Consider the following 144,179-nt stretch of genomic DNA (forward strand, 5'->3'; position numbering starts at 1 on the left):
AGGTTGCCTCTTCTTGAGTGAATCTAATTTGTATAAAATTGACAAAAACCACCCAATATAATATTCTTGGTACCAGGTTGAACGATTAATTCACTGTAGTTAAGTGTGGGTTTATTTGGGGGCTTATGAATTCTGTTTCATTATCTTACAGAGCTGCATAAATACCGGAATCTTACTGTTGTGATTACTGTAGCTTTGTAATATGTTTTATGTGAAAAAGAATGACGCCTTCAACTTTATTCTTTCTCATGACTGTTCCATACAAATTCTAAAAGGTTTTTTTTTTTCCAGTGAAAAATGGCATTGAAATTTTGGTTGGGATTGTATTGAATCTGCAGAAGGCTTTGCATCATATGGTCATTGTAACAGCATGACTTCTAAATATTAATGGGATGTCTTCCTATTTATTGCTTTTTACAATTTCTTTCACCAGTGATATAGGTTTTAAATTTTTCATTTTAAATTATGTATATGTGTGTCTGGATGTGAATCTGTGCATGTGAATGCAACAATAACAGGGCCAGATGAGGATGACAAATATCCTGAAGCTGGAGTTACAGGTGATTTTGAGCTGGCCAATGTTGATGCTGGGAACCAAACTCAGGTCCTATAAAGGAGAATTAAGTGCTGTTGAAAGATCCTGGCAGAATGTAAAAGGACACAGAAGCCCTGAAATTGGCAAGATAGATGTCAGTGTTAGCAGAACTAGCTTCACTGATTTAGAAAAATAGAGGTGCACAATGCTCTGGCCACTCCTTGAACCTGTGTGTCTGCCAATGTTCTGACCCGGTGTGTGCCCATTGCTGCACCTTCATTAGACTCTTTCCTTGTACCCCACCCATACCCATTTCTTGAGAATAGACATTGTTTAGATCTGGAAATCCCCTAATCTCCCCCTTCTCCTTTCCCCACTGACGGCCTATAAAAACTGGGAACTCTTTCCCCTTGAGGTTGACTCCTCTACCCCTGCGTGGGATATGAGTCATCCTCAGAGCTCTGGCTTTCCCCGAATAAAGCCTCATGTGGTTTGCAACAAGCACGGTCTGTCATGAGTTCTTGGTTGTCCGCTATTGTCCTGAGGCCTGAGCGAGGGGCTCCTCTCGGAGTCTTTCACTGTTAATTACTGGGTCATCTCTCAATTCTCCAGTCTCATAATTTTAATTGTAAAGGCTTTTTATCTCCAATTTATTTTTAAGCTCATTATTCCTGATGCTGTTATAAATGTGACCATTGCCTCTCAATATGAAATCTTTCCCAGAGCTCAGTGGGTTCCACACTTGCTTTACAGCTGGAGGAATCGGTTTGAAAAGTCATAAAACTCATAGAGGTTGAGGAGAGCTGATGGGAACAGGTCACTGGAAGCGTGCCAAATAGTCCCTGGCCCTTCTAGTTTCTCTCAGTACTTCTTTTCTGCCATGATACTAGAGTGTTCTGCTCAAGTGCATGTGGCCAAAGATGGAAAGACCTCTGTGACACTCTCACCCCACATGAATTTCCTCACATCATAATGTTTATGTCTGTAGTTTTGACTACAACAAGAAAAATACCAATTCAGAAAATGTCTTCTTAATATATAGAAATGCTACTGACTTTTATATATTGATTTGTTACTATAACTTTTCTGAATTTATTCACTACTTCTAAACGTGTTTTGGAGGAGCCTTTTGAGTTTTCTAGCTATTCCATCACCATCTGCAAATAGAGACAGTGTAATTTCTTTCTTTCTTTTTTTTTTCTTTCCATTATTAGGTATTTAGCTCATTTACATTTCCAATGCTATACCAAAAGTCCCCCATACCCACCCACCCCCACTCCCCTACCCGCCCACTCCCCCTTTTTGGCCCTGGCGTTCCCCTGTTCTGGGGCATATAAAGTTTGTGTGTCCAATGGGCCTCTCTTTCCAGTGATGGCCGACTAGGCCATCTTTTGATACATATGCAGCTAGAGTCAAGAGCTCCGGGGTACTGGTTAGTTCATAATGTTGATCCACCTATAGGGTTGCAGATCCCTTTAGCTCCTTGGGTACTTTCTCTAGCTCCTCCATTGGGAGCCCTGTGATCCATCCAATAGCTGACTGTGAGCATCCACTTCTGTGTTTGCTAGGCCCCGGCATAGTCTCACAAGAGACAGCTACATCTGGGTCCTTTCGATAAAATCTTGCTAGTGTATGCAATGGTGTCAGCGTTTGGATGCTGATTATGGGGTGGATCCCTGGATAAGGCAGACTCTACATGGTCCATCCTTTCATCTCAGCTCCAAACTTTGTCTCTGTAACTCCTTCCAAGGGTGTTTTGTTCCCACTTCTAAGGAGGGGCATAGTGTCCACACTTCAGTCTTCATTTTTCTTGAGTTTCATGTGTTTAGGAAATTGTATCTTATATCTTGGGTATCCTAGGTTTTGGGCTAATATCCACTTATCAGTGAGTACATATTGTGTGAGTTCCTTTGTGAATGTGTTACCTCACTCAGGATGATGCCCTCCAGGTCAATCCATTTGGCTAGGAATTTCATAAATTCATTCTTTTTAATAGCTGAGTAGTACTCCATTGTGTAGATGTACCACATTTTCTGTATCCATTCCTCTGTTGAGGGGCATCTGGGTTCTTTCCAGCTTCTGGCTATTATAAATAAGGCTGCTATGAACATAGTGGAGCATGTGTCCTTCTTACCAGTTGGGGCATCTTCTGGATATATGCCCAGGAGAGGTATTGCTGGATCCTCCGGTAGTACTATGTCCAATTTTCTGAGGAACCGCCAGACGGATTTCCAGAGTGGTTGTACAAGCCTGCAATCCCACCAACAATGGAGGAGTGTTCCTCTTTCTCCACATCCTCGCCAGCATCTGCTGTCACCTGAATTTTTGATCTTAGACATTCTGACTGGTGTGAGGTGGAATCTCAGGGTTGTTTTGATTTGCATTTCCCTGATGATTAAGGATGTTGAACATTTTTTCAGGTGCTTCTCTGCCATTCGGTATTCCTCAGGTGAAAATTCTTTGTTCAGTTCTGAGCCCCATTTTTTAATGGGGTTGTTTGATTTTCTGAAGTCCACCTTCTTGAGTTCTTTATATATGTTGGATATTAGTCCCCTATCTGATTTAGGATAGGTAAAGATCCTTTCCCAATCTGTTGGTGGTCTCTTTGTCTTATTGACGGTGTCTTTTGCCTTGCAGAAACTTTGGAGTTTCATTAGGTCCCATTTGTCAATTCTCGATCTTACAGCACAAGCCATTGCTGTTCTGTTCAGGAATTGTTCCCCTGTGCCCATATCTTCAAGGCTTTTCCCCACTTTCTCTTCTATAAGTTTCAGTGTCTCTGGTTTTATGTGAAGTTCTTTGATCCATTTAGATTTGACCTTAGTACAAGGAGATAAGTATGGATCGATTCGCATTCTTCTACATGATAACAACCAGTTGTGCCAGCACCATTTGTTGAAAATGCTGTCTTTCTTCCACTGGATGGTTTTAGCTCCCTTGTCGAAGATCAAGTGACCATAGGTGTGTGGGTTCATTTCTGGGTCTTCAATTCTATTCCATTGGTTTACTTGTCTGTCTCTATACCAGTACCATGCAGTTTTTACCACAATTGCTCTGTAGTAAAGCTTTAGGTCAGGCATGGTGATTCCACCAGAGGTTCTTTTATCCTTGAGAAGAGTTTTTGCTATCCGAGGTTTTTTGTTATTCCAGATGAATTTGCAAATTGCTCCTTCTAATTCGTTGAAGAATTGAGTTGGAATTTTGATGGGGATTGCATTGAATCTGTAGATTGATTTTGGCAAGATAGCCATTTTTACAATATTGATCCTGCCAATCCATGAGCATGGGAGATCTTTCCATCTTCTGAGATCTTCTTTAATTTCTTTCTTCAGAGACTTGAAGTTTTTATCATACAGATCTTTCACTTCCTTAGTTAGAGTCACACCGAGATATTTTATATTATTTGTGACTATTGAGAAGGGTGTTGTTTCCCTAATTTCTTTCTCAGCCTGTTTATTCTTTGTGTAGAGAAAGGCCATTGACTTGTTTGAGTTAATTTTATATCCAGCTACTTCACCGAAGCTGTTTATCAGGTTTAGGAGTTCTCTGGTGGAATTTTTAGGGTCACTTATATATACTATCATATCATCTGCAAAAAGTGATATTTTGACTTCCTCCTTTCCAATTTGTATCCCCTTGATCTCCTTTTGTTGTCGAATTGCTCTGGCTAATACTTCAAGTACTATGTTGAAAAGGTAGGGAGAAAGTGGGCAGCCTTGTCTAGTCCCTGATTTTAGTGAGATTGCTTCCAGCTTCTCTCCATTTACTTTGATGTTGGCTACTGGTTTGCTGTAGATTGCTTTTATCATGTTTAGGTATGGGCCTTGAATTCCTGATCTTTCCAGAACTTTTATCATGAATGGGTGTTGGATCTTGTCAAATGCTTTTTCTGCATCCAACGAGATGATCATGTGGTTTTTGTCTTTGAGTTTGTTTATATAGTGGATTACATTGATGGATTTTCGTATATTAAACCATCCCTGCATTCCTGGAATAAAACCTACTTGGTCAGGATGGATGATTGCTTTAATGTGTTCTTGGATTCGGTTAGCGAGAATTTTATTGAGGATTTTTGCATCGATATTCATAAGAGAAATTGGTCTGAAGTTCTCTATCTTTGTTGGATCTTTCTGTGGTTTAGGTATCAGAGTAATAGTGGCTTCATAAAATGAGTTGGGTAGAGTACTTTCTACTTCTATCTTGTGAAAAAGTTTGTGCAGAACTGGAATTAGATCTTCTTTGAAGGTCTGATAGAACTCTGCACTAAACCTGTCTGGTCCTGGGCTTTTTTTGGCTGGGAGAATATTAATAACTGCTTCTATTTCTTTAGGGGATATGGGGCTGTTTAGAAGGTCAACTTGATCCTGATTCAACTTTGGTACCTGGTATCTGTCCAGAAATTTGTCCATTTCGTCCAGGTTTTCCAGTTTTGTTGAGTATAGCCTTTTGTAGAAGGATCTGATGGTGTTTTGGATTTCTTCAGGATCTGTTGTTATGTCTCCCTTTTCATTTCTGATTTTGTTGATTAGGATTTTGTCCCTTTGCCCTTTAGTGAGTCTAGCTAAGGGTTTATCTATCTTGTTGATTTTCTCAAAGAACCAACTCCTCGTTTGGTTAATTCTTTGAATAGTTCTTCTTGTTTCCACTTGGTTGATTTCACCCCTGAGTTTGATTATTTCCTGCCGTCTACTCCTCTTGGGTGAATTTGCTTCCTTTTTTTCTAGAGCTTTTAGATGTGTTGTCAAGCTGCTAGTATGTGCTCTCTCCCGTTTCTTCATGGAGGCACTCAGAGCTATGAGTTTCCCTCTTAGAAATGCTTTCATTGTGTCCCAAAGGTTTGGGTACGTTGTGGCTTCATTTTCATTAAACTCTAAAAAGTCTTTAATTTCTTTCTTTATTCCTTCCTTGACCAAGATATCATTGAGAAGAGTGTTGTTCAGTTTCCATGTGAGTGTTGGCTTTCTGTTATTTTTTTTTGTTATTGAAGATCAGCCTTAGTGCATGGTGATCTGATAGGATACATGGGACAATTTCAATATTTTTGAATCTGTTGAGGCCTGTTTTGTGACCTATTATGTGGTCAATTTTGGAGAAGGTACCATGAGGTGCTGAGAAGAAGGTATATCCTTTTGTTTTAGGATAAAATGTTCTGTAGATATCTGTCAGATCCATTTGTTTCATCACTTCTGTTAGTTTCAGTGTGTCCCTGTTTAGTTTCTGTTTCCATGATCTGTCCATTGGTGAAAGTGGTGTGTTGAAGTCTCCCACTATTATTGTGTGAGGTGCAATGTGTGCTTTGAGCTTTACTAAAGTTTCTTTAATGAATGTGGCTGCCCTTGTATTTGGCGCATAGATATTCAGAATTGAGAGTTCCTCTTGGAGGATTTTACCTTTGATGAGAACAAAGTGCCCCTCCTTGTCTTTTTTGATGACTTTGGGTTGGAAGTCAGTCTTATCAGATATTAGGATGGCTACTCCAGCTTGTTTCTTCATACCATTTGCTTAGAAAATTGTTTTCCAGCCTTTTATTCTGAGGTAGTGTCTATCTTTTTCTCTGAGATGTGTCTCCTGTAAACAGCAAAATGTTGGGTCTTGTTTGTGTAGCCAGTTTGTTAGTCTATGTCTTTTTATTGGGGAGTTGAGACCATTGATGTTAAGAGATATTAAGGAAAAGTAATTGTTGCTTCCTGTTATTTTTGTTGTTAAAGTTGGCATTCTGTTCTTGTGGCTGTCTTCTTTTAGGTTTGTTGAGGGATTACCTTCTTGTTTTTTCTAGGGCATTGTTCCCATTCTTGTATTGGTTTTTTTCTGTTATTAACCTTTGAAGGGCTGGATTCGTGGAGAGATAATGTAAGAATTTGGTTTTGTCGTGGAATACTTTGGTTTCTCCATCTATGGCAATTGAGAGTTTGGCTGGGTATAGTAGCCTGGGCTGGAATTTGTGTTCTCTTAGTGTCTGTATAACATCTGTCCAGGCTCTTCTGGCTTTCATAGTCTCTGGTGAAAAATCTGGTGTAATTCTGATAGGCTTGCCTTTGTATGTTACTTGACCTTTTTCCCTTACCGCTTTTAGTATTCTATCTTTATTTAGTGCATTTGTTGTTCTGATTATTATGTGTCGGGAGGAATTTCTTTTCTGGTCCAGTCTATTTGGAGTTCTGTAGACTTCTTGTATGTTCATAGGTATCTCTTTCTTTATATTTGGGAAGTTTTCTTCAATAATTTTGTTGAAGATGTTTGCTGGTCCTTTGAGTTGAAAATCTTCATTCTCATCCACTCCTATTATCCGTAGGTTTGGTCTTCTCATTGTGTCCTGGATTTCCTGGATATTTTGAGTTAGGATCTTTTTGCATTTTCCATTTTCTTTGATTGTTGTGCCGATGTTCTCTATGGAATCTTCTGCACCTGAGATTTTCTCTTCCATCTCTTGTATTCTGTTGCTGATGCTCAAATCTATGGTTCCAGATTTCTTTCCTAGGGTTTCTATCTCCAGTGTTGCCTCACTTTGAGTTTTCTTTATTGTTTCTACTTCCCTTTTTAGGTCTAGTATGGTTTTGTTCATTTCCATCACCTGTTTGTATGTTTTTTCCTCTTTTTCTGTAAGGACTTCTACCTGTTTGATTGTGTTTTCCTGTTTTTCTTTAAGGACTTGTAACTCTTTAGCAGTGTTCTCCTGTATTTCTTTAAGTGATTTATTAAAGTCCTTCTTGATGTCCTCTACCATCATCATGAGATATGCTTTTAAATCTAGGTCTAGGTTTTCGGGTGTGTTGGGGTGCCCTGGACTGGGCGAAGTGGGAGTGCTTGGTTCTGATGATGGTGAGTGGTCTTGGTTCCTGTTAGTAGGATTCCTACGTTTACCTTTCGCCATCTGGTACTCTCTGGAGTTAGTAGTTATATTTGACTCTGTTTAGAGATTGTTCTTCTGGTGATTCTGTTACCGTCTCTCAGCAGACCTGGGAGACAGATTCTCTCCTCTGAGTTTCAGTGCTCAGAGCACTCTCTGCTGGCAAGCTCTCTTACAGGGAAGGTGCGCAGATATCTTGTTTTTGGACCTCCTCCTGGTCGAAGAAGAAGGCCCAAAACAGGGCCTCTCTCAGAAGCTGTGTTGCTTTGGCAGTTCCCAGAAGCTGTCAGCTTCTGTGGTGCAGACTCTCACCTGTGCAGACTAAAATCCTAAGTTCCAGGGAGTCCTGGAACCAAGATGGTGACCGCTGCTCCTGAGGCTGAGGCCGTCTCCCGAGCCAGGCGGACACCTGTCCTCTGGTCCGGATGGTGGCCGGCTGTCTGCGGCCCGCCAAGAGTGCTGCCTCAGCGGCTCTGTGCTTCTGCCCGTCCCAGAAGCTGTCCGGTTCTCTGGTGCACCCTCTAACCTGTTCAGACTAATTTCCTAAGTTCTGCTGAGTCCCGGAACCAAGATGGCGACCGCTGCTGCTGAGGCTGAGGCCGCCTCCCAAGCCAGGCGGACACCTGTCCTCTGGTCCGGATGGTGGCCGGTTGTCTGCGGCCCGCCCAGGCTGCTGCCTCAGCGGCTCTGTGCTTCTGCCCATCACAGAAGCTGTCCGGTTCTCTGGTGCACCCTCTAACCTGTTCAGACTAATTTCCTAAGTTCTGCTGAGTCCCGGAACCAAGATGGCGACCGTAATTTCTTTCTTTTCAGTTTTGCAGCACTTCATCTTTTTCTCTGGTCTCTTGTCTAACCATTCTAAGAAGGATTTACATTCTCTACTAAATAGAACAGAAATGGTGGGCATCTTAATCCTGCTTCTTGATCTTAAAGGGCATACTTTTATATTTTTATCCTCAGATACAATGCCAGCTGCCTTTGTATAACACATGGCTTTTATTTTTTGGAGGCATACTTATTGTATGCTGAATTTATAAAAGAAAATTTTACAATAAACATTTAGATACTGAATTTTGTCACACCTATTGAAATTATAGCCTGATTTTTAGCCATTAATCTACTGATATGATATATAACAGAACTCAATAGCAAAGCAAACATAAGCAAGAAAATAAGTCTATTTAAAGTAAGTCCCTATTACTAAAAATGCCATGTACCTTAGAATAGGAGTTAGAAGATTTAAGATGGAACTGACTCTAAGTCTCCTCATGAAGCCTAGCTTTTATTATATCAGAAAGTACTATGTAAGCTGAGAATGGAGGAAAGCAAGAAACAGCCTTAGTGATGCCTATCAACCACAACTATGACCATCATGTCAAGATATCCCTAAAGGTGCAATAGTGACACTTATGTCTTGTTGGTAACCAACAGACATCTAATTTATCTCAGGGCTCACTTAACAGGAGAGAAATTATGCCTGGTACTGTGTACCAAGTGAACACTGGGTAGTGAGGTCAAGTATTTTAGAGGAGAACCCACTACCATTACTTTCCTAAACCAGTATAATTTTTAACCACATTTGAAACACATCTTCATACTCATAGATAAATTTAGTTTTTCCCCTTCATCAACTCTGAACCTGAAGGAGACTATTACAGAAAACCATAACTAGGCAAAATACAGAGAACAACTGTCTGGGGGTACACCACCCCAGTTGCTACATCTACAACACAACTACTGCACCCAATGCTGAGGGAACACCATGGAAGAGGGGGTCAAGGTTGTAAGAGCCAGAGAACCAGGAAGTCTTCTGTGAGGTTGTGTTTTCTAGCTATAACTATAATATATCAACCATGTGGCTTCCTAAATGGAACGTGAACAACTCAAATAACAGTTGACATTCCAAGCTATATGGGAAAAATCTCACAGGGACTTACCCTTAGATGGTCAACTGCTGAGAGAGGAGCTCCCAGTTAGTTACTTAAAACCAAGTGATAAGCCCTAGATACATGCAGGCAACATTGAATGGACTCAGTAGATTATAATTTGTTCATTAGTTTATGTGTGTGTGCATGTGTCTGTGTACATGTGTGTATATGTATGTGTGTGTGTGCATGTGTGTGTGTATAAAATAACAATGGTTAAAGAAGGGGAAACTATAAAATTGGAAGGGGTAATGGACTATAACATTGTGAGGGGTAGGAGAAAGGAGATAGAGAAGGGAAGTAATGCGGTTACATTTTTAAAAAGAAAATAATAGTAATGATAAAATAAAAATGTGTGGAGTAAATTTATTTTAAAAATGTACAGAAAACCTGAGCTGACACCCTTCACAGGAATATATACAAATGGACTACAGATAAAAGAAAAAATACTCAATATTATTGGTTATTAGAGCCATGTAATTTGGAACCTCAGTAAGATCTCACTTCCTACCCATTGGAATGGCTACTACTTAGAAAGATAAAGCAGCAAATGGCGAGATTACAGGGAAATTAGAACTCTTGTTTTCTCATGGTCTTGTACATTGATGAAGTCAGTTTGGAAAGATCAGTGAAGTTCCTAAAAAGAATAAAAAGAGAATGCCAATCTGATCTAACAATTCCATTTTGGTGTCTGTATCCAAAGACTATGAAGTTGCTATTTCAAAAATAAATATCTGCACCCTTATATTTGTGGCAGCATAACTTATGATAGCTATCATATACAAATGATCTAAATGTCTGTAGATAGGCAAATATCCTTTATGCATAGAAAGGAAGGAAACAGCCATTTTGAGCAACACTGAAGAATCCAGAGAATCTTATTCTAGGATAGATCAGTCAGACACAGAAAGACATGCACTGTAGGCTCTATATACAGGTATAAGTTAAATCTATTGAATTCATAGGAACAGGGAGTAAAACATTGCCTAGCGGTGGTTGAACATGAGAGAGATGAAGAGATTCTGATCAAACAGTACAAACTTTCAGTCATAAAATGAACACATTTTGGGAACCTAATCTCCTGCATAGCTTATTTATTATGTGTTTATTCAGTTAAAATAAATGTACATTAAAGTGAAATTGTATGATGAAGTAAATAGACACACTTTAATATAAATAACTATTGACAAGCAAACATGACAATACAAAATCTGGAAAATCAAGTTACCAAGAGGATTAAACAAGGTATTGAGTCCTCAGTCCTCCTCTTGCAGAAAAATAAATTCTATGCAGACAAAAATACATTTTATATGCCATGATAAGATAATGAACACTTTAAAATTAATTTTTAAATGAAAAAAATTAGATGGATTAGGATTAAAATCAGGACTCATAATGGGGTATGCACTAGAGTTATGACATTTTACAGAGTAGTAAAAGGATTTTAAGAATTAAATAACCCAACCAAAGTTGATGCAGCAAGAAAACTCAGACCTGGATTTTTTTTTTTTACACCAAGCCCAGGCTCTTAGTACTTTAAAATTTCCCTCTACTATTAAATTAGATAACAGTACTCCAGCAAATTACCTGAATGCACTATAATGTTAGATAATATTGCATCAAAGTCTTCCTCCTACATAATTTTAAGACATTTCTCTCCACCACCATTTCCATTCTGAGGTCCTCTTTCCTCCACTCAAACCTACAAAAGAATCTCTTAGTTATGCTTTCTTTAGAATCGAATGAGCATACATTTTCATAATCAAGGTAGTATTTACGAATTCATGCTAACAAAGCCACAGGGTAACATTCCTCCCAAATATCATGACCAATTTTGATATACTCTTCTCAACACAATAGTAATGTTTATGATGGTACTACATTTTCATGAAGAAATGAAACAAGGCTTACAAGAGATAACTTAAAGCTCATTATACTTTCGGTTTTTAACAATGCTTGGTACAATGAACTGAATCAGCTCCTGAATGACTGAAGATTTCTGAAACTTCCAGTTCTCTCAGACATCTTTTACATACACTCCCAAGAATTTAAAGCAATAATTTACAGGATGGTAGCACTATTAAAACACCATATCTTCCCTGAGAGAATAAAGAGGGGTTAGAAAATGCCAACAAATATTTTTTGGAACATATCCTAATATGCAGAATGTCATTTCTTCATAGAGAAGACATGAAAATACACCAGGAGTGTCTGCTTTGACATATCATGCCTGCCACTTTAGCTGATAGAGAGTACTTCATCAGACAGTCGTAAAATTGAACAGTGTGAACACCCTCTGAGAATGTGCAATTATACGGCAACACATCTATCAATTAATGCACTGATGTGCTGAGTGTGGTAAGAAGATGCTCCACCAGCCATTCTGACAATAGGAATGAGAAGGCTGATGAATTGAGAAGCAGAAAGCTGTGAAGGATAAGGGGGGAACGGTGTGTCATTACCGCATGTTCAGAGTGTGGAATCTGTCTGTTTGGGTAACCCTTACTTCAACAATAGCCAGGAAGCAAAAAAAAAAAAACAAAAAAAAAAACCAAAACCAGAAAAACAAACCCAAAACAATAGCCAGGAAGTACCTCTGTGAACCTGTTTGCTAGCAACATTCTCCACTAAAGCATCACATTTCTTTTCTTTTCCAGCCTCCATCTTCACAGGTTTTCTTTTTTTTTGGGGGGGGGGGGGTGGAGGGCATGTCAGTTTGAGAGGCACTAGTCTGATATAAGAATATTTATAGTTTTTTCATCTAATCATCATTCAGCCACACAAATAGCAAAAACACTGAAGATGCTCCACCCCCAGTCACTGTGTGGGGCCAGAAACAATTTATGAAGCCAAGTGCACCTAACATAGTAAAAGAACTTGGTAAGAACACAGAGATGTGGCCTATAATTGATGACTAACTATTGACAGGTTCGGAGAACCCAGATTTCTGATTGTTTCGCTTTTACATGACAAACGAGCTTCTTCAAATATTCAGATGTAGGTTTTGGGTTGAGCATAAGTTTTCCTTTCTCAAGACAATAATTACAGGGTCACTTGGTAGTTTTGTTTTTCCGAATGTGTTCCTATTTCTTACTCTGGGTGTGGCTGTTGCAGTCTCATCCAGGCTGTCTGAGTCACTGAGTTTCTCCTTACCTCCCCTTAACATCTCCTTTGTTCTTTCTCAGCTATTCCAGCAACTGTGTAGTACTAGCTCGTAGTTTTTATTTGTGTTTAGATTATGGTTGATAGCGGGTTCTGTATCATAAATTCTTTAAATTGCTTTGCAGGGCTGGGGTCAAACCCAGGGCCTTGAACATATTAGACAAGAGACCTGCCACTAAGCACAGTGTTCTGGTTGTTGTGTTGAGTATCTTCTCTTGAGTATATTTGATGTCTGTATTTTCTCCGTGAAATGTCTGTTTATATCTTTTGCTCATTTTAAGTTGTGCCGACTGCTTATTGAGTTTTAAGACTTCATTATATATTTTAGATATTGATTTTGCTAAACACGTAAAGGTTTGGGAATAGTTTCTTTTAATGAAGTCTTTCGATGAGGGCAAGTTTTTCATTTTGATTAAGTCAATTCAAGTATTTTCTTTTTCTTCTAGGGACTAACACTCAGTATGAAACCTGCATGGTCCTCACCAATCCGAGTCTCAAACCACTTTCTTCTGAGTCTTTCTAATAGTTGTATGGTATTCTATATTACATTTAGATTCATGATTCATTTTGAGTCATTTTTTGCCAAAGATATGACCGTTGAAGTTTTCTTTTTCTTTTTATAGCATGTACATGCTTACTTGACACTGTATGATAAAAAAAGATCATTATTGCTGTATTGAAGTACATTCAGACCTTCATAAAATAATCAGTGAGGCCTATACCAGCCTTGGCAAATATGTTACAGGTGCTAGCTTGGTGTTTTTGTGAGACTCCTAATAGTGGAAGTGGATGTATCTCTGACTCAGGACTCTTTTCTTCCTATTGGGTTGTCTTGTCCAGCCTTGTTTGTTTTGCTTTATTTTATCTTACTTGGTTATGTTTGGTTGTCTCTTGGAGGCCTGATGCTTTCTGCAGGGAAAGAGATGGGGAGTGGATCTGGGGAAGATGGGAGATGGGGGGAATCTGGGAGTAGTGGAAGGAGTGGAAACTCTGGTCAGGATGTATTGTATGAGAGAGGAATCTTTTCAATAAAAAAAAAATCAGTGAGCCACATTTTTATGGAACTATTTCTGAGCCTTCTATTACCTGTATACACACACACACACACACACAGAGAGAGAGAGAGAGAGAGAGAGAGAGAGAGAGACATATAGTATGTGTATTACCTTTGTATAATATAGTCTTCTTGATCACTGTACATAGGTAGCTATATACTCCAGAAGTGAATAGACTACTAATTTGTGACACACACAAAAATGTTAATTTAAAGTTTATTTCAACTTTTGTGTAAAAGTTATTATGGAGTCACTATTTCAATATGTACAGTATCTGGAACATAGATTTAGAGCATGTTCCATATACAGTGTAGTAGTACATTATGGCAACAAGTACTTACATGAGTATTTATTATCTCTACTTCCTATATACATTTTCATAAGATATACACAGCATTTTATGAGTTTTGTAAAAAAAAAAAAAGTACTCCTTGTCAGTTGGCTTGTATTTCATAAATTATTTGTTTAATGCTATTGTGTGTGTATGTGTGTTGGGTACACATTTGTGTGTGTCTTAGGGTTTCCATTGCTGTAAAGAGACACCATGACTAAGGCCACTTTTATAAAGGGCAAAATTAAATTGGGGCTAGCTTACAGGTTGAAAAGTTTAGTCCATTATTGTCAATGTGGGAAGCATGACAGTATTTATGCACACATGATGCTGGAGGAGTTGAGAGTTCTAAATCTTGTTTTAAAGGGAGCCAGGAGAAGACTTGCATCCTCAAGCAGATAAGTGGAAGCTATCTTCTGTACTAGGCAGGGCTTCAAAGCCCATTCCACAGTGATATACTTCCTTCACCAAGACCACACCTATTCCAAAAAGGCCACACCTCCTATTGGGAGCACTTCTCATGAGCCAAGGGTTTCCATTACAGTAAACCACCACATTCCATTCCCTGGCCTCCCAAAGCCTTATTCAAACTCATCAATCTATGTGGGCCATACCTAGCCATAGCATAATGAAAAATACATTTAGTCCAATTCCAAAAGGCTCCATAGTCTATAGCAGTCTCAACAATGTTAAAAGTCTAAAGTTCAAAGTTTCTTCTACAGTTCATCCAACCACTTAACTGTAATCCCCTAAAAAATCAAAATCAAAAAGCAGAATACATACCTCCAACATCACAGGATATAAATTATCCTTCCATAACTTCATAGTGAGGAAATACAGGAACAAAGCAAGACCCAAACCCAGCTGGGCAAACTTCAAACTCTGAATCCCCAAGTCTGATGTCTAACTCCTTTCAGCTTTGTTGACTACAACACACTTCTTTATTTTGGCCTGGTTCCAGTTCCTGTTAGCTGCTTTCCTTGGCAGGTATTCTAGGGCTCTGGCATCTCTATCATCTTAGTGTCTCCAAGGCAACTTCAACTTCACAGTTTCTTGTTCCAGTGTCTGGGATCTACATGTGATCGTCTGGGCTCCTCCACAGGGCTGGTGTCACCTTTCCAGCTCTGGCCCCTGTAGTACTCTAGACTCTGGCTGACTCTGTTGTACTGCTGCTGCTGTTCTTGGTGGTCATTCCATCGTACTGGCATCTCCATTACCCCACAGTTTGTTTGCTGCAACTAGGCTTTACCAACAGCCTCTCATAGGCTCTCTTCATGATGCCAAGCTCAACTTCTTTGCTGCACCTTCACCAGTGGCTTCTCACAATGCCAAACCTCAACTATTCTCCATGATCCCTTCATGCCCTAAAATAACAGTATCACCTGGGTAACTCTTACACATTATCAAGACTAGCTGCAGCATGAGGTATAACCTTGGTTATCTCTGGAATACAGCTTTTTTGTGCTCTCAGAAAACACTTCCCAGAAGATTTCATCTCAGTGGTGCTGGTATCTTCTTAATCACTGCTAATTTCTTACTTCCAGCTAACAATTATCAACTCTCTCAGCAAATTCTTCTATTCTTGACTCTAAAACTCGAGCAAAACTAGAGCTAAACATGGCCAAAGTTGCCAAGTTCTGCTGCTTGCTGGGGCTGGAGCATGTCCCCTTGTTCTATTACATTATTACCAGCTTTCTTTTTTCTAACTCCTTCACTACCTAATTTTGGCTGTAGATTAACCTTGAACTCAGAGATATGCATGGCTCTGTTTCTGAATGCTGGGAATAAAGACACGTACCCCCAACCTGGACTTAAGCTGTCACCAAGGGCCATGTTGAGGTTTGTGATGTAGAGATGCTGGTGGGCTACGTTGTTGTCAGAAACCACGTGGAAGCCCACAAACCATGCTGCCTCTGACTGTTACAGGCAAGGAAGCTTCCCAGGTAGTGGCATCCATGACTACCAGCTCACAGTTAAGAATGAGAGACATTGAAGCCTTCTGTGACAACTTCCTCCCCTTAAGGAAAGAAAAGAAACAGTGTAGACCAGAAGCCATTGAAGAGGTCCCTAACAAATTGTGACAGGGATGCTGAATGTAGCTCTTCACAGTTGGCAACTTCTGGCAGAGGGTTAAGTTGGGGAAGGTTAGTGGGGAGGAAGGATTCAGTTTTCTTTAAGAATCTGACCACTGGGAATCTGAGCATGTGCTAGTGAGTTTATGGGCATTACAAATTGGACTTGGCTTATTTTTGTTCCTCCTCCTCCTCCTCCTCTTCTTCTTTCTGCTTCTGCTTCCTCCTCCCCCTCCTTTCTTCCTCCTCCTCTTCCTCTTCCTCCTCCTCCTCCTCCTCCTCCTCCTCTTCTTCCTCTTCTTCTTCTTCTTCTTCTTCTTCTTCTTCTTCTTCTTCTTCTTCTTCTTCTTCTTCTTCTTCTTCTTCTTCTTCTTCTTCTGACAAGAGGACACAGGGCATGCATGTGGAATGAATAGGATGCATGTATGATGGGGTACATTATTTGAAAATCCAAGATAATCAAAAATACTATGTTGAAAAAATGATGCCTTTAACCCACAGTACAAATCATCTAGAATGAACCTTGACATGTAATTCTGCCTATAGTTACAATATAATATACAAATGAGGGTGACCCCCCATAGGCTCATATTTGAATGCTTCATCCACAATTAGTGAAACTGTTTGGGAATGATTTGGTGATGTAACCTTGTTGTAGGAAGTGTGTCACTAGGGTGGGTTTTGAGGTTTCTAAAGCTCATGCCAGGTCAAAAGTCTTTCTTTCTCTTCATGCCAGGTCAAATGTCTTCTTTCTTCTTAATGAGGATGTAACATTCTTGGCTACTGCTCTGGTACAGGCCTGTCTTCTTCCTGAAAGATGAGCCTGGACTAACTCTCTAAAACTAAAAGCAATCCCCCAGTTAAATGCTTTCTTTTGTAAGAGTTGTCTTAGTCATAGTGTCTCTTTGCAGCAATAGAACTATGATTAATACAGTCAAAACTCTGTTGTAAGTATGAAGATGAAACCATGTTCAAACTGAAAGAGGAAGAAAACATCCTTGAGAAACCTAGTTTACCTGAGGTCAGGACTTATAGCTCTCAGTATCCTCTAATGCAGTGCTACGAGAAACAACTCCTTTCCTATCTGAGATCAGGGTGTTACAAGCAACAGAAACAATACCAGCAACAACAGACACAAGTAGGCTTAGAGATGATGTGTGTGGTTATTACCTGGATTATGACGATGGACACACAATTGAATGTGTGTTTCCAAACATACCACATTCTACATATGTGCAGCTTCTTCTGTCCTAAGTGTATTTTAATAAATATGGGCAATTACTAAATAAAATATACAAGCAAATAAATACTAAGTAACTGTGATGAATAATGAATGTTGTTGAGAAAGTGCAAAGAGCATTTCATCCCATAGAAGCATTGTATTTGAAATTCAGAATGTTTGTCTGGTCATTTTATCATTTCACATTTAAGTATTAATAGGTATTTTCTCCTGATTCTTGCTTAGAGGTGTTACACACACCTCAAGCTGAGCAATTTTCTCATTTCCACTCATGATGTAATCCCTTCTATTTTCCATTGCCACAATAAAGGTTCTTCAACAGAGTTTATTCTCTTCTTTAACGACTTACTCAACTATTACAATAAGAGATTTCATAATTACCCCTATTACCTCTGTTTGCCCTAATTCCAAACTTCCTAGAAAAAATAAAAAGGATTGTAATTAAGTTGAACTGTTCTGGGAACTTCTGCATTTGTCAGGTTACAACATTAGGAATACAATTTACTCTTTTACCTGAGACAAACAGGGAGCAAGAAAAAATATATAAAGCAATACTTCCAGAGTTTGAAATCCAGGATATACAGGACAATGACTTTTGACACATAGAAAGAAATGAGTGCTACAATGGCTTTAGATTATTCTACGGAGATGGGTCCTAGGAAGCAGTTCATCCCAGGGAATTCAGGCTAGTCCTGCTGTTTACTGTGGAGATGTGAGCCCAAGGTGATTAAAATTGCAGAGCAGAGAATCATAGAGATCAGAATGCACAGACTCAGACCATTCCATAAAATCTGCCCAACAGTGATCACAGGCAAAACTACCAGAGGAGACAATTCTCAGGTCTCCTGTGGGACTGAATATATTTAGTCAGAGTGGAAAACTTCTCAGCTCCCAGAGCATCAGACACAATATTCAGCTTAATGCTGGTGTGTTGTCGAAGAAGTTGGGTGAATCTATCCATTGTGCTCACTTGTTCTAGGTTGTTCAAGGTTCTAGTTGAAGGAGGAAGGTCACTAGGAGCTGGTCCATGTGGGTATGATGTTTCTAGCTTCTCTCTGTGTGTAAGCTCTCATTGCTCTCTGTTTGGGGTGGTCATGAACTGAGTAGCTTCTTTAACAAATACTCAAATCTTGGACATTCTGTCCAAGCACAGTGAGCCAGGAATCATTCTCTGAATCCTCTGAAACTGTGCCAAATTTTATGGTTAGGGGATCACCACAACGTGAGGAACCGTATTGGAAGGTCACAGCATTAGGAAGGTTGAATACCTTCATAGATAGATAATATAGATATATAAATATATAGATGTCGATGTAGAGGTAGACTCAAAGATATAGCTGATAAATATAGATATGTAGCCTCCCACAGCCTTGAAGCAGGCTGATCCAGACTTTGACCTTGCAGCCGCTAAGAAGGAGATTACCTAGGGTAGAGCCTTCTGACCTTGATGGCTCTATTTGCTCTTCTCCAAGACTCTGCTTCCTGCTGAAAGGTCCTTGAGACAGTCCGGAGACACACTCTGTAGATTGGCTCCAGGCACCAAGAATGGGCTGGCAGGGGATGGGCCTACCCTCTTTATAAGCATGAACTCTCAGTAAACTTCAGAGGCTTTGAACAGAAAGGTTTGTCTTAGCCTTGTTCTTTTCTCGCCATCTGATCGCTTTCAGCACCAGCCTGCCTTTCAGGGGAACCCAGTTCACGTGGCCACAGGTGGCTACATGGATATATAGATATTGATGTAGATATAGATATGAGATTAGAGATAGATGAATGTTCTTCTAACATTTCATTCTTGATACGGCTATTAGAAAAACGTTAGTGGATATTGGGTGTTAAGGTCAGTTTTGTTTGGCTTGAAATCTCTTTTTGTCTCATTCTTGAGACATGTAATTCTTGGTTGATAATTTTTAATTTCAGACCTTCTGTGTGTGTTGCACTCTACCATTGGATTATAGACCCAGCATATCCCTCCTTTTAAACTAGGGTTCACTATACAGCACAAGCTGGCCTTGAACTCCTGATCTTCCTATCTCAGCCTCTCATATGCTAAGATTATAGTCTTGTGCCACTAGGTCTCTGCTCGATTGTATTATCCACTCCAATTCTGATTAAAAGCATGTATCTTTTAAAAATTATTTTAATTTTTACTAACTCCCTATGGTCACTAATCATCTTTGTTTACTTGATAGGATTTAGAATTGTTTTTGGAAATATATCCCTGGGTATGTCTATAAATATTTTGAAAAAGGTTTAACTGAAGAGAGGGGATTCAGTCTGAATAAGATTAGAACTGTCTCATAGACCAGAATCTTAAACTGAATAACAAGGAGAGGGTGAGCTGGGTACCACCATTCATTTCTCCTAGTTTTCTGACTGGGCATGCAAGGTAACCAGCTGTCACATGGTCCAGCTGCCATACCTTCCCTACCAAGATGGACTGCACACCAAGATGGATTGCACCTTCAACCTGAGCAAAAATAAACTTTCCTTAAGTCATTTTTGACATGTTTTTGTCCCAGCCATCAGCCACTAATAAATCTCCCTTTTAGGGTTCCATTTTTTAATCCCTGTGCTATTCATTTCACAGTTTTGGAGCTTGCTTTTTTTTTTTCCAGTTCACACTTCTGGTTTGTAAAATGTGTGACTTAACCTCAAGTTTTTAACGTTGTGATATTTCCTATTTCTAAAATTTCTATTTGATGTATTTTTTTACTGTCTGTCACCATGGTTTACAGTCTCATGCTGCTTATTGTGTTCGTTCTCTCTTGTTACCATAACACATTAATAAGAATGTTTAGTGGCTAAACATAATACCCATCATAACTGGCAGTTCTGTGGATTTGATGACCAAAACAAAATCTTGAGAAGTAAATTCAGAATAGGCTCAGAGCTATATCGGCCACCCTCATAGGTGCTCTGAGGGTCACACCCTCTGACTGTTGGCAGAGTTCAGTTCCACATAGCTGTAGGATGGCAATCTGTATTTCCTAGTTGAGATTTCAGTTGCAGGACAACCTCAGCCTCTCTAAGATGCCTGAACTACTTGACTTGAGATCAGCTTGATGCCCAACAATCAAGCCTGGGTCAAGTTCTTCTCCTTCTTACTTATCACCAACTCTGCCTTCCTCCTCTGCCTTTAAGGTCTGTCTGATGCAATTTCCCTGGACAAACTTAAACAATCTGTCCTAACCTCTCTATTTTAAAATCAGCTGCTCATTTAAGCTCACAATTTAGCAGTATCCATCTTCAATGTTCCTTCACATCAGTTAACTATATTAATGTTTCCTTGAACTTCTAAATACTAAAACTGTAAGAGGATATTGTCAGTATCATGCTTACCATTTTTACACCGTTTTCAGAATTCTCTTCTCTCTTTGCAGATTGTTAGTCCTCATGATTTTATGGTCTGTAGTTAACAATTAGAATACTTGATCTCTTTGTCATTTGGATTCCATTTATCTTGCTAATGTTAGGTCATACACATTGCTTCCATCTTGGTGGAATTCGCCAGCTTTTATTAAGTATCACACAAAAATGGGGCTGGAGAGATGGATTAGCAAGTAAGAGCATTTGTAGAAGCATGAGTTTAAACTCCAAGCACCCATGTGAAAAGTTGGGCATGGTCTTGTGTACCTGTAAGTCTGTGCTGGGATGGCAGAGAGAGAGAGGAGGAGCGTCAGGCTTGTTAGACAACTAAAAGTTGTCATATTTTGAAAGCCCTTTTAATTGTTTCTGTTTGCTGTTTCTAGTGGTAAGTCAGTTAATGCAAGTGGCCTCCATGAAGGTGAGACCATGCTTTTGATATTTGCACTCCCAGAACTTAGCTAAAACCTTTTCGCTGAATTAAAGTGGTTTGTTTGAGTGTTGAGATGACTAGTGCTTCTCTGGAGTAACAGCTTTAACTGTTTTCCTTTTTAGGCTGTGCTCCCCTAGTAAAATTGGCTCATTTCTCTTGGTTCTACTGTTTCACTCCTAGAATCCACCTCCTAAAAAAAAAAAAAAAGTGAAAAAAATACATTTAGGTAAAATCTACATACATAAAAAGTACACATCATAGTCATTCATCTGAGAAACCAATACTCATCATAAAGGCTCTTTTATTGGCATAATATTTTTACTTTAAGAAATTCATATACGATGTCTTTTTGTCATAACCAGCCATTATTCACCTTCCTAAATCCCACTACTCATATTCTGCTTCCAAATCTTGAGTTCTTTCCCTGCTCTGGACTCTTTCCTACCTCTTTACTTCCTCTTCTTCTATTCTCAACTTCCTGCTTCCTCTTCCTCCTCCTATTCTGCCTCCTCTTCCTCCTCTTCCTTCTCTTCTTCCTCTTCCTCTTTCTCCTCTTTCTCTTCATCTCCTTCCCCTGCTTCCCCTGCTTCCCCTCCTCCCCCTCCCCCTCCTCCTCCTCCTCCTCCTCTCCCTTCTCCTCCTTCTTCTCCTCCTCCTCCTTCTCCTCCTTCTTCTCCTCCTCCTCCTCTCCCTTCTCCTCCTCCTCCTCCTCCTCCTCCTCCTCCTTCTCCTCCTCCTCCTTCTTCTCCTTCTCCTTCTTCTCCTTCCCCTCCTCCCCCTCCCCCTCTTCTTCTTCTTCTTCTTCTTCTTCTTCTTCTTCTTCTTCTTCTTCTTCTTCTTCTTCTTCTTCTTCTTCTTCTTCTTCTTCTTCTTCTCCTCAGTAAGTCCAAATTAGTGCTGCTCTATTTGAATGGGTATGGGGTCCTGTAGAGCCTGGGCAATCCAGCACAGATAACACTGCTGAAGAAAACGAACTCTCTCCCTGAGAGGCCATTAATACGTTAATACGTCTTCAGCTAGGGTATACAGTCTACCATAAAGATGTTGAAAAGTTGAATGGCATAATCTAGAAAGCATCAGTCCTCCCCAATCTCTGGTTCTGACACTCTGGCTACCCTCTCTTTAGTGGTGTTTCCTGAGGTTGGGGTAAAGGAGTGTGATTTAATGTCTCATATAGGGCCAAGTTCCTTGACCAGTTATCACAAAGGTTCTTACCAAATGTACAGCTATGGCAGAGATACCGAAATATATGCAACAATATTGTACGTATTGAAAACTTGTCAACACAAACAACATGTCATGATACTGTTGTGTCATCCAGCGGCAATAATGTTAACTAGTAACATTTGTTGGAAGTCAATTTCTCCACTTCTAAGGCTGATAAAACAGCATGGAAACCAAGTAGGGGAAAATACACACATTAGAGAGAAATCTGGATCCTAGAAATACAGCAGAGTACAGTACCAGTTGGGACAAATGAAGGACACACATGTACCCATGGAGTCTTCACAGTGTTTGCCTGAAGAGTGAAAGGGTAGTTAGTGTAACTGCTATTATTATCCAGATGGAATATGATAGTAAGTAACATACTGGAATTTAAAGTGACAACGATTTCTACTTAACCTTTAAGTAATGCTCAAGATAAAAAATGTGGTACATTTACACAATGGAGTACTACTCAGCTATTAAAAAGAATGAATTTATGAAATTCCTAGACAAATGGATGGACCTGGAGGGCATCATCCTGAATGAGGTAACACATTCACAAAGGAACTCACACAATATGTACTCACTGATAAGTGGATATTAGCCCAAAACCTAGGATACCCAGGATATAAGATACAATTTGCTAAACACATGAAACTCAAGAAGAATGAAGACTGAAGTGTGGACACTATGCCCCTCCTTAGAATTGGGAACAAAACACCCATGGAAGGAGTTACAGAGACAAAGTTTGGAGCTGAGACGAAAGGATGGACCATGTAGAGACTGCCATATCCAGGGATCCACCCCATAATCAGCATCCAAACGCTGACACCATTGCATACACTAGCAAGATTTTATCGAAAGGACCCAGATGTAGCTGTCTTTTGTGAGACTATGCCGGGGCCTAGCAAACACAGAAGTGGATGCTCACAGTCAGCTATTGGATGGATCACAGGGCTCCCAATGGAGGAGCTAGAAAAAGTACCCAAGGAGCTAAAGGGATCTGCAACCCTATAGGTGGAACAACATTATGAACTAATCAGTACCCCGGAGCTCTTGACTCTAGCTGCATATGTATCAAAAGATGGCCTAGTCGGCCATCACTGGAAAGAGAGGCCCATTGGACACGCAAACTTTATATGCCCCAGTACAGGGGGACACCAGGGCCAAAACAATGGGAATGGGTGGGTAGGGAAGTGGGGGGGAGGGTATGGGGGACTTTTGGGATAGCATTGGAAATGTAATAGAGGAAAATATGTAATAAAAATATTTTAAAAAGATAATAGCAAAAATACTATCCTCTACAGAGTGGGAGGACAAAGATGTGTTTGATCATGTGTTTACGAGTGTCTTCTAGAAATTTCAAAGACAGCATGAAATCCTCAGACTTAAAAAACTTGAAGACTTTGATATAAAAGGGATTAATTCGAAATGAATCAGTCAGGTCTGATACATCAGCCAAACAAAGATGTGGCAAGGAGAAAGAATAGCTCAATTAAACAATTTCAGGCTAAGTATTACTGTCCTTGCACTCAGATGGCAGCTGCTGGAAGTAATATGCTAAAATCATTCAAGCCAAAGTGCTGATATGTTTTTCAGACCCAAATGTTCATGATAATCTGAAAAGTCACTTTAGGTTTTTCATAATAAAAATGTACATATCATGTAATGTAATTTGGCTGTGATAAACTAGAAGAAAAATGTAATCAGTATGCCAGATCATAAATAAGAATATAACATACAATAGAGAAAAGAATAAAGAAATGAATACTTTAAATTAACATAGATGATATTAAAAAATCAGCAGTATTATATTTTAAGATTTAAAAGAACGAGTTTTTCCTTGAAAAGATGATTAATTTCATTGATTACTAACCACAGGTAATAAAGATAGACAATCCATTGTATATTATTTTAGAAGAAATACCAGACATTGCTTTAATGTACAAGAACACATGACTAGGTTGCCTAGGGACCTTGGATAAAATCCAAATAATACTGTTCTAAAAACAAGAAACAAAATGTAGTGATAAAATGACTCCTAATGACACTCTGCTGGACTCATAGATCAGTGCCTTGCTCAGCCATCACCAGAGAAGCCTCCTCCTGCAGTAGATGGGAAGAAATATACAAACCCACAGGCAGAAAATATGCAGAGAGACCTTGGAACATTCAGCCCTAAGTGGGGTGTCTCTATCAATTCCTTCTCCGCGGAGGTCACGGTACTCCATGAGAGAGGCAACAGAAAGAGTATAATGTACCAGAAGGAACGCAGGACACCAAGAAAACAAGGCCCTCTGAATCAAGATCAAAGCTACATGAAATCATACAGACTGAAGCAGCTGCACATGGCTTGCACAGGTCTGCACCAGGTGCTCTGTATATAAACTGTGTCTTCCAGTTTAGTGTATGTACTGATTCCTGAGGGTACAAAAAAGTGGGTCTTTGATTCTTGTGTCTTTGTTATATTTCAAAAGACACCCAAATGAATGAATGAATGAATGAATGAATGAATGAATGAAAACTTAGCCACTAGGGTTAAGATTAACAACTAAACTGCTCTTTATACCTGCTGGGAGAAAGATAATTTGTTTACTCCAGTGAAGTGACACTGGGTATATCTAGGTATATCAACCACTCCAGGGCAGGCCTCATGTTCAGGAGAGGTTGAGTAACATTATAAACACAACAATTTTTTGTGTGTATTTTGTTTGGATGCAGTTTGGTAGTTTTTGTTTGTTTTTTGTTTTGGTTTTTCTTATGGGGGGTTATTATATTTTCTCTTGTTAGTTTTAGGGGGGCTTTTAATTACACTTTTGTTTATTTCTTGAGAAAACTTAAAGCTGTGTGGGCAGGCAGGAGAGAGGATCTAGAAAGATTTGGGGGAAGAGAAAAACTTGATCAAAATATATTTACATTTAGAAATTGTTTTAAATAATAAAAATATAATCTAAAAGTTAGTAAAACAGATATATCATATTTTTAGAATGTTCTTTATGCTTAATTTCAAGAATAAGTGTATAAATCATATCATTTAGAAAAATTTCCAAACTAAGTCTTTAACATAGAGGAATATGCTTATGAGAATTAAAAAGCAAAGGCATATTTTTGTCTGCCTTATCATTTTAGTGTGAAAGTTTTGGTCTTCTTAAAAAAAAATTGGATATTTACTTTATTTACATTTCAAATGTTTTCCCCTTTCCAGGTCTCCCCTTTGGAAGCCCCTATCCCATTCCCCCTCCCCCTGCCTCTATGAGGGTGCTCCCCACGCACCTACACACCCCTCCTGTCTTCCCACCCTGGCATTCCCTTACACTGAGACATCGAATACATTCAGGCCCAAGGGTCTCTCATCCCACTGATGTCCAACAAGGCCATCCTCTGCCACGTATGTGGCCAGAATCCTGGGTCTCTCCATGAGTATTCTTTGGTTGGTGGCTCAGTCCCAAGGCGCTCCAGAGGCTCGGGCCTGTTGACACTGTTGCTCCTTCCATGGGGCTGCAACCCCCCTCAGCTCCTTTAGTCCCGTCTCCAACTCATCCATTAAGGACCCTGAGGTTCCTCAGAAAATTGGACCTGAGGACCCAGCTATATCACTCCTGGGCATATGCCCAGCAGATCCTCCAAAATGTAATAAGAACACATGCTCTACTATGTTCATAGCAGCCTTATTTATAATAGCCAGAAACTGGAAACAACTCAGATGTCCTTCAACAGAGGAATGGATACAGAAAATGTAGTACATTTACACAATAGAGTGCTAATCAGGTATTTAAAAACAATGAAATTTGCAGGCAAATGGATGGAACTTGAAAATATCATCCTGAATGAGGTGACTCAGTCACAAAAGAACACACATAGTATGCATCACTGATAAGTGAGTATTAGCCCAAAAGTTCGGAATACCCAAGATTCATTTCATAGTCTGAAAGTTTTATGTTCTAACATCTTAGTATTGTTTGTAAGATTATTGGTATTTTGCTAGTTTCGTTTTTTGTTAGTCCAACTTTGGGATACCAAAGATCTTTCTCTTTTTCCTGTATTATTGTCTGTCTGTCTGCCCAAAGATTGCCTTTCTTTTTCCTATGATCATAAATAGTTTTTCTCATTTGTCAAATAAGCTATTGTAATTTTTCATTCTATATTTTTCTTTTATCTCAGTTCAGTATTGATACAATGGAATTCTGTGGTTTTGTGCACAGTGATGTTTTTATAATTATGTCTCATTTTCCTTATATAGGTTTCTAAACAAACACTTTTAAAAATAAAAACAAACATTTAATTAGAAAAAAGGGACAGGAGTGGTTTGAAGAAGAAATTTTAAGTGTTTTAGGATTTTACCCTGCCATGGCCCCTTGCTGGACATCTGCTAACCCAAGTGGAGAGTCAGTGTCTACACCAGAAGTGGTTACAGGTTCCCATTCCCGTGGTTCGTGATAGAAATTAGCTTCTGGATATTATCTTCAAAATTTGTAATCTTTATGTCAACTAAGAGTTAGTAAAACCAGAGAGTTTATTTGTTTTTTCCTATGTTAGACTGAAGGAAAGATTTACTCCCAAAGGACTGTGATTCAAGTCTGACAGATGCAAAAGGTTGTACATTACATCAACGTGTTAATAGCTTTAATGCATAGCTTCTCTAACTGTACTGTAAAACTACCACAAATCATAACTTATTTATTCATTGATATTCAAAATGCATTGCACAGGACTCATAGAAGCATAAATATTAGCCTGTTTATTTGAACAAGTAGAAATTAATCATTATAAATTTTTTTACTATCAAATGGATTCATGAATTTTGGAACTTGTAGCTATTGTAATTTAAACTTGTCCTGTCTGTACCTCAGTAATAATGCAGTTAGACTTTTCAATAAATAAATACACACTTCTTTTTACATTACACAGAATAGCCATAGCTTGAGACTTTAGCAAATTCCCTTGACAAACACTATAGAAAATAACTTATCCAAGTGTCTCATTTACTTTCACACTTTATTTTCTGCTTTTAGTTTCATAAGAAAATATTTTCAAATAATAAGTTGATGTTTGCAATGTTACACTGAACTCCAAGTTTAAGATGCGGTGAATGGCCTAACTTCTTTGAAGGTCCTTAAGCATCATTTTTATGGAGAAAGAGCAAGCACATAGATGGTCTGCCAGTGCAGTCTCCACCTTAGTTTCTGGACGAAGGCGGGTAGATGCTCTTTGATTGGGTTTGAAAAGATACGGACTCTGTATTAAGATGCTGACAAGGGGCATGTGTGAGGCATGTTCTGCGATTGCCGTAGCTGTATCGATGATTTGCATGTGCCAGTCCTATACAGCTACATTGTACAGTCAATTCTTAGCAAGTCCTAAAGTCACCATGAACTGGTAGCTCTTGTGTGTTTGTCATGGCATGGTCTGATTAACAAAGTTAGAAGCCCAGGAGGGATACTCGTGGAGGTTAAACATCGGCTCGATCCAGGTGAACATGCCTAGCATCACCACAGCAACACCCAAAATATTCACTCCAAGTCCAGCTTTAACCTAGAACAGGGGAAGAGCATAAATGTCAGTCTCCCAGGGAGAAATCCTACCAAGGGTTCCGAATAGCATCACACAAAGCACAAACCTGATTCCCACGCACCCTCAATGACCTGCATAGGTTGTGAGTATCAAACTAGGAATATTCTCTAATATCAGTGACTGTACTGTCAAATGAAAATTTGTTTTTAACTATCATTTTGACAACATCAGAGGTATTTCTCTTTGAAATATATGTAAGTCAATCTGCCCTTGTATGCTAAGTAAGAAGTTTGATAATCTTAGTTCTCAAAGGATAGGTTTTAGAATGCTATGTGATAACTGTGTTCTATGGGGTCACTTAGCACTATTGGTTTCCTATGCAAGTACTCTTTAAATGAAAGTGTATATTGTCACTTCTATTCCTTTCTTAGTGATTGTATCCTCAAAACTCTTACATAGTAATTCTAGTGACCACTGAACAATCTCAAAATTGCTTTTTAACATATTAGAAATTGTCAGTTTCTGATCTTAATCTGCTTTTGTTATACCAATTTTTAGACCCAGACTTCAACTTTCTCAGTTTTTATTTTTTATCTTTGGCTAGATTTTTTTTCTTTAATAAAATGGAGGATGAGACAGAGACTATGGCCTGCGAAGCCTAAAATAGTAATTGTCTGCTCTCTCAGAATGTTTGAATACTCCTGAATTCTCTGCATTAAAACACAGCCTTCCAAAGTAAAGGGGATACATTTACCATGAGTACTATGGAGATTCCTTTTTCTGTCCATTTAAGCCACTCATTTGTTCCATAAGTATGTTTGTATTTACACACATACACACACACACACACACACACACACACACAGAGAGAGAGAGAGAGAGAGAGAGAGAGAGATACATATTTGTCATATTTATATTAAATATATTCTATTTTCCAACAAGTTGTTATGTGCCTTTTACAAAGAAATATTTCCAAAAGTTTTATTTTCCTAGGGTGCAGGGATGACAATCTGGGTGGGAGGAAGGACCAAGAACTCTCCTTACAATTTCGTTTATGTAACAAATAAGGACTTGACTTTGGTTATATCCTTCTTTGGGTTGGTTTGGAAATTGGTGATGGAGATTGGATAAAAACTAGAATATCCTTAAATTATTTATCAACTACCACTATTTTTGTATTTAGAAATAAGATGTTTGTTCTATCACATAAATTTGCCTTTATTTTTCACAGACACCCTACAAAAGCAGGTGTTAAAATAAAAAAGGAAGACACTCTTGCCCCAGGCACCGGGGAGTGTGTTAATGTTGCAAATATTTTATAAATACTCGTGATAGAAAACCATAGTGCTGTTTTAATTGTTGGATTCTATCAATTCTGCTTCTTTTACTTGCCTCACTTGACTTATGGTTAAGAAGTTGTGTTAAGAAATTCTGTGCTCTTTTCCTTTCGCAGACCAGTGCGTATGCATTCCGCATCTCTATTTGCGAGTGCTAACGCTAAGGGCATTCCACTTCTGGCATGTCCACTTTTTAAAAAATATTTCTATGGCCAGTCATGCACACACTTTCAGAAATAGGCTTCAAACTCTGCTTTGCTCAATGGTTGGTTAGAGCTCAAGGCTAGCAGGCACTCAGTCCACCAGGTGGAGGGGTATATTGGGTTACAGTGTTCTCTTAGCTGCTGACTTACCATGTCAATGACTTTCAGGTGGCCATAGGAAAAAACAATAGCATTGGGTGGATTTGCAACTGGCAGAAGAAATGCAAATGAGGTACAGAGAGTGGAAGGCAGCAAAATCTGAAGAGGGTTCACTTGAATGGCTTCAGCCTGGCATGGAAGGAAGAAAAAAAGAGAGGCTTGAATTCAAACTCGGAGAGCAGGCACCAAACATAAGAATGAACAAACTTATTGTAACCTTCTTTCTCAGAATCAGGTTGAAACCTAACAGCACAAAATTTTTCATTATTTATGATGCTTCAGAACATTTGAAAGAATATGTCTCCTTATTTATATCGTTATTGTTCCATATTTAAACCTTCATACTGCAATTTATTTAGAAAGTAGAGTGTCACGTACTTTAGAAGCTATCAGTTTATTTATTATGTAACTAGTGTTCTATACACATGATATATTATATAATTCAATATCCTTGATCATACTTAAGCATTTTAGAATACTATAAGAGGGCTTGCATAGCTCAAAATAACAAATAATGTCACTAAGGCCACAGACACTAAAAAAAGTTGTTGGAGACGGCCCAGTGCCTGTGCCCCTAGACACTGTCCATGAACTACGAACTCTATCACTTCTGTGACAAATTTAAAATCTTTAGTGATAATTACTGAATGAGAGAGTTGTTATTATCTGGAACTCATCGCATAATTTTCTAACTGCTTCATTTCATTAAATAAAAATAGCAAGTAGAAAGCTGAGACAACATTTTGCCCTTGATTTCTTGCCAATGAGCAATTGATAAACAATCTGTATTTTATTTTCTAATTTGAAGCAGCAACTCAAGTATCAGAGCAAAATAACTCTGTGGAATGGGTAGAAAGCATTTTCAGAGAGACCATCCTCTCTTTAACACAATTCTTAATTTAGAGTGTTTTCTTTTCACCAGAGTAACCCACCTGAGTCAGAAAAACATTTCACTCAAGGCTAAATCTTGTAATTGCTATGGGACATGAAAGAGGGAGTCTTTTCTCCTCTCTTAGCAAATCTGTCTGACTTATTTCCTGGGCAGCAAAGGACTGTTTAAGATATTTAAGCCTCTAGGTTCAGACTATCGTCTCATCCATTCACACATATCCTATAGGAAGCTCTTCTCAGAAACGTAGGAACATTACTCTGGAAAGAGATATCTCAAAGTGCTAGAAAATATTGCATCATCTTCTAGTGCAATAGATCCAGAATGATTCCATCTATCTTCAAACAAAAACAAAACAAAACCCAGACAGAGAGAAGGTAAATTTTTTACTAAATATGCTACCTAAATGTGAAACGGTTTCCTTGAGTACAGATCACTTTATATGGTCAAAGACCACAGACACAAAAGAAACTCCACAGTACTTGATGAGAACTTGCAGTCAAAATAACAACATCGAAACCTACTCTAGAGGGAAATAATGTAAATCTAATACTCACCAAAGGAGATAATATTGGGAACAGAATGGTAATGGTAGCTGGGTTGCTGGCTACCTCTGTCAAAGATGTGACAATCAAGGAAGATATCAGAATTATTAGCCAAACTGGTAATGAACCTAGAGGAGATAATTTACTCCCTATCCAGTTAGATAGTCCTGATACCTACAAAACAAATATACAGTACTTATTATTCAAATCATTCACTTTAATGGAACATTATTTAAGCATGCACACACACACACACACACACACACACACAGACACACACAAAATGTATTTACTTATTTCTGAAATATGATTTCCCATTTTCTTGTGTTTTGGTAAATATGGATAGTTTTTATAGGGACAAATTTTCAGAATTATTTCAGTGTTAGCATTATGCCTTAAGAAGTTTACATTATTTCCCCATTCTCTCTCGCTCTCTCTCAATCTCTCTCTCTCTCTCTCTCTCTCTCTCTCTCTCTCTCTCTCTCTCTCTCTCTCTCTCTCCAGAGCTGAGGACTGAACCCAGGACCTTGCACTTGATAGGCAAGTGCTCTACCATTAAGCTAAATCCCCAACCCCTTTTCTCAACTATTTTGTAATTTTATGTGATTGGCATATCCAAATGTCTTAAGTCATGATGCACTATAGGGCTTTAAGTAGTGGGAAGTCCCTGGGCTCCATCTATTACTCATAAGCTGTATCCCCTTGAGGCAAGAACTTTCCATTTATTAGTTATGTTATATATAGCTAATGTGTATAATATTAGCATATATATATATTAGCACACATATATATGTGTGTGTGTGCTAATATTAGGTAGTAATATAATGATTGTTCAAAATAATGTTGCAATTATGCTTTTTTTTTAATTTTTCAATTTGAAGCATTATCTATTAGTTTTCAAATATATTACATGAGGATTGTGTTTTCTTACACCATTCAGCATACATATAGTTCCTGCCTCTTAATTCCCCATTACACAGCAACACTTTTGGTTAAATCAATATTGAGCCTTTACTGCTGTAATTATATAAGTATTGTTCACTGCTGAACCACCTAGCCATCTAAGATTGTATTGACGTTCTTTGTTTTCCTAAGAAACCATTATTCTGTTTGCTTAGTTTTGTAAGTGCCCTGCCACTAATTCATCCAGCTCTTCAAAATATCTGGAGACCTAGCCAACAAGCAAACAAACGCCTGAAGTAAGTGGGTTTGTTTTGCTGTTGTTCCCTTAAGATGTCTGTCCTGAAATAGACCGCCCCCCCCCCCACCTCCTGCTTCATCTGAACCAGATTTTCTTTGAGCCTCCTCAACTGTTGTCCTGGTCTCCTTCCTTGCCTCAATCACTCTGCCCTGGGGAAAGCCTTCTTTTCTTCCTTCCATTCACTGGGAGAAACACACCCTTTCATGTGTACTGAGATTGGTGGTACATTTGAGGTAGTCTCTACAGACTGTAAATTCTTTCCTTTCTCTTCACACTATTTTTCTAGTTCTGATGTCTAGAATTCTAGTTTTGAAACCATCGAAACTGTTTATCATTAATCCTGTGTCTTCCAGTGGAGCTCTTTAGATTGATCACATACTGATCTTTAATCTATTACATGTAGTCTAAAAGTTACCTGTACTCTGCTTAATAGTTTTTTATTCTGTTTCATGACTAAATAGAAGGGATACTCCATATTTGGTGAGATAATGTTTATGTTAAACTAGGCTATGCATTGAAAGATCTTTGATTATAAGCAATAAATTCAGTTCCAAAGTGATTATAAACTCCACAGGCATGAGCACTAGATATCAGCTGTATTGTTTATTGTTTTGACTTATAGATACATAAATCATCATTTTATTTATTTGTATTTTAGTATGTGCTTTTGCGTGCTGGTGCATGTTTGATTATATATATATATATATACATATACATATATATATATATATATATATATATATATGTAGGTTTGTGTGTATGTGTGTGTGTGTGGTGTGTTTTAGAAGCCTGAGTTGATGACAAGAGTCTTCCTAGATTGTTCTTCATGATATCTGTTGAGGCAAGTTCTCTCAGTTGAACCCAGAGCTCACTGATATGGCTAATCTAGCTAGTTATCTTGCTCTGGAATTATAGAGCACAGTATGGAATAACCATACCACCCGACATTTACATGGGTCATGGGGCTTTGAACTGTGCTCCTCAATCTTGTAGAGGAAGCATTTTATCCAGTGAGCCACATATGGATATTAGCGTTGTAGATTCATACCCATGGATATGGAAATTGCATATAGCTGTTAAGAGAACAGAAACTAAAGTAAAAAACCAAAACCAAAACAAAAACACAGATTCCTGGAATATGGACAGAACGGGAATTTTTCCTAAGTCTGGTTGAGAAGTGAGAGGAATGCATCATTTGTGATTCCCTTCTGGAGGCCATTGTAATTCTGTCTGCACTTCAAGTTCCTGAGATACACAGTGTAGAATCTTCATGAGTTCCTTCAGTATGAATCTCTTAATAGCTCTCTTAGTTGAAAATCTCACAGGCTTCACTTCTGAGAATGCCTGTGTTATTTTAGAACTATCCTCCCTTTCAGCACGTTTTTCCTTTCCTAAAGAGACTTTTGAGGAATTTTCTAACAAATACTCTAGTTTTCTTATCTTTTATAATTTTACTTTATTCTTATTTAAAATATAATACACTGTTTACCCCTCTGTGCTCTCTTCAGCCCTTTCCATGTTCCTCTATTCCCTCTCAGATTCATGCCCTCCTTGTATTTATTATCATTATGCACACATACAGAGCCTCACATACATGAATGCATAGATAAACGCAGGCTCCCGAAGGAGCTGCTGCTGCTTGTATGTGTGTGTTTTAGAGCTGAGCGCTTGGTACAAGACTACAATTTCTATCTCCTGTTTACTTCCTTTTACCTTTTTGTTGCATTTCTGATACAAGTTTACTTTTCCTTTTAGCGTCGTTGGTGAGTTTTAATTATAAATATAATATCATCATTTTAATTTTTGAGACTTACTTTTTCATACTTTTTTAAATGATATTCTTTGATATTTCTAACACCTCTGAGGCACCAATGATGAGATTTAAGGTGTTCTTTGCTTTATGCATTTCCTTCCATATCGTCCTTGATCCATTTTTTTTTTTGTTTCTATATTTGATTTTTCTGTCTTTGGTTATTGTATCTGAGGTTCCCCCAGTCATCTAGTAACTCTTGACTACATTTTTTTTTTTAATCTAAAAAGACCATGACATGGTGATTTTAAGCTCTGGGTAACATAAAGCTGTCTGAGGAAGGATTTTGTTTTAACTTTGCTACAGAGTAAAGCTTAAGTTTCTAAAGTCTGTGTGGCCATTTCATGAGTGGGGATGGTATTTGAGGAAATCACATAACTTCGCATACTTTTTAAACCATTTTTAATAATCAGTCCCAGCTTCTCCCATGCTTACAAGTTAATCTATTGCTTCCAGTTATTTTGTCTGTGCTATACAATTTTTGTCTTTAAAGACTGATAGGTTTTATCATTATTATTATTATTATTATTATTTATTATTATTATTCTGCTCTTGGGAGAATAGGAATATTTGAAAAATAGTATTTAGTTTTTCAGAGTTATCTTAGAAAATCATTTGAGGAATGTGAAAAATAACAAAAAGAAATTATTCATTGGTAAGGACTGGACAGTGTCTATTACTTTGTGAGACATCAATCATGTTAAATCCTGTGAGGGACATTTAAGAGAGAGGTCGTAGCATGATGTGAATAACACATCATTGTTAACTCATGGTTTTTCCAAGGAGAAGTATTCTGTGGCTTAAGACATTTGACAGACAAATTACAACTTCAAACAAACATTTTTCAAATCGTCTCCTAGGACTTTGTAAAACCAATTTCTAAGGTTGTATTTGTGTACAGGCTCTCTCTTTTTTTTCCCTTTTAATTTTTTTTCTCCAGATAGCTGTAGACTTTAGTTTGGTTACTCAGGAGTGGTTCCTTTCTAGAAATTCTTTCAGAATGCAGAATCCAATGGCTAGCATTTTTATAATTAGTCTTCCCTCATGATTTCTCTAACTCTTCCACTGACAGAGCCATGTGTATCAGACTAAACCACGCCTTTTCATTTCCTCAGATTTTGCTGCTCTGAGGTCGATGGTTTCAAGGCCACTTTGTCTAGAGTCCAGTCTAGACGTACTCTGAGGAGAGACGAGCAAATTCTTAGGAATGCCAGAATTTCTCATTCTGCTATCCTCTCAGTGCAAGTCAGTAGACAAAGAGATGGCAGTTATTTATTCTCAGAGTTCAGACCTCATTACTGCTGAAATAGTAGAAAAGAAAACTGTTATTTCTATCTGGACAGATTATGAGACAGGGCAAACCTAAGCCTAAAACAATTTTGCAAAAGGCTCTCTGAATTGAGCCAATTCCTAAGACTTATAACTATTACTAAATTCTATTGCTAAAAGCTGAGAGTCTGAATACTTTACAGAAGCTGATACTAAAGTTAGAAGCAAATATTATTCTCCCAACAAATTATCAAAAAGAAATAGTATTTTATCTGAATATTGTTAAAAAAATCAATAAGTAAAAATAACTTCGAAGAACCAGGGCACTTCTATTCCCTTCTTGCAATTCTCCTGTTTGTGACCAAGTGTGGAAATGGACGCAAATCACCTCTGAAGATTTAATAAACAGCTATAAAACCCATACGAGAGAATGGTTTTTAGTCAGATAGAAGGAAAAAATATTATTTTCTTTTTACAGATAGAATTTTGAGAGTGTTGTTAATACTATATCCACACCAATCTCAAGCCTCCCTCCCCAAACTTGTCCCATGTCTCCCCTCCTAAATACCCAGTCTCTTCTTTAACATCATATGGTTGTTTATATGTGTTATATTCTATGTATATACACTCAATCTACTGATTCTATTAGATATTGTTTGTATGTACATGTGCCCATGAATTTTTAGAGAAGATAGTTTTCTACTAGGAAACCTACAATGCCCAGGGCAATTAGAAGGGATAGAAGCATGCTTTGCTTCAGCTGGTGGGTAGATCAATGAAAGGGACAACTGTCTAACTCAAGAAGTTTTGTTTCTTCCTGACAGTGGACATAATATATTACAAATAAGGTAATCTTCTTTGCATTATTTCTTTTGACATTCCTGAACACACATCATTACATTTATAGCCTATGAAAGTTCTTGAACTATGAACACACATCATCTGTGTGGAATAATATATGGCTACTGAATTATGCATTATTAAATGAGAGGATAAAGAGGAATATGACCAAAGCTTGGATGTGCCTGTGTTCTTCTTTTCAACAGTCTAGTTCATTGTTAAATATCTTCCACACTGAGCATTACCTGACAGCCATCTGCCAGGGCAAAGCCTCCACCAACAAGAATGGCTATGTCCCAGGGCATGAATGACTGGAATTCTTTCCAAGTAATCAGAGGAGTGTAATCAAAAGCAACTGCAAAATAAAAATCCTACAGTTAAATAGTGTTTAAAATAAGGCAATAGGAAATTTTTTATCAATGTCCTGAATAGTTATTTTACAAGAAGCTTATAATATTCTGATACTGTTTTCAAGGCAGAGATTTGACATGGACTAAGAGTTTCCACTGACCTTAAGCAGAATATTATATTATAATGATTAAAAATAATATGACTTTAGGACTGGAAAGATGGATCAACAGTTAAACACACTGGCTGCTTCTCTAGAGGAACTGGGCTCAATTTTCAGCACTTAGGTGGTGGCTCACAACTGTTATAACTCCAGTTCTAAGAGATCTGATCACCTCTTCTGGTCTCTACAGGCATAAGGGATCCAAATAGTATATATATATAAACACTCATATACATAAAATTAAAACAACACCTATAATAAATATTTTTAAAGTGACATAGACAAATTGTTCAGATAATATTTGAAATATGTTTACATAAGTTGTTATTATATTGTCATTAGTAATGCCATTTATTCCTTGGCTCATCTTTCTACTTGTACTATTGGTCAGTGTACTGGACTCAGTCAATTTGATACAATTTAGAATCACATGAGAAGGGAGACTCAATGATGGGTTTTCTTGATTGGCTTGGCCTTAGGTATGTCTGTGGGGACTGTCTTGACTGTTATTTGATGTGGGAAGACCCAGGAAACTATGGGTCATACCATTTCATGTGATGAGCCCTGGATTTTATAAGAGTAGAGAAAGCTTCAAAATCATGAATACATTTGCTTATTATGGCTCTTAACAATGGATGTGATGTGACTAAAGTTCCGTCCTTGGTATCACCCAATGGTGGACTGTACTCCAGAATTGTAAGCCCAATAGTACTTCCATCCTTTATGGTGTTCTGTTTTCAGGCTATGTATGTCAGCAACCAACATGAAACTAACACATGCACCTTTCTTTCTTATATCAAATGTTGATAATACCCTATTTCCTCAATAGTATCAGTGTGGAATTTTAATCATTCACTAAAGCCGATTTTTTAATCATAAAGAGAATCAAGATTCTGGTTTAAGGATTATTCAAAATTCAAAATCGAATGTTGAAATATCGTTTTCAAGAATGTTCATGCTCATGAAGCAATCAGCATAAAGACTTTTCCTCATATACATCCATCAACTTGATGAATAAGTTAACTTAGGAGCACATTATTTTCTTTAGACATTTGTATGTAATATGTGTTCTCTCTACACAGTGATGTCATAAGAACACTATTAAGCCTCCCTTATGTTTCTCTTTTTACCAGATCTAAAGCAAACTTTTAACTGATGACTGAAAATAGGCTCCCAAGTCTGTTGAGTAGACTAAGATCATGTGTGTTAAGAGGTAAGAACCAAGGAGGCTAAAGCAAACTGCTTCTTCATCAACACTTGCCATCACTGGGCATTAAGTAGAGTGGCTATAGATTCTAGTTCAGTGGTTCTCAACCTTCCTAATACTACAACCCTTTAATACAGTTGCATGTTGTGGTGACATCCAACCATAAAAATATTTTTGTTGCAATTTCATAACTGTAATTCATTTTGCTACTGTTATGGATAGCAATGGACATACTGATATGCAGGATATCTGATATGTGTCTCCTGTGAAAGGGCCACTCAACCCCCAAAGCGGTCACATCCCACAAGTTGAAATCCACTGTTCTAGTGGGCTCAAAGGAACCATTGCTATAGAATTCTATAGCTGCATAATACACATCGATATATTCTAATCTTACGAAGAATGGAACTATTTTATTTCTGCAGTATGCTACTCATTTAAATCAAGTCTGCAAATCTGAAAAATTCATCATTTAAAGATGACTTAAGAGGTACCAACCCAACTACAGAACTCACAGTCTCACTTCAGAAAAAAAAAAAAAAAAGACAAACAAAAAACCCCAATCAACTGTGTTTCCAAACTATTATAACCCATCTGACCTACGTGTGTAATTTAGGAATATAACTACTGAAAATCAAAGTTAATACAAAGCATAGACACGATTGGAGTTCATGTCAGCTTCTGCTGATGTGTGCACTTCTCTGTCCATGGGTTGTAAACAGACTACGTAAGTGCGCCTACTGAATAACTTTTCCAGTTGTGACCACAGGTTAATTCCACATGGGGGTTGTTTTCTTTTCTCCAAGGAGTTCTGTGAAACTGGAAGCAACCTCTCTCATAAAATTCACTCTTTTCTAGATTCTCAGAACTTATGACGGAGGTAGCATCATAAAGAAGTAATTGATAAACTCTTATTTACTTGTTAGTTAATATTCTGATCTTGGGAGGTGGTATTTGTCATAGAAGACCTGGAACCTGGGTATTAAAGGAAATATACTTTTCCTTCAAGTAAACTCTAGTGAGTCTTCCTGTAGGTGGAGGCAAACTCCAGCTGAGTGAGGAACTCGGGTGTAAGTGGGATATGCTATGATAAGGGTTTTGGCCATTTTTAATACTATTTGCCAACTGAAGCTGGTAGAATTTTGATTTCTTAAAGGTCTTCTATAAATTCAGTGTTCAAAATGATACTCAACTAATTTCTCCTGCAGATGTCATTTTTGTCACTTTCTTAGCTGGAATTAGAAAGAAAAGGATTCCTGCTACTAAAGCAACCGTTGAATCTGTAACATAACCCGGGTACCTGAAAAATATAAACAAATGTGTACATTAAAGATGGCACTAAGAACCTATGTGAGCTAAGGTATCAATTAGTTATGTTAATAATAAGTAGAAGTGATAATACAGGTCATTTACTCTGGGCAATCATAAAACATACACCTTTCCAGTAAAGTGAAGTAACTTGCAAAGACCAAGAATGCATTTCAGAATGCATGCTTAACAATTTAATACATTTCTCAGATTATCAGTACCACCTATTTGGAGGCTACTTTATCAGACCAAGAGAGCAATGTTTTTTTCAGGTCGACTTTCAGATTTGTTAACCAATTTCCTCTTTGAGATCTTGCTTTTTATTACAGTGTCAGATACTTGAGCTTGAAACAGTCGCTGGAGTTTGGCAAAGCCCCATGTAATTGATTTATAATGTCCTTCTATTGAATCTAGCGTGACCTGCTGTTGCTAGTGTCCCCTCAAACTCCTCTACAAACTGTGAAAGAAACTTGATCTGGTTTCTAGGATGAAACACCTGCTCCTGTCGAGGGTCCTAGATATACACACAAAGGAAAGCAAGAGCAACACATTGGCTGCTTTTCCCTCTATAAACTTGAGGAGATTAATTATCAGAATGGCTTATGAGATGCTCACAAATGATCTCTGTACAAATTAAGAGTAATTCAGGAACAGATGGGGCTGAGAACCGCTAGACCATTCTAGCAAAAGGACAGGTTCCCGGAAGCCTCAGCAGTTAAGAGGCACCTGGAGATTATACAAATGAAACAGACACAAGTAATTAGAATACAGCTTTAGAAGTCAGCAGTATCAACTACGTGCATCTTTGTAGCCTGAAGAAACACGGACATCATAAGGCTTGTTTTTCTATCATATCTTATTTGCCGCGAAACTACCTATATTCTTATAGTTTATGTGTACAAAATCTAAATAATCAAGGAAGTATATTATGTTTCTCAGTATGATATATGTTTTTTTAAATTTATCTTAAATATGGCTTACTTTCTTGTCTTGATGACTAAAACCCTACAATGGCATAATTATTTCTAAAAAAACCTCACCACTTCCTGTAACTATATTGTTTCGTTATTGTTCTATTTTAGTTACATTTTTTGGCTGAGTTTTTGCCAAGCTGGGCCAGGTGTCATGTAACTGGATTTTGTTTTATATGAAAAGACATATTGAAATCAGTCCAGGTTCAAACAGATGGAATGAAAACATTAGGTGGTAGCAATAAATCTTAATATATCATACCAGCTTTAGAAATTGTAACTGCCTAAAACTTGCACATACTACACACATATTTTACAGGATAGATAAAGGTATAAATGTTAAACAAACATTTTTCATAACACATTTTAAATTATAATTGTCTCACTATTTGGAGATTTGATTCATTATGGATTGGGTTATCTCACCACTATAAATTATCGAGCTTATACAAATTTTATTTGCTTGTGATTGTTTCATTTATATCTTCAAATCTGTCCTCTTTCAAGCTCCTTCCCCTTTCCTACCGCTGTCTCACAAAGCTAGCTGATATTAGAGGCACCTGCTCATAGCAAACCCTGCTTTCTCAATACAAACAAAACATATCCTGGACTATATTATCCTCCACAAGGAAGAAACATTCGATGCTGATGTACTGAAGATCCTATTGGGACTGCCTCCTAATTTTTATCAGCTATTGTCAGATTCCATCCAGTTCTCAACACATTACTACTGGGGGCAGTATTTATAATAGTAGAGGTTAGATTTTAAAGAGAAGCGAAGTTATTTTTTTTTGTTTTGTTTCTATTTTGCTCTAAATCCTATTAGAAAAAAACATAAAGTGCTAACGTTGTTTTAAACAATAGCCTCTTTTACATAAATAGATGGTGCTTTTGTTTTGGAAGCCTCAAAATGAGAACTTCTTTGCCTAACGGAATCCAGAGACTCAAGCTGTCCTTTAAAGCGTCCACCTCATGCGTTGCTTGAGGCAAGGAAGGCATAAGACGTTTGAATTCATCCCTCGAACCTTAGCTATTGGCAAGGCTCTGTGAAAACAGAGTAGTCAGGCTAGGGGAAGGTTTTTGTCTCTCTCTTCCATGAGGCCAGAATACATCTGACTCAAACAGCTTTGATTTTTTTGCTCCCAAACTGTGTGGATTCTTGCTGGGGTAAGACAGTAAGGCCAAGATGAAAATCTTCTGGGTTTTGGGGTTCGGGGGAGGTGATAGGGGATTTTCGGAGGGGAAACTAGGAAAGGGGATAACATTTGAAATGTAAATAAAGAAAATATCTAATAAAAAAAAACAGAGCATATCCATCAAAAATAGACTGAGGACACAAATCTCAAAACTAAATTTTATTAACACACAGGATGTACTACAAATTTCACATGACTCAGTAACGCCTGCTGGAGCCTTACCTCTGCCTTCCAGCCTTCACTTCAAACTCATCTTACCACTTAGTCAGCTCAGCTGTATCTATGAAATGGTGGTAGCGTTAATTCTGTAGGAAACTACTGAAAAATGCATGTGATGGAAAGAAAAAAATAAATAAATAAAACTTGAGCCCAATAAACAATCTTCGGGAGACATAAAAGTGGAAAAAATCACAGAGTGTGAGTCAATATATGTCAGATTAAGAAGACACCGCATACTATATATTTCACACACTAAAGATTTATTTACCACCTTTCCTAGGAAAAAAGACCCAGTATTCTATATTCTAGTGTAATTTCCATCTTCCAGGTAATGGAAGCGAGGCTTGCCCAGAACAAACAGAAGGTTCAGGAACACAGCCTGTGTGACTCTCACACTGTGGTCCTAGCCAGCTTAGTTGGTGCAGCTGAATGTCTAACTTTGTCTGAAGGGAAAAGCCCCCAGGTACAGCGGATCCTGATCTTTATGCAGGGCGTGATGGCTATCCTTTTTGATTCTTAACGTCATCTCCTTAAAAACCTCCGTAAAAATATTTTTTTAAAGAAATGAATCAAGCATCTCGTGCAGTTTCTCAAGGCTGCAGGAAGTATTTAGAGGGACACAAGGTGGAACAGAGAGGGCTCGAAGACCTCCATACGAATACTCACTCTGAAAACAGGACCGACCAACCAGTGACAAAGCCTGGGTCCCGACTGAACCAGAGCAAGGCCATTACAATGAAGATCACCAAGGTCACGATTTCTTGATACCTGTGGAAGAAACCGCTGCTGTCGTTTCTTAGTTTTCAAAATTTTGAGAAAACTGGGCTATTGACAAGCTAGTCTGAACAGTCCGTGGCCCTTGTGGGACCTCAGAGTGCTCTTACAGAGGTCGCTTTCTCCTTCTCAGCGTTTCCACCTAGCACATTTTAGTAGGGCAATGGTGTGTTCTTCAGTATGGTAACAAGTAGTCACTGAGCTGTGTGGGTTTGTGGTCTTAGCAACTTTCTTTGCTGGCAAGCGCTTGATAATTGGCTTTAAAATAACTGGTGTGTGTGTGTGTGTGTGTGTGTGTGTCTGTGTGTGTGTGTGTGTATGTGTGTGTGTGTGTCTGTGCGTGTGTGTCTGTGTGTATGTGTGTGTCTGTGTGTGTGTGTCTGTGTGTCTGTGTATCTATGTGTCTGTGTATCTGTGTGTGTGTCTGTGTGTGTGTGTGATGTGAGTGGTGAGTGTGTGTATGTGTGTCTGTGTGTACTCATGCGTATATTACCTCATTGGCCCAAGTTTTTCATATTCTTGTTTGATCACCTTTGCACAAGCTTTTTCTTTGAGTGTTTTGGTTTTGCCACACTTGAACATCTTAAAGCTGAAAGAGACAATAAGAGTTAAGGAAGCTAGTTTACCACCACCTCCCTCCCTTATAGAAGGTTTGTCTGTGAATGCTTTGTTAAACTTCCCTCTACTGACCCCTGGAATCCATGCCCTGCGCCTGTCTGTGCTTCTTTCTCCTTCGCTGACTCTTCTTTCCTCTCTGGCTTTGTCTGGCTTGCTCCTTTCTAGATGTCCAAGTTTCGCTTTACCATCCATGATGTCTTCTCCTTATCTCTTCCTTTTAAAGATCATTCGCACCCCTCATACATTTCCACCCCCCACTCATCCTGATCACTCTCTATGCAATGGTAACTATAAATATGTAGGAATACTTGATATCTATATTGCCTTAAAAGTATATTTCTTGTTCATCTTGGTCTCTTATTTCTGTGCATAAGGAAGTTTCATCCCATTAGGCAGAAATGGAGGGCAGGGACAGGACAGTAAACAGATAATCTTTTGGGCTCAGTGTCTTAACATAAGCACTATACTCACCCACTCCATAACACCTCTGGCAAATCTGAGACACTTATTTTTGTCAGATCTGTCAACTCTCACAAATATGTTAAAGAGGTGACACCAGGCCATAAAATTATTGAAGTTAGACTCCAAACTAAGCTACTCAAAGGGGAAAAAAAAACTGGAGTCCGTTGTTTTCCTGAGAGATTCACCCGCCCTAAAAGCAGAGTCCTTAGACAAGTCCTGTTTACTCAGTAGTAAATATCACTCCTCTTCTGCCTTTAGCTGCTTGGTTCTACAGCCCCTTTTCACTGTTATTGTTTTATTTTCCTGGTCTAAGGTCTTCCAAATTTTGAAAAATTTTTGTGGGACATTACTGTAGATGCAGATTTTTTTTTAAATCCCTCTGGAGGAAGAATCAAGTGGGAAAATTGATGCTTAAGGTTTGCCTCTTGGAATGATTGTGAGTAGGTTAGCTGGGTCCTCCTGAGTGAGCAGTCATGGTGGGAACAGTCTCCTAGTCTCCTGTAAGCTTATTGTTTTGGAGAGAGAGAGAGAGAGAGAGAGAGAGAGAGAGAGAGAGAGAATGGGAAAAGGAGTTAGCACTAACCAACATAGATAGTTTGTGCTCGGTCATCGTATCTTCATGTAATTTTGCTGCAAAGCATTGTTCCATACTTCCTTTTAAAGGAGCTAAATTTCCTTGATTCTTTTTGTTGTTTGGTTGGTCTGGAACAGGGTCTCTTTATATAGTTGCTATATAGACCAGGCTGACTTCAAACTCACCAAGATCTGCTTGTCTGTGCTTCCCAAGGGCTAAGGGAGTAAGGTATGTGGCACCATGACTAGGTAAACAGAGTTTCTGTAATTCCTAAGCCTTTCATTTTAGACATTCCTGATCATCCTCATGCAAACATGATCACCTCTGTAACTAGTTAGATATTGTTTCCCTTATGACTAGGACTAATTAAATCTTTGTTTTTATTAAGTTTCTGGATATTGGCAATCTCAAATTTTTATCCCTAATCCCAACATAAATACATAATCCAAGAAACAAGTCTGAGGACTACCGTGAGAAAACTATCTGTGAAAAGAGAAAACAATAGACAAAGATAAAAACTTTTCCTTTTCTACCCTCTAAGCAGCTGCAAGTGCGCTTTCTCTCTCTGGCTGCAGACAGTAACCGGATCAAGCTGAATTTGCTTGCCTGCAAATGAAGGATAATCTTCAACAAAGGAACCGATGGAGCATATAAGACTGTGTGTCAACCTCCTTTCCATTGTAATAAACGCAGAGGTCTGATGGATGAGCTCCTGGTATGTTGGGGCTGTTTATAATGAGCGAGTTAGCTGTGCTAACAGCCAGAACACTAATCAGAATGTATGGTAGCCTGCCAGGGGAGTGGCAGCTAATTTCTGTTTGTCAGTCTAAAGCCTTTAGAGGGACACACCTTGGCAAACTGAAAAGAACTCTGAAAAATTGGTTGGAACATGAAACTGCCATGTCTAACCAGGAATGGACAACAAGAGGACTGTTGAAAGACAACACTGACCTTATTGTAATATGCCTGCCCCATATTAAAATAATAGTGGGGGTTGCATATGTATTTGTTTAAAGTCATTAAAAGCATCAACAAAGAACGAAAACAGCAGGGGTTTAGTCACTAGACAGTGTGCCTGTGTCCACTGGTTCAGGATTCTTCTCCTTTGTGCTCCCAGCCTTGCTACCTGTACAACTGAACCAGTCCCGGAAAGGTTGGATTCCCTGGGAGGGGCACTTTGTATGCAGCTGGCCTGTCACACTGAAGGCCACCTGCTGAAGTCAGTGACATTCCACACATTTGCTTCAGCGGGAAGACTGCCACATGCTGCTCCCACAATCTGGATAGAATGTTTTTTAAAACCATCAGTACTATCTTCCAACTACTAGCACAATTGGGCAGTTAGAGAGGAAAAAGATAAGATGAAAAAATAGAGAGGGGGGAAATGTCAGTCATTACCTTGCTAGACCTGGAAACTATGGTCACAGATAAAACACCACCCCCTACTGTACTGTGTCATTTTTTTCAAAAGAAGTCCGAGTAGCTGAGAGTTCACCTTCACTGTCTTAGAGAACAGTGTGCTGCTTGATTCATAGGTTCTTGGAATTATTAAAATTAAACTATAGAAGTGAATTTTAAATATTTTATTAGTCAGAAAATAATTTTCATTTGTGATATATATGTATATATCCTAATTATATGTGATGTAAAATTCCTAATGGAGAATTAAATAAGTTGAAAGTACAGGCTGCATTTTAGATTTTCTTGATTAGCCCTTGGTGGGCTCTATGGTGGCTGTATTCTCAGTTATACAACCACTGAATGCTTATCAAACTACCAGCTTCAATCTTAGAAAAGCAGGGGATTCACTTAGTATACAGAATTTGACATTTTAGTGCCATCAGTGGTTCTTTACTTTCCAGTATATCCTTACTTTGGCTGCTGCAGTTCAGTTTGGACTCTTGGGTGTTGACATCATAATGCTAGAAGTGATCTTACCAAACTGATGAATAAATCCTCTTGTTTACAGTAGAAGATACTAAGACTAATCATGGGCAGGACTTGAAGAGATTACTCATCTGCCCTGGGGTTACTTCTCCTGGTGCTTGAATAATAATGGCTCCCATAGATTTATATCTTTGAATACTTAGTTGCCAGTGAGTGGAACTCTTTGAAAGGATTAGAAGGATTAGTAGTTTAGCCTTTTTAGAGAAAATGTGTCATTAGGGGTGGACTTCAAGATATCAAAAGCCCATGCCAGACCCAATCTCTCTATGTATCTCTGTCTGTCTGTCTCTGTCTGTCTCTGTCTCTCTCTCTCCAGATCAGAATGTACCACTCAGCTACTTCTCCATCACCATGCGTGCTGTCATGCTCTCTACCATGTTGATAAAGGACTAAACTTTGAAACTGTAAGCAAGCCCTCAATTAAATGCTTGTTTCAATAATAGTTGGCCTTGGTCATGCTGTCTCTTCACAGCAATAGAACAACAGTAAAGCCATCTCTCTTCTCCCAATTATTAGTTCAACGTCTTTCAACAGAGAAACTTTTCAGATCTCTATTTTACTTTATAGTTTGAAGATGTTATTAAGTTTGAAGTTCACATGAAACAGGGAAACCCTGCATGTTAACAATTGAAAGTAACTTGATAATCCAAGAACATTCATCCTAAGAGGCACAGCAACATGGATTCTCACAACTCTACCGTGATAGTTGGATTGGGACCATGACATCACCAGTTTCTTATGCCTTTCTGAGCAGTTACTATATCACTGGTTTAAGACTTAAAGGGCATCTATTTAGACCTGTACTTTATAGATTCCACCAATGCCAATGTTATTTACATTATTCCAGTCTATCCTAAAAATGTGTTCAGGCATGCTAATTTTCTGAATGCAAAAAAAAAAATGTGGAAACACAGCGCGTGTAGCATAGAGGAGAATTCAGGTATTCTCTCTATCTAGATATAGAGGTGAAAGCACCGTGCAGATAGATGCCTTGATCACATTAAAATAAAATGTCTACTTACTCGAATCCTAGGTAGAGCCACTGGAGCCAAATCCAAGACAAAAGTAGAAGAATTAGAGCAACCGGGAAGGAAAACAAAAACCAGGAACCAAAGTTGAGGCAGCGACAATCAGGGTAGCGCCTATAGGAAGACAGAAAGCTGTGTTAGGAGGACATGGAGTCTTTGCTGGTGGTCATGAGGCAAAGAGCAGCAGTCCACACTTTCATTGTGGTTTTGTCAGAGATGACTTTCCTGGGGTACAATCACAGTATACATACCAACACACATTCCTTTTGAAGTCTCCCATCCCCGTTCTGTAACCACATAACGACACTATACCCCACAAAAAGAAGAGGGCTGCTTTAACTGTTGTCCCTTTTAAATCAAGCTCTAATGGAATACTTGTGAAAAATGCCTACCACTGTAGCTCATCTTCGTTAAATACAAAATACGTGTACATGAAGATGTGCGTTTTGTTGTTACTGTTCAAATCATCAGACTATGAATGAGCAAAGACCAACTGGCTAGGCTGGGAACAGATGGCACAGGGAAGAACTCACTGTTGGTCACCATTCCTCACTGGTATCTGGCAACCTGATATGTATGAAGAACTTCGACTTGGCTCAGACCTTCTCCTCTGGCTAGTTTTAGGTTTCTTTCACCAAAAGCATTGTACCATTCTGGGTATATCATAGGCCATGGTACCTAACTTAGGACTCAGTCTAATGAAACAACTCTGGACCAGAAGAAATAGTAAAATATTCTGTGTAAGACTTCTGATTTTTTTTATCTCCCAGTTATTTTACTTAAAAATTAACAAAATAACAAAACATCAGCAATTAAATAAGCTCAGATAATGAACATCTTTTTGTGGTGACCTTACACTCATTACTTTAAAATATAGTCTAAATACTAAATAAATTAGCATTTCACAGTAATTTCATAAATACAGAGGAACATCAGGAAATTTGAAAAATAATTGGCTTTGATTATTTCTTGTTGATGTGATAACATAAAAGTTGGAAATCTAAATACACATATAAAATTGACAACCTGTTTTTAGTTCTTTTAAAATGACAAGATAAAGAAAGCCTTGTGAAAATAAAGATTTTCCATTTTTGATATAGCTTGTTGCATAGCAATTTCCTCTAAACTGAAGCATAACATCATTGGGAGAAGAGGGAAGTTCACGAGACTCAGGAAGTAAGCGAATCACACAAGCCCAGGAAACTGAAACTAAATCTCAGCCCTGTCCTCAAGGTTATCTTCAGGAAACAATTTCCAGGAAGAGGCTCTGTCCGCTAGTGAATGAAGAAGGAAATATGCAAATGAAGGTAGATATGCAAATAAAGCAGTATTAAGACACTAAAAGGTAAAACCTTGTCGTTATCCACAAATTTACTTAGATATAAAATATAGAGAACATAGTATAATGAGTGAATATGCTTGCTATGGGAAGACAAACGCTGCATTATCTCACATATGTTTGATAGGTTGATTATAAGTGACAATAATCATTAAAGGAAATGATTTTTAATGTTTCATTACAATGAATGATAAATATTTGAAGTGTTTTCCCTAATTTGAGCTATAAAACTCTGTGTTGAAGCTCCCATAAATACTAAGAATTTTTAACGTGTGAGCTAAAAAATTTAGTAGTTGCTTTATCCATTTATGATTGGTTTTTTTTATCATAAATGAATAAAGGGTACGAGATTAGGATTACTTTTGTTTGTATGAATATCAGCCAGTATTTAGTTTTCCCAGCAGGACTTGTGAAAGGTACTGTCTCATTTGTAGGAATAAGAATTAATATTTAGAATACAGTTAGGAATTATGCTGGCTTAGTAAGGTGGTAACTGTAGGTTCTTCTGCAAGACCCATGAGTTTACTAGCCCTGAGTAGTTGGCTAATTTTCCAATACGAGGCATGACTTCTCTCTTGCGGAGTGGGCCTGAAGTCCAATTAGAGAAATATTGATTACCTCCAAGGTACGTATATCACTAAAAATAGTCTTTCCAAGGGAAGAGCCTCCAATTGTTTACCCAACATTTGGTCAGCTCTTAAATAATGTGCATACAAGAAATATTATAGGGACTGAGCAGGTTGCATTATACATTTAGGAATTGTTTATATATTATAAATTATGAATAGTATATATGTTATTAAAGAAATAGAAGCAAAGAATTTGACGGATACATGTGAAAGTTTGAAGAAAGGAAAAGGAGGAAATGATATAATTATACATTTAATTTCAAAGAACTTTTAAAGGATCTGTATTTTCTCTCATGTATATTTTCGGTGTTTTTGTCAAGAATCAGGCATTTGTGGGTGTGTGGACTTATGTCTGGGTCCTCAGTTTTAACCCATTGAGCAATATCTGTGTCAGAGCCAGGTCTATTATGATTCCATTTGAATCTTAAGACTTTCAAAAAATTCTGTGAATAGTTGTATTACAATTTTTTGTAAGAATTATATCAAATAAAACAGATTGCTTTTGACAGGGTGACCATTTTCTCAATACTGACCATACCAATCCATGAGCATAAGACATCTTTCTATAGATATGGAGAAATATATGTGCCATATACTAAGATCGTGACATCTGAAGGACAGGTTGGCTGAGGAACAGGTCACAAGGGGAGCATATTCAGAATGATTTGTTGTGTCCTTTAGCCCTCCGAGTGATCATATTTGATAGTCCTCTCTATACATGAGTCTAGAACTCAAAGGAAGGGACAGAGACTCGGACATAAAATGGCAAGCCATTAGTGTATAGGTAGGATTCCAAGCCAGGGAGGTATGATCGGTTTAGGATGAAATGGAGATTTAGATGTGAAGCTGAATCACAGGCTTGTCTTATATTAGGAGGCCAGGAAAACGTGGAAGAATGAGCAGGTAGGCCAAGAACTTTCAGTTCTAATGAAATCCCCTGAGCAAGGCATTCTACTTCTATTTCACAGGGGAAGAAGCTAAGTCTTAGGGGCTGCATGCATTATTCAAGGGTCATAGATTATGGAGTCAAGTGGGGTTTTCAACCCAGGGGATGCTTCAATTTAATTTAACAAAACTCCTTTATCACTAAACCACTGTGGGCTCAACGACACGTCCAGCTAAAAGTGGAAACGTATGTGTCTATCACTAAATATCCATAAACTAGAATATAATATTTTTAAAAGGCATTCAAAACAGTTACAACTTTTTCTCATGTAAAACTGAGACATGCTTGGACCTAAAGGATGTTTAAATGTTGATAGTGGAAAAGATACCACTGTTATTGTAGTTCTTATGACCAACGATGAACAAGATGTATTACTTTAATTCAAGTTAAAAAAAAATAATGCACAGAAACTGCCTTAAAAGAAATGATGCAGCTATGGAAATCTACAGCCTTTTCACAGATTTGGATCATTAGCAGTCATAATGACTCGGTGTCCACCCTGATTATAATCCTTTTTTATTATAATGCTTTTGATTAATAACTTCTTCTACTGTGTGAGGCAAAGTCACTTCTCAGCTTTGGATTTGAGGACACTGAGGGATAATTAAAAAAAAAAAAAGGTTTTGAAATGTTGACTGCTTTTTGTTTTCGTTACCGGGCCATGATTTCAAGCAGCAAGAATGAGGTAGAACATATGAACGCACAGCAGCGTGACAGCATGTTCAAGACCTGTACAAGCCCAAACCAGAAGAAATCCCAGCATGAAGAGGCGCGTGGGCACAAATTCTCACTCCTAGCTGGGGAGCGATCAGAAATTGTCAACTGCCGGAAGAGGAAGGTCAGTTTTCTCTGGGAGTGAGTTCTTGATAAGTCTGCCATGCTTTAGGGGAAGGCAGGAGTCCAAGAATCTTTAGGTAGCACAAAGTGGCATTGATAAGAAAAAACCTTAAGGGGTGGGCAAGAAAGTGGCGTATACATATGGGGAGAATATGACCAAAATAAGGTGTGTGAAATTCTCAGAGAACTAATAAAAGCAAGATAGCAGCAAAGCAGAGTTGCTGACAGTGTGGCCATGTCCAGGCTCCACGGAGAGTGCCTCGCCCTCTGTGCCTTCAGTCCTTATGGCAACACATTAGAACAGTTTCCCTATTTAGGTAAAACAAACACGCAAACCAACAAAAATAATCCTGATTTTCAAAGAAGTTATGGTGTATGACACACGATAAATGATGTACTTTGGACCAGATCCAAATTCTGTGATGTGCACATTTCTTAAGTTAAAAAAAAATGGTTTTATTATGTATTTGTATAGAAGGTGTGTGTGTGTGTGTGTGTGTGTGTGTGTGTGTGTGTGTGTGTGTGTGTGTGTAGTATGGCCGTGCCACAGAGCATATATGGAGGTCATAGAACATCCTACAGCAGTTGACTGTCACCTTCTATCCTGTGGGTACCAAGGTTAAAATTCAGTTGCCTGGCTTGGTTGCAAGCACCTTAACCTGCATGGTGCTGGCCCCCCATATTTCTTCTCTGGTTGTTATCAGGGAATTTGTTTCAAAGAGATTTATATGGCTCATTTCCGCAGTGAAAGCCACGGCAGTTATTGAAGGGAATTAGTACTGTATTGAAAGGGATTGGGTTTACTTTCTTCATCTCTGATTAGCAAAGACAATAAGGTACCCAGGTAAGCTTTGAACCCAAGGCAAGTACAAACACATTTCTTTCACTGCCCCACACTCTATGAATCATAGAATAGCAGGCCACTCCACCAGAGTTTTGTTTTCTGCAGAACAGCTGTCAGCAATCAGTTGTGATCTGAATACTCATATTTGTCTTGTTTCTTAAAAGAAAGTAGCTGTGTGTATAACCTTCATTACAGTGTGTTATAGCTCTTCTAGTTTCTGTTTGGTATTGTAAATATCTTACAGTAACTCGTGACTACTTTACAAATTCAGTACTACATGTGTGAAGTGATAAATGCTACCGATGTGGTTGGGTACTTTCTAAAGGTTTATATATTCACTGAGATTTTTGCAGCCTAACCCATATTGATAAGCCGACTGCTGCAACGATTGGATACAGAATTAGAAGGAATGCCTGTGATGACCTTGGTAATAAGCCTTCCTTCCATGCTGTTTTCTATGCCCGTAATTTTACAGCTAAAACTTAAAACCTGAAAAGTATATTTTTATAATCATCAAGCTATGCCATTTTACTTGGAATAACATTCCTTTCTTTAAGTCAGCAACTCCTTCTTGACTGATATCACTCATATTTATTTGATGAAAATAGTGCATCAAAACTTCCCTACTACTACTATGAAAATAGCAATTCTTCTCAATAATACACTTCCCTTCATCGGTTTAACTTGATATGAAGATTACTCCATTGTTAGGATAAGCCCCAAGAACTATCAGTCCTTCACGGACACCGTGTACGGCCAAAGCTTGCCCAGTAGCTCCCTCCTCCTTACCGCTCCCCTCAACGTTCCTTTTCTAAGGATTTCTATTTCTTCCAAGGGTTAAAACCAGACCAACATCTTGCCTTTGTTCTAAAAGAATTTCCCTGATGTTTTGGTCAGGCCACAATTTATTCTTGTTTTTTGTTTGTTTGTTTGTTTGTTTGTTTTTTGGTTTTTTGTTTGTTTTGTTTTGTTTTGTTTTTTAAAATTTGAATAACTTCAACTTTCTGCCTTTCTCTCCCTACTGTGTGCTTACTCCCTCTGCTCAGTTTGGTGTGTGCCCACCATCAGCTGCTACGTTGAATCTAGCCTCTTCTAAAACACCAAGCACAATCATGGGCCTTTCTTGGCCATCTTCTTGCCCCCTCTAACACTTCAGCTTCCCGTGGCCCACTTATTATTCTGAAGATGGACTTCACTTTTTGACTTCTAGAACACCGCATGTTTCTGATTCGCCTCCTACTTTAATTAGCTTTCTTTACCTTCCTTAGTGACAGTATTTCCTGGAAGTATATTCTCATCTAAATTCCTTTAAACATTTAATTTCTTTGTGACTATTTCCATGTTCAAGAATTGAATTTCTGCCCATAAAAAGATGCTCCTTGACATAATTACCTCCGAGCATGCATGCACTTAGGACACCTGCTACCAATCTCCTTGTGGATAGGTTCTCAGTAGGCCATAGAAATCTGACCAGATTAAGTTAATTTCTCCATGGAATATGCTTTTTCTCTTCTAGAAGTTCATAGCACCACTCTCTAGCCAGACGTCGCCGGAGTTGCTTTAAAGCCTCTTTAACTTGAAACTCTCACGACTAATTATAATGACCTTCTGGCTGCATGATGCCTTGGATTTAAACACTGCCATCTCAGGAGTAGCCTTTCATCATTTCTCAGTGCATGAGTAATGCACTTCTAATTGGATTCTTACCCTAGACTCTTAGAATGTCAATCTGTGTGCACACTGCCACTCTAAAATATGCAAAAAAAAAAAATTGAGATGGCCCCAGTTCTTTAAAAGTATGTTGCTGATATTGCTCCATTTGATTTGAGTTATTCGCATTACTTTTATTACTGTACATAGTGTTTACCTCTAAAATCTTTCTGAATAATAACAACTTTTCACTAGCATATCTTCTGTAGCATATGTCAAAAGTCCTGTTTTAGGACACACCTTCAGTTTCTGGGGAGGTCACTTTTCATTAAGACAATTTTTGCAACGTTTTTCATTAATTTATTTATTCATTCACTTTTACATCCTGATTGCAGCTCTCTCCCTCCTCTCCTCCCACTCCCCTTCTCCCTTTTCCCCTCCCCTTCTCCTCAGAGAAGCCCCACCCCTGCTGGGTACCAACCCTCCCTAGCACATCAAGTCTCATCAGGACTAAACTCATACTTCCCCACTATGCCAGACAAAGCAGCCCAGCTAGGGGAAAGGGGTTCAAAAGCAGGCAACAGAGTCCAAGTCAGAGACAGCCCCCACTCCAAGTGTCGGCGGACCCACATGAAGACCAAGCTTTGTTGTACTTCTATTATGATGATTTCTATTATTTTCATCATCTCTCAAGCTACCTACAAAAATGATATATGGACTTACGGGTACATAGATAATAATAAGTAGAAGATAAATAGATAAATCGCTGTAAAGAATTCAAAGTAAGTTATGCAATTTTTTTCTCCCAATACTGCATTTGAAAGATGCCACCTTGCTTTGAATACCAATGGCAGAAGTTACTGATAATCAAGTTTCCTGTAGCCTTTAGCAATGGAAGGCAAAATCATTGAAAGTTTATTATTGCTCAGAACAATGGCAAATGGTATCAAGAAGAAAAGATTGTAGTTATCTTAGTGAGTTCTTAAGTGAAGCAGAGTATCTCTCCAGCTCTAAAGATGAATAAAAAGACTATATATTGTCGAATTTGAAGCTTCTGATATTTTTCCAATGAAATTGGATGAATATTGCCCCAATGTAGTTTTATGATTTTATTGAATTTTGCAAAGATGTATTCATGTAAAAGTTACCTATCTATTTTATTTTATAACAGTATTTTATATCAAATGGTAAATTGGACCTTATTCTAATCATGACTTCCATATATTTATTAGTGTAACTACAGCATTTTGAAGAAAAACACTGAATTTCTAGGTATATTTTAAGTAGTTTATAAATTTAAAGGAAACTTTAGTCAAATTTCATGATTAGAGACATTAAGTTCATGAAAATAATTATTGAAACATTTGTTTAAATTGTTAAAAGTCTCTTGACCTGATATTTAAAATAGAGTAATGCATGCAAAATATCAAGAAAATGATTAAATAATAAAAAATGTTCATACACTACACAGGAAGACAAAGAGCAGGGGCAAACTCAGCATGGACTTAACTATGCAATGAGATTTCATTAGAATTGTTAGATCATTCTCTATATAGCAGCTGTTCTCTGACACTACCTGTGGTAAACCATTTAATTGGGTCTCAACACTAGGAAGAGGAATTTGAAAAGCTGGTTGAGATGCAAAATCTCTTTTCCTGATCTTCGGTGCAAATCTAGCTGCAGAAACGATTCAGGTGTATTTCCAGTTTTTAATTTGGCTATTTGTGGAATATAGCCCCCAAGATTAAATTTTAGAAGTTCTCCATTTATGTATCAAATACCTTTCAAACATTCCTTCCTAAGTAATTGTTCCTAAGACCTATGAAGTATCACTGAAGAGAGATACACACAAACCACTGACCAAAGAGCTATTTGAAACTGATATCTAATGGGAAAAAGAAAATCAGTTTTCTCCAATGAAATGCCATTGGGTGTATTAACTACACTTCAGGGCAGAGAATAAGCCCAGCCACAAAAAAGTTAACCACAAGAAAATGTGCTTTTTAAAAAGTCTCTGTATTTTCTTTTGGTATTTTTTTTTTTGTCTTTCTTTCATTTTTTTTTGTTCTGATTTTCATTTTTGTGGGTTTTGGTGTGTGTGTGTGTGTGTGTGTGTGTGTGAGAGAGAGAGAGAGAGAGAGAGAGAGAGAGAGAGAGAGAGTTGGGAAGGACTTGGGAAGAGTTGAGAACTGGGCAAAAACATGATCAAAATATACTGTTTGAAAAATATAAAAAAACATAAATATATCTTTATACTAAATATATAAATTAAAACAAATGTATGATGGATGTATCATCACAAAAACATTAAACATACACAAAGGTCTTCAATATCGAAACTGAACTTCTACATCCTTGTTCTTAGTACACAAGATGCCACTCTTTGTAGAATGGGGATTGGCATTCTTAGCCTTGCATTTGTTGGAGAAGCAATGTATGCAAAAATTTTACAGACTATTTGAGAAGGTCAAGAGAGCCTAGAGTTCTGTTCTTGGAGTGAAATTCCCTGTTTCTGAACCCTACTGTTTATGAACAAGGCCTGCCTCCTCTTCTTGGGCTTCTTAAAGGCCACTCTTCTTCCTAGCACTCTGACAAATATATAATGTACTCTAGTGCATTAGTACTCTTGAAATAGACCTTGCTTCTGAGCTCTCAAAGAAAAACATGTATTTCTAACTATTTCTTCAATAGTTTTACATAATGCAAAATATTTTAGCATTACTTACATATTTAGCTCTCATAGTACGTTTCCAAAACGTGACTGTTTTACATATGAAAAATTACATCTTGGAGGAATTACTTTTTAGTTAGATTTTATAATTTAACTTAAAAACTTCTAGTATTTAACTCATTTAAATATAACTAGAACACTACCATGGTTGAAACTGGAGATCTCTCAAGGTTTGTAGTGGCCTGGTATCACAACTATAAACTTCCAGTTATTCATTCACATATCAGTAGGATATTCTAATGCTTTTATTCCTGGTAGCTAGTTAATTCTTCAATTTTTTCTTTTTCGGTGTTACCAACCTCAGCCTCTTCCAGTTGATGCCCATGTTCACAGTTCCCCACTTATGTTCAAATGCTCAATATCCAAACTCTGCATAAAGCTGCATAAAGCTGCTGCATTTCATGCAGCAGTGCATGTTCCTATCAACTGATTATCACATTATTGAATAAGCTGTGATGAGAAATTTACTCACTTTCTGGCAAGAGGCTCAGATCGGAGTGCTTCCCCATTCCATCACAGAAGCATGCTGTCTCTGATATTAGCAGAGTAAAGCACTTTTATAAAATCATGATCTTAGCTTAGCTTAGCTTAGCAAGAGAGTAGATCTTCAAATGTTAATTTATCAGCTCCTACATAGTCCTCATCAATCCAAAGGTAGATTTATAAATCTAGAAACATCGTGATAGGAAACGGAGCTAATCCTGCATAGCGACTCAGTCGCTGACTTGGCTGAGTCAGGTAAGAACCTCGTCTAGGGTTTGCTGTCCACTTGTTGAATCATCAATCTGACTTTACTTACGTATTGAAATGCTCAGAGAAGATCAGGTTGGTGGAGGTACCCGTGATTGTTGTCAGCCCACCAATGGTTGAAGAGTAAGCAACAGATAAACACATGAGCTTACACATCATGTGGTCCTTCCTTGACCGATATTTTGCTCCTGTGACTGCATTCTGTTCATTAAAAAAAAAAAAAAGACATTATGAGAACAGTTTGTGGTCAAACAACATTTTTTATGTAATGAATGTGTCCTAGTTCTTCTATTTCATATACATGGTGGTGTTTGAAGACAGAACTTTGGAAGGTAAGTAGAGTTAATGACACAAAGTGAGATCAAAACCCCTTTAAGAGGAGACATTAAGAAGACGTTAAGATTTCTCTTCACCAACTGAAATGCAACAAAGGTGACAATGTGCTTACCCAGGAAGACTCTAGTCCCTGCCAGACCTTGATTCTAGACTTAACTGTGGTAAATGAGATTTTTGTTGGTATTTTGTTATTGTACCTTGGGTTAAATAATAAATAATACATAGGAATAACACATAAGAGTAAGCCACAGAAATGGGACAGTATAATAAACATATAAGTAAAATACTGAAATATTTCAAAACACAATTTCATTCATGCTTTAAAGCTTATTTCCTGTTTCTGATCCAATCCTTCCTTTTCGTAACTTCCAATGCTTTCTATGGCTTTCTGCTATTATTGATGGTACACGGTCAATAAGTTCCTTAACATCTTTGTGGGATTTTTCGCTACCTTGGCCCTTTGATGGTTGATATTCATAAGACATCACTCTAGAAACCAAATGTTTTCATCTTTATGATCCATAGCATTGAGAGATAGACTCAGAAATCTTGTTCCTCGCTCTCTGCTCCAAAATAGCCTGCATGTACATGCACACATGGGTGTGCATACACACACACACACACACACACACACACACACACACACAGAGAGAGAGAGAGAGAGAGAGAGAGAGAGAGAGAGAGAGAGACACTGGATCATGTAAGTTGGGTATTCCTTTTTTCTGTACTTTTGATTGTGATATTCTGAAGTAGGTATTTAGTGCTTTCATTTAATGCTTCTGCGTGGTTTGGTCTCTTTATTATACCCAAAACATATGTCTTGTTTTTGTGAAAAAAATATATTGACAAAAACTACAGAGACAGAGAAAAGGTTTGCTTAGCTGTCAATTCCAGGTTATACTCTATCATGGCAGGAAAGTCACAAGGGCAGGAGATTGAACAACTAGACACATGCAACGTACTTGATTGTTTATACTCAACCCAACTTTTCCATACTTATGCAGTTCAGATTCCCTCAACTACATTTATCCATGTAAATGTTATACCATGGTGAGGAGGGCAGTATTAAGCCTAGATACCAAGATACCAAGGTACAGATGAAGACAGGAGAAGCAGGGAGGTTAAACGAAATATCTAGTGTCAGTGCTTAAGAGTGACAAACATGTATATTTTAATTATTGTCTTGCTTTAAAACTCAGAGTTGCAGCCCTTGCTCTGTATTATTTGTCCTCCCTAAAACATTCTTAAACATTCTCTTCTACACAACTTTGTTGATTTCTTTTTACATAAAGCACTGTGGATGTGTTCAGATTCCTCCATTTGCAGTACCAATTAAACCTAGGAAGTATATTAGTACTTGATATATATATTGAGGTTCTCTGTGTAGCCCTGGCTGTCCTGGAACTCACTCTGTAGACCAGGCTGGCCTCGCACTCAGAATTCCACCTGCCTCTGCCTCCTGAGAGCTGGGATTAAAGACGTGCGCCACCACGCCCGGGGTTATAGTCATATGTACTTTAATACATATGGATAATTTTTAAACTAAGGTGGATGAAACACATTTGAAATAGCCAAGAATTGCTAAAAAAGAAGGTCCACCAGATGTCATGGTAATCAAAACACATTTAAAAATACATTTATCCATGTATATTGACTGTGTGGTAGTGCTACAATGAACTCTGGGAACTAGACATCATCTGCTTGACTGAACTTCTTTTGATACATACCTGTAAGCATTGATGAATCATAGGTTAGTTCTACAGCTCATTTCGTAAAATACCTTCATATTATTTTATATAATGGCTGCGACAACATATACTTCTACTCACAAAGCACACAACACAGGTTGCATTGGTATTCCATACAGAGAAGCTGGCTATCTGTGATATTGGCAGTGTAAGACCTTTTCACAAAATCATAAGGAAAAATGACTACTCTCTAAAAGTCAACATGGATGTGGCAATGGCATTTAGCATGACAGGGTTCAGGGCTATGGACTATAATTTACCTTTTACTTTTTAATTAACGTAAAGGTCAGACCCTATAGGTATCTACTCTTTACCCAACAGAAAAAAATTTATAAAAACTCTATTTGCCTTATATTTCCTACATGATAATGGTTTGTATTTTCCATGTGACATTTTTCCTATTAAAAAGTTACCTTAAAAGATATGTAAAATATGGCAAACTTCATTAAAAATCTTATGTGTGAACCTGAAACTTATGGCCTATGTATTAAATAATTTTTTATCTCAAGAAAGATATCCAATAACCCAAAATTAATGTATAATCTGGGCATTTTAAGGTAATAGTTGTAGATTTTTGAAAATGTAATTTATATATAGTTTCACATTTACATTAAAGCTTACAGATTTAAAAACAAAGAAAAATATAGCTTTTATACAAAAGATGAGCTACAAATATTTACATATATGAACATAATAATTAGAAATTATTGTCAGGTATGTAATAAAATTGAGATGCCAGAGTCTTTTTCTACATCAAGATTGTAAAAGCATCATTAATGCTAGTGTGAACATTATAACATGCGTGTAGATTTTATGAATTTAAGCAGGTGAAAAATTTAGACTCAATTCAAATCCCATAATAAATAGATTTATACACTGAGTGATCGTACAAATCCAAGCTTTAATAGAGTGTTTTTGATGTAGAGTGGAAGACACATATTATTCCTATCCTAGTTTACATGAGCCTCATATCTGAGATTTATCATTATTTTATGATATGGGATGCTGAGGTTAACTAGTTACCCAGGAACAATGAGTAAAGAAATTATGGGGGAAGAAAAGAATTCACAGCAAATTAATCTTTCGTTTCCTGTTAAGACGATGGTTTGTATTTAGAACCAAGTGTTTGACACCACAATAAGAAGAAGCTCGATTCAATCATTGAGAATAGACAGTAAGACGCTGCCTAGGAGAAAACATGTTTGCAAATACAGGATGAAAAATATCATAACCCTATGTCTTCATAGTGGAGAATTTTGGTGAGTGTTGTGTATATGTTTCTAAGAGTCAGAGAGAGAAAGGGGAAGGAGGGAGGGAAGAAGAGAGACAGATACAGAGACAGAGAGAAAATGTGAGGATTACAAAACAAAGAAGGATTTAAAAACAAGTGAAGCATCTAGAAATATTAGATATGATATGCCCAGGAAGACTCTTGTGCCATGGTGCCTGAAAGACATTGTCATGGTTATGTTATGAATGAAAGAGTGCTTATGTCACACAGTAAAGGAGACTTTTGTGAAATTATACAGGCAGGCTTATATGTGCTGTTAAACAGATAAATATGTCCAGATGTACATAGGTGACTTGAAAGATAAGGGGCAGACAAAGTGATGACTCAGAGAAAGATCTGACAGAATGAGTCAGATATAGGATATGCCCAACTTTCAGGAGAAAGCTATTTAAGAGCAGCTCAGGGAGAGTGAGGGCAGCTTGGTCAGTCCATTGAGTCAGTTGGGAGTCAGTGCAGTGAGTGATGTGCAGTGGAGTTGAGTTCCTTCAGGAGTCCATGCACTGCAGTGCAGGTCAGCAGAAGCAGTTAAAGACAGAGAATAAGAAGGGACCAGAATGTTCGAACAAATTGCTAGAGTTACTTTAAACAATTCGGTGAGAAGTTGAGAGAAGCCAGCCTGAATCAGCCAGCTTGGAGAAGTTTCCAGAACAGCTAAGTTGAACCAGTCAGCCTGAGTTCAGACTAGGAAATGTGAGCTATTCACCAGTAAGCCTCCAAGATGACATTTACGGCTGGTGAATAAAAGTCCTATTTACAAGAGAAAAGTATTCAACTCTCTGTATTTTTTTAAAAATCTTTTAAAAGGAAATAGTCTCTGTCCCCCTTACTTTTCTGAAAGGTGAAAGCTTGTCGAGTTCACTGTCTGCCTATGGTATTCTGACCTCTCAGATTTCTGCTTCTCAGTTGCCACCAGAAGGATTTTAATGATAAATATTTTGTTCTCCAGCATGGAAGTTCTCTTATATTTCTCAAAATCCTTCACCTCTGTTCTCTACTCTTTTCCTAAAATTTTTTTTATTATTTTCTTGCTTTTGCTTCTTCATATTTCATCATCTGAATTTTCTCTTTACAGCATCTTCTGAAAAATCTTCCTTTTCTTAAACATCATAGGTTTATTTGCATTGTATATTTCTTGTCTCGTCCTTCTCTTCTCCAGAATGCTGTTTACGTTTTATGAATGCAGTTTCTTCCTTTACCTCTCTAAACATATTAATGATGTTTTCCTTTCTCATATTTGCCTCTTCCTTCTTGCATTGTTACCTACACATAGCTGACTTCTTTTTGTTTGGAACTTCTTCATGCCTCAGGCTTTCTTCAGATACCTAGGAATTTGGTGTTGCCTGCTCATATTCAAGTCAGCGAAATGCTGCTTCAAAGCTCTGCATGTGTGCTTTGGGAGTCACTCCTGGCTGTAAGCTTCACTGACAGGTCTTTTATAAGAAAATTCTAATGTCAGGATGCTGTTGTTTATTCTGTTGTGCTGATTGCATTCCCCAGGGATGACATTTCTGGACTACTGTGTGTTGACACCTGGAGGACATTAGAGTAGGCTGCTGGCTCAGTGGAATAGAAACTAGGTTCCAACTTCCTACATTCCTGGAGGGCATTGGAGCAAGCAGGTTATCTGTACTCAGGGTGGGAGGTTTTGTTTGGTGCCCATAGCTCCACTATGATCTTCTCCCTTGACTCAGAGCCATTCCTGACTCTTTATTCTCTGAGCTGCCTTATATAAAGATGATACTTCTTGATGGAATAGCAGCTATCTAAGGGGACTTTCAGAAATATTTGGAGATTTAATGACTTAGGAAGCAAAGTTTGTCTCTCCCCTCCCCTTGCAATATAAATATTTTAAAAACTACATTTTTTAAATTGTTCTACTGGCTTTCTTCAATACTAATTAGCAATTCTGTGCTCACTGGTACCCAAGTCTTGTCCAACCATTCATTTGCATTCCAGCTTCTGAAATGATTTTGCTTTCATTTCGTTTCTTACCTTTATAGTTATAAAACTGATTGTGATCATGGCCAAAGCAGTCTATTTGTTCATCCAGAGAGAGTGGAGGTAAATTGGCCTCTTTAACGTGTCATTTCTATGAAGGTCTGATGTACATATTTCTATTAAAACAGCAGCAAAAATATAGTGTAGGCTTGTAATGCAATCTACCTAGAAGATTGAGTCACAAAGGTCTCTGGCTACATAGTGAGTTCAAGGAAAACCTGGGCAATTTAGTAAGACCTTGTCTGCTAATAAAAGAGAAATTTAGCCTGGGGATAAGCTCAGAGGTAGAGTGCTTTCTTGCTGTACGCATTACCTCAGGCCAAGCCCTTAGTTGCTATTGTTTTAGTGAATTACTACTTACTAATAAAGAATGGACAGATTAAGCATGGTAGCTTTATGTCTCGTATGTCAACACATCATATAACTAAAGAAGGGGAAATGGAGTGGGAGGTCACATGCTCAGAGGTATGAAAACACTGGGCTTCATTTTGTTTGCTTATTGAGTTTCCATGTGCTCAGTCAAGTAGATAACAGATAATGCTATTTAGATTTAATTAAGCTTGGCTTTTCATGACGTACCTATGGTTTAAAATAACTTCTTCAAGGAAACTGTTTCTGCAAAGAAGTCACAGAATGTAACTAATGAGAAGATGAGTAGGGTGGAAGGTAAAAGAGGATTCTTCTCATACTTTCTGGTGTGACCTTTTCTTGAAGATCTATTTATTGAAGATCTAATCTAGTCGGAGATAGTCTGGGGAGCTCGGGGTTCCAATAAAACTGAAATGATCAAGAATGGTCTTTGAAATAGGATTTCCATTCTTTGAAGCTACCAAAAGACTATGGCTCATATTACAAATGAGAATATCAACTTATAAGGCAATAGTGAGATGCACAGATCAGTATTCAACATTTAGCATTCAGGGCAGGAAGGCTTTTCAGTGTGAAAATAAGCTATTTTTTCAGCAATGCTTTAAATTATGATTTTTCATGGTACAGGATTTACTTACAAGATTGTATTAAGTTAAATGCGAAACATTTGAAAGCTTCCTTTGTGACTTTGGAGGTAAGAAAACAATATATGTAACACTAGATTTTAAAAAAATGTTCTTTCTATAGTGGTAAAAATGACTGAAATAATATATAGATAATAGCATATTATCTATTTTGTATTATAACAATTCCACCTCCCTGTTTAGCAATTTTAAATTAAAAATATTAAACATACTTTTGAAAAATAGCTCACTAAATTGTATGAAAGAAGAAATCTGTATTAACCATAAACTATACTGCAAGTGAGTTTAATATTAGGAAGTGATGAGTCTGACTTTGCTCAAGAGATTTCGTTTATCTTGTTACAAAGAGAATTTGGAATGGAAGATAATGCCCAGGGCCAGCTGTGCAAGGGATGAGGGTAGGAAAACATTCATAATGCCCATATCCTCTGTACGGTAGGGAGAAGGAAATGCCAAGTTAAGCGAAAGAACAGTACAATGCAACTGAAAGACTCTTATTCTAAGCACTTCAAAGCATAAATTGTCATTACTTATGTGTTAAGGGAAATATGGTAATATAATTGAAAACTCCTGTAGGCAGCTGCAACCCTGAACTCAGATTATTTTTTCTCCTGTGGAGATTTCAAGGAAAATTAGCATTTCAGTGTTTGGAAGCATGACACGTGCAAGAAAATTGGGTAACAGCATGAAAAAGGCCAGCAAGCAAACCTGAAGAAAGCAACCCATGAAGTCATTGGAAACTAAAGCTATAGGATACAAGTAAGTTTATTCATCATTAATGAGCTCTTGGAAAGCTTTAAAATATTAGTATACAAAATGGGGTTTTAAAATATAATTTAAAACTCAGAGAAGAGGTTCATCAATGAAATAGAAATAGCTTAAACAGGAACTGCTGAACTAGAGAGTTTACTTAAGTTATTTGTGAATAATCCTCAAGTCCACCAAAGAAGAAAACAAACGAGATGTCAGCACTTTTTTTTTTTTTTTTTTTTTTTTTTTTTTTTTTTTTGTCCATGTGGTTGCTGGGATTTGAACTCAGGACCTTTGGAAGAGCAATCGGTGCTCTTAACCACTAACCCATCTCTCCAGCCCAGTCAGCACTTTTAAAAGACAAGGTTACTTAAGGTATTTAATTGGAGGGAGGGGCAGACCTGATTAGGACAAAGTGGCAGGAGATTGATGAGTTACAGTTTTTGGAAGAGACAACAGAGACTCAGAAAGAATATACTAGTATCAAACAATAATCTTAAAACTCTTTCTCTCTCTCTCTCTCTCTCTCTCTCTCTCTCTCTCTCTCTCTCTCACACACACACACACACACACACACACACACACACACACTTACTCATACACATCTCTAAAGTAACTGATAAGAAAAGATCACCTACAAGTCATGATACTTTGACTGATAGCTGACTTCTCAGAGAAAAACAAGTCAGAGGGCAGTAGAAATCAAAGCATGAGCATCCATAACTACTAAAATATACTTCAAGAATTGCAAGTAGCTTTCTATTAAACAAAAAAGTGGAGATGCAACACCAAAAGACAGCTCTCTGAAGTATAATCTAGTTCTAGACTTTACTAACTTTGTAACACAATAAAATCGACTTCAAAGAAAAACTAAGGTTTCGAAGTACAAGGAAAACGAATTAGAAATGATAAAGGATATACCTGTAAATAGTATAGAAAATAAATAAATAATAACATTATGAATAATCACACATTTGCATATATTCGTAGAAAAGTAGAACTAGTTAAATATGAAATGGAAAAAAAATCTGAGTAGTCCTAAGCCCAGGACAATCATAAGAAGTCCATGTATCTTTTCCTTCCCTCTTCCTTGTCCCCACAAGCTACAGTACTGAGTAGAGGGAAATAGTAGACCTTTCATTGACTAAGTGTCTCCATCACAAAGGTGATACAGGAAAACCAGAAAGTTAAGGTCTTTCTGGTTGAGGAACCATCATCTTAGCCTACTTAAATCTTCATAAAACCCTTTGTAAACTGAATTTCACCCAGGCAAGAGATAGGGAAAAAAACAGAAGATTCGTATGTCTATAGAGCCACTGTAGTTTAAGCTAAAGTACCGATTATGTAGTTAAACTGGGGCCAGGTGTTCTAAATTGCCTTTTTGGGCAGAGCTAAGGAGATTTGTTCCTACTATTAAGAACTGTATTTATTGCTATGTTTACCAGACAATGAAGTTTTTGGCAAGCATTAAGAAGTGTTGTCTTCTAGAATTTAATTTTCAGCCATAAGAATTTTCACCCCCAGACTAAACAACCCCTAATTAAAAGCTTGATGCGATTTGTTCAAGGATATTTTCTTCTCAAACTCATTCCCTTTGAGCAGCAGGTTAAATTAAATGAATGACAACAATTATCTTTATTTTTCATAAAAATGTACTGATTTTTCAATTTTCTTCATCCAAAGTTGCCTGGAGGTCTGGAGATTGAGAGAGTATAGAACTCTAGCTGTCTCTTTGAGTAATGGTAAGGCTCTACATAGAGGCAAAGAACTGGGGGCTTCCTCCTTTGGTGACTACAATTTCATTTCTGGATGCCTGGAACTCATTTCTCATGAAAGTGCTATAAATGATGTTTGGCTTCCTAGCTGTCACATGAGACCTGTGGAATATAATCACCTATGGATGCTGATGCTGTTGTTCTTTGGGATCAGCATTTGTTTTTCTAGTTCCTTTCTCTAAAAATATGGCAGGTGTGTTTAGAGAGCAGAGCAGAATTCATGAGATATCCACTTAACCATCACTTTCTCTCTCTTTTTTTTTATTAAATATTTTCTTTATCTACATTTCAAATGTTATCCCCTTTCCTGGTTGTCCCTCCAAAAACGCCCTATCCCCTTCTCCCTCCTCCTGTTCACCAACCCACCCACTCCCACTTCCTATCCCTGGCATTCCCCTACATTGGGGCACAGAGCCTTCACAGGACCAAGGGCCTCTCTTCCCATTGATGATAGACTAGGCCATTCTCTGCTACATATGCAGCTGGAACTATGAGCCCCATCATATGTACTGTTTGGTTGGTGGTTTAGTCTCTGGGAGCTCTGGGGGGGGGGGCTACTGGTTGGTTCATATTGTTGTTCCTCCTATGAGGCTGCAAACCCCATCTGCTCCTTGGGTCCTTTCTCTAGCTCCTTCATTGGGGACCCTGTGCTCAGTCCAATGGTAGGCTGTGAGCATCCACTTCTGTATTTGTCAGGCACTGCATTTGTTGGCATCCACAATAGTGTCTGGGTTTGGTGGTTGTCTATGAGACGGATCCCCAGGTGGGGCAGTCTCTGGATGGTCATTCCTTCAGTCTCTGCTCCAAACTTTGTCTCTGTAACTACTTCCATGGGTATTTTTTTCCCTCTTCTAAGAAAGATGGAAGTATCCACACTTTGGTCTTCCATCTTCTTGAGTTTCATACAGTCTGTGAATTGTATCTAGGGTATTCCAAGCTTCTGGGCTAATATCCACTTATCAGTGAGTACATATCTGTGTTCTTTTGTGAGTGGGTTACCTCACTCAGGATGATATCGTTGTGGACATCAGTAAGATGCCTGTTAATGCTTAGGCCTTGCCCCACAGTGAGAGGAGACCCTTGTGGAGAAAATAATATCCCTGTTTGGTGTACAGCATGGAAACTTGCCCTTTAGTTATGATCAATATTAAATCAATTCTAGAAGTCTGAAAGACAACAGAATCTCCATCATCTTTAACTCCAGCCTGTTGTAATCATCTCCAGCAGCAGCCAAACTGCTTTTCTATCTACATGAAGACTTTGCAGTTCCTTAGCAAGAGCTTTACAGTTAATTTTATCACTCAAGCATTTGTAATATTTTTCAAAGTCATCATAGAAGATTTGATGCATCATGATGACATTTTCAAACATGCTCACGAGAGAAACTACATAGTTTTTGTCTGTCTGAATTTGGGTCACCTTGTGTAATAATAAAATCTCCAAACCCACCCCTGTTTCTGAAGTTTTCATAGTGTAATTTTTTTCCTTATAGCATAATAAATTCCATTTTGTATATATGCAATGCTCCATTATTCATTTATCTGTGGAAGGGCTTCTGGGAAGTCCCATTTCCTTACTGCCATGAACATAGCATCACTAAAACTGGATTGCAGCTATACAGGCGTCTCTGTGGAAGGATGTGGAGTCCTTGTGTATGTTCTCAGGATTTGTCTAGCTGAATCACATGGTAGTTCAAGTTTTAATATTTTGAGATACTCAAATACCTCAATACTGATTCCCATAACTGTCTTACTAATCTTGACTCTCACCAGCAGTGAGGAAGGGTTTGTCTTCCCATATATTTTCCCATTTTATTGACAGATTTCTTGGTAGTATCCACGCTGAGATGTAGTGTGATATCAAAGAAGTTTTAATTTGCATTTGCTTTTTAAAAATACTCATTGTCTATTTACGTTTGTTCTCTTGAAGACTATTCATTCATCTGTTGATTTTAACAGTCCATTTGTTTTCCAATCCGTTAATTATGTTTTCATACAATGTTTTAATATGACTCACAGTTTTATTTTATGCCTTTTCTACTTGCTTTTATTACAATGGCATTATACAATTACAATGCTTTTATACAATTTACATATGGCATTAGTTATTTTAAATCAATTGTAACTGATAATACTGAAATTATCTGAGCATTTAGCAAATAGTTACTAAACACTTACTGTAGCCACCACTGTTCCAGATATACAGTGTAATGATAATACTATACCTATAAGGGTCTTACATTTTAGAATAGGAAGCAGGTAATACCAAAATAAGCGGAAAATAAGCAAATTATATGTAACCTATGAGAAAATTATTTCTTTATAGAGAAAAAGAGAATGAAGTGTGAGGATTTGGAATATGGGATATGGTTGCTACAATGTAGAAGGGACAATAGGCTGCTCATTGGAATGGTAATATTGGGCATGTATTAAATTCATTTTTCTTGTTCAATATGATATTATTATAATAAATGGAGCATTTATTTGGGATTAATTGTGAATTTTCTTCTACTTGAGAACTGTTTATTTACTACACAGTAAATTACAGCTTCTCCCCTCCACCCCTACCACCCTTGAAGGATATGTGTGTGTGTGTGTGTGTGTGTGTGTGTGTGTGTGTGTGTGTGCAACTAGGAAGGGTTAACAGAGGAAGGGGGTGAAGAAAAATTGTTAGGGAGAGAGGGGGACAGTGGAACACACATGGTGATGAAGGCAGAAAGTGGGATAACTGGGAGGGTGTGGATAGAGTGGAGGTGGGTGGGAGGGTAAGGTAGACAAGGGGATGGGGAAGGAAAAACTAACACTAAGAGCCACATGGATATCTATTATTTTTACAATCTCTCTCTCTCTCTCTCTCTCTCTCTCTCTCTCTCGTGTGTGTGTGTAAATTGGCACGGGGGAGATAGCTTAATAATTACAAGTACACATTGCTCTTACAAGGAACACCGAGTTTCTTTCCCAACACCCACATCAGGCAGCTTATAACTGCCTATCATGCCAACTCCAAGGGATTTGACCTATGTCCTGGCCTCAGGCCCCTGCATTCATGTGTACATACCCATTTATAGAATACAAAAACACACACATACATAATTAAACATAATAAAATCAAGTTTAGAGTTATCCAACACAGGGGGATAATGGTCTCCAAGACACAATAGGTTATCAAACAAAGAACCTAGTGTAATGTATGGCTCTCTTTGGTTTGTTGATATCATAGATCTCTAAAATAACACGCTCTATAATCACTGCTACTGGTTGGTTACTCAACAGGATTTGAAAGTAAAACCCTATTTCTGAAGATACCACATACTTGGGGAACAGGGAAGCCAAGTTGATACTGGCCAGAAAGCTTTCTCTTTCCTGGCTAGTTTTCTTTTCTCTCTCTCTTTCTTTCTTTCTTTCTTTCTTTCTTTCTTTCTTTCTTTCTTTCTTTCTTTCTTTCTTTCTTTTGTGTTTTTTTTTTTATTTTTTTTTTTATTTTGGTTTTGGTTTTGTTTTTTTGAGACAGGGTTTCTCTGTGTAGCCCTAGCTGTCATGGAACTCACTTTGTACACTAGGCTGGCCTTGAACTCAGAAATCTGCCTGCCTCTGCCTCCCGAGTGCTGGGATTAAAGGTGTGCACCACCACGCCCAACACCTGGCTAGTTTTCATAGTGATAAGAGGTGCTATTAAGGCTGGCAGGGGAAGAAAAATAATCAACAGTCTTGCCCAAATGTGAATCCTGTGAGCTATAGAAATGACCAAGTCTAACAAGGTTTGCCCATTAGATTAAAAGTGGCATGTATATTATGGGAATAACCAACGATGTTTTTTTTTTTTTTTTTTTTTTGGTTGAATGTAAGGCCCACTTCACTGGACAAAATTAATGAATGACACTCCAAACCAGCCAAGAACCTGTGACTGGGCAGTTTGAAGAACCAACGATTATTGCTTTGCTAAATAGACGTAGTATTAAACTATCTTCTAAATACACATAGGTGAGTGTACGTCTCAGCCTTCATCAAATAAGCTTGTTTTTGCAGTAGACTGTGTGTGTGTGTGTGTGTGTACGTGACTCACAACTGGTCAAAAGGCAAAGCATAAGTCAGTGTGAGGTGTTCATCTCTAAGTGTTATGTCTTTCTCACACTCTCTTTATCAAAGGTTCAGGGAACATTATGAAAGAGCCAGAGGTTCGGGAGGACTATTGCAAAACAGGGGTTTCTGGATGTAACTGAGCTTCTGAACTCAAGAGCTCACAACTCTACCTGCAGCTGCTTATAATGGTCCCTGAGCCTTTGATAAAGAGAGTGTGATAAAGACATCACACTTAAGAGATCAGCACCTCACAGTAACATATGTTCTCCCTTTTGGCCAGTTGTGAGTTACATGCACATGTGTGTGCACGTGTGCATGTGCGTGCGCGCGCACACACACACACACACACACACACACACACACACACACACACAGACACAAGATCAAGCCAGTAAAAATTTCATACTGGATAGGGGAGGGATTCATGAAGCCTACTTTTACCTGAAGACCTCTTGGAAGTTGATAGCTGCTAGAAGGGGAAGGTTTCCTTCAGTAAGGCGCCACCTCCAGCGGTGGCCCTACATTCATGCTTATAGGCAGTGCTAACTGGATTCAGTGGTTTATTGTTACAAGGGGGAAGGAAATGAAGGGGTTTAGGAGACATGGGTCTGTTGGAGTTTGGGAAGAATAGGGAAAAGTGGGAGTTAATATGATCAAAACACTTTATATACATATATGAAAATCTCAAAGAGAAAACAAAAATATTTCGTCTATATAAGACATGTTTTTTTCCCTAAAAGCTTATTCTACAGGAAAAAAAAAACCCTTATAGCTGAATTTTAAAGTATTAGGGTCTGAAAGACCATATAGCATCAACACTTACAGTTTTGCTTCTCTCTTCTAAACTTACATAGCAATCTTTATTGCCTACAGTATACCCCCACCTACCTAACTATTTTTATGGAAAAGTTTACCTCCATTTGTGTTCCCCATCTCAATCCACTGCATCCCAGTCTACCCTCACCTAGTTTAGAACAGTGGATTCATTTTCTATAATTTTTTTTCCTCATTGCCAGGACCTGATTAATCAGAAACTTACTGTGGGCTTAGATCTGCCCTTAGCCTGGCCAGGCATTTCACCCTTCTCTAGCACCTGCACAGCAGAGGCATCCCAAAGGCTGTGAGCTTTGAAACGTTGAGATTTTGATAAATGTATTCTTTGATTAGAGTGTCTTTTTCTATTTTACCTCTTCATATTCACTCATCCCTTAATTGGTGAAGATAAATATTGAATTCCTACTGTGTTTCAGATAATGGATATGCTAAGGTTAAAACCAGAATACAGTAGACCTGTTCTTATAGACATGGAGTTTGCAATCATCTCTTACAGATTGTCCTCTTTCCAGACTCAAGCACTTTATCTAATACCCCTTCTCCATGATATGCACATATTAAACTAATTGTGCTACTTTTTGGAAAGCTTGGGTTTTGGCGAAACTTGTAGCTTTTTTGTGTCCAAATCATTGTTTTGCATTCCCTAGGTTCTGAGATATTTATATTAAAGAGTAGTCTGTTTGTAACATCTCTCCCTACAAAGCCCAGAACACATTGGATAGCAAATCAATTTGAACTTAAATTTTAGGCATGGTACCAGAAAGCTAGCTTGTTAAAGATATTCCTAAGGAAGTTACTGGCTACGTATACAGTTTTTACCCCTTCTCTTTAGACTTGCTAGGCTTCATGAGCATATACAAAGTTTATTTTCTAATGTACACTTCTATAACACACCTGCACTTTATTTTTAATGTTTTATAGGGAATATTTCTATCCTCAAAGATAATAATGTTTTCACAAACATGAATTTTTTCATAAAAACCTTCAGGTAGACACAGCTAATGGTTTAAACCTTATCTTGCATTTATTTTCTCTTTCCAGAGAACTCATTCTTTCCTCGAAATTTTTAGGAGCAATAACGTTCCTTTTCCCATTGAGCTGCATGCTAATGTATTAGGCAGCCCAAAGAGGAAATATATACCTTGCTCTCCTCTTCTTAATGCCATGGTGACTGTAGGACTATTTCTAAGTAGGATTATTTTCAGCTGTCTTGAGAAATTCTGCTCCTGGTGCAGTGCATTGCAGTGTTTTTATATTGATTTATTTGAAGGAAATGCATTATATGGTGCGGTTTTCTAAGGTCTCCTTCCTCTCCTCAATATCTACAACAGCTACAACTCTTTTGCCTGGATTAGACAGAAGCAACTCATGAATTCCACATTGAAATTTTAGTAGCAGTGAGAGCGCTAAAATTACATGCTCACTTGTAAGTATGTGAAAAAGGGTGTTCTAAGTCTGCAGTCTGAAGAAACAGAAGATGCTAATGAGAACCGGTGGGATGAGTCAACAAGATTTAGTAAGAACCGAAACAGTATTCTGTGAGCAGAAATGTTTCTTTAAATTCAGTTGGCTAATCACCATCACCACAATTCTACTAGAAGGAAAAAAAATAATGATGTGAGTTTACAAAGTCTAAAATCTTATCTGGATATCTATTGAGGACCTCTTATCAAACCATCGTACCACACTTGGACTTTTTATACAAATTAATTTTATATGAGAAAGTAGCACATTTTAAAATAGGCATGTATCCAGTTAGGCTATGAATATAATTCATGTACAAGTATTCAGGAAGAATCAAATGTAATGTACCTTTTCTGTCTCCATCTTTCTTGACACTTTCCCTTTGTCATGACTGCTTCTGAAACATAAATTGACCCAGTTTGTAATTTCATCAAAATGTAAGTTGGAAAATCTTTATTAAATATCAATAGTCTTTACCCTGGAGCTGGTTTTGTTTTCTCTTTTTTCTCATTTGTTTCTTGTCCAATAACAGTTTCTGTAAGATATTAAATGAAAGAAAGGCCATTTAAATAGAGAGCTATCAATGGGTCTGCATATGTGCACACATGATGAGTATGTGTGCGTACATATGTGTATGTATGCATTAGAAGGTAGAAGCATTATTTGAAATTTAAAAATAAACAAGTTCACCTTAGATTAATATAGTATCCTTCTTTTATAAGCACAAATATCCTGCAACATCTTTCATTGCATCCAAGCAGTTCATCAGAGCAAGAAATACCAATGGTGGAATTTAATGCTGTGTTGTACCCCAATAGGATGTAGGAATTAAATATCTATAACGTATGCAGGAAAACCATTCATGAGAAAGAAGAATAACCTGGATGTCTATGGATAAGGACATAAAAGCATTCCATTGGACTGGCTAGAGGGTACAAAGGCATTCTTCCTTTTTATGCCAGAGAATATATACTCAACAGTTAATTTAATGTAAAGCATTTGTAGAATTCATTTGGATAGATACTGGAGACTACAAAAAATAGTGAGGCTAAATGTATCTCATGCATTTATGCATTCTTAATTCAAAAATATATCCCAGCATTATTGAATTGATGCCTACTGCCCAAATGACTAGACCCCACTGTGGCCATATCAATACATGATACCATCAATGTCCAGTCCGTGGGCGGCAGATTCATTGAAATAAGTCATCTGAGTGGCCTCGGCCTCTGCTTCAGCACTGATGATCTGCTGCGCCACAGCCTCCACGATGGGCATCACCATGGCAGCAGTAGAGGTGTTGCTAAGCCACATAGATAAGAAGGCAGTGCTGCTCATGAACCCCAACGTCAGCCTGAAACGAGAGGGTCTTTAGTGCGGAGCTGGGCTGTGGAGCTCATGTAGCTCTCTACAGTCAACTATTTCAGAAGTGTTTGCAAGTTGGAAATAATGTACTTCAGAACACAGAAGGTCAAGTTTCTGCCCTGACGGGGGACTCCAAGTGTGTTTACACAGACAGGTAGAAATTTATTAAGATATATGCCCCTTAAGGGTACAAAGAGAACATTCTTTTCAAAATCAGATAATAACTTAAATGTATACCTAACTGCAAATTGGTCTGTAGCAAAACAGCTTGAGTGTGACCCTAATACTTGAGTATGTTTTTTTTTTTTTTTAATGAATAAGCTACTTGTCTCTAGACCCAAGGAAGAGGAAGGGTCCATCCACCCAAGAGAATCCCCTGCTTTTGTTTTACCTCTGGATCATTTTTCTGTGCAGCAAAAGGAAGTAGGAACAAGATTCCTATTTATAAATCTTCCTTTCACTCATTCATTCTCCTGGTTCAATATATAGTGGGTGGAGAAAATGGCTACAATCACTTGCTAAAATGAAGCTTGAGAATTTTCTATAGATTCTATTAGTTATGATTTCCTGAACCTAGCATTCCTTCCTGTTGTCAAGAATTAGATTTATTACTTGTCTTTTCTTATACATAGAGTAATTCATCCTTAAAATAACACATCTAAGACTTTGGGACTTAAACCATTTCTATAAAACTTCAGCATGATATTTGAGCAGGGGCAGGGGGTTGATCTGATAGGAGATGCCAAAAATCATTCAGAAGGAGATATTTCTATGACGTGCTAATTATATAATCACCTTTTAAAAATTAGCTCTATATAGACAATTCTTTAACGTGTTTCCAACTTAAGTTGATGAATATTTTGAGTATGATGAATATTTTTATGTGTGAAACAACATAAGACATCTTAGAAATATGCTTAAACAGAACTTACTCTTAATTTAAAAAATAAAAACTGTATACTATCATTAAAAACTAACTTGTAGTATATATAGAATGTATAATTTTTTTCCATGTTAAAAAAATTAGCATCATGTGAGGCTTCAACTGGTAGAAATGCCTTAAACCGAAGAGGCAAATAATGATGTAATGAACAGGAGTCCTGCCTAACTGCACACTGCAATGTCCTCTCTCCTGGAACAATGACCAAGGAAAAGATTTCTATGGTACCTGTACTGGCTAGTTTTGTGTCAACTTGACAGAAGCTGGAGTTATCACAGAGAAAGGAGCTTCAGTTGGGGAAATGCCTCCATGAGATCTAATTAGTGATCAAGCGGGGAGGTCCCCTTGTGGGTGGGACCATCTCTGGGCTGGTAGTCTTGGTTCTATAAGAGAGCAGGCTGAGCAAGCCAGGAGAAGCAAGCCAGTAAAGAACATCCCTCCATGGCCTCTGCATCAGCTCCTGCTTCCTGACCTGCTTGAGTTACAGTCCTGACTTCTTGGTGATGAACAGCAGTATGGAGTGTAAGCTGAATAAACCCTTTCCTCCCCAACTTGCTTCTTGGTCATGATGTTTGTGCAGGAATAGAAATCCTGACTAAGACAGTACCCAAGAGGAAAAGGTACTATTCCACTGTATTTACATAATAAATATATTTAAGAGAATTATATTCATAAGATAAAGTTCTAAGTAATATATTTTGTCATGTTTGTCTCAGATGTGCCATATATACACAGAGAATTGTGCATAAACATACATGCATAGTATTAGTATTTTAGCAAAGAAATTTGCTCTACAGAAATTTGCTCTACATAGAGTCTCCTATGCCCTTGAAGAAATTATGCAACAGAAGTCAATTTATTTCCATATTTTCCAAAGGATGATAAGAAGGAGAAAAACCACCTAAGGCTTTAAAGTAAAGCATTATGCAAATTATTATGACACTGAAAGTGTTCCTTAGCTGATGTTCGTGTTCATAACAAGAGGTGGAGTAGAACCCAAATAACCAATTAATTCAATGGAATGAAAAACATTCATTTCAGTGAAGGGGAATCAGTCAAATGAGTAATTTCACGTACGGAAGAAAATTCTCAATTGATTGTTTCACTTTGCAACACTTGATTTGAAAAGAAAAATGTGTTCACCTTGAAATTTTCCTGCACAGATTTGTATTCTGTCAGTAATGTCTTTGTCTTTGGTTCTTAACATCCTCCCTGTTGATAAAGGATGCTCTTGAATGAGTTTTGAATGTGTAATCAGCCAAATAAACAAGATGGAATTGAAATCTACTCTGAAGTATATTAAATCTCCTGTGCTGGGGTTCAAGGCGCCTCTCATCTTTGACTCCAATGGTGTGTTAAAGCTGAGAGCGCTGTGTGCATCTCTTCCAATCTCCCTGAAATTTGACCTGAACTAAAAGGAAACTAGTTGCTGTTTCCCTCCTACCCCTCAAGCACTCTTCACATCGCCTTCATGATTATCCTGCTGCCCAAGGCAGTTCCTGCATTACTTACTTAAATTTTGCTGGGCACACAACCATATGCTTAGGATACAATGTGGGTGCTGTATACATAATACTCACCAGGCTGGATTCACCCCCACCATCATCACCATCCTCAGAGCGATCCTCTTGTGCAAATTCCATTTTTCTATTGATGTTGCTAAACAGATGACTCCAATTAGCAGAAGGTGAAAGTCTTTGAAATAAGCAGAAGCCACCTGAAATTGCAATGAAAGCCATGATTATGTATCTTGGTCCAGGAATGATGTACAACTGACACTCTTAGGCTACTACTCTTAACTGTGACCTTCAACTGTGCAATTTTCTATTGTGTCAAAGGACATGTAAATGTGTTTGAATACACACTGTATATAGTTTCACCCAGAAACAACACTATTTTAAAGAATACAGGAAAATATACATACAAAAAGCACTAAATTTTTAAAAAATGAGTCACGTCGTACAAGTGGTGCTATGCTTTAATTTCTCCATCTATAAACTGATATTACTGTTAAAATATCTTATAGTGGAGTACCAATGACTAAAATGTCAGGGAATTTCACATTAGTCCCCACATTTTCAAATCTTCATCCTCACCAACCTGAATTCATAACTTTATCATAACTTTACCTGTCTTCTGATAAGCATAGTCTTCCTTCATATTTGAATGATTTCATCTTCAAAGTAGTTTATTATGAAACAAGTGTCTTTACCTAAAGACTGCCATTTTAAACCACTTTTACTTATCATCACTCAGAGAGGAACAGAGTGTCAGTCATTTTGAGCTACTACTTGCCAGAGTAATTCCAAAGAATTACCCAACATGTTTAATACAAATCTCCTGACTCTGTTAAAATTGTGTGTTCAGTTGGGTTAGAATCTCAACTCTTTTTTTTTTTAATTAGGTATTTTCCTCGTTTACATTTTCAATGCTATCCCAAAGGTCCCCCATACCCACCCCCCCATCCCCTACCCACCCACTCCCCCTTTTTGGCCCTGGCGTTCCCCTGTACTGGGGCATATAAAGTTTGCAAGTCCAATGGGCCTCTCTTTGCAGTGATGGCCGACTAGGCCATCTTTTGATACATATGCAGCTAAAGACAAGAGCTCCCAGGTACTGGTTAGTTCATATTGTTGTTCCACCTATAAAATTCCGGATTTTTCTCCCACTGGCCTTCACAAAACCTTTAAATGACAATTTATCGTATATTTTCCCAAAAAAAAAATGGTCTAGCATTTTTCCCATTTTCAGAATGTCTTTAATTTTAATAAATTTACTCATAATTTGATAGAGAAAGCATCTCAAGCAACTGGTATTTAGAACTAACATTAGGAAATGCTTCATAAAATCAAACCACCATGCTATGCTGAGCAGTCAGACCATGTTTTCTGAATACACTGGGGGGGGGGGGGGTGTCTATCCTGTGTACCTCTGGGCTTTTCTAAGTTTTAGCTGCTTCATGTTCGTTTCTTCTCTTTAGATAGTTTGGAAAGCCTTTATGCAATGTCGGTCCATAGGATCCAAAGTGATGCTCTTTAACAATGGTCACTATATGCTGGGCTAACAATTCCGAGGGGCTATGCTGAGACTGAGTTGACTGTATGTGTTGGAAAATGGAACGATACTCCTGTTCCTTTTGTTGCTATGAATTAGATCCCAGCAAAGCATTCATTCCTGAGCCAAATAAGCCGTTGCGTCATACAGGGTCCTCATCAAAGGCATCCATCCGGACATTGACCTGGGCCTCTCGAGTAATGGAAAAGGAAGACTTCCCTGAGGAAATGTCTTCTTTGTTTCCCAGCTTGTCATTGCTTTTAGAGGTCTTTCTTGGGGGAGGAGGCGAACTTTTCTCCTGGACCTCCTTGTGTGCAGTCACCGGGAAATTCTTTTCTGGCAAAAAGCCCCTGTGCTCACTTTTGCTCCTCTGGGATGCTCCACACACCTCATTTCAGGATCTTTCCGTGAAAGGCTTCTCCTCCAGCTCCTCTGCTTCCTGCATCTTTTCCTTCGTTGCGTGCAGGCTCTCCCTCTTGCCTGACTTCTTCCTGGTTTTTGCTTGTATTGGCTATGACTTTAGACATTAATCTGGGCTCACCATCAAACTCAGGTTCCTCCCTACTCTTATTTTTGTCCTTATCTTGGTCATCCATCTCCTCCTTCTGGAAGTCAGCCATCTTCTTAAAGTCATCCTGGAACTTAAACCTTTTGGGCAACTGGCTGCTTCGAAGGGCTTCTCGGTGTCCGTTTGGGAAACAAATGGATCAGATTTCATTTTTTGCATCAGCATCAGAGAAGCCCCCTTTCTCCCGCAGCTTCTCTTCATCAATATTTGTTTCTGTTTTTTATCCTTCCTGGTCTCTGCCTTCTGCTCTTCCAGGTACATTTGTGTGTGTGTGTGTATGCTGCTCTTCTCGAAGCAGCGCTCTCCTCATTCTGAGATGAACCACATGCAAAGCCAGTGGCTGGTGGACTCTTACCCACAGGGCTTTTTCTGGATGGACTCAAAGACCCAGAGCCATGGTAGATCTGACCTAGTGTGCTCCAGACTGATATCCAGAGCCACCTGACATGGATAAACTCACCTGGATGTATTAGAAAGTGGAGGACTAGGGTTTGGCAGGGGGCTAAGACATGGTGACCTTTGCCTAACCATCATAGACTGGAGGGGATTTTAAGAACAGGGCTTCTGGCTCAGGGACTCAGATCAGAAATCGAGGCTCGTGATGCAGAACCAGCACCATAGGTGGTGGCCTCTGGCCAAGGCTTTGCGCTCTTAGACCCTTTTATATCTTGAGAAGTGCCTCCAGAGAATATCTCATATCCTCATATCCCTGGCTATCACCAGCTTCCTGAAGTGGCCGGTTATCTGGAAGAGGACGTTTTCTCTTCTGTAGACTTGCGCTTAGACAGCTCAATTCTGCTGTGGTCTGAGAATGACTGGGGAATGAGGAGCGTCTTGACATATCAGAGGATGAGTTAGAGTTTCTAGAACAGCTCCTGAACCGTGGTGAAGGGTACCTTCTCTTTGGGTATCTGGATTGAGAACAGTCTCGATGAGGGCTATATGCTGGTAATTCTGACAATTGGAACAGTAGTTTCCATAGCCACCTTGGTTGTACTGGCCCCTTGGATAAAAGCCTCGGTTTTGCCCACAGGCCTCCTGTATCCTCTGTTGTGACCTTGGAAATCTCAATTCTGATATACTTGAAGGTGATTCCTTTCTCTGTTATGAGCTGTGGCATATGATCTGGAATGAGACCTAGAACTCAGCCTGTGCTTCCTTGAATGAGAGACAGATCAGCTTCGGCATCGAGACTTGGAAAACAAATGAGACTGAGATTTTGATGTAGATCTTGAACAAGAAGAGCAAAACCAGACCAGGATTTTGTTTGTTTTTGCCGTCTTGGAAGAGATCAAACCTCAAAGATTCTATGATTGCTTGAAACTCACAGCAAAAGCTGTGTTTGAGAGGCTGGAGGGATTCACTTGTTCAGAGTGATTGCTATAGTCAGTCGTGGTAACTAACACATGTCTTTATTCCTACCACCTGAACCGGCCGGGGAGCCACTACAGCTCAACCTGCCAGAAGCTCGCACCACGCCTGCCCTCCTTTACATCTTTTTAAGAATGAGAAGAATTAAATGTTTCACAACAAAAGAAATGACAACCATTTGAGGAGCTGCAGAGGCTCTCATTTGAGACCCAAGGGATGTCTGATAGTTTCTTCTCCCCCATCCTCCGTGAATTTCTTCAATGATGAAACATCTGGAATTTCTAAGTAGGTCCTGTTGTCGTTCTGACCAGCCCTCCTCCTCCTCCCTCTTCCCTCCTCCTCCTCCTCCTCCTCCTCCTCCTCCTCTTCTTCTTCTTCTTCTTCTTCTTCTTCTTCTTCTTCTTCTTCTTCTCCCCATAACTTGCAACTGCTTACTTAACTCTATGCTCTCAGTCTTATGCCTGACACCTATCCTGTGGCTTCAGAAACTGATGTTTTATATATATATATATATTTATTTTTATTACATATTTTCCTCAATTACATTTCCAATGCTATCCCAAAAGTCCCCCATACCCTCTCCCCCATTTCTCTACCCACTCATTCCCATTTTTTTTTTTTTTTGGCCCTGGCGTTCCCCTGTACTGGGGCATATACAGTTTGCATGTCCAATGGGCCTCTCTTTCCAGTGATGGCCGACTAGGCCATCTTTTGATACATATGCAGCTAGAGTCAAATTATCGAAATCTTGACACAAACTAGGAACTCTGTAAATAAAATTGAATAAATTAAGGAGGAAGTAAAGAATTCTATGATTTCTGAGCTCTTGCCTTCCAAATGTCTGTATTCAGTCCTAACCCTTCCAGCCACCCAACTCTGTGCCATTATTTGCTATAACTGTTTTAGTATATTGATTTTCCAGTGTGTCTATTCCTGTAAACACCTTTTTCCCTTAATAGTTTGTTCCTTGTTCTTTGAGAAGTTTTTCTTGGCCTACTTTGAAATAGTTCTAATCTGTTCTCACAATTGCATATACTTTAGAAGGTTTCATGTGTGCCCTTCTTGTTTTATACATTTGATGGCAAATCCTACAGACTTAATTCCTATCTCTGTGTGACTAACATGCATACTACTATCTAACACAGCAGAGATCAACTACTTGTGGAATGAGTGGTGACTTCAACACTCTTGGTATTCTGACAGAGAAGTCCAAGTTCCAGAATGTGAACCCAAAAGAGATTTCCATTTTCCACAAACATCTACGTCTTAGTGGTTCAAAATAACAGACACCGTCTCAGCTCAAATATCCTTCAAATGCTCTCTTCCTCCTGTTCTCTATCTCATGAAGACTAAAACTCCATCTAGTCTGTGGACTAAGTCAAATTTCAGAGTTATCTGAAATTCCCTTTTCATTTCCAATATGTGTGTTCTGTTCCTTTTACTGTCTCTGTATTTTAAATGCATTGAATCTTCTCTGTTCACACATGATCCCACCATTAAGGTTCCACCATTGTTTTCTAACCGATCCTACAGCACTGTTAGTCACTTTTATGAAGGGTGAATCTAGTCATGTCATCAACCCTTTTATTCCCTTTCAGGTAATTCTGTGGTACCTGAGAACTAATCCTATATCCTCTATTTGTCAAACATAATCGATCTAAATTCAGGCTCACTGAATCTCTCCAGCTCCATCTTTTTACCACCTGATTTCACCCAATTGTTTTCTGTGTATGTATTCTCCAAACAACAACAACAAAAAAATAATTAGACATTTGATTTCAACTTAAGCTGTAATCACCTTTTTGCATTTTCTACAAACTTCTCATCTTCCTTCATAGATTAAAACAGATGTGAGTTTTTCCAAGATTTCTTTTCTGGGCCCCTAATCTGGACTGCATGGTAGTTCTGTGTGTTATAACAAAACCATGTATATTGTGTTGAATTTTTCATTTCATTAGACTAGATAACGTTGAAGATAGAATGAATTATATTGATCAGATAATTATGAACTTATCACATACATAGCACATACAGTTTGTGTTTAATAGGTATTTAATTACCAAGTCCCTAGGTTCAAGAATCTTGAAAGTTATTAAATGAAAAGAAGTAAATTATCAGAGAAGGCAGTACAGTTTGGTGAGCATACAGGAGATACTTCTTCAAGGCATAGTTAAGTTTAAGAGGAAGTAACCACTTTTTCCTAGGAAGTGTGGGAAGTTGGTCTATAAGACCTAATACTGGTCCTTACACTGGGATACATCGCATAAACCATCACCAAACCCAGACACTATTACATATGCCAACAAGATTTTGCTGACAGGACCCTGATATAGCTATCTCTTGTGAGGCTATGCCAGTGCCTGGCAAATACAGAAGTGGATGCTCACAGTCATCTATTGGATGGAACACAGGACCCAAATAAAGGAACTAGAGAAAGTACCCAAGAGTTGAAGGGGTCTGCAACCCCATAGGTGGAACAACAATATGAACTAAACAGTAACCCCAGAGCTCATGTCTCTAGCTGCATTTGTAGCAGAGGATGGCCTCGTCGGCCATCAATGGGAGGAGAGGCCCTTGGTCTTGCGAAGATTATATGCCACAGTAAAGGGGAATGGCATGGCCAGGAAGCAGGAGTGGGTGGGCTGGGGAGCAGGGCAGGGGGAGGGTACAGGGGTCTTTCAGAGAGGAAACTAGGAAATGGGATAGCATTTGGAATGTAAATGAAGAAAGTATCTAATAATAATAATAATAATAATAATAAACCCTAATACTGGAATTTTGAAAGTTGCTCCTTTTTGTGTTTTGCTTATGGAAATAACTCATTGACTGCTATAGCACTGTACTGGCTAGTTTTGTGTCAACTTGACACAGCTGGAGTTATCACAGAGAAAGGAGCTTCAGATGGGGAAATGCCTCCATGAGATCCAACTGTAAGGCATTTTCTCAATTAGTGATCAAGGGGAAAAGGCCCCTTGTGGGTGGGACCATCTCTGGGCTGGTAGTCTTGGTTCTATAAGAGAGCAGGCTAAGCAAGCCAGGGAAGCAAGCCAGTAAAGAACATCCCTCCATGGCCTCTGCATCAGCTCCTGCTTTCTGACCTGCTTGAGTTCCAGTCCTGACTTCCTTTGGTGATGAACAGCAGTATGGAAGTGTAAGCTGAATAAACCCTTTCTTCCCCAACTTGCTTCTTGGTCATGATGTTTGTGCAGGAAGAGAAACCCTGACTAAGACAGGCATGATGTTGTTGTTCCCTAAATCTATGTATGGGACTATTACATGAACATAACATTGGCTCTACTTTTTTTTTTTTTTATAAAAGATGGTAGAAGTCATTCTCTTGTCTTTCATCTTGAGTGAAACATAAAGTGGACATCAACAGAGCAGAAAGTTAACCCTTAACATACACCAAATCTATTGCTATTTTAAACTTTTATTTTATGTGTGTGTGTGTCTGTGTGTGTGTGTGTGTGTGTGTGTGTGTGTGTGTGTATGTGCATACACACATGCTTGTGCTTGTCTGAGTACATATGAAAGTAAAAACAGGGCACTGGATCCACTAGAGATAAATTTATAGGCAATTGTGAGTGGTTCAATGCCAGTTTGTGGAATCATAGATCCTGTACAGGAAGAGGTGCTCTTTGCTGCTGAAACCTCTACAGCTCCTCTACTGGGCTTTGAACTTGTAACTTTCAGCCTCTGGAAGGAAATACATTTCAATTGTTTGTAAGTTCCCAGCTTCAGTTAATTTTGTTATTTTGTTTTAGACACCTGAATGAATAGTTGATACATTTAAAATTATAACTCTGCTTGAAGTTACATAATAAAATCTCATGCTATCTTTGTCTATACCAGAATATCAGTCAACCTTTTCTCTAGTGTATCCATGAAGTATAAACTTCCTGAAAGTTAGTCATTAGCAGCCTTCTTGTTTATCAGACTGATAACTATGGTATCAAAGTACTTATGTTAAGTAATACTTATTTTACTTGCTAATGGATATCAAGCAAACAAAGATAGCAGGGCAAAAGTATGAAGAGTTTTTTAACTCTGAAACTATGTGCAAGCACTGAAGAACGCTCAGGAAACATTAATAGTTCACATGAGGTTGGTACTATCAACAGTTTTAGGGAAATCTCTTGTTGTCTTGGAATGTATCTCCAGAAAATGAGGGTAAACAACTGCATTAGCAAGTGACTAAGCACAAGAATATGTTCAAAACTATATTCTTTTATGGGTATAGTGGGGCAGATGTTAAGAAGGGTCTTTATGTAGCTCTGGCTATTCTGATACTCACTGTGTAGACCAGTGTGGCCTCTAACACACAGGGATATTCCTGTCTCTGCCTCTGGAGTGCAAGGATTTAAAGTATGCACCACCATGTCCAGCAAAATGTCCTTGTAACCTATTTGATTCACTGAGGGATTATCAAACTTTTGAAAGGATAGATAGTAACTGTGTAAATATTCTAGGTATACTGTTGTTATTCTAGGTATATTGTTGTTATCATTTTGTTGTTTTTTGTTTTGTTTTGTTTTTATGTACGTGATCTCTGTAACATTTATTCAACTTTGTCAGTGGCATGCAAGAGCCAAAAGCAATATAAAATAAATGGCTAAGTTGTATTGCAATAAAACTTCACTTTGAAAATTAGGTACCAAGATGGATTGGCCCTCGGTTCTTAGACTATCAATCCTTTGCCAGCTAATATGGTCTACTTTGTAAACAAATTTGAGATTAAACTTAAAGAAGAAGGTCCATATTCTCTGTTTGCTGTTGTAGATGCTATCTAGCATTTCATATAGATCAGATATACTTGAGGAAGGACATTGTGTATAGCCTAACGTCCAGACAATCACAGAAAATTTTCTCAGGGACTAGTGATGTGGCTCAGCTGGTAGAGTGTATGCAGAGATCCCTAGGTTTTGGTATCAAAACCAAATAAAGCACAGCCCGGTGCATGCTATAGTCTCCGACATACAGCTGGAAGGTAGAGGCAGGGGGATAAGAAGAAGGCTCAGGTCATTCTTTGCTACATAGAAAGCTTGAGGCCAAGAGATTGTGAAATAAGTAACTAAAGGAAGGAAGGAAGGAAGGAAGGAAGGAAGGAAGGAAGGAAGGAAGGAAGGAAGGAAGGAAAAAAGGAAGTACTTGTGATTTAGAAATGACACTGATAAATATAACTATTTTGAGAGAAAAATGGATATGTCAAGTAAAATTCATGAGGTTTAAAGTCCGTTTACAAGATCAAGATAGTTACATTCCTGTCCCCAAATGGGATTTCATCTAAAATAAATATGAAATTTTTCAATTGAAACACCTGGGTTCCTGCCTAGTTATATAATTTATCAGCTGAGCAACCTTTGCCCAAATCAATAAAAAGTCATGAAAAGTAGTTCTGTACATTGTCTGTGAGCTCAATAAAAGTGTCCCTGTAAAATATGCTTTGTTGGTTAAAATTAATATGATTAAATACTTCACTTTAGAATATTTATTTAAGTTGTTTTATTATGCAATGCTTAAGTTTCTGGTCTGCATTTTAACTGATGTAATAGCAAATTTGACAGCCTGGTAATTGCTTCATCCTTAAAGCATTTGCTTCATTTGGATCCAAGGCTTTCACACCTTTCTGGTTTTCCTTTAATCCCAGTAACCTTATCTTCTGGTCTCCTTGCCTCATACTTTCTCTTCTCATTAACCTGTTCCTTGTTTTGTTGCTGTTTTTGTTGTTGTTTGCATTATTTGAGACCGACTTTCTCTATTCATCTTCAGATGACCTTCTATGTACAAGGCTCAGGGTGGCCTCAAGATTGCCTCCAGAGTACTTACATAACAGTTTTAAGCTTCCATAGCCAGTGTTGCCAATCTCTGAAGGTTGTAAAATACAACAATGTATTTTGATTTTCCTTCTTCCTTTTGTTTCTTTTTCTTCCTTTCTTTCTTTTTCTCTTGTTTCCTTTTCCCTCCCTCCCTCCCTCCCTCCCTCCCTCCCTCCCTCCCTCTCTCCCTCTCTCCCTCCCTCTCTCCCTCTCTCCCTCCCTCTCTCCCTCCCTTCTTTCCTTTTTTAAAATGTTCATTGGTGTTTCGCTGGAATGGATACCTGTGTAAGGAGGTCAGAAGCCCTGGAACACGAGCTACAGACAGCAGTGCCTGCTGTTTGGGGACTGGGAATGGAGCCTGGCCCTCTGGAAGAGCACCTGGGGCTCTTAACCGCTGAGCTACCCCGTCTCCACTTCAGTTTTATGTTTTCACTTACTTTCCTAAATGACCTCAAGTCATAGACTTTAAAGATATCTAAACGCTGGTGCCTGCCAGATCGAGTAACTCCAGGTGAGCCCATCTCTCATAAACCCCGAATGTCCAGTAAGCTGTATCCATACTTGTACCCCATACTCAACATCTACACTTAGGTACCCAATAAGCATTTCAAGTATACACGTAAGAACTAAAGCCCATGCTTCCACCCTTCCCCACAGCCAGTCAGCTTTCTACAATCATTCCAGTTTCCTGGATGCAAATCCATTTCTCTACCTGACAGGACAAACACCTAAGAGGCATCCTTGAATCTCTTCTTTCAATTGTGTGCTATATCTAGTAAGTAAAGGAAGTGAGCTAGATGGCTTTTCTTTCCAACGTTATTAACAATATAGTCGATATATGTGTCACAGCTCTGTTCTGGTCTCCACCTAGCTTGCAGCAGCTTGCCCATCTCCTCTTTGCTTACTTTCTCAATACAGTAGCTCAAGTTATTCCTTGAAAATCAAAGTCTGCTCAATATTCTCCATTAAGTTTCTACTTCCTTATTGATAAAAGTTTATCATGGACTTGTTGGCCACAGCCAGCTCAAATCTTATCATGGCCCCTCCCTGACACCCTCTTTAGTAGATTTGCCACTTAATCCTTTGGCTGTCATCATACTATAGGTACTAACCTGCCTTGAGGCTTTTGTAAGGGGGTGTTCTCCTTTAATGGACATTCTCCAGTACTTAAATAACTAAAATCTTTCTCTCCAGCTAAGTAGGATGTTTATTCTGATTTTAAAAAATTTATTAGAGTAAATAACTTTATCTAAATTGTTACCCCTACTAATCTTCACTAACTTTTTGCATTTTTTTTCATATCATCAAATATATTTAATTGATGTGGGGAGTAGATCTATGCATGTGTGTGCCCGTGTGTGTGCCCGTGTGTGTGCCCGTGTGTGTGTGTGTGCGCGCGCGTGCGCGCGCAAATGCCTATGCTTTGGTATGTGTATGTGGAGGCAAGAAGTGGACATCCCATATCTTTCTCCATCACTCACCACCTTATTTTCTGAAGACAGGTTCTCCACTAAATCTGTGGCTCAGCAATTGTGTAGATTAGTTTTCCAGTATGCAAACTCTGTCTTCTACTCCCTGGAGCTGACATTACAGGTTTCGGGTGCTACACCTGGCTTTTTGTGTGGCTGCTGAGGATCTACCTTCTTGTCCTTGCATTTGCATCTCGAGTAAATTAAACACTAAGCCATCTTTTCAGGACCCAGCAATTACATTTTAAACACATGATTTAGCTCATCTATTTATCAGATATATTGTTTACTCTCTCCATTATTCTAAAATAAATAGGAAATTTGTCTACTTTTATTCATAAAAAAATCTTCAAGTTTTATTTATTACTGTTTTCCAAGTGTCTGGCAGGCCTTACCCCATAAATATTTATTGAATGACTGAGTAAATGTGTTATATAACATCAATATATGCGTAGATTTTTCTCAAATGTTTTATTTATAAATGTACTTTCAACTATAGGGATAGTAATATCTGTTATAGAAGAGCAAATTGATCATACTCACTACTTAGCAGTTTAAATTTAACTCAACAGTGTAAAAATTCAATAGTTGTTAGTATTTTTTCAATTATAGCAATGTACATAACAAGGTTTAAATAGTCAGCATTGGCTTTAAAGTATGTGAATAAAATTACAAATATTGTGTCCAAAGAAAGACAAGCTTAGGGCTCTCCACTTGGACGAAGAGATTCACTTACTCAGAGATAGATCTGATATTCAAAACTGTTGACATGAGGTATATCAATGATGCAACACTCTCAAAACTGTTGATATTAAAAACTCAAGGGTTTTGTACCATCATTTGAACATTGTTTTACATGTTTTATTTGATTGTACACCCTTGATTTCTTGGTGGCATCCAGAATCATCTGGAATGTAAGCCTGAGAAGATGCCAATAAGGGATTTTCTAGATTAGGTTGGCTTCTAGGCATACCTGAGGGGGATTTGTCTAGGTTGGGTTAGTTGAGGTGGGAAAATTTGCCCTGTGTGGGTAACACTGTTCAATGGATTTTTTTCATGGACCTAATAAAAAGAAGAAACAATTGAGCTGAATGCTAGCATTCCTCCTTCTTTGCTTTCTGACTGCAGATACAAAGTTACCAGATGCCTTAAATTTCTGTTACTACTATTTCCCCAGAATGATAGACAACCAAATTGTGAGCCAAAGTTAACCATTCTTGCCGTAATTTGATCTTGTCAGGATTCTTTATTGCAGCAGCAGCAGGAAGCATAGTTAATTCATTAACCTGCTTAATTTTAAGTATTGTCAACAAGCCAAGTAACTAGTGCTAGTTCTGGAATGAGATAATAAGATGGAATGGCTGGTGGTGGCGATAGAGTTGAAGGTGGTAGGATTGAAGAGAGGAGTTAAGACCTAGAAATCATATGGACTAGAGCAATGGATCATATGAATATTTAACTTCCAAGAAACGCTACGTGCATTTATGATGTTCATTTGCAGAATAGATGTGAAGCAAAAACTGCATGGGTCAATGTAGTTGAATACCAGACTTAGTCTAAATGAAGCTGAACTTCTTGGAAGTCAAAATTGCCATTCTTGCGATTTACTGACTACCCACAACCAGAAAAACATGACGTGGAATGAGGTCATTTGTGGGACATAAAATGGAGGAAATGCCTACCCTAGGAGAGAGTTGTCTCTGAAGAATTCTTTTCCACCTCTAAGACCCAGGGGCTAGTGATGGTGTCACCTTTGAAAATAAAGGATTTCTGAACTGGTACTGCCAGCCACAGGGGTAAAGTACTGTAAGCTCCGGCAACATATTTGCTGTCTCTGACTAGTCTTCTCCACCCCTCTACATGTTCTATCACCTAAGAAATATAGAATTTGGGGCTCCAGATTTCTGAGAAGCTGAACCTCAGCGGAGAGGGAAAAGCAATAGAGGGATAACCCTTGCCATGCTCTTCTCCAAAATAATCATAATTAGAAAGGACAGAAGAAAAGTTGGGAGGAAGATCAAACATGGTATGGAAAGAGGAACAGACAGGATACTAAGTACAAAAATAATTTTGGCTCCTAATTGGGCACAGACTATGTGCAAATGAAGTAGGGACAATTCCTCTGATAGGAAGAGCTTAACCAAGACTAGTTAGAAAGAAAAATCTCCATCCACATGCAAGATGTGTCAGCATCCAGATAATGGCACTAGACCCAAGCAGAAGGCAGAAAGAAAGTCAGATTGCACTGACAGACAGTATGAACTTGAGGGCTTTCATAAGAATGTTGCTACTCTAAAGTCGTAAACACTTTAGGCAGTTATTTATTCACTACCTGGAGAAAGTGTAGAGATAAGTGTTCTGGTTTCAGGGTGTTTCCTGTATTTAAGGGGAAACTGAATTTATTTTCTTTAGATGGGTACCCTCAGACTGCATAAAGGTAAACAAGACAAACAAACAAAAAAAACCTAGATCTCAGCATGAATAAACTCCTCTCAGCAAGAACAAAATAGAAATGCACAGGAAAGCTAATTTGGCTTTATCTTTTTAAATACCAGCTTGCTGGATAGAAAAACAGGGAGCTTTTTTCTTCCTAAAAAGCACAAATTGTGCCCCCCCCCTTTCCCCATATTGTCAGTTTGAATTCTGTGGGATTAGGGAAATGTGCAAGATCTTAGGATGTGAATGAATGGCCCCTCTATTTGGGCAAAAGGAGCCAGCTATAAATGTCAGCAAGAGAAGATGGTCACGTTTCTCCTATAGACAAACATGACTCAAGAAGCTATGACCTGTTTGTTCATTCAAGATGGACAGACATGCAGACTCTCAGAGAAGGAGTACTCGGATATTTAGAGCACTTACAAAGAAACCTTATGTCAGGATCATGGCTCCCTTTAAGGACTTTTCTCAAATGATGTCACCACATAAGTAAGTAATCAAAATTTAACAGCATTTGAAGAACTTACCTGTGAAGAACGCATGATCCCAAACATGGGGAACATTAACCCAGGCAGTAGAGCTGTGATTGACAGGGGCAAGGCTTCTGTGATCCAAAATATGGCAATAACAAAGAGGATGTAGGCACATTGTGCTTCCTGCAAAGAACCAAGACAAGACATAAGGTGAAAAAAAAAATCATCACCTGAAATCAACCTTCAAATCATGACTGCTTTTTCTGGACGGTGCTTAGTGAGAGGGAGCTGTGGGAGTTTCTGCAGCATTAAGTTACCACCTAGTAGTTATCTTTAGGGGCTTGGAAGCAAAAGTTAATAAAGGTGGAAATGAAAGCTTGGAAAATCTCCCATTTCCTTTCATATTTCCTCCCAAACAGATTGTCTTCATGGCCATTTTCTGCACTCAAATTAGTGTCTATGGATGTCTATCTACACTCTCATTTGGTGTCTCAAATGGACTGAATGTTGCTGGAATGCAGAAATAAGGCAGGCTGTACTGTAGACATTTCTTCATGATGGACCTCTCTTTTGATTCTATTCCTTTCATCTTTTAATTGTGCCTGTATGGGTGGGACCTCCATTCATATTTTTAACCAAAGTGAGAAATCAGAGCAAGCACAGTGAGAAGATGGGTGGCTCAGATGAGCCTGAATCCAGCTTCTAAGCACATGAACTTGGGGATGCAGAAGTGTTCAGCTTGCATTTGTGAGGATGGCAGCTGAGCTACTGCGGACAACACAGGGAGACTTACAGGGAATCTTAATGCTAGTGAAATCTGTTGCTCTGCTTAGTCTAAAACTGTATGTTTCTACAGTTTTCAGGCACTGAAAGGAAGTGGTTAAATTTATAACCGTCTGTGACTTATATAATTTGCTATGTAATCACCTGAAATGTGCCAAACAATCAATAACTGTTGTCATCCACTACATTGTTGATTCTCTTTCTCGCACTCCTTGCTGTCTGAGGATTCTGGATTGTATTTGGAAATTTACCGAGACCGTGGCTAGGGCTTTGATGAGGTCTTTTCTTTAGGCCTGTACAATAATCCAGCTTTCTTCTCTATGATTCACCAGCAGCCAGCTGAATCCTCTGGGCTGGGTTTTTGCTCTCCAGCATCCTTGCTCTTTCAGAGCATCTAAGAGCTTCTTAATAAGCCCAGACCCTGCCATATCTTCATTGTGTTATCTTTTTAAAGGAAAAAGAATAAAGGTATTTTGATGTTGACAGTTTTTACAGAGTCTGCCTCTGTAGTCTTGACAAACAATAAAAAAAAGCAAAATAAAGCAGAACCTTGACTGAATCCTTCTAAACAGCTCTGAAGAGAATCTGTGGGCACGAGTTTAATTTAAAATGCCAGTGCAGTGGGAAGGCTGTGTATTTTCTTTTAACAATAACCCATGGATAGCCCCAAAACTTTTCCTTACAGCTTTATGTTTCCTGCCATACTTGGAAGAATATAGGTTTCAAAGACAACATGGGCCCCTTGACTATCATACTCCCTAGTTCTGACCAACCCATCTCCTGATACTATTTACTGTTCTTACATTAAGTCCCAAATCTATCCCTCTGTACCCATCCAAGTCCATTAGAGGGCTTGTTCCAAGACTAAATCATTTTCTGAGAATGCAGTTGGTTTTATCATTTCTTCTATAAAGCTGGATTAAAGGCCTGTCCACCCAGAAAACACTTTGGAGCACCCATATATGATGGTCTGCCTCAGCAAAATAAGAGGAAGGTCAAATGAGGCTGGTGAGTTCTGGTTGCCACTTCTAACTTCTACTGTAAGCTAGAATTTGAGCCCAACAGCCCGAATCTTCTCAGAAGTCGCAGCTCTGGTCACAGAAGTCCTAATTGCTAGATAACTGCCTTTCCTGGAAGATTTTCATATTGTCCCAACTCTGACCTGAATCAGCACCTTCCTGTTGCTTAATTTTTATATTTGTGATAAGCGAGAATTTTCATCCTGTATTTACTCACCTTCACTCTATCATCAGACTTATCCAAATACTTTTTGACATCAATTCTCTACTCATAAAGACACTTTTGAGCCAGACATGGTGGTACACACCCTTAGTCTCAGCATTTGAGGGACTGAGGCAGGAGGAGAGATTCCATGAGATTGAAACTAGCCTGGTCTATGAAGCATGTACAAATATAGCAAGATATACATAGCAAGACTGTGTCAAGGCAAACAAACAAGTCTCCTTTTCACACTATTTTGACGTTTGGGTCTGACCGTTGCTTCTCATTTTGCATCACACTCTAATACACAACATTTTTCCAGGTGTTATAGTAAGCATCAGTATCTCCTGAAGGGCTTCCTTACAGTCCGCTCAGCTGCTGGGCCCTTTACTTTACCTAATGATTGGAAGTACCTGAAAGTCTAATATGAAAATTCAGTTTCTTTGACTGACAATGCTTGCATTTTTCTATGTATGTGTGCATTCACATATATGTACAAATTTGACTTGAGACTTATGAATCAGTAGATTTTATACTAAAACATAGTGAATTTTTGTCTTTACCTTAACAAATGATAGGCTAGGCAACATTAGTACTATATTGTACAGGGCAACAATTCTCCAGATTCTTAGAACTTATATCTTAGAAAGTAACAGCTGCCTTCTAGTTCTGCAAAGCTTCTCCATACTCCCTCCTCCTTCTCTTCCCTTTTAGTCTTTAATTAGCATTTGAGTGGAATGTTTAGACACAAACCATCCCCTACTCGTTCTGACTTTCTTTCTTGTTTCCTTATCCCTGAGTTATCACATTTGCTCGTTGGCTTTCTCTGTGTATATCCCATATAATCCAGCAACACTGGGATCATCCGGGAACTTGCAAGAAATGTAAGATGACTGATCCTGAATATACTGAAACAAGACCAGCATTTTCAAGGTAACCAAGTGCCTTCTCTTTAAAGATCAACAAGCTATGGGATATATGATCACCCAGTCTTTCTTCTCATTTATACCTCTTGGTTCAGAGTCTTGCTTTCAGAAAATATCCTTCTGCCAGGTGAAATCCCTGGATCTGTAAGCTATTTGGAAAGTCTGACATTTTGCTATGTGCAGTTCAAAATTATATACCATTTGTGGAATTTCCCACAATGACATTTGAACATAACTTTTTCTATATGAGTAATTCATGGGATTATAATTGCACCATGCTTCTGTTGTCTCTGTAGACTAAAGTATGATTTGTAAGAATTTCCCATGCCTGAAGGAATCTCCAAGTCTAGAAAAGGAGGAAGCAGTCACCCTTGTCAAAATAGAGTGAGGGAATTGTTTTTCCCCATCTCAAGCCTGCCCACCCTTCAAGGTCTAGTAGAAGTTTGTAATGCTTGTGATGTTGTTATAATAACCTGCAACCAAGGCAAGCATGCATTTTAATCCAAATAGAAAAATCCTTTACAATTATAAATCTGGGAACAGAGAGACAGAAACCAGAGTAATAGGTATTTTTAATCTTGTTTATATATTGTGACAAAGTGCAGGAAGGGAAGACATATTTGAAATTATGACTACCACAGACTTTACAAAATGCTTTTAAAAATCCATGATACCTTTTTTTAAAATGCCATATGTGAAGTGAGCAGAAAGAAGGTGGAGAAGGGGTGAAATGTGGAAGGGGAGGAAGAAACTGGAAGACAGAAAATACTCACAAACCGCATCAGGACCAACAATGCCATTTAGATGTTCAAAAATCTCTAGATTCCCACTTTGGGGTTACATCATTTGTTTCAGGAAACAAGGCATTCATTCAAGCAGAGAAGACTGTGCAGTATACCGTCATCAGATGTTCCATTAGATCAAAATGAAGAAGATACACTGTCCCTTCATCTAAGATGCCTGCCTGTGAGCACCTGGACCTCTCTGGCCCATTCTTGACTGTGTCTACTTTTCCCTGCTCCAGGAAAGTTCTGTCTCACTAAGGGTGATGGAAATGTCACGGGAAGACACTTTGCCTTTACATTAAACATACTCATGTGTTAAAGCTTGGGAGCAAATTATTTTAAAACAGCCTTCAGAATTCTAAATTATTTAGGGCAGTTAGAAAAATTACATAACAGATACAGTTGTTTATTTTGCCATATTAAACAAATATAGATATTCAGTCCAATTTACTTTTTTTTTTAAGTAGAAAATATTTCTGTGAAAAGCTCCTCAGAGTCACTTCCTTGTGTTCTTTCCCTGTACTCATCCCCAAGATCTGGATCTGTCTAGTTTGCGGTTTGTCTCCTGTCTGTGTTTTGTGATTCTTTTTATATAGAGACCATTAGTAGTTTAATAACCATGTTTTTTCTCTTCTTTGTGTGTGGTGTCTGCCGGTGTGCATATTTGTGTAGGAGTGCACTCGCCTGTGCAGTCATGTGTGGAGGTCAAAAGTTCAAGTTGGAATATCTTCCTCAACCACTTCTCTTCCCTATTTTTGGCAGGCTCTTAGTGGACCCGGGGCTCAGTGTCTGGGCTAGCCTGGTTGGCTAGTGATCTTTGGCATCCTCCTCTTTCCACCTCCCAGCACAGGGGCTGCAGGTACTTACCACTACCCCTGGCTTTTACATGAATGCTGGAGACCCAAACTCAGATATTTGTGTTTGTGCAGTGAGTGTTACACCCTCTGAGCTACCTCCTCAAGCTCAGCACTCACTTTTAAAATGAAAATGCAAAAAGACCACCAACAGATTGGGAAAGGATCTTTACCTATCCTAAATCAGATAGGGGACTAATATCCAACATATATAAAGAACTCAAGAAGGTGGACTTCAGAAAATCAAATAACCCCATTAAAAAATGGGGCTCAGAACTGAACAAAGAATTCTCACCTGAGGAATACCGAATGGCAGAGAAGCACTTGAAAAAATGTTCAACATCCTTAATCATCAGGGAAATGCAAATCAAAACAACCCTGAGATTCCACCTCACACCAGTCAGAATGGCTAAGATCAAAAATTCAGGTGACAGCAGATGCTGGCGAGGATGTGGAGAAAGAGGAACACTCCTCCATTGTTGGTGGGAGTGCAGGCTTGTACAACCACTCTGGAAATCAGTCTGGCGGTTCCTCAGAAAACTGGACATAGTACTACCGGAGGATCCAGCAATACCTCTCCTGGGCATATATCCAGAAGATGCCCCAACAGGTAAGAAGGACACATGCTCCACTATGTTCATAGCAGCCTTATTTATAATAGCCAGAAGCTGGAAAGAACCTAGATGCCCCTCAACAGAGGAATGGATACAGAAAATGTGGTACATCTACACAATGGAGTACTACTCAGCTATTAAAAAGAATGAATTTATGAAATTCCTAGCCAAATGGATGGACCTGGAGGGCATCATCCTGAGTGAGGTAACACATTCACAAAGAAACTCACACAATATGTATTCACTGATAAGTGGATATTAGCCCCAAACCTAGGATACCCAAGATATAAGATATAATTTGCTAAACACATGAAACTCAAGGAGAATGAAGACTGAAGTGTGGACACTATGCCCCTCCTTAGATTTGGGAACAAAACACCCATGGAAGGAGTTACAGAGACGGAGTTTGGAGCTGAGATGAAAGGATGGACCATGTAGAGACTGCCATAGCCAGGGATCCACCCCATAATCAGCATCCAAACGCTGACACCATTGCATACACTAGCAAGATTTTATTGAAAGGACGCAGATGTAGCTGTCTCTTGTGAGACTATGCCGGGGCCCAGCAAACACAGAAGTGGATGCTCACAGTCAGCTAATGGATGGATCATAGGGCTCCCAATGGAGGAGCTAGAGAAAGTAGCCAAGGAGCTAAAGGGATCTTCAACCCTATAGGTGGAACAACATTATGAGCTAACCAGTACCCCGGAGCTCTTGACTCTAGCTGCATATATATCAAAAGATGGCCTAGTCGGCCATCACTGGAAAGAGAGGCCCATTGGACTTGCAAACTTTATATGCCCCAGTACAGGGGAATACCAGGGCCAAAAAGGGGGAGTGGGTGGGCAGGGGAGTGGGGGTGGGTGGATATGGGGGACTTTTGGTATAGCATTGGAAATGTAAATGAGTTAAATACCTAATAAAAAATGGAAAAAAAAAAAAAAAGAAAATGCTTTACTTGGGTAGCCTTTTGTGACTTTTTTTCACTCAGTATTTCACATTGCAAGTGCATTCATACTAATATATGTATAACTATTGTTAAATTCATTTTAAGTGGGTCACATTTTCCTTGCTAAGGAATATATTAGCTTTCTAACCCTTCTTAATTTTTCAATATTGTATGGTTGTGAACATCTTTATGCCTCAGCTCCATATAGATATAGGAAAAAGATTTTCAATCCTAGAACAGAAAATAAGTAGCAACATTTCTTGGTGGAAGATACCATATAAACTTTCTTTTATTTTTAGATATTTCTATTTTCCAAAATGGTGGTTATACTAATTTTGTATCTTATATTTATTATTTATTATAATTTGTACAGTATTGTTGTTGGTACAAAGTACAAAACAATCCCCTTCCCTATTGCTGCTTCTCCATATTGTTTCTTATAATATTACCATTATTTCAATTTCTTTGGTTTTTCAATAAGGTTTCTGATCTATTTGGTAAATTGCTTTATTTTTCTCAAACATGCCTTAATAGACTTGAGCTTTACTTGAAAAATAAAATTTAGAATCACAGCTTCATCCCAGACCTTCTAGTACTTCTCAAACTGGCCTACAGCCTGTGTGTCGTTCTGTTTCCTATTGTTGTAATGCAAAGACCCAAGACTGGGTGGTCTTCTTGGGTCACCCGAGCATCTTGTGGTGGTTGGTATCACAATGAGGGAAGTACATGTAAAGGAAGATGATAGAGTCAAGTAAGAAACCAGAGACTAAGGGGGGCCCAACCTTCGTCCTTTTTACAACTCACTCTCATGAGTCCACCCTTTTAATTGTCAACTACTAATTGACAATTTTCCCAGAAAGTCACACTCAGCCCGTGTCTCAACCCAAACACTTTTCTGATAACCAATCTTTCTTCACTACAGGGGAACCTAATATAACTCTCATGTCCTCCAACTACTCAGCCTGATAATGGACCTGCTTTGCTCTCCTTAACCAGATTATTCTGAGGATGGTACCCATTTCTCTTGTTACTAGCACTAGAATATAGAAACTCTGGCCTGCAAGATACCCTAATTCTGATTAAATCCCCTTCCCTGTCTTCCTGAGTGTCCTCTTATCTGACCAGTCTTGAATGACAATGATGGTCTATTTCTAGATATTTCCATTTAGGCAACCCCACCCTCTTCTTGAATCCCCCTATTAAAGCCAGTATTCCCAGCCGCTAGTCTTCTACTTCCATTCAATAGAAGTGTGGTGGGACATTATGGTGGCTGTTTCAGCATCCCTAATCATGAGGTGTTTTCTTATATAGGAAAAAGATAACTTTTAAAGGCCAAAAGAAGCATGGTAAGGGAAATACTCGTTCTGATACAATTGATATCCAAGGCTCTTGAGGTCTCTACTGCCTTCTCATCTTCTGTTTGTGGTTACATTTTCAGATAAAACTATGTTCTACATTTGATACTCTGGAAGACTTTTGTTCCTTGAGTTTGTCTCTTAATATTGATGGATAGGTGAGACTAGCCAGATACCAAGAAACCTAAACCAAAACTACCTAACCCAATAAGCCTATCTATACCTTAATTTGTCTTTCTGACTGACCCCATGGCTCCAAAGACATTTAATACTTTCACCAGGAGCCCTTGGTGATCTCCTCTCTTTCAAAAGAAATCTATTCTTTAATATTTGGCACACCAGACCACGGGAGGGGGTACATTTCCAAGTGCTGGCAGAGTGGAGTATTGACCTTTCAAGGGAAGAGTATAGAGTGCAGTATACCTTAAAGAATCTAAAATTAATGATGGACATGAGGCCAATTCGAACATCTGTAGGGATGTTATTATCTGATATTTAGCTATCCATCTGGCTGCAAACTGGCAAAAGGATTACCAGGAAACAAGGCAAACACAACACAGATTAGGATAAAGCTTACCCTTGCAAGAACACCTAATAATGTGCCCCAACTTATTCAGGCATAAGGGAGGAAGAATAGTCTCCCAATCGACACCTTCCTAGTCGGTATACCTTCTGGCTGTACCTGAGTCATGCCTTGACGTGATCCTATTATTCGTCTTATCTATGTATGGTATTGTCACAGCAAAGTGCTTATGTTAGTTGAAATAAAACATTATCCTTGAAGAAGCTGAATTCAACAACAAAACCAAGACATTTCTCCTGAGGAAGTTGATTACGTAAGGCCACTCAAAACTCCCAAGACATTTCTGAGTTTTAAATTTTAGTTTGTTGTTTTAATTTCTATGACTACCTTTATTCATGTCTAACATAATTTTTAAGACTTTTCTGTCATTTATATTCTTCTCCTTTCCTATATTGCTGAGTTCTGATTATTTTCATTGCATTTTCGGTGTTTTCACCTGCATATTGATTTCTGCAACCTTTATTATTATAGTGCATTTTTGAAGCTTTCCAAAGTATCCTGAGTAATAGCTGTTTCATTTATTAATTTTATATACATTTAAAAATTAAATCGTAATTATATTGTTTTCTCTTCCCCATTCCTCTCCCAAACCTCTCAACATACCTCCCTTACAATAATACCTTTTAGTGTTTGAGCTTTATGGCCTCTTTTCTTTGAATTTATACACACACACACACACACACACACACACACACACACACAGAGAGAGAGAGAGAGAGAGAGAGAGAGAGAGAGAGAGAGAGAGAGAGAGAGAACAATTCCTGTACCTCAGATGATAGCAAAAAGGTTGGAAAGATTGTAAGAGTTAGAGGCCAGAGAAACAGGATGTTTGCTGTGAGGCTTCGTCTCATAGAGATGTCAGAGAAGTTATATCCAATGGAGTCTCATCTACATGACTGTCTAATCAGGATCTGAGCAAGCAGGATGACACCAGTGAACATGTTTCCATGAAAAGAGGAAAAGACCATGGTGCTTCAACCCTAGACAAAGAATTATAAGTAACTAAAAAGTGCTGTGAACAGGACGAATAGTCTTCCCTAGGGAAGACCCCCCAAACTGGTTTCTAATACTAAATGGTCAACCCTCAACTCATCATATACACAAAAGGAACTGTACTATTATTTTCATTGGGTGCTTTCTCTTTCTATACTTATCTTTCTATTCTGAGAGTTTCACTTTTACCTCCTTTAGTCCTTAGATAAGATTCAGCTGAGAGCCCTAATCCTGCTAGTATGACCCAAATGGTGCATCTGACTAAGTAAGAAAGCTGGTGTGTGGTTCTTTCTGGCTAGGGAAACTGGAAGTGCCTGCTTCCTATGAACCAGAAGCAGTGGCCAGTCTTCCTCTTTTTGTCTTTCATGAATTAAAGAATATCTCTTTTGCCCTTAGTTTCTGGTGTTGAGCTGGATCTGACTCCAGAATCATTTGTGGGAACTGTTGACTACGAATTGGCTATGTCCATTGTACTATTATGTTTGCTAACTTATTTTGACACTTACACAAGACACCTTTGTCAATTCAATCACAGGATTCCTTAGCCTTAGGGATCTGTTGCTTTACTTTGTTGCTCTTTTTTCTCTCTTCTGCTTGCTTTAGCCTAAACACTCTCCCCAAGTTGAGATAATATCTTTCCATTTTCCCCCAGTGTCCTCATCTCTAATGTGGACAAAAGAATTACAACTAAAATATTTATGTGCAGAGGTGAAGTCCTCACAACTGATATTCTCCCACATCTCCAGTCTTGATTTAAGAACATCTTCATTCTCTCTTATCTTACTCAGCTAAGAAGAGCCAACACAAATGTAGTTATGGCTAGGCAATTGGAATATTTTCCCTTTCCCAAACTTCTCATATTACCATGAAAAATGCAGCTGTTTAAAAAAAATCACCTTGGTTATCTTTTAAATGATAACCCCAGATGAAAATGACACATATATCCTGTTTTAAGTACAGTTTTTCATCCCTTCCCTTTTTGAAGGACACACTGACTGACAGTGGGCTGTGGGTGTGGTTCTTATGTGGATAAAACAGCTGTTCTCTTTCCATCAGAACTTGAGGAAAACAGATCAACCACAGGCCTCACTCATGCCAACTAATTTTCTGGAGAGGACACAATGCCAATAAGAAAGGAGAAAAGAGCTTCCAAACGCTGACACCATTGCATACACGAGCAAGATTTTGCTGAAAGGACCCAGATAGAGCTGTCTCTTGTGAGACTATGCCGGGGCCTAGCAAACACAGAAGTGGATGCTCACAGTCAGCTATTGGATGGGTCACACGGCCCCCAATGGAGGAACTAGAGAAAGCACCCAAGGAACTAACGGGATCTGCAACCCTATAGGTGAAACAACATTATGAACTAACCAGTACCCCGGAGCTCTTGTCTCTAGCTGCATATGTATCAAAAGATGGCCTAGTCGGCCATCACTGGAAAGAGAGGCCCTTTGGACTTGCAAACTGTATATGCCCCAGTACAGGGGAACGCCAGGGCCAAAAAGTGGGAGTGGGTGGGTAGGGGATTGGGGGGGGTGGGTATGGGGGACTTTTGGGATAGCATTGGAAACGAGGAAAATACCTAATTTAAAAAAAAATATGAAGTGCCAAAAAAAAAAAAAATAAAATAAAGGAGAAAAGAACGCACTCTAAGTAAGTTTATGTGCTATAAGGAAAGCATTATTACCTGGCAGAACCTGAAGTTGTGCATGGCTTCCAATACACCTGCACCATTGCAGTGGCTATCAATCAAAGCACAATCCATACTAATCGCAAAGCTTGATCTATTTTAAAACATCCCTGTCGGGCTGGTGAGATGGCTCAGTGGGTAAGAGCACCCGACTGCTCTTCCAAAGGTCCCGAGTTCAAATCCCAGCAACCACATGGTGGCTCACAACCATCCATAACGAGATCTGACTCCCTCTTCTGGAGTGTCTGAAGACAGCTACAGTGTACTTACATATAATTAATAAATAAATAAATCTTAAAAAACATCCCTGTCTTTGAAGATGGAAGGTTTGGAGCTCAATGCTATAGTCAGGGGAAAGTAGTTAGCATCTCAGGTTAGATTTTAGACTTTAAAACCGGAGAGCAGAGACAGCCAGTTGGTGGCTTCACTATGCCAGGTATCAGAGATTATTATTTAACTCCCCTTTTTAATCCATCTTCAATACCTCGCTAGCACACTAGAGGCATGACTTTCATCTTACTCTGACCCTACTCCCACACCACTGAATTGGAAATGATCACTGTTCTACATTTTATGCATTAAAATGAAATCCATGAATTATGACCCCAATCACCTGGGAATTTTGCTAACCATCCAGAAGCTGGTATTTTACAGACCAATCTGAAGTGAGTCTAGAGCAGCTGATCTGTAGACAGAATCTCAAAGTTTAAAAAGAGAACCCTCTTCATTTTATAAATGAAGGAATGGGCCAAGGGTAGGATGTCAAAATCTCTTAGTAAACTTATAAGAATTATTTAAGTATTGGGAGACAGATGAGGCTAACCCACGGACAAGAATCCATGTATCACAGAAGCTTAAAGTTACTGACCTTGACCTTGACACCTTAAGAGTCCATCATAGGTCAAGGTTCTTGTGCAACAGTTACAAGACCAGAGAATCTGCATCTCAGTGAGCACTTGTGGGATTTTAAGTGTGGCAACTGATGTATATATACATTATCAGGATCGGATAGAAACACTATTCCAGAGCAATGTCATTTCCTAACAAAGTGAGTTTTAGTAGAAGAAAATGCCATAGTGTTTCTAATACCCTGCATTCTAATTTAAAAATTATAAAACACAATACAAGATGCCATTGTGCTCTGCGGGCTTTGGAGCTTCTAGTACCTTGTATGTTAATTTAAAAGTTAAAAAATACACAACACAAAAGAGGGCTGTCCTCTGTGGGTTTTGGAGTCAGCCAGTCTCCTATAATCTTTTTGTTCCATTTATAGGTTCCTGTGACTTTGGGTAAATTTTAACTTGAGTTTGTTTAACTGTTGAAAGGAGATATTGACTATTTCTAATAATTACTATGAGGCTTATTATTATGAGCTGTCACATTTGTCATGTTTACCAAGCAAGGTACAAAATCCTATCCTAGAAGGAAAAATGAGCTTTGTTGTCAGACACCTTCCATTTATACTCACGTTCCCTCTCTTCCAATCACCCCTTCACCTTATAGCTGATAGAAATTCCATACCCTTCTGCCACACGAGAACAACCTATTTGCTCACTCAACATAGTCATCTACTCTCTGTGTGACAAGCCCTGTATTTGGGGTTTAACAATCTACATGATCCTCTTAAGGCATTTAGAGTCTGTAGAGGAAGGCAAAGATAATCACCCCATGGAATGCACACTACAATAGGGCCAACATAGCTATGATAAAGCATGAGTAGTCATAATGATTCTCAGTTAGCTCTGCTCCTCTCAAGGAGGGCAGGACAAAGTAGGAGACAGGAAGATATCCTCACATGAGCAAAGAGGGCACCTTAGGAATAGTCACTGGTACTCTGGGGACAGCAAAGAGTGAGTGTAGAAGACAGATATGGGGAGTTATTAGGACAAATGCCAAAGTTGAACCTTTTCATCAGAGTGTAAACGATGTTTGCCTGGTGATCATAACTGGATCAAGCTGGCATTTTGAAATGAGTTCTCTGGCGAGATTTTGGAAGAATGGGTGTGAAAAGATGATGTGTGAATAGAGATGAAGATTGTTGCCACAAGGAGAGTACAGTGAAGATGGAGAGTGGAAGAGGGAGGGATGGAGAGAGCAAGATTTAGATGGAAAGACAACATACTCAGTGGAAGGCGAGAGGGAGGAGGAAAGCTTCTGAAAGGACACATGGGTTTGAGGCTTATGAGTATATCTTGACTCTCCCATACTCTACACCCTTGGAGTCCATCTTGATGTAAAATACTAGAAACAAACAAGCAAACAAACAAACAAAACAGAAGTACCAAAGAGAAAACTGAAATGCAGTTGGAATCTTACAATCTATCAACTAGTAAAAGTTTTCCTCAGTATTGTTTCCCTGTCTCTTTATTGTGAAAAGGGCTCTGAGCAAAAGCATCAGACAGCTGGAGTGAGACACTCTTGGGAGAAATGCGGCCAATAGAATAATATATGACTGCTCAGATTTTTCCTACAGCTTCTCAAAGAACATTTTTATAGAAACAGTGTCTAGCTAAGCCCGGGCTGGCTTTGACCTTGACCTCCACTACTCCTTGCATTGCTGGGATTAGAGGCATGGACTACCACACCTTGTTTACACATTGCTGGGCCTTGAACTCAGGATTTCATGGATGACCAATAGTATGCTGATTGAGCTAAGTCCCTAGTTGGTCTTTCTTTTAATCTTTTATGTTTCATAAATAGTAATACCAAGACAAACCAAAACACTGTAAAAATAAATAAATAAAAGAATGAAAATAAAACTGAGCACATGCTGAAAAGATTAAAATTAGCAAACTGCTAGAAGTTGTCATAAACAAACAGTTACATAGAAAATATAAATGAAACTGTAACACACCGCCTAGGCCAGTATTAATAATAGTCTTCTGTATGGGAATGTTGAGGCAATTTCTTCTTTAAAATGAGAAAAAATCACTGTGATTATTTAAATAATAAATATTTAATGCAACCAGCAGTTGCATTAGAACTTTGTTATTGATTACTTTGTTATTGACTAGTGACTAACTGGGGAAGCAATAAAAGTACCTTTGTGTTTAGGTGAGAATTTAAAAATATTTCTGATACTTTATATTCCTAAGAAGGTATAACTTATCACTTATCAAAAGAACATCTACAGCAATGCCATGGGACTGAACTAACCACCATGGAACTTTTATAGAGGCAGGTAATCACTTGTAGTGAATATTGGTCATCAGAAAATGGAATCAGACAAGTGTTTGAAAACACAAGCAACCACATTATATGAAGCTCTTTACTAGTTTTTCTTTCTATACTTATTCTGAAATATTTGTGTGACTGGTTAATAGTAATAACCAATTGGTAATAATTAAATCTGGTGTTTTATTAGGCTTATGCCCTAAAGCTTCAGGAATAAGGAGAAGGCATAGTCTCTTTCCTTACAAGATGTCATTCCCATGAAAGCACTGAAAAACATAGGCTTAATTTCTCATTCAACAAGATGGTATGGAGATTCCAACCCAATGCCATGATTCATAGTGACAACCAGATGAGAAAGGGTCAACATAACCTGACAAGCAGACATGACCCTGTGACATAGCTGGGACTCTGTGACATCAGGAAACAGAAACAGCACACACCTAGTTCATTGCTTCATTTCTCAAAAGACCTTTCCCCAGGGTCGGGAATCAATGCCATTTTCTACCTCAGGACTCTAAATAGCATGATGCTAATTAAGGAAATAGTTAGGATAAACCTCCTTTGCTCTTTGGCTTATTGGGAGCATTATCTTGTAGAGAACTGGCCAAGTTGTTGATAAATGATTAACAATCCACAGGGAATAAACCTTTAAAAACACAAAATTGAGAAAAGTCTGAAAAACACCTGTTAACATATGAATTCCAAGTTTTGACAAAGCCCAAGTTCAGAACAAGCTTTTCGGTCTTTGTTGTGCTCAGTGTCCCTGAGCACGTATTCCTTCAGATGTGGAATGAGAATGCTGGCCTGTCAGCCATCATCTGTGGGGCTGTTAGAAGGTTAAATAGAATGATTTGGGCAAAGCATTTGGCAGAATGCCTGGAAGAGAGGAGTGCTCTGTACAGATATCCTTTTTCCTTCCCTCTTACCGTTGCTTAAAAATTCTCTGAGGAGCCCTTTGTGGAGGACACATTTTTGGCTGGAGATGGAATTGAGATAGGAGACAAGGCCAGACTCTGAAAGCATCAGTAACCAGTGGAAATCCCCCACTTGTTGGTTCTGTGTCACATACATTCATTGTTTTTTTAAAAGACAAGTTTGATTTTTCATTTTGCTTGAATTCCTCTGTTACCTCATTGCTGTGTCTACAAGTGCAGGTTTCCTTGATTCAGTAACAAAGATGGTAACCATAAATTGATGTATATCCTTGCAGATGTAAGCCTCTATCAAATATTATACCTTCTTTTCTGCCTTCATTGCAAGAGTTAAATAATGTTCTCTTAAGCTTACTTAGTAGTTGGTTAATGGTAAAATTTCTATTCAAATTTGCCAAAGATAAAATAAAATAAAATAAAATTCTGTTATGGTGTTATGGATTTTTTCCTCATTAAAATTAATTGAATTTTAACAAGTGAATTGATTAGAATGAAGCAAAAGGGACACACATTCATAAGTACAACTTGATACCAGACTCCTTGCTTTGTACTCAATGTACTTGCGCTAATGTGAAGACGTAATATACGTTTACCATTGCATGTTTGGGAAAGGAAAATCAATAAGTGAATATCTTAGCAATGATACACTTTCCTGGTGGTGAATCATGAACTCATATCATTGCTTTTTTACTTATGTATTTGTTTCATTTCTCAGTGAGCTTGTATTTTTTTTCCTCTAAAATTATGCATAATAATTAGAGTGCGATGCATCTGTACATCAGTGGAGCAGTACGGCTGATGTGTGTTCATGACATAGGATTCATTTATGTATTTAATCCTATGGAGTTTAATTTCATGTATTCCCTGAAATAAGTAAGAGCCCATGTTGAGACTAAGGCAGGAATGTTAAAATATGGTAAGCATCCATGTATGAATCAAAATGTGCCTGGGAGAAAATTCTGATCTATGTGCAGATTCATATGATCAGGGAGCTTGTAAAGAAGTTATTGTGCATAATAGATGAAGTAACAGACCTAGAAATGGTGAGAGGAGGAGCTGTATTGGAACCCTGTATGTACGAGTCAATTCTGTTATCTGGTCCATGCACCAGGGTCACATAGCTGCCTAGTCTCCTGGGTGGGAATCAAGTGCAGAAAGCTACAGTAAGATGAAATCTGGCTGAGCATTCTATTACTGCACGTGAATTTCCTTCAGGGATTTTCCAGTTAGGTGGCTAAGACTTCTGCGGGAAGCTAGGGTACCCAATGTACCGTAATTATTCTATTTTATTAATACAACAGTACTAATGGCTAAAGAGCATCAGCTGGGTTCTCTTCTACTGAGTGGAGGGACTGCACGCCTAGGGAGGGTAAGAATTCCCCTAGCTGTATAGGCAGCACATGAAGGGAGACTAGGAAAACCCCGCTCTGTTTGGTGAGTAATGACTCATCTAGTGCTCACAACAAGCCTGCCATGATCCCGCTCTTCTGAGAAAGCAGAAGTACAGGAAGGTTACGTAAGTTGCTCAGGTCACACAGCTTGCAAATGCTAACTATGGCATCTCAAGCAGGGAGCCTGTCTCTAGCACCTGTTCTGCTATCACCAGCTCACACTTCTACAGTCCTAATACAAAGGCGCTCACTGAGTGTTTGCTTGTTCAGACCACATCACCAAAACGTGGAAAATTCACTGAGCTTAATAGTCTGGGCTTAATAGACTGATTCTTTTCAAAAGGAAACTGAAAGATATTTGTAAGTATGCCAACATATGTACACGAAAATCTGAAGTGAGCAAAGCGATGACTTACTACATTTTCTGATTAACCTGGAACATAACTTCACAACTTTGATGTCTCTGTTCCAGAAGGAAATTAAATTTCTGGGAAGTTTTGTGGCTGACTCTAAGCCACAGAGCTGACAGCTCTGTAAGTATCTCTAGACCTTACTTTGCCAATTGTTCTGTCTAGGGCTGTGTAACCTGCAAGCCCTTGGGGCTCCTGCATCCTAGAATAACAATGACTACAACACAACATATTTGTAGCTGACAACAACATCATATCACAATGTCACAAAGCTGGGTATCCCTGCGAGTCCTTTATATAGAAATATATAATTGCTTATTCCTGGGGGAAGAGATCGTTACCCATGATGCTCCCTGGAGGCTGAGAACTTGAGAGATCTAAAGGGTTATGTTTCTTTTGTTCTTTCTTTCATCTAGTTGATAGGTGGAGAACAAATCTCATTGATTATTATGTCTAGTTATTCCACTTAATAATGACCAGATGAAAATAATACCAACCATTAAAAATGAAGAAAACAGGCAAGTACAATGTATAAACAAGCAGAAAGTATTACCATTCCTTCAACTTTGAGCCAGACCATGATCAACATCGAAGGACAACCCATGGCACAGCCCAAGCCATGTGCCTGTGTGTGCTCCAAGCTTGCTTACCTTGGTGCGGATGATGAGAGGGAGTGGCAAGAAAACCAAAATAGTGAAAACCACAAGGAGAAAGCGGCGATAGACCAAAGCATAATTGAGGAGCTTCATTGTCCTGAGCAGGTGCCTTCAACAGTATCCTCCTCACACTCAGGCAGATGTTAAATAACCAGCCTGGATTAATATTTCTCTACCTCACCATCTTTACTTACCGCCTCAGACAGACCAATGTTAGTTAAAATTAAATCTCAGTTTTATTGTTTTACTATCACAATTTAAAGAAAGAGATAAGCCCAAGAGTACTTAAGGACTCAAAGACCATTTGCTTATGTGATTTATAAAAAGTAATACAGATTCTCTCTCTTTCTCTCTCTCTCTCTCTCTCTCTCTCTCTCTCTCTCTCTCCTGTTCCTCCGTTTTCTCTTCCTTCCTTCCTTCCTTCCTTCCTTCCTTCCTTTCTTTCTTTCTTTCTTTCTTTCTTTCTTTCTCTCTCTCTCTTTTTCTTTCTTCCTCTCTTCCTCTCTTTCTCTTTCTATCTTTCTTTCTTGGTGCACAATAATTGGGCTATAGCCTTGAAAGACCAGGAGAAGGTAAGATCAGATCATGAATGAAATTAACTGACTTTGTTCACACTTAATCCCCTCTGCCCCTTTTGATGAACCCTGGCTTCTTCTAGCTGAAATTGTCAGCACTATTGTGATACCCCCAGTATTTCAGCACAGACTGTGTCCAGAGTCCTATCTAAGAAAGTATACTTCACTGTCTAAGGTGTAATAGCAGCTCCAAGTGCATGGATTTCAGTGCAGGGGAGTGGATAAAAGAGGATGTTTGATACTGATGGCTTTTCCTGGGGCTTCTTGGGTTGTGGACTTGAGTCAGCATTCTGAAAAATTGATGGCAATTTTTCCTTTTACTTTAAAAGCAAAGTACATTGTGTCTTTTAGAGATCTTAATACCTTTTCTTGGTAGGAAACAAAAAGTGAACCTTATATAAACATTCTCCTTTAGGAACTTTATGCATTTGAAATGATATTATTGTACTGATATTAGTTACATAATTATCAAGGGAATTGTACAGAGATAAATCAGGAAGGTCACTCGAGGGCTGTGTGTGCATGTGTGCTTGCATGAGAGCCATCATGTGTGTATGTAGGTAAAGATGAAAAATGTTACAATATAGAGAAGGTGTGGCTAGGGATTGTCTTGTGTGTTGTAAAATATGAATTGCCCACAAAAGCTCAAGTTAGCAACTTTGAACTCATCCTTAGGTGTTAACAAAGCACCCCACCAGAGCTCCTGAACTTTATAGTAAATTCCTCTTGACACAGACTTCACTATTATATAACATATGGTTATCATTTAGATGTGACTTCTAATTCCATATTAGTGTTGACTCTGCTTTATTTTTGTGCCAAGGAAAACTATTCCTTTCAATAATAGCCCCTGAGTTAGTGTGAATAAGTATTTTCCCCTTTAAAATGATAAATTTCCAGGCAACTTATACACAGTGATTCAGGAAAACAAGAGAGGTAAATAGAAAAGAGTTTCTGAATAATAATGGTTCATTACATAAAACAAATTCACAGATGAAAGAAAGGGTGATTGCCATCTGAATAACAATAGAAATATAATAATGACTACCCACAAAGCAGCAATAATAAAGACTATTAAGAAGAGATTAAAGGAACTGAGCTGCTCAGAATTATTCTTATTTTTCCCCAATAATACCCTGAATAGTTCATCACGTGCTCTTCCTTTTTTTCTAGTTTTTGAAGGAAACACTTTAGCTCTCGGATTTTCTTAGGCCGCCTGCTGTGACCATTTGAACTTCACTTTCTCATCTCGGAGGACATCACTTTGTGAAATGATATCAAAAAATGGAAAGGCATTTATGTGCCACTTAACAGAAGTGAAGACCTATGCATAGTGTCAGGTAGGTGACATGTCAGACAGAAGCCAAACAAGAGCACTTGATGCTTGCCCATGCCTCTGCTCTCTTATGGCGACCGTTTCTCCCCATAGGAAGGTCCTCAGGACCCTCATTCTGTGACCTGGAACTACAGCTGGACCTGTCTTCTGTGGGCGCCTGCACAAGAAGTTTCATCCCATAATTCCAAAATGCCCACCCTCAGCCACACAGCCATTCTCCTAACTTCAGCCATACTCTCTTGCTGTCAGAGAGAGAAGAGATCTGACAAAGTAATTAGGATTAGTAGGCGATAAATGTCACTCAGGACTCACCAGGGAATGAAACGCCAAGCTATTTGGAGCTTCTAGAGAACATACCTCAAGACACTCTGCAAATTGCACCCTGTTGTTAGCCAGTTTCAAGGCAAAGACAGGTTAGTTCACTGGGTCGAATTTTAACTTTCTTATGCAGAGAAACTAAACGTCTTGTGGCATGCTGTAGTTGCTTTAATGTATAATTGTGCTAGATATGAAATAAGTTGTAACAACAGGCGATTGTCAGTTAATTTAAAACTCATTTTGTTCAAATTTTTTTTTTAAAAATTACTAATGCTGTTGCCTTGCACACCATCTTCTACTGTGCACTAGGGATTTTACAGTCTCTACCCCATTTAATTTTCAAAACCTAATATAGTCCAGGCATGTAGCACAGCAACTTGAGATGCTCAAGCAGGAGGATTTTAAGTCAAGGACATTCTGAACTACAGAGTGAGCTTAAGACAATTTAGTGAGACCCTGTCTCAGTATTAAAAAACATAAAGAGGGTGGATAATAACTCAGCAGTAGAGTCCTTGCCTAACAATCATGGGTCTCCAGGCTCAGTCTCCAGTAACATGAACACACACAAATACAAGACATGAACTTTTGTATTGTATTTGCTTCCACTATTTATGTTTTGTGAAAACTCAGATTCAAAGAGGTGAGTTTAAATGTGCCAGAAATCAACTGACAGAGTGATGACTTGAATCCATCTCTTTCTGACTCTATTCTTCCTTTTCATGATGCCATCTATCTACAATATTGACTACTTATTCAACCCAGTGGCACACAAAGACCTTGCATGTGCTTTGGTGAGCTTCGGGATCATATGTTTTTCATTTACTCTTGGGCATTATGGGTAGCATAAATGGCACGAAATGTTTGAGCACAGATAGAAGAGGGGTCCCTTACCTATTGTAAGACAGTTCAGTTACCTATCACACTTGGTTTCTTCAGACAATCAGTGGGAACAGAGTACAAGCAAGTTTTTCTCTTTGTTCTTTTCTTATGATATATGCATTGTCTGATTTGTGCTTTTCTTCAAGCCTTTCCTTTTAAGAATATACATTTCTTCTTTCCTTCAATCCCACCCCATGTTGAAATTTGATCTTATTGATTCGTCTACAAACTGCTCCTCTATAGAGATAAGTCTAATCTGTGCTCGCGTACCTGATCCATTACTTTCCAAGTCCATTCCAGGAAGCTTCTTAGGATAAATGCATCCACGTATCCTGGAGTGCTTAATCTAAGTGGAAACGACAGTAGTGCTGAACCAAAATGAGTCTTTAGAGTCTTCCCATTTGGTTAGCTTTGTATGCAATCTTATGCATCCTAGAATTTGAGAATCATTGACTTAATAACTGTAAAATACTCTGTAGCTTTGACATAGGATGACTTACACAGTTCACTATTTTACTAATCCATACGAATCTTAACTTTTCAGTAAGGTGGTTAATTCTTTGAGGTAGGCATTCAGTTACTTCTCATGTCTCTATCAAAGTTCTGGGTACAAGACTGTACTCAGTGGGTAGTATCTATCTGCTTGCCTGTGACTGTAATCAAATGATGCCAAATAGACACGTTATTTATGGCTAGTTATGGTATGGTGTTCATCAGTAGGTTTCAGAAGATACCTGGCATTTCAGTGTTTTCAGTTCACAAGACTTGTACAGTTACATGCACTTGCTAAGGAGGGGAAGACACCAAAAGTCAAGATGCTTTTACTCGTCCTGAATCGTCATTGCCTCCGACACACTGCTATTTTTAGTCTTTGAACCTTTAGAGTATAAAATGCATGCCAATTTAAGTCAATTGCAATTGAGACTTTTGGTCAAAGAATAAAAGCCAGAATTTTTCCTGGCTTTTATTTGTTCCTAAGCCTCCACCAGTCCCACAACCAAATGTCTTTCTTGAAGGATCCCTATGTATTTATTTTTAAAATTTATTTATTGTATGTGCATATTACTGAGTGGGCACATATACATTATGGCACCTGTATAAAGGCCAGGGGACAAAAGATGTGTAAGCATCAGTTTTCCCATTTGTCTATGTGGGTCTGAAAGACTGAGCTTCAGCCTCTATATGCGTTAGCAGGTGCCTTTACCTGCTGAGCCATCCCACCATCTGGGATACCTGTTTATATATTCCCACCATCTTTACAAACTTCAAAGCCTTTAGACATTATGTGAGGGGAAGGCAGTGTTATATGTGAGCTGACTCTCCAATCATTTTACAAGCTGTTAAAAGAAGGCATCCCCCCCCCCCATCTAGTAGTTTGGCATTTACCTTGTGCTGTTTTAATGTTTTCAATTAATTTTCAGGTTCATAAGACCAAAACCTAGACAGTGATGTCACAGGACTGATAGCCACTTGTCCCAACTATTGGGAAAGCTGAGGCAGTAAAATTACGAGCTCCAGGCCAGCCAAGGCAGCACGGGCAGTATAGTGAAACCTTGCTTCAAAACCAAATAAAAAATATGTTGACCAACTTCTAGGCCCATGTCCCATCTCCTAAAATGAAGAATAAAATATCTGTCTGGTATGTACCACATAGACTGCAGATTGAAAACACAAGTTCCTTAACTGCTTATGTTGGCAACATTCATTAACCACAACCTCAATAATCATGAAGTAAATAACTGACCAAATAGATAAAAATTGAACTGTGTTCTGAGAGGCCAGGACCTGGGCTTCTGTGAACCGAAAAGAGAAGCAAATTCCAATGGAGGAGGGACTATTCAACTGAACATAGCAACTAGCAGACTGTCTCAGTACCAGGGCCAGCTCAGAACTGGCCACGCCCTCCAGCCTGAGGACTTGCTTCTTCTGGACCAAGCCTGACCTCATTTTTATTTTGGGAAGTGAGCTAGGAGTGAGAAACTCAGATGATAGGATGGAGGTGAGAACTAGAAAAGAGGGGAAGAAGAGAAAGAACATTCTAGAGCACTAGTACTCATTCCAAAGGGGTAATTAACAGTCTATTAGTTCATAAGTCTGATGATTTGGACATTAAATAAAACGAAATGATTGTATTCTTTATAGAGAGTCATTACTTTCTCTCTGAAGTCACTAGCTTTATGATTTATGAACAAATGCAATTAATTATTACTTATGTAATAAGCTCTTAGTGTTACTAGCTAATAATGCCACCAGATGAAGCTTTTTATTTTTTTAAAAGAATTAAACAGAGGATGGTATTCACTTGATCATCTGAATTGTTTTACAATAGGTCATTTTCCCCCCTAAGGTAAGAATATAATCTATAAGGTAAAATGACCGCTAATATAATAAATATTAAATTATTCTACAAAATAGCTGAGGAAATAGTTACTGTTTATGATTTAATCTGTTTATTTTTATTTATCATGGACATACATTTTATATAAAACCTACCTTTTGTTTCTTTGTTTCTTCCATTGAATTTTTCTGTTATACAAAGATTTTTAGTTAAAATACAATTACATCACTTCCTCCTTTCCCTTTTCTTCCAATCGTGTACTCCCTCTTAAATAGATCACTTCTTTTTTATTATTAATGTGACATATACATGTATAAACAAATAAATACATCCTGTTGAGTCCATTTAGTATCCCTTGTGTGCATATGGTTTGAGGTCAGACTACTTTGTATTGAATAACCCGCTAGGTTCATTCTTTCATCCTGGGGAAGGGTAATTCTCTCTCTCCCTCCCTCCCTCCCTCCCTCCCTCCCTCCCTCCCTCCCTCCCTCCCTCTCTCTCTCTCTCTTTCTCTCTCTCTCTCTCTCCCCCTCCATCCCCCTCCCCCTCCCCTCTCTCCCTCTCCCTCCCTCTCTCTCTCTCTCTCTCTCTCTCTCTCTCTGTAGTCATTAGTTACCTGTGATTTTTGTTTGTTTGCTTGTCTAGGAGGTGGAGTTTGGCCTCCTTCCACATTAGCATATCTGCTAGTGATGTCATTGTTTGGTCTTGTTTGGGCAGCCATATGGTTCCAGTAATATGTTGTTACTTCCTTGTCATTTCCAGCAGACAGAATCCCATAGCCTAGTCCTCTGGCTCTTATAGCCTTTTCACTCCTTCTTCCATGATGTTCTCTGTGCCTACAGTGCAAGTTGTGTTGTAGACATATCCACTGGAGCTGGGGTCCACACAATCCCCTGATCTCTATATTATAACCTGTTGTAGTTTTCTGTAGTTGTTTTCATCTGCTTTGTAGAGAATTTTCTTTGATGAAAGGAAAGAGCTCTGTGTATCTGTGAGTACCAGCATAAGCTTTAGAATGTGGTTAGGAATTATGCTGGTCTGGTAAAATGGTAGTAATTCATGCTCTGGTAAGGTCCATGATCTCATAGCCCCAGGTAGCTGGTTTGACTCTTTAATGGTGAACTGCTTGTTTTATTTTTGCTCTTGTGTTTTCACTGTCCAATTTTCTATTTATTAAGAAGAATAGAGCACAAGTTCCTTATGGACATTTTTCAGTGGGCTTTTTCATATAGTAGGCATTTGCTAATTATCTGATACAGTAATGAATGAATGAATGAATGAATGAATGACACTACAAATTAATGCACCAGTTAGCATCCAAACTGTTTAGAAAAATAATTAAGAAAATAAGGGGGAAAGTGAGTAAAGCTGCCCTAAGAAGCACAGGAGTAGCAGTCCTGCTCTGGGAATGCTACCATCTTACTTCCTCTCCTAGGCATCTGGTGTACTCATCCCATTCCGACAATGTCAGCAGTCCCTAACTCAGTCCTAATGGCAGCCGCCAGGGTATTCAGAAGCAAACCCAGGACACCTGAATACAGCATTTATTACATTTGTGCATAGATAGGGAGGCGCAGAGTTGTGATATCCTAGAACACTGATACAAGTTTACTATTCTCTCCAAGGGAACATGAAGACTCTTAGCAATTGATTACTTGGACCCACCACAGAGTCTGAGCTGATGTAAGCTATCATACCTCATGTGAAGTCACAAGACTCTGCCATGCAGATACATGAAGTCAGGAAGAACCAAGTGTTGAGGAAAGCTACCGAGCCTAGTTTAAAGAAATAAGTGAGGCCAACATCCTCCTTCCACCCCATCCTAGCAAGCTCAGTCCTGCTACAAAATCATTATTACTCTCAGTAAAATATGTCTGTTTATCTCTCTTAGGCAGAAAGAAAAAAAAATCCTCCTATTTAACTACCAAAATATTGTCCCTTTGAAACATTTCCTGTCCCTGATGACGATGAAAGCAAAATGTTAAGGTTTCCAATGGTGATTTTATTTTAAGTGTGGTAAATGGCCTTGACCCAGTACAGCTTGCAGTCAAGCTGACCCATCTCTTTCACAATTTTTTTTTACCTAAGTGTAGAATATTTGACAATATGCTATTACCATGAATATGGAAGCTGGCCAGGCTGTCCTCCTGCAGTAATTTTCTGTTGGCATAGCTACAGCATTCTTTGTTCTGCACCACTTGGATTCTTTTATTATTTGGGTTGGTGGCAAATTTCCTCTTCTTTTACCCTAGACATACGGTGATACATTTTCAGAACATTTTCTTCTCGACTCATATCATTGTCTGGTTATACCACCTTATTTGAAAAGCCCTGAGGATCCAGCTGAATTTATACGTTTGGTCTGAATGCACAAACAATAGTATTAAGATGTAGTCTGAATTCTGGGACATTTGAAAAGGAATGAGGCATCCGTAGCTTCTGTTTAGTGCGTTCCCTGAAATGTTCGAATGCTGGAAGTCTAGTCCCCAATTTAACAATATTGAGAGGCAGTGACAAGACATTTAAGAGGTGGAAATCAACAAGAGTTGATTAAGTCACAAAAAACTATTCTCATAAATGTGTTAACAGTCTTCTTCAGAGATCAGGTTAATATTCTCAAGACAGGATGAAATCTTGCTGAAATGAGTTCTCTTATGATTGGATTACTGACTGTGAGATGGGTTTAAGATCAAGCAGACCAGCCTCTTTCCCTCTCTCTGGTCAAGTGCCTTACACATGTCAACCTCTCTTCTATCATATGGGCCTCATTAGAAGTCAAGCAGAATCAATATTATCTTCTTGAACTACAGCATCTCTAAAGACCCGTCCTGAGGAACCTTCTTTGAAGAGGGACCTGCCTCAGGTGTCTTGTTATAGTAGAGAACATAGACTGACTCAGAAGCTAATAAAATGGACCAAAACAAACTCTTCCTAGCAAGTGATTTATCTTATCTGTACGAAACTATCTCTTCCAAAGAGGAAGACTGTCTGAACAAGGCAAAGAATCCTCTGGTCTGGCAGAGATAAGACAAGCCTTATTAGAGGGCAGTTAATTCTGGCTTATTACTTTGCATAATGATTTCTCCATAATAATTCACTATAAATTCTCAAGCAAATCTCCCATCCTACTATGGTTTCCTAGACATTTTTAGATTCATAGTACTTTTGGTTTGGAAAAGTGTTCCAAGGTCTCAGGAAATATGCAAGCCAAAACTTGTTTCTTCCCAGCATATTGCTGGATACCTCTGATGACAAGTGACTCATTTCTTCTTCCAGACTGAAACAACTCCTTTCCTCTCTGTTCATCTTATATTTTTATTAACAGTGAGACAAACTTTGTCTTTCTGTAGGTTTATCTCCTATCTTAATCATGCTTGGTGTCGTTTCTGGGAGGGAGGGTCAAGGGGGGATAGGGAAAATTATGTGCTGTCATTGAGAATTAGCTTAAAGGAAGGGATATGAAAATACATAAATGACTACCTCACGATCCAATTGGAAATATGATTGGAGGGAATAGTAGAAATCATGCCATATGTGGAGAGGTGAAAGGATACTGGAAATTAAAACTTTAAGCAGTGCTGAAAGTGGAGGGAAGATGGGAGAAAGAACAGGGTTAAGCAAAACAAAGAATGTACAAAAAGCTTTATGAGATCCACTAGATAGAATGTGAATTCCAAAATATGATTTCAAGAGTTTGAATGGTTGTACCCTGTAACTGTGGACAATGATGCTTCCTAAAGACAGGTCTTAAGTGAAGATTGCAGTGCCAGGCATGGGAATACTTCCCAACAAGTTATTGTTGGTCCGGGAGGCCACAGAGGCCTCCAAAACAACACTTGCAGCTGCTCTTGTTTTGGGCTACTTGCCGTTACTATATGGTGAGACCCTATTCTTGAAGAAACTCATAGTTTGACTGCAGGATGTAAAGAAATCAGTCATATTGTGCCAGGTTAAGAATTCTCCAAATAAAATTAATCGTATGTTCTGTAAAAGAATTAAAATCAATACTGAATATACATGACACCATAAGTGTAAGTAACATGTGTCCCTAAACAGTCTTTTAAAAAAATTTCCTCCTGTAAGAATATAGAAAAATTCTGCAAGAAACAGTCAGGGGGCCCCTGCTGAAAGAGGTCCCTGCTGAGAGTGAGTTTGCACAGGGAAGGACCAGGTGCACTCACCTCTGACTCTCCTGTAAAACAGAATTTCAACAGAGATCATGAAAGATCTAAGAAAAGAAAATTCAAATGACTATCGCTCATACTTTTGCATCCATCATGTGTTTAACAGTGGCCTTGAACATGCTCTGGGCTAATCAGCTACTCCCCTTTCTTTGCTTAAGCTGACCAAACCTATTGTAAAACCTATTGTAAAACCAAAGTCCCTAGCCCCTTCTGTCTTTTCTTTGTTATCTCTTTTAATAACATTTGCTACCTACTGCTGCCTGCTGTGTCTAAAGACACAGACTCGGAATTAAAGACTCCCTGCCTTTAAATTCTGTAATTAGCAGAGGAAAACCAATCCCATCAACACCCTAGATGGGAAAAGAACCATTGCTCTAATAAAATAGTGTTTGTTTGTTTGTGCAGTACTGAAAATTTAATCTGAGGTCTTCTGACATGCTAGCTAGATCCCTAGACAAGTAGCCACGCTTTTTAATGGACTACTAGATTAAATACCTAAGTACAGTAATTGAGGTGACTTTTCAAACCAAAGTGTAACAATTTATTTTATATTTTTTTTAAAAAGTCATTATAAGTGTAGCTATTTCCCTGAACAGTTGTATCCTGTCTTCTTGGTGAATTTCTCATTTCTAAGTAATTTGGAGAAATGTTAATGATTTGGTGTGAAGAGAGTCAAGGTCCGAATCCAAAGCCAGGGTTTGAATCCCACCCTCACTGCATATTACAAGTCCAAGGGGTCTAACCCTTGAAAACAAGTGTAGACTTATCTCATAGGTTTCTTTCAAGTGGGCAAGCAGGCTCGAGTTGTTTAGAATAGCTATACAGAAGAAGACATTGGACTCTAGTCTATGGCTGCTGTTGAGACTACCCATCCAGTTATCACTTTCTTTTCTCTAAAGCCAGTATTCCATTGTATTTGATGCCAAGTTTAAAACTTTGACAAGCCACCCTCTCAAATAGATGCTTGCTCTGGGGTCTCAGTCGCTTGAGTGTTAACCTTGGAATGATATTTACTTTTGTTATTGATTTTGACATATACAAATATCATAATAGAGTTTTATTTAAGGTAGAAGGATTACAAAACTCTAGTAAAAGAAAATTTCATTATAAAAGTACTTGATTGACAATCTCGCTCAATTATCTTGTGTGGAAGTTATAAACACTGACGAAAAGTATGACTCTAAATAACTAAAATAGGCACAATTCTTTCAAAATAGGCAAGTGTCCTCTAACTCAAGGATTCTCAAGGTTTACTATAAAACACAAGTCCATCCGCTAACAATACTAACTAGCAGCTATAAATGTGATGAAACTCAAGCTCTGGAAAGACCCTTTCCAGCTCTGTTTCGCTATGTCTTTATGTGTCGTTGTGGCTGACAGTCACAGTCTTATGCCATCTCCCTCATTTTTCTGCCTCAACACAGGTGGAAATGGATCCATCTAGCAACTGATCTGAAATTAGAGGGACTTTATTACACTCCTACATGAATAAACAGAATAAATGCATGCAGTGCCAATAATCTTACCATGTAAGATATTTAAAAAGAAAAAAAAATTGTCAGGTTGGCAAACTTAAGTTCTCTTTAAGAGAAAAACTACATGATCTCCCTTTACAAATCATTCTACAAATTCTTGTTACATATTTCAAATGACTTATGCTTAAATTTATTCATTTAAAGGTTCTCTTCATGTCTCAGTCATACATGGTTAGGTAATACACATAAACATTCGCACAAGGATTTTAGGGCTTTGCGATTGTTGGTTGATTGTTTTCTGAGCTAAGAATGAGACGCAGGGTTTTGTACTTTGTGAAAGAAAGAAGGAGAAATTGGCTTTGCCACCTGGATCCTGCAACCTGACTCAGGTCCTTTAGAGGAGAAGGAAGTGAAGCATCTTCAGCAGAAGTAAGGCCCTTTAGAGGAGAAGTGCATGCCTTCAGCAGCTGAGTGATGTCTGGAAACTCTGCTGCTTGGTTTTAATATCCCTGCATGAATCATACTGGATCTGACAAACTTCAGGAACTTCTTTATATAGTAACATACTGCTTGGTTACATTAGCTTATTATGATAGTTAATACATCAATTTTTTTTCATATTTGGAGAAAATCTCCAATTGTTTACTAAGAATCTGGTTTCTCTAACATTTACTATTAATTTAAAACTTTGTTCCTTTGTTCTAATGTTTTGAAATTCTTAGAGATAGCATCTTTCCCAGTAAAATAAATGTGTAATTATCAAAAACCCTGAGGATAATCTCTAAGCTTTGATGTTGTTTCCTCTAAAAATGAAAAACAAAGTATGAAACTGTTAAGAAATATCCTCCAAGCTAATCCCAAGAAATACCAGGAAAAGCATAGCATAAAAATGGCCCTAGCACCACTCAGAGATCCTAGAGACTAAGCCACCAATCAAAGAGCATGCATAGGCTGGTCCTAGCCCCAGGCACATATGTAGCAGAGGCCTTGTGTGGCCTCAGTGGGAGAGGATATGTCTAATCCTATAGAGACTTGAGGTCCCAGGGAAAGAGAATGTTGGGCGTGGTGGGGGAGGGTGGGTAGTGAGAGGAGAGGGTAGGTGGTTGGGGGAGCACCCTTTCAGAGACAAAGGGGAGGGATGATGGGGTGAAGAACACTGGGAGAGGGAACTGGAAAAGGGGACAATATTTGGACTGTAAATAAATAAAATAATTTAATTAAAAAATGGCCTTAGCACAACTTTCTGATAGAACCCCAGGGAACCTGGTCAACATGAGATAAGGGAAACTTTAAGGTGAGTTTTCCATGGGATGTTTTGTCTCAGCACTGGTGATTCCTCTACACACGCATCCTACAGAGGAGTCTCATAGCCATCGAGTCAACTGATTTCAAGTTGACATCATATCACATATTTTCACAAATTATCTGCTCAGTCTGAGCACGTGGACACTGGATTTAAGCAATACATATAGCTAGTGGAGACTAGAAGCCAAGAAAATTAGGGCAAGGGTAGATCTACCTCTAAGAGTTTCACTGGGAAAAAAAATAATAGATTCTTCAAAAAATTAGGGCAATTAGACACTTACATGTAAAAAGTGAATTTGAGCTCCTTCCTTATTCTATATATCAACATTCATTTAAATAAGCCAAAAACAAAATCAGAAAATTAAAAAGACAACCCACAACACAAGAGCAAGCCAGATACACTCTCTCACTCACTGTTTTATTCAATACACTCTTGTTTCCACTCACACTTTATCAGAGGCAAAACCTGAGAACCAAACTGAATAAATAAACTAAATTTCTATTATGTAGAAAGTTAAATTGACTCAGATATTTCATTATAGTGACAGAAAATGAAGTAATACAGTCTAAGAAATAGGGATCCTGGATAATATGATAATTCAGTTTTCTTTAGGAAATCCAAGATAATTTCAATATGACTATACCAACTTATAGTCTTTCTTGTTGTTATTTTTAAAGTAGCGTTCACTTTTGTCTGTCATTTTCTTTTTTAAAAACTTAAAATTTAAATACTACTTTATTTGGAAATATTATTTGTAAGTAAATAGTAATTATGGCAAAGGAAACAAATATAGAAAGAGATAAAAGACACAAAGAAGAAAATCTAAAATATTGCTTTTGCTAAAAGCTGTGATGTCAATATTTAACTAATATAATAGTTTTAACCTGAAAACCTTTTGAAAGTTTTATTAGCTATTTCAATAGTGCCTGAGATACAAAGATTACAAAGCATGGCACCCTCTAAAATTTTATAATACAGTTTTAAAAATGGATGTGTGGAAAAGGATCAATAAACTGTTTTTAGAACTTGATTGTACTCTGTGATAGTTAACAGAGATCATCAGCTTAAGGTCCCAGAACTATATCCACTTCTGCACATGCCTATGAGGAATTCTGTGGACTAAGTTCTTTTAGGTGGGAAGACCATCTCAAATGTAGGACCTGCCATTCTGGGGACAGACGTCCTGGACTACATGAAAAGAAGAAAGCTAGCAGAGCTGTCACTATTCAGCTTCTCACTGTGGACATAACTTGGCCAGCAGTTGCATGGCTTCCCTACCATGACAGACTTCCTAGAAATCTGTGTGCCAGAACTAACCCTTTCTTCCTTAAGTAGTTTGTCATAGCAACAAGAAACGAAGCTAATGTACTTCAGCGTAGCTCATAGTTTGAACACAAATGATAGACTAGACAAATGTCCCAGCATATAGGAATGGAGGACAGAATTGCTCAAAGTAAAGGGGAATGATCTTTTAGCAGAACTAGTGTTTCCAAGAGAATATTTGGAAAAAGTAGTTTGCAACCAAGGCCTCTGGAGGTTTAGGGCTACTTAAAGAAGTATTTGCTGAAGTACGTAGAGTGTGGCTTGAGAGACTTAAAAGAAGGTGAATTCAAATGAGTAAGTATTTTCTACATTTACCATATTTATTTAAATATTTATAATTGTACTGGGGGTGGGGTTACCAGCAGGAAAATGATCTATTTCTTCCCTTTGAGAGACTTGCAAGGTGGTAGGTAAGGCATTAGCATATACTTTCAGCAATGTGACAAGCATTGAAATCGTTGCAAGGCACGTTGTGAGAGCCCAGGAACCCTAACAAGGTGGTAATAGAGAATCAAGGTCAGGCATGAACCAAGACACAGAAGCATGGCCATCTATTAGGTAATGGGAGAAGAATTAAAGGTAACCAGCAAGGAGTTAATAGCATTAAATAGCTTTAAATTTAAACAGATAGAGTCTTTTATTTGGTGTGTTTGGAGTATAGAATCATCATGGATGATGGTAAGACAAGAGACTGGCAAAGTCAATGGAACCTAAATGACACTGGGTCATAAATTATAGCTTAAGAGATCTGTACTTTATTCCTAGATCAGTAGAGATCCATGAACTACTTTAACCAGGAAATAAGAATACGTCAAGTTTTGCTTTCAGAAAGATTATTTAAATAGGTTCAAGAAGTTCCTTCCTTAAAGGCTGTTGGTGACAGACAGAAAACCTCTCCCTTGGGAGAGCTGAAGGGCTTGACTTGGAGCTAATCAAAGGAATGAGACTTCAAAATCATTTTCAAAATGGACGGCAAAGTGCTTCCCCTGGATGCTAAAGTAACTCCCCGCGATAATACTCCCATCGCAGCCACTAACAAAATGGAATACATGGGAGCTTCTTCCTCTGCCTGCTCCCCTTTGAATCCAGATGTTCATGGGCAACAGTAATTTCCAAATCCCAGGTCTCATGCCTGAGATCTCAGTGCTGAACAGAGACTGTGAGGGATCAGTGAGTCAGATCTCTGGGCTCGACCATACAAAGACTGGATCTGTAAAGCAGAAAGTCTACAGTTATCATGGACTGAGAGGTCCAGGCTTTCAAGCAGATAGTCACCTCACTTGGCAATGAAGTTTATGATGAAATGGTAAGGAATCAACACCAAGAACATTGTATGGCAGTTAAGGCAATAAATGGACTCTGGTGTGAGCAGTGTGGATGAGAAAGGGAAATCAAGGATGACTATTTAGGAGTGCCAGCTACAGAACAAAAAAGCATCAAGGAAGAAGACTTAGAGGGAAACGATTCTTCAGGAAAGGTAAAACTATATTCTTAACTAGAACTGGTAAAAGGGGAGGTTACTGCTGATAGAGAAAATTAATGTACTTTGGATATCCTAATGGATTAACTTTTAGTGATATAGAAATCTGTTTATTGCATATTTTGTCTTCCAGTAACACTAACCAAATGAAATAATATATTCACAAAGTTTTTAGTTATATTCAATGAAGTAAACCAAAACCACTTGACTTCTATTTGGGGGCTAGGGAGATAGGTACGTATTATAATTTCTGAAATTAAGGTTGCATAGTGAGAAGAATATTAAATAGTTAACCTTTTCAGTAAATCATCAGCTACTGCTTTTCCCGGCAGTTAGTTGCCATGCCAGTAGTTAATGAGTTACTTATGTAAATCCATAATTGGTGTCACTATGTAGTATCTATGGAAAACATTTCCCTACATGTAGTTTTGTGGTAATAGCTACTGTAATTGAGTCAATCTGGACTTCAAACTTACATAAGAAAGATGGATTGCTGTTTATCTCATCACCATGGCAGGCACAGTGTGAATTTCTTAGGAATGGCAATGGGAGGAAGAAGTAAGCCCTATCTATTCTCAACTGAGATCTGGCAGTCAATCAGCAGTCTTACCAGTTTTGATTGACTGGCGCATACTCCACCTAGCGAAGTGTATAGGAAGAGGCTCCAGAGCAGCAGAAAAAAAGCCTAATCTGTGTTGACTGCTTCCTCATAGTTCCTTCAGGTTCTTTAGGACCTTTGTTGGACAAGACAAAACCTCTTATGGTCATCCCTGGCATTTGAGCAGGGATAAGCCTACCTTTCTCTTTGTGTTTGTGTGTAGAGTGCAGACAGTCTTATCTGCTCAGGGGCAGGGGCTGTGAAAAGGAGGTTCCTCTCATTCCAAACACAGGTCTGTCTTAATAGATTCTTTTCACCTAAGCAGCTCTACCTAACAACTGTTATATGACCTGGAAAATCACCTCCTCCTCCTCCTCCTCCTCCTCCTCCTCCTCCTCCTCCTCCTCCTCCTCCTTCTAATTTTGTCTGCCATTCTTAACACAAACAATCAAGCAACCACAAAGTGCTTTCTGACATGCTTACACAGTTGTAAAGCAGAGACAAGTAGTTCTTGATTGATCAGAGCACTCCATTTATCTGAACATGGTATACACAATGTAGTAGGCAAAATATTAGCTGTGATGTGATGGGGAAATGCTGAGGACTGGTACCATCAACCATGGATTCTTTTGTATTTGGTGGGTAAGTGTACATTGCTGGAGAGGCTACATATGCACATGCATGTTTGGGGAAGTGTATATGCACATGGCTTTTTATATGGGCCCTGGTGATCCAAACTTGGGTCTTTATATGCATACAGCATGCACTTTAGCTACTGGGCCATTTCCCCATTTCCCTAGCTCAATCTTGGGTTCAATTACCCATGCTGCAGATTGACTTTAACTTAAAGTGACTGAATTAAGCATGTCATTTCCCATATTTGACTAGTGTCTAAAATACAGGACCCTGCTGAAGGCCTCTAGATAACTCTTGAAATACTGTGTCAGTTTCTGAGAGTTATAGGAATAGGTACATCATGAAACACCCCACGACAAGGATCCGTGACATGGACAGGGATCAACGCAGTTTCCTTGGTGTTATACACAAATTATCCTCATGTTTTCATAGCGGGTATTTTATCAAGTGAGCCCATCTCTTCAGCCCCCTTTTTTTTAATATTATTTTTGAACATAACTTACTGGTATACTTCTACCAGGAAATTCAGTTCTTTGAAAGCAAAGACTCTAGCCTTTGGCATAAAGCAAACTAAGAACTTACACAACACACACACACACAAACATATGTTAGGAGAAGGATACCCTTTTTTGCACCAAATGGAGACTAGAGCAATAGTATTTGAAGAAAAATAAAATAATAGTGAGGTATCCTCAAAGCCCATTTGCCAAGAACTGTACTGTTGTAGTTAGTGGTAGAAACAGAGACAGAGTACCAATAAACTGCTCAACCTGTGGTGCACTCTGCTTGCTGCAAAAGTTTGAGTTTCCTGTATTTTAGAGTAGAATTCTGTGAACATCTTAAAATGTTTTCTGTAAATACAGACTTTCACCTGAGTGACAGAAAAGAGCCATTATCAGCGTTATTAGTAAGTCCATTTCCAAAGAAAACTCACTCTTAGAGAGAGCATGAACTTAGTGCATGGTCACAAGTACAGAAAATTTGTTTAAAATCATCATACATGTGCAAGACCTTGAGCACGTCTAAGAAGACCTAGCTCTTCTCTCTTACCCACAGGCTCAGTTCAATCACTCTTTGACATCCTGCTGCATTTTCTTCATGCTAGAGCTTTACTTTGTGACTTAATCTAGCTTAAATCTACCTTACTTAATTTTAAAGTCCTAAATGTAGCCATCTTAACGTTCTCCTTTCTTCCTCGTTGGTGTGCATTTCCTTGGCAAGCTTGCTTCTTCGGGTTATTTTTCTGATCCATACCTAATGCTGCAGGCTACCACCTACAGGATGGGTCCAGTAAACATGGGCCTGGAAGTGACACAAGGAGGTAAAAGAGAATGGGCTCAGGTCTATCCAAATCAGAAGAGAATCGTGATAGAATGGGGTCAAGGATAGTGTGAATTCCAGAGGACTGATTGCATGTCCTTGAATGGAGGTCACAAGTAGCTTTCTGTGTGAGTAGATTCCTTATATGTAAAGGTAGCTGGCAGACATCAACAGCTTCAGTGAAGGGGGAGTGAGAGCCAGTGGAGTGAATGAAACCCTCAGCTCTCAAGAGAGGGATGGAGGAGATGGAGGGACCTGTGGCTGCTTAGCTATTTGGATAGGAGGGCGTCTGTATACTCTCTGAGAGGACAAAATAAGGAGACATATTTAAAAAGCGAAAGATATCTTTGATGGCAAATGCTATGACATGAAAAATAGTCCTTTTAAAAACACTTATTCACTGTTATTTTAACTGTCCAATGCAACAATTCAATTCAAGTATATAATATACAGTCATCAATTTGGTGGAGCTAAGTCATAATTCTAGTCAGGAAACTTTCAAGTCAAAATGATGTTTTTGCTCTTACTCTCCTTTAAACCTAAATGGCACAGACTGGTGTTCATGTCCTCTTCATTCTCCCTCTAGTCATTTTGCTTACTGTTGACTTTTCGCATCCTCTGTCTTGAACATGATGTGAGAGCCTGCTTCTTCTGCCATCTCTGCCTCGATATGCACTTCCCGAACTTAGTGGCACACTGTATTTTATGCTTCCTTTGTCCCTTGCAGCCCCTTCTCTGTTTTCTTCAACCATAGTTTTCAACTTTGGTTCTTGCACACAGGAAGTATTCACAACCCTATGACTCCTGGTTCCTAAGTTAAGAGTACCACATGTGTACAGCGTTAATGTCATAGTGGAAACTTACAGTCCTTAAAACTTCTTATGTTGACATTCTAGTGCCAGCCCTTATGATCTATGTGACCTCAGGCAAGTTATTTACCCTTCCAGATAAGACTGATGATAACAGAAGCTCTAAGCTTACACATATCTTCTAATAATTCATTCAATGAGTTCCAGTGTCTAGAATAACACTTGACCTATTTAAGTTTAATGTTATATGATTTTCAAACAGAAATATCGTGCTTATTTGTATAAAATTAATTAACTTCTAGTACACTTCAATCATATTCAGGAATGTATTCGCTGGTAACTTTTAGATTCAGCGACTATAAGCTTCCAGTGTAGAATACAATGAAAAGGAAATCTACTTCAGACCGCCCAGGTATCTGAGACATTCTCAATGAATGTGGTTGTTACAATTCCCTAGGTGAAACATCTTGATAAAGAAAACGTCCAAAATTCCTGCTGGGGAAGCATCTTTAATTAGTAGAGATGTGGATGATTAGGGAAAACTCACATCTCCTGAAGGGTCATTCAGAGCCGGTAATGACATGTTGAAGAGGCAACACTCATCCAATAACTTTTGAATCAAAACAAGGACAGCCCCTGAGACCAACTCCGTCAGAAGTCATGAGTTATCACTGCACTACCAGTACCCACCACATGTTTTCCTTTTTCCTTTTTGTCTCCTGGTAAGATCATGGATTTCTTGTGCAGGTAACCACCAGAGGCTTTGCTCTTTAGATTGACCACACGGGTATATTTGTCCAATATTCTAGTTATCCAGACGTATCCTCTAGCCTCTGGGGGATGTTGTTCCTCTGTGTATGATTTTGTCCTTATACACTATATGTAAACTGGACATATATGGTATGCTACTTGCCCTCAGTATATTGTTTCTGAGATTGAGCTACATTGGATGTGTGACCAACACTTCTTGCCTTTTTATCTCTGAGAATATCGCACTTGTGGGTCGTTAATTTATGTAGCCATAAGTAAGTGATGGGCACGAGGACAATTGACAGCATTCCACTCCCACATATAAACTATTAAGGACATTTGCAGGATGTCGTCTGTGAACTTATTTCCTCTTCAGTTTTGAGTGAACACTTAAGAACAGGATTTTTGAGCATTTGCAGAGCACCTTGTAAAAACGTTACCACAGTATTTCCTGGTGTAATCTGGCCATTTTGTAGGTCTGTTAGTGGTCTGTAAGCCCCAGCTTTCTACATTATCACCAACAGTTGGTACTATCAGTGGGTAAAGTTGAAATTTTTAGTAATTCTGGTAGATTTGTATTAGTATCTAAATACAGCTTAAATTTCTATTTCTCTATTGGCTAGCAATGTGTTCTTTCTATATATTTAGTGTAAATGTGTATGTGTGTGTATTTATTGGTGAAACCTGAAAGCTTTTATGTATGTGTAAAACTTAGGATTTTTGTTTTCTAACTCTCCATTGTTATTGTTATTCATCAAGTTAAAAATGCTTTTCATAAATTCTCAGTATACCCTCTTCTCAGATACATGCCTTCCAAGTTAAAAATGTGCATTCTGGTCTTATCGGTACTAAAGAAACCCATTATGCTATTTTAAATTCTTTGTGTGTGTGTGTGTGTGTGTGTGTGTGTGTGTGTGTGTGTGTGTGATTTCCAACTTCTCATAGGAATTTTGGCTCAAATAAAAATTTGACTGCTTTTTTTCTAAGCTCTGTAAGCACACCCCATTTCATGCTTACTTTGATCATTTAAGCCCCTTTCTTTAGTGTGCAGAGAGGTTACTGTTACTGGCATTTCTGTTCATACATGCACCGAAGTGCTAGACATAATCTAGTGGCCAGGTTGCCTAGGCAAGCACTGTCTCCTTTGCTCATCCTGGTTTTTATCCTGCTCTACTTCCATGGTATGAGAGATGAGACAAATTACAAAGCACAGTGCAAGCACACCTGCATTCTGTTATTACTACTGTTATATTTACTATTTATTGAGAACCACAAAATTCTTACACGCGCTTATTATCATTTATTATGTACTGAGAAACAAGTGTGCTGATTTCATATCACTTAGTAATCTCTAGAGGTACTATGGATCATACCTTCAAATTTCTACTCTGTGTTATTTAGCAGAAGACCTTTGCTCTACTAGGTAGTCATCAAATGCTTCTTAAATGAGAACTGTGCATGCTTTTAGTGTGCCACCCTTGTAGGCTACCTAGAACTCCTCACACTGCAAATAGTTTTCCTCTCTTAATGAGGACATTTACTGGCTGGTGATATTTGCTAGCAGTATTTGACTTAAGTGGCACGTGGTTGAACGTCAGTGGGGTCTTCCATGGTGAGAGTTAAAATACTTTTGAGATGGTTTTGCTGTGGATCTGCCACTTATGTGCAGCTCAGAACCCAATTCCATATTAAGAGACAATAAAGAAGGCTGCCTTCTTGAGCCTCATCTGAGGATTAGTTCAAAACACAGTAAATAAGCATAATGGTTTCATCAGAATGAGGTTCTTTCAGAGAAAGAACATACCTCATACAGGCAAAAGTTTAGGAGCTTGCCTCAGCACCTTACTTTTCTTTACCCCTGCCTACTACCAACCTTTGTAGTTTTATATTCTAAATGTTTTGTTTTTCCTTCATCAGGCTACCAACTCCATGTTGGCCAAGCCTTTTAGCTGAACTTTCTGAAGTTACTCTTTCTTGCCTTCCCTTCCCTTTCCCATTGTTTCCTCTTTGATTATCTCTGTCATCTCTTCCTGTTCATTAGCCTTCTATTGCTAATCACATCGGGCTGATGACCAGGAAATTTTTGTATGTCTTTCCTTAGTTTTTTTTTTTTTCTAGCATTTTAATATCATGACTCCTGTTCCTTCTTTAGAATCAATAGCAGTGGTTCTTCTTTAGGTCTTTATACTTATCTTGCTTTTAATACAAATGCAACATTCTTTTACCTGAAATGATAAGAAATTCTCCTCCCTTTTGTGTCTGGTTGTTATTAACTCCACAGTCTTAATTCATTTGCTTATGTATGAATTATTTTGTCTTTAATCTTATATCCATTTGCATTCATTTTTTAGAAAAATATCTATTTTCCTACCATTTGCTCCACTCCTAGTTTATAATGAATGCTGAAATACAATGTGTAATATAAATTTAAACATTATGACCTCTGGGGTGGGGTGGGGGGGGCTAGAGAGATGGCTCAGCAGTTAAGAGTACTGGTGCACTGCCTTCTTTTACGGAAGAGTGAGGTTCAATTCCCAGTACCCACATGACAGCTCGGTAACTCCAGTACCAGGGGATCTGACATCCTTACACAGACATACATGCAGGCAGAATATCAATGAATGTAAATAAATAAATAAATAAATAAATAAATAAATAAATAGCTAAATAAATTATAACTTCCAGTTTTCCCTTTCCTGGGATATGTGTTTTCTCAAAGAACTGTTCCTTTACCTTTTCTTGATTTTCATGCATTTAAAAAAATTATATCATTATTTATTTACATGTACATGTACATGTATGTCTATATATATGCATGTATCTGTGGTTAGGGAATATCATGGGAGCAGGAATTGCAAGCTGCCTGATGTCTGTGCTGGGAATTGAACTTAGGTCCTCTGCAAGAACAAGACATGTTCTTAACCACTGAGCCATCTCTCCAGCCCCAATCCTCTTACATTCTAACTACTTGTGATCATGTCCCCTGACTAGACTGAAGACTGCTTGAGGGAATGAGTCCAGAGTTTTCTTTCCAACTCCACAGTTTCTGAATTGAACCCAGTAGGTTGCTGTGCTTTGAACATGAAATGTCACCAACAGACTCACGTTTCAAATGTTCAAATGTTCCCCTAGTAGGTAGCATTGATTGGAAAGACCCCAAGACCCAGGAGTCATGAGGTGGGAACTACCTGGGGTGAATAAGGCATGAAGGTCCCAGCCTTGAAGATTATACCCGGACCCAGGTTAAGTCATTTTGAATCCTAGTCAGCTGTCATGCCAGCAACTTCTGTCATATGTTTCTATTGAGAAACTTGGCCAGTTCTTCTCTGTTAGGATGGACTTAATTTAAAACCATCACTCAACATAAATCTTCCTGCGTTTAAGTTGTTCCTTCCAGGAATTTTGTCAAAACAGTGAAAATATAACTAATATACAGGTATTCAAGGATGTTATTAGGAATGAATAAAAGCAAGATGGTCTACTCTTCCTTTTTAAAAAAGTAATTATAATACTTTCTCCTTACTTCCCTCCCCTCAACACATACATATACCCCTTCTATCTCATTTTCTCTCTCTCTCTCTCTCTCTCTCTCTCTCTCTCTCTCTCTCTCTCTCTCTCTCTCCAGTCTATATGATGCTACATATATATATGTTTTTCAGGTTTACTGTTTGGCACTGAGCAACCAGTTAGTGTGCTCTTCCCTGGGGAAATGGAAAAAAAATAACAGAAAACCATAACCAATCAGTATATAGAGTTGTGGAGCCCAGTGGAGTCCAATAGCTATATCTTAAAATACTCCTCCACCTAAGGCAGGGAACATTACAGAAGAGGGAGCAAAAAGATTATAAAGGCAGATCAGGGAGTTTGCTATGAAATTTTGTCTCCTTGTAGTATCAGAATCTACACTCATGTCTCACCAATATAATGCCCAAATATAAACTGAACAAGGTTGATACCAATCAGCATGCCAAACTCAACAGAAGAACTGCCTATTCTTATTATATTACTCTGACTCATTTGCTCCTCAGACTCTTGCCCACATAGGATGTAAAGTTTTGTTATCTAAGATGACTGCCATTTCTTAAATAACACCTCCTGCCCCATATCTGAAAACAGCCTCTTCCTCCAAACTGCTTTGTGCAGACTTACAGTAGAGCTGTGCAAAATGGACCTACCCAGGCTATTCCAAGTCCTAAGGCATGAATGTACTGTTTTGCACATGTTTTCTATTGTGTCTCATACATATCATCTCCTCATCTGTCAGGTGTGTACACAGACTTCTACAGAAATGCCTTCAGGCTTTTGTCCCTATCTATTGGAATCTCCATACATTTGAGAGAGAGGTGTTACCTGTTGCATCCTGCTGCAAACATTGGGAAGTACCTTCCTATATCTTGGTAATAGGTATAGTGTTTTGGGGTTAGAAAAACTTACATTATCAGAAGATGGCCTAGCCGGCCATCAGTGGAAAGAGAGGCCCATTGGTCGTGCAAACTTTATATGCCCCAGTACAGGGGAACGCCAGGGCCAAGAAGTGGGAGTGGGTGGGTAGGGGAGTGGGGGAGGAGGGTATGGGGGACTTTTGGGATAGCATTGGAAATGTAAATGAGGAAAATACCTAATTAAAAAATTTAAAAAAAGAAAAACTTACATTAAATTATGTATTCTGGCTTTTCATAGTTGGAATGGGTATGGATGAATTACCTAGCCAGGTTAAATATCTCCATTTATAAATAGGGGTGGGTAATAAGGCTGCATTGTTTTCTATCTATAAGTAGGAATAATAATAGGTTATTAAATAAGAGAAGGGTCACAAAATGCTTTGCACACCACTTGGCATGTGGTGAATACAAAATATACAAAAATGCTAGCCATTGTTGTAATAATGATAGTAATTGATAAAAATAAAATTTTAAAAATCTTTGGCTATTTAACCTACACTGATTTTTTTTTCTTTCTCTGAATTTCTATTGTTATCAAAAGATGTTTTCCCTTGGTGTGGCCTTCATTATTCTTTTACTATTAGATATGTGCAGATTTTTCCTCCTCGATTCAATTCTGAACTCCTAGAGCTCTCTTAACACAAAACCACCTGCATAATAGGGAGGCTGTATGAACTTGCTGATTGGTTGATGGGTTTCACCTCCAGGCTGCTGAAATGAAACTTAATAATGTCACCAAGGGAAACAATTCAGATCAGGAGTAGACCTTTTCTCAATCTTCTGAAATCTAATTAAAGGAGCAAGGTCTGTGCTATGGCACCAGATGCCAAGCAAGAGGAGAACAATTAATATTCTTGTTAGAATCAGGATGGAAGCCATTCCTTATGTCTGATACACTCAGCCTGAACTCCAGAACATCAGATAAGCTGTTTCATCTATAAATACAATCTCTATTCTGAGTTTTCAAACATTCATTTATCTATGGACTGGAGTTTCCTTTTTCAAAGCACTGAATTTGGTTGTTGTCAACATCTGTGGTATGAAACCCTTTTATCATCCTGATGATGACAATTAAGACGGAGGTAAAAAGAATACAGGGTGATCATAAATACCAGAAACTAATGAAGAAAAGATGAACAATATTCACCTCATCCATCTGTTCCTAAACCTAATAACAAAAGACCTCTCTGTGTACATTTTGGGATATATATTTCAACACATATAAAACTTGACTTTAAGGAAATGAATGTGTTAGGAAAGCAATTCTAGTAGAATGAATTGAAGCAATAGTGAAAAGGAGGAATATGGTAATCTGAAAGAACCTGGGTGGGCCTTTTACTCTGTTTTTGGATAGCTGTGTGTTTTGGTTTTCCTTTGTCAATAATTGCTAGTACACCATGTCCCATTTCCCTGCTACATTTATTTCCTACATGTTTTCAAAAATTCATTTAAGTTTTTCTTTTTCACCTTTACTACTGTACACTTTACATCTCTAAATCTTGTGCTGTATTAATGAGGGTTATCCAGATAGGCAGAACCTATAGACAGAGATGATAGAGACACAGAAGATGAAATTCATATTAACTCAAGTAGTTATGGAAGCAAACTCAGAACCCCCTGGTATGCCACCTGAAGCTGAAGTACCAGAAAAGCTAAGGGTGTGTTTCAGTCTGAGTCTCAAAGCTGGAGACCAGAAATGCAGTGATACAAATCTCAGAAATGCTTTATAAAATGAATAATAATTAAGTACTATGGTACAAAGTCAATAAATCCTATATGACATGATCAATGAATAAGAGAAGGACAGCATGAGTATATTCTTAGTGTGTGTATTATATACACTCATACATATAACTAAACAAGAAAGAAATGTGAGTGTTGCAATCCTCACTTCTCAAACGGTCACCTGGTCATAGCTACTATTTACAAGCGTCTAGTTTCCATTCTTGCCTTCATCAGGAAACTTAGATAGCCTTCGGATTTTTGCTTAGCAGGATGAGACAATCCTTCTTTTCTGAAAAATCCGGGCCACTATACTCCAGCCATGCTTCACTTCTGTATTTTCCTATCTAGTCATTGCATACCTTGTCAAGGCCCAGACCCTAAAGAATATCTTCTGATGTAGGCATTACTTTTTCTTGTCCCAGTGCTGAGAATTTCAGTCTTCTCTCAGTAGTTTAGATAAATCACTACAGCCCACTTGGTAATTTTCTTTCTTTTAGTTGTTGACTCAGAAGCATGAGAAACACACAATCACTGAACATCGGTTTTCTAGTTAAATGGAAAATTGCCACACCTACTGTTGGAGGTACTCTTACTTCTGGAAGGAAGACGTGATCATTACTGGAGCACAAGGTTGCTGAAACAAGAAGCCAAAACTCTAATAGATATTATCCTAACATTACAAAAGAAACTTAAAAATTATGGTTAAAACTGCCAGTGTTCCATTGACTGCACTTGCATTTTGATCGCAAATTTAAGATTTTCTACTCACCCATATATTGTTAATTAAGATTATTACAAGAGTAATCATCTTATGAGAGCACTAATACAGCTCTCTGTGGCCATACAGCCATACAAAGCTCAGAGCAGCCTCAGCAGGGCTTGTGTGACTTTCTTTTGTCTTAAATGGTGCCCAAGGAAGCTCTTGAAACTTGCCTCTCCCTGCCTCCAGAGAAATTTTGTTTTAGCTAAATGAACAGTGTTGCGGATCTATCCAGATATTGTTCTAAATAAAGTTCTAATTCAAAGTTTATAGAAGGGTCAATCAGACCATAAAATTTATCAAGGCATTACAATCTGGTTTGCCTACCTTTTATATAGTTATTTTATATACAAAGGTTTGTTTCTTTTTCTCTCTCTATTTTGCATCTTAATGATTGTAAAGGTTTTGCTTCTAGTGAGTTTGTAATAACTAAAATATTTTGCCTCTAATATGGCTAAATATTGATCTACATTATGTAAAAAATTTTTATTATTTCTGCTTTTATACAAGAAGCCAAGAGTTTTAATCTTTCAGTGTATATTGTTTCCTAAGTGGAAAGTATTTTATTAACTAATGCTTCTCAAGAGACGTTTACCTTAAATCCTTGCTCTCACCCAAAAGATTCAGAGACAATATCTTTTTATTACTTAGGGTTTTAGTTTACTACAAAAGGTTTTACAAAAAATAAGAAAGCTTTTATAATTGTTATTAATTATATTCATTAGTAATTAAATATTAGCTGTGCCCAAAACAATTCCTTGGCCAGAAAAAACATTGTAAGGTCATTTTTCTCATCCTCCCAGCCAATTGTTGGCCCATGTGGGCCCAGCTAGCTGCTGGCTGCTGTGGGGTGGGGCCTTGACACACAGTTTCCCCCTGTTTCAACACAAATAATCTAGTTGTGTGCTGTAGATGGTGTTTTAAAATGCTGAACAATCAAGCCTTAGTATATTAATAGTCAATGCTATATCTCAGAGCTCACAATTGCTTAAGATTGCTCGTCCCTCAGATGCTATTAATTCTCAAATTTGCAATTGCTTATGCGTATACAACTCATAGAAAAAAAATGCTGTCCTTTTAGGAAGGCGGTTTTTAGACATTTATTAAATTGTTCTAATTGCCTAGACATTTTAAAACAATGCCAAGATAGATTTATATCTCAGACAGTCTATAGGTCCTACATATAAGGTAGAATAAATATATAACCTCATTCTTTATATATTCAAAACAGTTATGGTTTAAGATAATATTTTAGTATTCTTAAAAATTGTACATAGATAATTCTTTCCTTTTAGTGTCCCCAGTTACTACTTGTTTCCACATAATAGTGTTAATTCTTGAGGACTTTTACTTAATAATTTGCTACAAATAAATGCTCTTATTTCTAGTTAATAAATAAATAAATTATGCACATGTGACTCTTAATAACTTTTCAAGCTTTCTAGTTACAATTGCTCCTTAAGAGAAATGATTAGAAGTGCAATTAGTCACTGCCCCTTTACAGCCAAGTATTTAAAATGTTTTGTCAACAAGTTATTAATTCAAAGGATTAGATATTGTAAAACTTTAAAACTTTAACTTCTTAAAAGACAAAAAAAGGGATCCCCGAACATACTATTTAGTGCATTCCCATGCACACTATTTAAATCATACCATTACTTTCAAATTTTAAAATTTAAATGTCAAAGAATTTAATAAATGCTTTATAGTATCTTAAAAGGATCTACTTATTGGCTTATAGATTGATCCTAAACAGCTACCTTATTAGAGAAGGAAAAAACAGGTTCTCTCCACAGAATGCTGCAAAAGCATATTGGTTAATTCGTGTGACAAGCTGGCAGTTAAGTTGACTCAGTGCCCTGATTGAAATGACTAAGAAACTAAATTAGATTCATGTTTTAGATCCATCCTTGCTTGCCATTTTTCCAGTTTGGACTAGCTTCAAACCTTTTAACTTTATGGCAAAAGAACATCAGAGACTGTATATTCTGACTTAGTAAGATTAGTCATTTAATAGAGTCATAATGATTTTTCTCTTTTCTTCAGTGTGACCAGTCATTCTAACTCAATCTTAGGCTGGTCTAATATTCAGTCCAATATTAGAAATTCCTATTGTAGATAACTATATTCTTAATTACCTAGCAAAGTTAATTCAGAGCACATCCCCCACTTCCAGAGAATCCCTGGCCTTTTTACTAATTCTAAAACCAGCCCAGAGACTGAGCTTGAGCCTTGCTAATTTGCAACTGAATAAAGTACCTGGACTTCCCCAAAAGAAGCTTTGTGTTGCTATTTTCTCATTGTCTAGATCTGGGGGGGGGGGGGGGGTGTTTGTTTGTTTTTTTTTTTTTTTTTTCAAGCAGGTCAATCAACATCCTCCTGCCCGACTGCAGCTGGTGTGCATCCCCGCCCCCAAGAGCATACAGGTGTCGACTGCTATTTTCATTCAAAGGACATTCCAGCACATTTTGTGGCTTTTGGTCTGAGTTGAGATTTAGGTTTACTACGAGGGCTAGAAAGGCAGATATTTCAAATATTAGAAGAGATTGATTTTTATTTCTGATAAACGGGCTTAGTCCCTTAGCTGGTCTCTGGTTTTCTACCCTTGCTGTTACTGCAAGGTCCCCTTAGTTCCTCAGGCTGTGGGAATAACAGAGATGAGGAGGGTGACCTCCAGCTCCTATTATAGCCTTAGAGCCACAAATTGTGGTGTTACTAGTGACATATTCTTGTCGAGGCCTTGCTAAACCTGAGGTTGACAATTCTCCTTTAGGAGCTGCACAGTACTCAGAACTGTGCATACTGATTCGTGATCATACGAATACAGTATGGGTACCGCTTGGGTGCAAAAATTTACTGCAGGGAAAGGTACAGCTTGACCATTTCTGGGTTCCCTGTGAGATACACCCGGTTTGGATGGAGGTTGGTATCTAGTTCCAATTACAACCAAAAATATCTTTCTAAGGCTCTGCCTCCCCTCCCCAAAAGATACTAAGAGCCACAAGTGTGGGTTGTGACAGCATCCACGGGATGAATCAGGCCAATTTTCCCCCAAGCCAAGGTTAAAAGCCCACTCATCTACGGATGAGAAAAATCATTTGATCACCTCAGTTAAGCATGACCTTATTTAAACTTAATTAATAGGTGGGGGGGGGGGGGGAGAGGTTGGAGACCATACTGTTGGAAGGGCAAGCCCTTTACAGCCTCCCACCCTAAAAAAGCCAATTGGCCTTGTACGACAGAGCCGGTCGTCATCCCCTCCTCCCGGTTCCCCGCCTGTCATCCAAGAATGTGGAAAAATATCCACGTACTCTCCTTCAGTGTTATTCATAATAAAGTGCATTTCAAATTTGTACAGTCAGTCTTCACTAGGGTTCCAATGCCCTAGAAAGACCTTGTAGCTAACTACTAGGTATTCAGTAAAAAAATTTCAACTAGGAAGTTACCTATTCAGTACTAATTAGCATTATAAAAGTCAGAGCCTACAGCTCGGGGCTATTCTGCCAGTTGTTTACTAGGACAGAAAGGACAGTCTTATCCAGATACGGTTTACCATAAGAAAAGTTAAGAAATCCCACTGAGATAAGTTTCTTCATTAGGCCCTAAAATTCAGGCAGAACTATAGAGCATAAATAAATTTTATGCCTCAGCCCAGCCTTTTCTTTTTTATATTAACAACAGGGAGGAGATGTAACCTCTCCTCCCCAGCCTGAAACCTGTCTGCTCAGGTTTCACTGTTTACATGGGGTGGAGCTTGCCAATCGTTCTACCACGCCCAATGCTGGAGCCTGACACTTTGCTGTTCCAGAGCCATCACGTGTTCACCTGCAACCTTACCCCAAGATTATTTGGCGGGAATCGGGTCCTTCCCCTCCTTCATAACAAGTGCCAGAATAGTAAAATTGAGCTTTGATCAGAATGACTGTCTTAGCTGCATCTTTCTCTCGCCCGCCTAGCTCCCTCTTCTCTTCCAGGTTTCCAAGATGCCTTTCCAGACTAGAACCCATGTGAGCCGCTGGCCGGACACAACAATAGTAGACAATTGGACTGCTATTATGACTAGTATGATGAATGATTCTACCCTAGTACCAACAATTGAATCCTGGACCTATGAATTCAGAGAAAGAGTAATTAATGTCAGATACTGATTAAGAATGAATACAGACCCCTAGAGAACCTTCCCCTACCCTGCAAGATATCTATGCCTATTTGGTACTATGCATGAGTCTTCAAAGGACCATTCCCCTTGGTCAGCTAGCTGCCAAGGTTCAACATGATTAGAACATGGCAGGGAACACGGTAGAACATGAGTTTCATGAGCCAGGACCACGACTTCTTTGGTTGTTCACTGAGTCCATTTTATTTTATGTGCTTCAGTGTTTTGCCTTCTCATATTCATGTATATGTGTAGACAGACAGACAGATAGCTATAGAAATAGATAGATAGTAGATATATATACATATATGTATATCTATTAGGTACATTGGAAAGGATCCCCAGTAGTGCATGAGAGAGAGAGAGAGAGAGAGAGAGAGAGATCATCTTGCACATGTTCAGTTCTTGTAGAGGCCAGGGAGAGCATAAGATTCCTTGGAATTGGAGTAGCAAATGCTAGTGAAATACCATGTGGGTGTTGAAAATTGAAGCCAGGACCTCCCATAATCACCCCCCAAACCCAGACACTATTCCATATGCCAGCAAGATTTTGCTGAAGGGACCCTGGTATAGCTGTCTCATATGAGGCTATGCCAGTGCCTGGCAAATACAGAAGTGGATTCTCACAGTCATCTATAAGATGGAACACAGGACCCCTAATGGAGAAGCCAGAGAAAGCACCCAAGGAGCTGAAGGGGTCTGCAACCCTATAGGTGGAACAACAATATGAACTAACCAGTACCCCCCCGCCCCAGCTCGTGTCTCTAGCTGCATATGTAGCAGAAGATGGCCTAGTCAGCCATCACTGGGAAGAGAGGCCCCTTGGTATTGCAAACTTTATATGCCCCAGTACAGGGGAATGCCAGGGCCAAGAAGCAGAAGTGAGTGGGTAGGGGAGCAGGGCCGAGGGAGGGTATAGGGAACTTTCGGGATAGCATTTGAAATGTATAGAAAGAAAATATCTAATTACAAAAAAAAAAAAAAAAGAAGAAAGAAAGAAAGAAAGAAAAGAAAAGAAAGAGAAGGGAAGGGAAGGGAAGGGAAGGGAAGGGAAGGGAAGGGAAGGGAAGGAAAGGAAAGGAAAGGAAAGGAAAGGAAAGGAAAGGAAAGGAAAGGAAAGGAAAGGAAAGGAAAGGAAAGGAAAGGAAAGGAAAGGAAAAGAAGAAGAAATGCTCTTAGCCACAGAGCCATCAACCAGCTATCATTAGTGAGTCCTTTGACCATAATAAATGCTTGGTAGAGAGCCATAGAATCAAAGGAGGCATTTTTGTAAATCCCATGGGTGATGGTCTGCTAGAAACTGGGTAGAAATAAGACAACTTTGTGTTAGCAGTTCATATTTTTTCCTTCTTCATAGAAATCACCAGTGTCCATCACTGTCATTCTAGTCTGCTGTGTGACGTTCTTGCACACAGTACCTCGGGATCCAATGTGAAAGCAGCAGCTAGAAGAGAGAAGACAGCTCATGGGAGGGCTTGTTTGATTCCTTCCCATCCTATCAAACCTTTAAAAAAAACCACCCATACATTTCCAATTATAAAAATACCCATGCCATACAGTAATGTGGTGTTATAGTGCATAGTTGGCTGAAATTTATTTTTAAAAAAAATCTTTATTACCTAGGGCATGCTTTGTGTATAAGCCTGAAGTGGACAAATTTCTCTTCTTACTCTTTTCTGTATAAATTCCTCCATCATGTCCCATAGATCAAATCCTATGTCTGGACCTTATCACTCAGGGTTCCTTTCCAATGTATCTAATAGAAGTTTGAAGTTCCCCACTCACTAGCCTCCCGTATCCCTAGCCTATCACTCCTCTACTGATGCACCCATTTTGCAGATGTGTACTGAGGACATGCTACATGCTAGTCACCTTGTGCTTGAATAAGTCAGCTACGCGGCCACTCTCTCTCTTCCTCACATGGGATTGGACCTAGAATTTTATACGTGCTAGGCAAGTGCTTTATCACTGAGCCCCCATCTTTTTAATTTTCTATCACTTCTCAATAATGTCAAATGTGGGCTCAACTCTTTAATATGTGGACAATTTGAAGACCTTTGCATCTACAACATACAATGTAGTTATGGCAGAAATGTAGGAGATCAGGGAAATTATGCAGTTACTCTCTGATTTTCTTAATATTTCTTAACAAAGCAAGACAAATAATTGAGTTCAAAATAAAAGGGCAGAATTTATACTCAGGCCACTGTGTGTTCCAAGCAAGCCATACACTAAACTCATCATTTAATATTTTTGAATAATATAACCTACCATGATCAAAATACTAGATAGTAACCAATAACCTAGCATGCAGAAATACTGACTTTCCACGTGACTGTAATTAACCTATAGACAAGAATGAATGAATGAATGAATGAGATCTACAGCAAACAATGGCTGCATAATAACAAGTAGATTTTTACTGGCAACTGACTGACCACACTCCAGATCTATTTGTTTTGTGCACTCACCAATTAGTACTTTATTGGGTTTCTATGAGAAGGTCACACTTTTTTTTTTTCTTTTTAAAATCATTATTATAGACTCACTGAGCTAGAAAATCATTATGCTGACTGATCTTGATGTAAGACTTGCCATTCTTCAGAATGACAGGCACAAACCCACAGAAGCCCAGCACTCGATTTAACTGTCTTTATGAAACAGAGTGCATAATGATCAGAACATTTGTGTCTCACCCTAACTCGCTGCAACTTCACGCTAACTACTGAGTCGTTTTACAGAAGATAAAGTGACGAAGTTTAAAAAAAAAGGGTCATCTGCAAAGGCAATAACCGTTAGGCACACTGGGACAGTCTGCAGCCCTGCACAGGGTGCAAAGGTACTAAAATACATTATGGCCCAATTCCTGAGGAAATCAATCCACCCAAATTACTTTATATTGGTGCCATGTTGGCTCGGGAAGAAAAGCATCCTGCATGCCAAATCCAGCCTGAGAGCAGAATTCTGGGGCTCTTTGCATAGGCTCACCAGTCTCAGAATCTGAGAGTGAACTAAAGGGTTGTTTGGAGACCGAATAATCACCCTTCCGTGCCGTGCTTGCCTTTATAAACGAGCAAATAGGACTTAAAGTGAACAGAATTGCCCAGGATCGTATCTGAGTTTTCATTTACAGGCCTTGGAGGATCTGTTTATCACAGGAATGGAAATTAGCTTGATTTTATAAGGTACTAAGCTGGAATCACTTTATATTTGGTCTCAGTCAAAATGCTGTTAATTCTCATTATTCCACAACCATAGAGCGAAGGAAGAAAAATCAGCACCATGCTGCTTAAATCCTAATTATGCTCGAGAAAATAACTTGCCTACTTAAAAACTGCCTTTTGCCTCCGCTCTTCCAAACTCTTTTTCCCTAACCCTGTTCCAGAGTTGTTTTAAAAACACAAAGCAATAGTTCTTTCCTGAGAGACAAAGGCAAAACAAAAAAAAATGACATTTGGATGATATGGGGCTTTAGTAGCTGATTTTTATGAAGTCTAATTTTTAGCTTTCTGTTTTTTTTTTTTTCCAATCACCAAATTTCTTCATCCTTCCACATTATAATATATATATTTGAGACATGTTAAATTGGAAGCTCTGGCTATTAGTGTATTTCACACGTGCAGTTATTGTATGGTGTGGGGAGGGATGGATCTGGAAAGGAAGCTGTAGGAACTGTAGCTTTAGTTAGTCAATTAATAGGAAGTTGAGTGCTACACCAATTTGACTTCTCTTCCCAGGGCACTACGCAGGTCCTGCATGAGAATTCTGGGAAATTTCTCAAAGCCTAATGGAATGCATAGGTACTGGAAAGGATCTCGGAGGTGAAACATGATGTTTGTTTTGATCTTCAATATGGTGAAGGGAACTCAGAGAGAAAGGGTCCTGTAACCTGGGAGGTTTCGCATGTAGCTCTTGTACCTAGAACAAATATCTCAGCAACCACTCCTCATCTCGAAATCTGTCATGAACAGCTCGGTCAGTTCACCCCGCCAGTTCTATATTTAACCTAGACCCAGCATTTGACCACACCTCACTACCTTCACAGAATTCGTGCTGTGCCAAACCAGCTTCCACTGTGGCAGAAGTCATTTCGTAAAATTCTCCTGCTCCCTTCCTGGTTACCAAGTCACCTCTGCTCAGTCTCTTCCATTCAGAATGCCCTTCCCCCTCCCATGCCCTGCCCCCTCCCATGCCCTGCCCCCTCCCATGCCCTTCCCCCTCCCATGCCCTTGCCCCTCCCATGCCCTGCCCCCTCCCATGCCCTTCCCCCTCCCATGCTCTTCCCCCTCCCATGCCCTTGCCCCTCGCCTTTTTACTGAAAATGGGTATTTTATTCTCACATAACAAGTTCTGATTATGGTTTCTTCTCATTCTTCTCCTCCCAGCCAGATCTCACCCTCTTTTTGTCTCTCATTAGAAAAGAGGGAACACTGTAGGACACACTGTGACACACTACAGCTTTCATGACGAGTTTTTTTTTTTTTTTTTCTTTTGCAAGGGAATATTGCGAGGGTGAAGGGTAGGTAGATACAAGAGGGAGGGGAAATAAGTGGGATTGGGGTGAATGGTGTGAAATTCACAAAGAACCAATGAAAAGCCAAAAAAGAAAAAGAAAAAAGGCTTCTAGGAGATAATATAATAATATTTAAAAAATTAGCACATCAGAATCAGGCAGAACAAAGAGAAGTAAAAAGGCCAAAAGAAGGTACAAGAAACAGAGACTCGCTTACTTACTCACTCAGAAATTTGAAAAAAACAAAACAAAACAAAGCAAAACCCAACAAACACGAAACAGGAAGCCACAATATACAAATAAAAGACTTGTATGGTAAAAAAGAAATAATAAAAATATATAAATAAATAAAAATAAAAATAATGACTTTGTTTTAAAAAAAGAAAATTTCTGACACATTATGAGACAAGGGACCTTCAAAGATGCTGTTGAAATAGTTTTCTGTTGGCCATCTACTACTTGAGTAATTTATTTACACACAGACACACACACACACACACACAGAGACACACACACATACACACACACACACTACAAGACTCCTTTAAAGGAAAGTAAATTCTTATTTGCAAATGGCTGTCAATTGGCCATTGCTTCTTGGTTAGGGATATGTCCACTTCTCCTTCAGCTCTAGAGCTCCATATGATGTAGATCCATGCAGGCACCGAGCATGCTGCCTTGGTCTCTGTGCATTCGTGTGTGTGTGTGTGTATGTGTGTGTGTGTGATGCTGACTGAGGTCTTGTTTTCTTGGTGTTGCCCATCCTTCAGGCTCTTACACGTTTTGCTACCTCCTCTTCTTGAGAGTCTATAGCCCTGAGGGGAGGGATTTCATGGAGACATCCTATTTATTGCTGAGTGTTCTGAGGTCTCTCACTCTCAGTATAATGTCTGGCTGCGGGTCTCTTCATTGGTTGCCATCTGTAAAGTAAACTTCTCTAATGATGGCTGAACAAGGTGCTAATTGATGAGTATAGCAGAAATCCATTGGAAGTATTTGATTTTGTCCTAGGTCCCTGGGGTATGTATTCTCAGGATCTTGGTTACTCAAGTAATGTTATGTATCAGTTCTGTGGTGATTTGAATATCCTTGGCCCAAGGGGTGGCACCATTAGGAGGTATAACCTTGTTGGAGAAAGTGTGTCACTGTGGAGGGTCGACTTTGAGACCCTCCTCCTAGCTGCCTGAAGCCAGTCTGCTCCTGGCTTCCTTTGGATGAAGAAGTAGAACTCTCAGCTTCTCCAGCACCATGTCAGCCTGGACACTGCCATGTTTCCTGTGATGACAATGGACTGAACCTTTAAACCTGTAAGCCAGCCCCAGTTAAATATTGTCCTTATAAGAGTTGCCTTGGTCATGGTGTCTTTTCACAGTAGAAACCCTAACTAAGACAGATTCCATCTAGTGAAGTGGGCTTTAAGTCAAATCAGATATTGGTTGGTCACTTCCATAAGCTTTGTGCCACCATTGCACTAGCATATCTTGCAGGCAGGGCACCATTGTAGATAAAGGGTTTTGTGGCTTGCATGGTGCTCAAATTTCTTTTTGTAGCATGCAGAGTACCTTCCTCTACCAAAGATGCTACACTGTAGGTCTGAAGGTTATATGAATGGACTAGCTCAACTGCTTCAGCACTTGATGTTCAATAAGCTGTGAGGTTGTTGGCTTCAGTTATGGGGCCTTGCTGTCAGACTGTGGTGGAAAGCAACCTATAGTCTTGGCAACAGTCTGGGCTGTTTGGGGATTCCTATGGAACCCCTTTGGCCAACAACTCTGCTAGATATAACTCAGTGCCAGGACTGGACATTTCATTTGGTGACAAGAGATGACCCTCTGGGGCTCTGTCTTTCATGATTTGGCTATTGATTGAGATAGCCTTCATATATGCATACATTTTAAGATGCTGCAATAGATTTTTATAGTTTTCATATTATTCCTCAAATGACCCTTAGGCTGGCTCTCCTCAGATTCCCTTCCTAACCCACCTCTTGCCTCCCCATCTCTACTTAATCCTCTTTTTATAGTCCACTCTGATTCATCCATATCTATCTATTCTATTTATCTTTCATAAGGAGATATATTTGCCCCAGCCTATTCCCTTACTCTATACACACCCTATGTTGTTCCACAGATTATAGCTTGGTTATCATGGATTTAACAGCTAATCTCCACATATAAGTGAATGCATAACATATTTGTCTTTCTAGGTCTGGCTTACCTCACTCAGGAGGACTTTTTGTAATTCCATCTATTTACCTGACACTTTCATGGTCTCATTTTTTTTTTTTTTTTTAGTGGCTGTTTTAATACTCCATTGTGTAAATGTACCACATTTTCATTACTTATTCTTCTGTTCTGGGATATCCAGGTTGTTTCCAACTTCAAGCTATGATAAACAGCTCAACAATGACTATAGTTGAGCAAGTATCTCTGTGGTTGGATGAAGTGACAGTTGGATGTTTGCCCAATAGTGGTATAGCTGGATCTTGATGGAGAGTGATTACCATCTTCCTGAGGAACCAGCAATGAATCTTCCTCTTGCTCTACAGTTTGGCCACTTGTTTGATTGAACTTAGCCATTCTGACCAGTTTAAGATGAAACCTCAAAGGAGGTTTAATTTGCATTTGCCTGATGGCTAAGGATGTTGAACTTTTTTTTTTCAGTGTTTTATTTAAATCTTTATTTT

The 144,179-nt window shown here is 38.5% G+C and overlaps 1 protein-coding gene and 1 pseudogene across 2 annotated transcripts; both read right to left on the reverse strand.

Moving 5' to 3' along the window:
• Positions 1-26,881: 26,881 nt before the first annotated feature.
• On the reverse strand, positions 26,882-106,718 carry Slc13a1 (solute carrier family 13 (sodium/sulfate symporters), member 1). 2 transcript variants are annotated; one of them, NM_019481.2, is made up of 15 exons: positions 106,565-106,691; positions 89,309-89,437; positions 75,648-75,784; positions 72,929-73,116; positions 72,240-72,297; positions 72,111-72,159; positions 56,524-56,675; positions 46,743-46,862; positions 42,613-42,708; positions 42,012-42,113; positions 38,845-38,951; positions 36,179-36,288; positions 30,826-30,987; positions 29,371-29,508; positions 26,882-27,701 (listed from the first exon to the last, which is right to left on the reverse strand). In NM_019481.2, the coding sequence occupies exons 1-15, from the start codon at positions 106,661-106,663 to the stop codon at positions 27,564-27,566; spliced, it is 1,785 nt and encodes a 594-aa protein (NP_062354.2). In that variant the 5' UTR covers positions 106,664-106,691; the 3' UTR covers positions 26,882-27,563. The 2 variants fall into 2 exon arrangements, with proteins under 2 accessions (NP_062354.2, XP_006505203.1); XM_006505140.4 differs by lacking the exons at positions 26,882-27,701; positions 29,371-29,508; positions 30,826-30,987; ... (2 more) ...; positions 42,012-42,113; positions 42,613-42,708 and adding an exon at positions 43,644-43,704 and having other exon boundaries at positions 106,565-106,718.
• Positions 76,916-80,319, reverse strand: Gm20706 (annotated as a pseudogene).
• Positions 106,719-144,179: the final 37,461 nt, after the last annotated feature.

The sequence above is a fragment of the Mus musculus genome, chromosome 6 (assembly GCF_000001635.26).
Source record: "Mus musculus strain C57BL/6J chromosome 6, GRCm38.p6 C57BL/6J".
Classification (NCBI taxonomy): Eukaryota; Metazoa; Chordata; class Mammalia; order Rodentia; family Muridae; genus Mus; species Mus musculus.

Coding starts and splice junctions, on each gene's coding strand:
- Slc13a1 (NM_019481.2), bottom strand. CDS start 106,663: ATGAAGCTCCTCAATTATGCTTTGGTCTATCGCCGCTTTCTCCTTGTG. Junction 30,988..36,178: donor CCCTGGCAGATGGCTGTCAG/GTAATGCTCAGT, acceptor TTTGTTTTGTAG/GTATCAGGACTATCTAACTG. Junction 29,509..30,825: donor TCCCAATATTATCTCCTTTG/GTGAGTATTAGA, acceptor CTTCCATGCCAG/GCTGAAGCCATTCAAGTGAA.